This window comes from Mesoplodon densirostris (genome assembly GCF_025265405.1).
Source record: "Mesoplodon densirostris isolate mMesDen1 chromosome Y unlocalized genomic scaffold, mMesDen1 primary haplotype SUPER_Y_unloc_1, whole genome shotgun sequence".
In the NCBI taxonomy this organism is placed as follows: Eukaryota; Metazoa; Chordata; class Mammalia; order Artiodactyla; family Ziphiidae; genus Mesoplodon; species Mesoplodon densirostris.
This window is the reverse complement of record NW_026778236.1, coordinates 509,042-653,220: the sequence shown is the minus strand read 5'-3', so window position 1 is coordinate 653,220 and position 144,179 is coordinate 509,042. Positions and strand designations below refer to the sequence as shown.

The following is a 144,179-nucleotide window of genomic DNA, read 5'->3' as shown; positions in this document are numbered from 1 at the left end:
ACGCATAGGAACAGATAGAAGAATGGTGCTTGCCACGTGCTGGGTAGAGTCAAGAGGATAAAATGGGAAGTTGCTGTTTGGAGAATACACAGTTTCAGTCAAGCAAAATGAAAAAGTTCTAGAGATCTGCTGTACGACAGTGTGTACAGGGTTAACAATAATGAACTATACATTGAAAATTTGTTAAGAGGATACATTACGTGTTATTTTTTACCACAATACAATCGAATAAATTCTCCTTTTATATTATCTATTACAGTTGTCAACTGAAAAAACTTCACAATGTGAGAACTGTGAGTTAAGTTTGTTGGGGGCAAAATGAGGACTATAACCTGGGATGCAGAATCTCAGAAATCTCTGAGAAACAACTCTGGGGAGGTATGTGCGGAGACTGCATATTGGTGATTTTGGTGAAGTGAGGTATGTGCAACCAAGCACACATATCAGTGGAAGATTGCTGCTAGTCACAAGGAGCAGATGTCCCTGTTAATAATTTTAGTGCTTTTCTGGACATGAGGAGATGTAAGATCTGGCCTTATAAAGTCTTCTTCTGAAAACATCTAAGTATCTGAGAACCTGCTCTCCTAGTTTTTTCCCAGAGCACAGAGAGCCTCATTCGTGATCTCCAACCTGAACTCCTTTCAGGGGTGTTGAAGGTCAGAGACTGCAGTGGACAGTGATCTAATCCTTGTAGAAATAGATGGTCAATGATGACTTTTTGTCCACACATTTTACATTAAATATGTTATTTTGGGGGACTTCCCTGGCGGTCTAGTGGTAAAGAATCTGCCTTCCAATGCAGGGGACGTGAGTTCTATCCCTGGTCAGGGAACTAAGATCCCATAGGCCTCGGGGCAACTAAACCCGCATGCCGCAAACTACAGAGTCTCTGCGCTCTGGAGCCCACACACCACAACTAGAGAGGGAAAACCCACAGGCCACAACTAAAGAGAAGGCCACATGCCTCAACGAACATGCTGCATGCTGTATTTACGACCTGATGCAGCCAAAAATAAAGATAAATAAATCAAGTAAAAATTAAAAATAAATAGATAGTTACACTTTTTTTTCTCATTTTACAGATGATGAAACTATGACAGAGAGAAGTTGTGTCTTGCTCAAGCTCAAATAACTGGTGGTGGAACTGGACGTATTTGAACCTCTTATGTGTTGCATTAACAGCAGTGACTCTGAAGTCAAATAGCACTGACAGTTACTCATGTGTGTGACCTTGGGCAAATGCTTAATCTCATGGTGACTCTTTGTAAAATGAATGTTTTCTCCATCCTAGGAAATAAAATATTATGTCTGTTTTCTAAAATTAAATGAATCAAGATGCTCAAAACATTAGCTGACACTTAGTATTAAAGGCATTATTTTCATTGGTCCTCTATAGCACAATAAGATATTGTAAGGTTTCTAAATGTGAAAAGATTTAGTACATAATAGGGACCTCATCAATAAAAATTGTAGTTGAGTGGTCTGAATGTACAGAATGCTTACTCACTTATTCGATCATTCTGCAACTATGTATTGAGGGACTTTTGAATGCTCACAGTTCAGGGGCATAGGGATACAGTAATGTGGAAATCGGACAAAGCACTTGATGTCAGACCTCAACTGTTAAAGGAAGTAATATTTGAGCTGAAACCTTGAATGAGAAAAAGATGCCAGCCACAACTAAATTTGAGGAGAAGGCTTTCTGGGAAGAAGGAACAACAACCTTGGCTTCTCTCTTACATAGATGCCTCTCTGTTTCTCTCCCTGCCTTCTCTGTCTCAATTACATTCATTATGTGAGTCTAGAGAACCCCCTCTACCTCATTTCCCCCCAGATCTGAGTGGTCTCTAACTCAGAGTATATTATATTTCCACCCCCCTTTTCTCTGTTCTGTTTCTCTCAATTCAATATTAATTGAGTAGCTCTATGTACAAGACCTAGTGAACAAGAAATACATATTCCTTGGAACAGACATATGACCCCCTGCCCAAATCACTGAGCTCATACTGCTCCAGTGGGGCACTGACAAACTTCCAACTGTCAGAGTCTTCATCTCTGCCACAAGACTCCTCTCACACCATGGGAGGACTAAGTCTGGGTTTTAGTCCCACCCTGTTCATATCTAGCTCCTGGGTGTTAAGATCCCCTCTGTACCCACTCTCACTTCAGACCAGCATTGGATGTTGGTGGCCCACCCACCTGTTAGGCTAGAAGTGGCAGGAATTAACACCCCTGAAAGCAACCCTCAATCAATGACTAATGAGAGCTGATGGATAAAAATTCCTGGCCCCTGGTCCTCAGATGAGACAATTCAAGGTGTGTGCTTCCCACAGGCCCCAGAGCTCCCCAGTGGGGTTACAATCCATTTGCCCACTGATTTAAATGAACTGATAACATTCAAAGGCTGTCTGTTCTTTGTCTCACTTCCTCACTGTCCTACTGCTGCTTCCTAGAATTAGTTCCTAAATAAACAACTCAGTTTGTATTTTTGTCTCAAGTTCTGCTTCTGGGGACCCAAAGTAAGATAGTGACTACCCTCAAGTAGTTTACACGTGGTGGGTAACACCTAGGGTAAGAAAGCATATACACCAACAAATGAGTTAAGCTCTGCTATTTCACATTTTGTAGTGTATATATGTTGATGCTACTCCCACTTTGCCCCAGCTTGCCCATCCCCATGTCCTCAAGTCCTTTCTCTACATCTGTGTCTTTATTCCTCTCCTGCCACTAGGTTCATCAGTACCCTTTTTTTTTGATTCCATATATATACATTAGCATATGGTATTTGTTTTTCTCCTTCTGACTTAGTTCACTCTGTATGACAGATTCTAGGTCCATCCACCTCACCAAAAATAACTCAGTTTTGTTTCTTTTTATGGCTGAGTAATATTCCATTGTATATATGTGCCACATCTTCTTTATCCATTCATCTGTTGATGGACATTTAGGTTGGTTCCATGTCCTGGCTATTGTAAATAGAGCTGCAATGAACACCGTGGTTATTCTTTTTTGTACATTGTTATTAACTCACTGTCTCAGTAGGGGAACAAGAACCCATATATTCCTACCCTACCAGCTTGCTGATGTCACCATTCAGCACATAATATTGAGAGAAGATTATTTCATTAAATCGCTTACTATGCCTATTTTAGAACCAAAAATTTAATTAGATAATATCCAGGAAATAACTAAATGATCAGGAAATATCATTCAGAGGTACAGATTAGAAAACAATCTGCATACTAGAAATAGAATAGTTACTTCATACTTGGATCATAGTTATACCCCTTAAAATAAAATGGAAATAAATACTTCATAAAATAGTTATAACTAAAACAAAACAATAAAATATGTGAAAAGAGTGAATTTAATAAAATTAAAATATTAAATAAAGTTTTAGAGTTCAAGGCTAATAACTGCTATGAAAATGTTTTAAGAGTAAGAGATTGGTTAGCATGTATGTGTCTACTGTATCATTGGCTTAATCTGGAGTGGTGGGAGGAACGCTGTTAAACAACCTTACTTCTTTCCTTTCTAGAAAGCTACCTTTAGGAAAATGCAACTAAATTTGAGAAAAATATCAATAAAATAATATTTAAAGCAACTCCAACTTTATCTGAACACTACTGTAATAGATAAAGTATCTCAAATAAATTGAGCTTAAGTTATAAGTTTTATTGATATTGACTAATTTTGTAAGTAACTAAAAATAGTAGCAAATAAACTAAATGTATTTGCTTACCAGGTATACTGACAGTTATCTGGTACAGTAGATCAATATTTTTTTTCATGTTGATTTTGAATACAAACAAGATTTGGTAAATAAGGAAAAACACAACAGATATTTTTACCCTATTTTTCTCTGTTCATAGATGCTAATGCAACAGACAACAGTATTATACATTTCACTGGCACATTCTCCTTCAGAATGTAGAATTTCAAAAGTTCTTATAACAAGAATAATCATTGAGATAATTAGATTCTAGTTCAGTAGGTAGCAGTTATCTAGGAAACCTAGTGTTACAATTTTGTATAAAAAGGTATATAAAAAGTGTAAATTTTTAGACTTTAAGGTATCTATTTTGTGTAAGCTTCAATCAAATAAAGTGTGCTGTAGCTATCATATGTGATTATATAGTTTAATAAGGACATGAAAGTTCAATTTTATAAAACAGTGACTCTGGCTATTTATTTTCATTTTAAAAAATTACTGAATAACTGTCATCATAAGAAATTTACAAGCTAAAATATTAAAAAATTTTAACAAATATCTGGTATTTTCAGTCTACCTACAAATTAGTTTATAAAATGGATATTACATGTGGTACAAATATATGGTGAATTTTCACAAAAATATAGACTGAAAATGATAATTGCAAGGATAAATTTGAGATAGTTTTTCTTTTGTCTAAATCTCACAGAATTGACTATTGAAGCAAATATAATAGCAATGTATTATTTACACATAACATAGAAAAAGTAAAATGCATGACAATAGTACAAAGACTGAGGGGAAAACTAAATATACAATTTAAAATTTTTTATATAGTGTATGAAAAGATATAATATCTCCTGGAGGGATATTGTGATAAGTTAAAGATATATACTGCAAACCTCAAAGCAAGAGCTAGCATAATTAAACACAGAGTTACAGCTAATAAAAAAGCAAAAGAGAATAAATGGAATAAAACATACTAGCTTCATTTTAAAAGAAGAGAGATCATGAGAAAAATGGGAAAAATAACAAAAGGAGAAAACAGAAAATTACATGAATGAGCACACTAACTGTAAATGGTCTAAATGCCCTAATAAAAAGGCAGGGTTTGCTGGATTGGATTTTTTCTTAAATATTCAAAATATATATTGCCTTCAAGAAGCATACAATACATATAAAAACATGGATAATTAGTAAATATTAAGTAAAAGAAACAGGGGTTAATAATAAAGGTATAGAAGGCAAGGCATGTCCTCCTAGTCCTAGTCATTAAAGAGCTGGGTGGTTATATTAATATCAAAGTAGATTTCAGAGCAAAAAAAACTGAGAATAAAGGATGTCAATTACTACTAAAAGAGATCAACCAATGCTCCCAAATCAACTCTGGTAAGAAGTGCAATCTTCTGGATTAGATGGCTTCATCACATCTTTGGGTTACTTAACCTCATGAAGCTATGGTCTCCACACTCATAAAATTACTATGATATGAGAACCTACCTGAAAAAACCTGAGAAAATGGTGTAAATAAACAATACACCAATGGCATGTAGAAGTTTTTGGCACATAGTGACATCACCATTACCATCATCACCATCTAGTCATCTCTTTGTCAAACAGAATGAATGGGACTGACTGATTAATAGTATCTGGCAGTGGAATGATGGAGAAGGAATTGCCTTAACTGACACTGGGTATCTCATCGGTGAAGCTTGAAAGAATGTTCTTGGAAGAAGCATGTGGGGAGAAAAATAAAAAATAGGTGTGAACATCTTAGTTTTGAGATGTCTGCTGACAAAGAAAAGACAGAAATGTGAACCTTGTTCCTTTAAAATTTAATGATTGATGTTTGCATTACAGCAGAGTTATAAACTTTTACTCTGAAACATTTAGAAAATACAGATTGCAAAAAGAAGGAAGCTAAACATTGCCTAGTACCCTCCATCGATAAAAACAATAGTAATAAGAGGTCTCTCAACAATTTATAAAAATAAACAGGGTTTTCAAATAGTAAATGAAAGAAAGTTCTTTTTCTAAAATATAAAATTTCCAACTAATAGATGAGTATCAGAATTAACATATTAGCTTTTAGCAATTTTGATGAGATATAGGTCCAGAGCAGGATCATCAAAGTCTGCTAAAACTAGTGGGTGAGAAATTCTGAGGAGAAATAATAATTGTGAGCAACAATATTTGCCTCTTGGACTGATTATATAGATATGCCCAGATAAACAAAAGGATGGAGATAACTGCTTGCTAGCCAGCCTGATCTACAAGAAATACAAATGGAATGTATCTTTGCAATCAATAGATCAGAAAGATAACATCTGAACTAATCAATTATACTATCACAAAAGAGAGAAAATAATGTATTTTTTAAAGGGATGAGACTGAAAGTACACTGTAGCTACAAGTAGAGAAGAGAGAAGACAAATGAAACATCCACATCTACCTACAAAGTAGTATAAATATGGAAACATGGTAGTCATTTGCAGATGATGTAATTACTCACCCAAAGATATCATAAAAACTTTCTTTCCAAATAATGCAAGCTAAGGAAGCAAAAGAAGAATCTTACTTAAAATAACTTTTTAAAATGTCTATTAAATAACTAGTGACTAAGTGAATAAGAAAAACAGAAAAGGAAAAATAAACAGTATGGGAAGAGAGGAAGAGAGAAGAGAACAGAGAATAGTGGGTGGAGAGAGGGAGATATAGACACTATTAAAGTAGATGAAGAGCACAATGTAAGCCACAAGTAAATCATTATACAGAAGTCTTTCTAAGCTTCAGAGAAGAGAGAAATCAGTATGATGAGAAATGAAGAGACTTCCCTGGTGGCGCAGTGGTTAAGAATCTCCTGCCAATGCAGGGGACCTGGGTTTGAGCCCTGGTCCAGGAAGATCCCACATGCCATGGAGCAACTAAACCCATGTGCCATAACTACTGAGCCTCTGTGCCACAACTACTGAAGCTCATGTGCCTAGAGCCCATGCTCCGCAATAAGAGAAGCCAGCTCAATGAGAAGCCCACACACCACAATGAAGAGTAGTTCGTCACAACTAGGAAAAAAAAAAAAAAAAAAAGCCCGTGTGCAGCAACGAAGACCTAACGCAGCCTTAAATAAATAAATAAATAAATAATTTTATGAAAAAGAAGAAATGAAACACTTTCTCTCCCCAGCCATCCATAAATCAAAGTAATGTTAATGTAGATTATACCTTTCTGTCTACTCCAGCCATTCCACTATCCTCAGAACACATAAGTTAACCCCTAAAGTTTATTTTTGGAAAACATCTACATACGGAAGACCCTTGGAGGTTAGAGGTGGGTTATCAGTAGTCGAAAATTTACGGTGGAATACTAAAGAGAAATCGAGTCAGAGAGCAATAGACTTCAGATGTACATAGCAATAGTACTTGTTTACTCTTGATATAGCCCATGCCTTAGTACCTTTGAATCATTTAGAATATGGTTCATTTGCTGCTTTGATTGAGACTTAACTTGATGATTAACTCTGAAATTGGTAATAAATTAACACTTCACCTTTCTCCAACTCCACTGCTCAGCAGCCTTCTTACTTCTCTTGAAATCAGAATTGAGGTCTCAAGCTTCCAAAAAGCAATTCCTTAAGTCACCAGATTTATGCCAGACTCAACTACTGTAAAATATCTGGGTTTAGGCAGATAGAGAATGGGAGAGGTAGAAGTAGCTGACTCAAGAAAAGGTGTGGCTCTTGCAAGTTTACAGGAAAACAACCTTTGCTGCTCCATGTTTTTGGAACATGGTAAATGTGATTTTACTCTCAACCGGAAACTTCCTAGAACTTTTACTGAAATGAGGGGCTTTACTTATCTCCCTTAAGCACCACCATTCTGGTCTCCTATTTTCAGCTTGCTAACTTACCATCTCCCCTGTGGTTTCCCCTTCCCATCCACATTCTGTCTGAAGGCTAAAATTTACACATATTGGAGAAATATGATTAAAAACAACATCTCCATCCAATCTAGAAAACCTTCTCATAAAGAGAGAAGGGAAAGAAAACAGTTTTATTATGGAATGAGTACTTGACTAGACGGAATGTGATATGCATCACATGCTATCTGCTAGAGATTGCAAAGACAGGAAGAAATTTTACTCTTTATATAGTTAAGTAGATACAACATAGTACAGTCATGTTTTCAAGAAAAAACTGTTCATTTTCTCCTATCATTATGATGCAAGGTAAAGTTTGTAATTTGGAGCCAGGAGACAACTGAATTAGGCCATCTTCCCCTGAAGTCTGTAAAGCCTTCTCTCCTACATGATCCACCCATTTTAGCTCCCCAAAATTCTCAGCCACAATTTTGATGAGACATTTTTACATTTAAAGTAATTTCTGCTTTCTGTTCCTCCCATTAACTCCCTGTTTTCTGTACATGTACATGCCATTGTTTGCAGCCCTAAGTAATCACTAGTCCCCCACAAAAGCTGTGTGTGGAAAATTAAGAAAAGGGCCTGAAAAATTAAGGAAATTCCCTGAAAATTGAAAAAAAAATCTTTACAATTCTGCAAAAAATTTTTGAATGAAGTAACTGTCAAAATTCATGAACCTGTATCTCATGGGAGTATCTGTTTTATCTTCACAAAATGTTTAATGATGTGAAATTTTATTACTTACTGTAAAAACACAAATTTATGAATTAAAAACCATATTACACAAAGACATGCTCTTAATAATGGCACTCTTTCTAGGTTTGAAAAACTGCCCCTTAAAACATAATAAATATAAAAGTCATTACTAACTTTTTGTGCACATATTAAACACTTACCAAAGCCAGAGAAGTCAAATAGTCACAATATTATTATAATAATTCTTTCAGCCATGAACAAAGAGAAATTCTTACTGATAATGTAGTGTTGTTATTTTTCAAACAAAGAAGAAACTTTTTATTTAATACTAAGATTGTTTCACAGAAATCCTGTTTAATAATGATACCCCTATGTTGTCGGACAAAAGATTATTCCACATAATCTTTTAATAAAAATCCTTTGGCTCTTGCAGCAAAAGTAATTTTCCTTTTAGACACATATATAAATTTACTTTACTTATAACACTGTCTTTTTACTTGTTATCTCCCACTGTTTAGGATCTACTTAATGGTACACCTACTACTTTCTCTTAAAATCTTATACTTCATAAGTACTTATCAGACATTTACAGACATGCTAAATATAATCATGTTTATTACACTAATATGAAAATGTTTTGAATATTGTTTAATGCATAGACTACTTATATAGAATATACAGATAAATAACTTTATATTGTGAAATCAGTGACAACAGATCCAAACCAACTTTAAAAACTGAATTAAAAAACACAATATAAAAATAACCATTTTAAAGTATACAATTCAGTGACACATAGTATCTTCTGAATGTTGTGCAACCATCACCTCTGTAGTTCTCAAACATTTTCATCACCCTACAAAGAAAGCCCATACCCTTTAAATAGTACTCCCAATCACCCCTCTTCCAGGTCCTGGTAGTAATTAACCTGTTTTCTGTCTTCATGGCTATGCTTTTTTTGTATACAAGTTCTGTACAGATTTCAGTTCCAAACTGACAGAGCTATTTATCATTTGTTTTGCTTTACTCATTTTTTGCATTGTCCATTTACCAGGCCATATGCTATTGTAACCAAGCGGAACCTTATTATGGGGTCTTCCTGGAACAGACAATCCTCCCCCCACCCCTCAGTGTCCTCTGCCTGCCTCTTGTCTGTAGAAAACCTTCACCTCCTAGACCTTCCCAAAGTTCCAAAGAGCAAATTTAATGAGAGAAATGAGAAAAATATGAAAACAAAGGAAAACAGTGAAGCAAGACAGAAATAATTATAGCTTAGCCATTAAACAAAGTGAAGGACATTTAGTTCCTCCTCCAGGGCTATAGATAATATTCTGACCCATTACCTTTGAGCTGTTTTGCAGGTACTGAAACCTCCACAAGGTGGGAGAAGTTAACTTCATGCTGCCCACAAGCACGTAGACCACAGACCAGTTAGAACCAGAAGGTTGATTCTGCTGACTCCCAATTACCTCACCACCAGCCAATCAGAAGAACGTCCACGAGCTGATCACACACCATACATAGTAAAAGAAGCATAATTTAAAGGATTATCTCCAACCTAGCTGAAATAACCCTTATTGAGTATTCTTAAGTGCCTCATGCACAAAGAAACTAAAGGGAATTAACCCTTAAATTCATATTTCCCGGGCTTCCCTGGTGGCGCAGTGGTTGAGTCTGCCTGCCTACACAGGGGACACGGGTTTGTGCCCTGGTCTGGGAAGATCCCACATGCCGCGGAGCGGCTGGGCCCGTAAGCCATGGCCACTGAGCCTGTGCATCCGGAGACTGTGCTCCGCAACAGGAGAGGCCACAACAGTGAGAGGCCCGCGTACCTCCAAAAAAAAAAAAAAAAATCATATTTCCCACTTAAGAAGAGCCTTTGCATTGGACTGGTCAATAGAAAGGACTGCTGACTCCAAACAATATTCATACCATAAGAAGACAACAGCAATGGTAGGCAGCTGACCCAAGAAACTGGACCAGGCCTGTAAGACCCATCCTATGAATTCAATTGTACTGTACCAAATATTTGTCTCCCTATCAACTTTGAAAGTTATTGTTCTACTATAATTTTGTTGCCCTCAGTGTTTAAAATAGGAAAATAATTCTCTAATGGAGTTTTCACAGAGTATAACTGCTCATGATGTTTAACACTTCTTGCTTTAAATTTATTGCTGGAAGCACGGGTAAAATGCTTATGTGACAACTGGGTATGATTGATAAAACATATACCCTATAAAATGTTTCCCCATTAACATACTTCTGAACATGTTTGTGATATCTGATTACTTTTCCTCCATTGTGGATAACTAGGCCAATATGAAGGAGGCCTAGCACCAAGGAACATGATCTGGACCTGGGACAAGTAGCTGAAACAACCCAGCATCGACAGACAGATATTTTGATCATCAATGCTTTGTACTGAAAGATTTGCAATCAAAAGGGAGAAATGATGGAGGAAATGTTCACATATTGAGAAAATGTGACCCTGGCTTATACATGATTTAATATGAAATTTAAGCTAACTGAAATATCCTGTTTGTGGCCTATAAAACATGCATTGTGCATTGGCTTTAGCCATTAATGAAAGATACACTTAAAAATCAGAATGGAGCAAATGTCGTTCAAGCCTCCAAAATAGAGCTTGGTGGCCATTGTTGATGTGAGTTCAGACATGTTCCTATACTACTGAGAACTTAAGTTTTCTAAACTTTATCAAATGTAAGGACAATACCAGCCTTTCTCAAAACAGTATCTGTTAGCAGCTGCAAGCTGCAACCTTCTGGTCTCAAGGTCTCTTCATAACTGTGAAACCCATCTCCTACTTTAGAAATGGTATTGGTAAATGAGCCAGTTCCAAATAGAGACTCCCAGCCATAGGCACTAGATTATTCAGCCAGAATACTATTAGCTAATAAAATTGCTTTAAATTACATTTTGGCAAAAAATGAAAAGAGAGAGAAAGTACGGTCGCCAATAGCTCCTATTATGTATAATACCCCTGGAAAAATGAAAAACCCAAATATAGAATAATTTAAAAGCTTATTTGGTTACTGAATATATTTAAAGAGGAAACACTCCAAAACTTATTTTCTCTGGTTGCATCTAAAATTAGAGGACTCTTTTTGATCATTATCCTCATTGTAATATGTTGGCTAATTTTCAAATGTTTGTCCAAGTGCTATAACAAAACAATCAAAGAGAGAAGTAATGTTTTCATACTACAAAATATTGATGCTAAATTTGAAACTCAAGAGTATTTCCAGCTCTGTGTCCATTCCCAAATTAGGCAGGTCTATGTCCCATTTCATTAAGCAGTAGCCAAAGTGGTTGTTGCCCCAAACAGTTGGGGAAAAGTGAAACAGAAATGGAAACTAAAACTGAGTTATTCTGCCATTTTTATAATTAACCTCTCTATCCAAAACTTTATTCCCTTTCTTGTTCTCTACCTGTCCTTCAAGACTGAGGAGTATCAAAAAAAAGGGGTGGGGGGTAATTGTAACTGAGCAGGATCCTATGGAGGCTTCCTGGAACAGACATTCCCCACAATGTCCTCTGCTTGCCCTTCTCTGTAGAAAAACTTTACCCTCCTAGACCTTCCCCAAGTTCCAAAGAGCAAATTTAATCAGAGAAGTCAGAATATGCAGAAAGAGAGGAAAACAGTGAAGCAAAACAGAAATAATAATAGTTTAGCCATTAAACAAAGTGAAGGACATTTAGTTCCTCCTCCAGGGCTATAGATCATATTCTGAGTCATGCCCTTTGAGCTATTTTGCAGATACTGAAACCCCCACCAGGTGGGAGAAGTTAACTTCATGCTGCCCACAAGCATGTAGACCGCAGACTGGTTGGAACCAGAAGGTTGATGACGCTGACTCATGATGACCTCACCACCAACCAATCAGAAGAATGTCTATGAGCTGATCATGCAACCCACAACTACCCCCCACCCCACCCCATCTTTAAAAACCTTTCCCTGAAAGCCTGCAGGGAGTTCAGGCCTTTTGAGCACTAGCTGCCTGGACTCATTGCTTGGCACCTGCAATAAAGGCTACACTTTCCTTCACCACAACCAGGTGTAAGTAGATTGGCTTTATTGCACACATTGAGCAGACCAAAGTGTGGCTTGGTAACACTACTGGTGTCAAGAGTATGTGTGTAGAAGGGAGAGAAATCACTTTTATTTCAGAAACGAAGTGGATTTATTTATGTGATGTGTTTGTTTATTTAAAAGATTTTTTAGGAATGAGGTTTTGCAGATGTCTTTTTAAGTTACTGTTTAAGTAAGCAGCCCATATTTTATTTTAACTGGATAAATTTCACAGAGAAGTAAACACTGGCTGAATGTTACACTTTAATTGCTAGGGGACCAGTCATCTTGTGGTGTCACAGCTACTCAGGTTGAGAACCACTGTGATGGTCTAGACAATTTATCTCTGTAGGTCTGCCAAAGCAGCATGTGAACCTGCAGGGTTGAAAAACAAGGTGAGAAAAGTAGCTGAAGAAAATTTTATTTGAGATGGCACATATTTCTTCTGAAATTCAAGATGTGTCTCCTAAAAAAGTACCAACTGGTTCAGAAACCTCCATTAGATCTCCATTGTGTGATCACACATTCACTGAGGATTCAGTCATGAGATCTATGACTGAAGAAAATGAATTTCAGGCTCTGTCTGAAGGATCCTTGATTAAAAGACCACATTACATGTTTTATGTCTCCAAACCAGAGGAAGATAATGATTTTCTTTCTCTGATCTTTCCCAGAAAACTTTGGATGTATAAGAGTTTTGTAACAAAGGGCAGGTAGTCAGAATGTCAAAAAATTACAGTTAATTAAAGAAAACCAGACATCTCAGCTGAATGAATTTAGCACTTTTCCACGTATGAGAAGATACAAGAGTCTGGGCTCTCTGAAAGCATTCCTTTGATGTGCACCTTAGCTATCTAGGGTCAGAATCATGTTCTTTCCCATCTTGAGTTCCCTCTGGGTTCACCTTCAGGGACAGCTGCAGTGGCTGATGGCTTGATGGTCACAAAATCCTTTGTTTACTGATCTGGCAGGCAGCACCCTTACTTCACAGTGGCTCTTCTCTCTATGCCCCCAGGAAAACAGACTGTACTTAGAGACCATTCTTAATCCTGATCACAATACCACCATGGGCTTCTACCTCAACAAGACCTAAAGTGGTCCTGCTAGCAGTCTGCATGTATAAAGTTTGGCTTGCGAACTTCTTTAGTTTTGCTAAATAAACTAGAGCACCCATCACCCTTTGAACTGCTGTACATCCTCTGACCTGAAAGTCCATTCTCGTACACCAAACACAATGAGAATGAAAGGGACAGCACATTCTACAGAGAACGAGTACACAGGGACTCATCAGTTAAAATATCCTCCAGCTTTCAATTTCTGGTTATGGTGGGCAAGTTTTTTTTGGATCAACCTTGCTGCTTTTGAAAACAACTATAAGCCATGTATGAAAATATTTCTAATGAGGGAGGTCCCTGGTGGTCTAGTGCTTAGGAACCGACAGTTTCACATTTTCTGGGCCTATAGCCCCAGGTTCAGTCCCTGGTGGAGGAACTAAGATCCCACCAAATGGTGTGGCCAAAAAGAAAAAAAAAATTACTTACAAATCCTCCTAAAAGGACCTAAGGGGTGAGAAGACAGAAAGGAAGTTCCAGACTCAAAACCAGGAGCAAAAAGAACTCAGAGCAAGGTAATTAATTTTTCATTCTTTCATAAAGACTATCAGCTTTCTTTTTGATGACCTCCTAAAAAAAACAGGAATAGAAATCAAAGCCCAAAGTCTCAGGGTAAAGTTCAGTCTAATAGGAGACCCTGCTCACAATTAGCTAGGCCCCAAAGGCCCATAGCCTCACAAACAGCTGAGCTGGAAACAATCCCATCTTCCTAAGAACTTAAAAACAAATGAATTTCACACTGCCTGGTCAGCACAAGGAATCTCAAGCCTCGATCAAGTGGATCTCAGGCTGACAGACACCCCAGAGACTAGAGAGATCAAAATGCACATTATCTAAGAAGGAAGCCATTGTCCTAGGCCTCTTAATATTCTTACTAATTATATTTTGCATACACTGTCCAGCACAGATGGAACTAAGACAGCATGATAAAGAACCAGCACCCACAGAAGTCAGGCTCAAACAGACTTCAGAATTTAGAACTGCTCTGAAAGTATCTACAAGAATAAAAGACAATCTTGGCAAAGAGACCAAGCAGATTTTAAAAACAATCAAGAACTTTTAGGAATGAAAAATGCAGTAACTGAAATTAAAAACCAAATAGAATAGGTTTAAAGAATGTATTTACATTCAGTTGAAGAACAAATTAGAAAAATGGTGGGTGATGAGAAAAAGTTGCTCTAAACTCACCATGGAAAGACAAAAAGGTGAAAAACAGAAGTATGGATGAACCTGACTAATGTGAAAAGACCTAACACAGGTTAAATCCAAGTCCCAGAAAAGAGAGGAGAGAGGAAGGAAAACCTAATTTTCCGGAACATGGCCAGAAACCATTCAAGCTCCAAGAAGTTAAAGAGGAGAGGGGTGTGGTATTCTCAACACCTATTTTCCCAGAATAGGATAAAAAATTTTAAACTTTGGTGGTTTCAGTATGAACGCTATAATTTCTACAGTTACCTTTAAAATAGCAGTATCAGAAATGGCTAACATTTAAAATCATTGAGGAAACATAAATTAAATGTTGGAACATTACAAAATAATCAATGAAGGAAAGCTATGAAAGGGAAAGGGGGTGGGGGAAATAGCTGTACACAGAAGAGGCTGGACAAGCAGAAAGCACCATAAAAAGTGATATATATATATATGTATGCATACATATAAATATATATCTCAAACCTTAAATGGGCCACACAAAAAGCCAGCATCAAAAAATAAAATACAGGTCAGGTTTATCAGGTTTACCTATGATCTGCAGATATCAAACATCTGGAAAGAAACTAATATGCTGCATGAATACTAAACAAAACGATGCTAGAAGAGGTAAACTACCAGGGAGATACTGTGTTTTTAACTTGTGTGTTCTAACGAGCTTAAACTAGATACTGCAAAAACTGAGAAATATAAAAGGACATATACAGAATATCACATCCAACATTCCTGGACACTATATTTTTTTTTTTTTTTTTTTTTTTTTGCAGTACATGGCCCTCTCACTGCTGTGGCCTCTCCCATTGCGGGGCACAGGCTCCGGACACACAGGCCCAGCGGCCATGGCCCACAGCCCCAGCCGCTCTGCGGCATGTGGGATCTTCCTGGACCAGGGCACGAACCCATGTCCCCTGCATCGGCAGGCAGACTCCCAACCACTGCGCCACCAGGGAAGCCCCAAGGACACTATATTTAATTAAGCACCAAGACTGTCTCCACCATGCCAACCTTCTAATGGGTAAAGCATGAGTTTTGAACTTGTTTCTACTATCATGAAATAAATTAATGGAAATACAGTTGGATGAAAGAATGGCAGATCAGGATCAAGAACCCACTTCCTTAGATGAAACCTATTTTAAAATTTAAAATTTTATTTATTATTAAAATTAAATAAATTTAATTTATTAAATTAATAATAAATTTAATTGGATTTTTGTTGCTGCACACAGGCTTTCTCTAGTTGTGGCGAGTGGGGGCTACTCTTCATTGTGGTGTGCGGGCTTCTCATTGCAGTGGCTTCTCTTGTTGCGGAGCATGGGCTCTAGGCCCGCAGGCTTCAGTAGTTGTAGCACAGCAGCTCAGTAGTTATGACACATGGGCCCTAGAGCACACAGGCTTCAGTAATTGTAGCACATGTGCTTAGTTACTCCAGGGCATGTGGCATCTTCCCAGCCCAGGGATCGAACCCGTGTCCCCTGCATTGGCAGACAGATCCTTAACCACTATGATGTCAGGGAAGTCCTGAAACTTATTTTTTTTATTAGTTTCTGCTTTATAACAAAGTGAATCATTCATACATATACATCTGTTCCCACATCCCTTCCCTCATGCATCTCCCTCCCTCCCACCCTCCCCATCCCACCCCTTCAGGCGGTCACAGAGCACAGAGCTTATCTCCCTGTGCTCTGCGGCTGCTTCCCACTATCTATCTACCTTACGTTTGGTAGTGTATATATGTCCATGCCTCTCTTTCCCTTTGTCACAGCTTACCCTTCCCCCTCCCCATATCCTCAAGTCCATTCTCAAGTAGGTCTGTGTCTTTATTCCTGTTTTACCCCTAAGTTCTTAATGACATTTTTTAAAATTCCATATATATGTGTTAGCATACAGTATTTGTCTTTCTCTTTCTGACTTACTTCACTCTGTATGACAGACTCTAGGTCCATCCACCTCATTACAAATAGCTCAGTTTCGTTTCTTTTAATGGCTGAGTAATATTCCATTGTATATATGTGCCACATCTTCTTTATCCATTCATCCGATGTTGGACCCTTAGGTTGTTTCCATCTCTGGGCTATTGTGAATAGAGCTGCAATGAACATTTTGGTACATGTCTCTTTTTGAATTATGGTTTTCTCAGGGTATATGCCTAGTAGTGGGATTGCTGGGTCCTATGGTAGTTCTATTTGTAGTTTTTTAAGGAACCTCCATACTGTTCTCCATAGTGGCTGTACCAATTCACATTCCCACCAGCAGTGAAAGAGTGTTCCCTTTTCTCCACACCCTCTCCAGCATTTATTGTTTCTAAATTTCTTGATAATGGCCATTCTGACTGGTGTGAGATGATATCTCATTGTAGTTTTGATTTGCATTTCTCTAATGATTAATGATGTTGAGCATTCTTTCATGTGTTTGTTGGCAGTCTGTATATCTTCTTTGGAGAAATGCCCATTTAAATCTTCTGCCCATTTTTGGATTGGGTTGTTTGGTTTTTTTGCTATTGAGCTGCATGAGCTGTTTATAAATTTTGGAGATTAATCCTTTGGCAGTTGCTTCATTTGCAAATATTTTCTCCCATTCTGAGGGTTGTCTTTGGGTCTTGTTTATGGTTTCTTTTGCTGTGCAAAAGATGTGAAGTTTCATTAGGTCCAATTTGTTTATCTTTGTTTTTATTTCCACTTATCTAGGAGGTGGGTCCAAAAGAATCTTGCTGTGATTCATGTAATAGAGTGTTCTGCCTACGTTTTCCTCTAAGAGTTTGATAGTTTCTGGCCTTACATTTAGGTCTTTAATCCATTTTGAACTTATTTTTGTGTACGGTGTTAGGGAGTGACCTAATCTCATACTTTTACATGTCCTCGTCCAGTTTTCCCAGCACCACTTATTGAAGAGGCTGTCCTTTCTCCACTGTACATTCCTGCCTCCTTTATCCAAGATAAGTTGACCATATGTGCGTGGGTTTATCTCTGGGCTTTCTATCCTGTTCCATTGATCTATCTTTCTGTTTTTATACCAGTACTACACTGTCTTGATTACTGTAGCTTTGTAGTATAGTCCGAAGTCAGGGGGCCTGATTCCTCCAGCTCTGTGTTTCGTTCTCAAGATTGCTTTGACTATTCGGGGTCTTTTGTTTTTCCAAACAAAGTTTGAAATTTTTTGCTCTAGTTCTGTGAAAAATGCCAGTGGTAGTTTCATAGGGATTGCATTGAATCTGTAGATTGCTTTGGGTAATAGAGTCATTTTCACAATATTGATTCTTCCAATCCAGGAGCATGGTGTATATCTCCATCTATTTGTATCATCTTTAATTTCTTTCATCAGTGTCTTATAATTTTCTGCATACAGGTCTTTTTTCTCCTTAGGTAGGTTTATTCCTAGATATTTTATTCTTTTTGTTGTAAAGGTAAATGGGAGTGTTTTATTGATTTCATTTTCAGATTTTTCATCATTAGTGTACAGGAATGCCAGAGATTTCTGTGCATTAATTTTGTATCCTGATACTTTACCAAATTCATTCATTAGCTCTAGAAGTTTTCTGGTAGCATCTTTGGGATTCTCTATGTATAGTATCATGTCATCTGCAAACAGTGACAGCTTCACTTCTTCTTTTCCAATTGGGATTCCTTTTATTTCCTTTTCTTCTCTGATTGCTGTGGCTAAAACTTCCAAAACTATGTTGAATAAGAGTGGTGAGAGTGGGCAACCTTGTCTTGTTCCTGATCTTAGTGGAAATGGTTTCAGTTTTTCACCATTGAGGACTATGTTGGCTGTGGGTTTGTCATATATGGCCTTTATTATGTGGAGGAAAGTTCCCTCTATGCCTACTTTCTACAGGATTTTTATCATAAATGGGTGTTGAATTTTGTTGAAAACTTTCTCTGCGTCTATTGAGATGATCATATGGTTTTTCTCCTTCAATTTGTTAATATGGTGTATCACATGGATTGATTTGCGTATATTGAAGAATCCTTGCATTCCTGGAATAAACCCCACTTGATCATGGTGTATGATCCTTTTAATGTGCTGTTGGATTCTGTTTGCTAGTATTTTGTTGAGGAGTTTTGCATCTATGTTCATCAGTGATCTTGGCCTGTAGTTTTCTTTCTTTGTGACATCCTTGCCTGGTTTTGGTATCAAGGTGATGGTGGCCTCGTAGAATGAGTTTGGGAGTGTTCCTTCCTCTGATATTGTTTGGAAGAGTTTGAGAAGGATGGGTGTTAGCTCTTCTCTAAATGTTGGATAGAATTCGCCTGTGAAGCCATCTGGTCCTGGGCTTTTGTTTGATGGAAGATTTTTAATCACAGTTTCAATTTCAGTGCTTGTGATTGGTCTATTCATATTTTCTATTTCTTCCTGAGTCAGTCTTGGCAGGTTGTGCATTTCTAAGAATTTGTCCATTTCTTCCAGGTTGTCCATTTTATTGGCATAGAGTTGCCTGTAGTAATCTCTCATGATCTTTTGTATTTCTGCAGTGTCAGTTGTTACTTCTCCTTTTTCATTTCTAATTCTATTGATTTGAGTCTTCTCCCTTCTTTTCTTGATGAGTCTGGCTAATGGTTTGTCAATTTTGTTTATCTTCTCAAAGAACCAGCTTTTAGTTTGGTTGACCTTTGCTATCGTTTCCTTCATTTCTTTTTCATTTATTTCTGATCTGATCTTTATGATTTCTTTCCTTCTGCTAGCTTTGGGGGTTTCTTGTTCTTCTTTCTCTAATTGCTTTAGGTGCAGGGTCAGGTTGTTTGCTCGAGATATTTCCTGTTTCTTAAGGTGGGATTGTATTGCTATAAACTTCCCCCTTAGAACTGCTTTTGCTGCATCCCATAGGTTTTGGGTCGTCGTGTCTCCATTGTCATTTGTTTCTAGGTATTTTTTAATTTCCTCTTTCATATCTTCAGTGATCACTTCGTTATTGAGTAGTGTATTGTTTAGCCTCCATGTGTTTGTATTTTTTACAGATCTTTTCCTGTAATTGATGTCTAGTCTCATAGCATTGTGGTTGGAAAAGATACTTGATACAATTTCAATTTTCTTAAATTTACCAAGGCTTGATTTGTGATCCAAGATATGATCTATTCTGGAGAATGTTCCATGAGCACTTGAGAAAAATGTGTATTCTGTTGTTTTTGGATGGAATGTCCTATAAATATCAATTAAGTCCATTTTGTTTAATGTATCATTTAAAGCTTGTGTTTCCTTATGTATTTTCATTTTGGATGATCTGTCCATTGTTGAAAGTGGAGTGTTAAAGTCCCCTACTATGATTGTGTTACTGTCCACTTCCCCTTTTATGGCTGTTAGTATTTGCCTTATGTATTGAGGTGCTCCTATGTTGGGTGCATCAATATTTACAATTGTTATATCTTCCTCTTGGATCGATCCCTTGATCATTATGTAGTGTCCTTCTCTGTCTCTTCTAATAGTCTTTATTTTAAAGTCTATTTTGTCTGATATAAGAATTGCTACTCCAGCTTTCTTTTGGTTTCCATTTGCATGGAATATCTTTTTCCATCCCCTTACTTTCAATCTGTATGTGTCTCTAGGTCTGAAGTGGGTCTCTTGTAGACAGCATATATATGGGTCTTGTTTTTGTATCCATTCAGCCACTCTGTGTCTTTTGGTGGGAGCATTTAGTCCATTTACATTTAAGGTAATTATTGATATGTATGTTCCTATTCCCATTTCCTTAATTGTTTGGGGTTCGTTATTGTAGGTATTTTCCTTCTGTTGTGTTTCTTGCCTAGAGAAGTTCCTTTAGCATTCGTTGTAAAGCTGGTTTGGTGGTGCTGAACTCTCTCAGCTTTTGCTTGTCTGTAAACGTTTTAATTTCTCCATCAAATCTAAATGAGATCCTTGCTGGGTAGAGTAATCTTGGTTCCAGGTTTTTCTCCTTCATCACTTTAAGTATGTCCTGCCACTCCCTTCTGGCTTGTAGAGTTTCTGCTGAGAGGTCAGCTGTTAACCTGATGGGGATTCCCTTGTGTGTTATTTGTTTTTTGTCCCTTGCTGCTTTTAATATGTTTTCTTTGTGTTTAATTTTTGACAGTTTGATTAATATGTGTCTTGGCATATTTCTCCTTGGATTTATTCTGTATGGGACTCTCTGTGCCTCCTGGACTTGATTAACTATTTCCTTTCCCATATTAGGGAAGTTTTCAACTATAATCTCTTCAAATATTTTCTCAGTCCCTTTCTTTTTCTCTTCTTCTTCTGGAACCCCTATAATTCGAATGTTGGTGCGTTTAATGTTGTCCCAGAGGTCTCTGAGACTGTCCTCTGTTCTTTTCATTCTTTTTTCTTCATTTTGCTCTGTAGCAGTTATTTCCACTATTTTATCTTCCATGTCACTTATCCGATCTTCTGCCTCAGTTATTCTGCTATTGATCCCATCTAGAGTATTTTTCATTTCATTTATTGTGTTTTTAATCAATTCATCTTTAGTTCTTCTAGGTCCTTGTTAACTGTTTCTTGCATTTTGTCTATTCTATTTCCAAGATTTTGGATCTTGGAAATAGAATCTTCTATCATCTTTGCTATCATTATTCTGAATTCTTTTTCAGGTAGACTGCCTATTACCTCTTCATTTATTAGGTCTGGTAGGTTTTTATCTTGCTCCTTCACCTGCTGTGTGTTTTTCTGTCTTCTCATTTTGCTTATCTTACTGTGTTTGGGGTCTCCTTTTTGCGGGGTACAGGTTCGTAGTTCCCGTTGTTTTTGGTGTCTGTCCCCAGTGGCTAAGGTTGGTTCAGTGGGTTGTGTAGGCTTCCTGGTGGAGGGACTAGTGCCTGTGTTCTGGTGGATGAAGCTGGATCTTTTCTTTCTTGTGGGTAGGTCCACGTCTGGTGGTCTGTTTTGGGGTGTCTGTGGACTTTTTATGATTTTAGGCAGCCTCTCTGCTAATGGGTGGCATTGTGTTCCTGTCTTGCTAGTTGTTTGGCATAGGGTGACCAGCACTGTAGCTTGCTGGTCGTTGAGTGAAGCTGGGTGCTGGTGTTGAGATGGAGATCTCTGGGAGATTTTTGCCACTTGATATTATGTGGAGCTGGGAGGTCTCTTGTGGACCTGTGTCCTGAAGTTGGCTCTTCCACTTCAGAGGCACAGCACTGACTCCTGGCTGCAGCACCAAGAGCCTTTCATCTACCCAGCTCAGAATAAAAGGGAGAAAACGTAGAAAGAAAGAATTAGTAGAAGAAAGAAAGAGAGAGAGAAAGAAAGGAAGAAGGAAAGGAAGGAAGGAAGGAAGAAAGAAAGGAGGGAGGGAGGGAGCAAGGATGGAAAGAAAGAAAGAAAGAAAGGAGGGAGGCAGGGAGGAAGGAAAGAAAAAAATGAGTGAAAGGAGGAAGGGAGGGAGGAAGGAAGGAAAGAAAGAAGGACAGAAAGAAAGAAAGAAAGACAGGAGGGAGGGACGGAGGGAGGGAAAAAAAAGAGTGAAAGGAAGAAGGGAGGGAGGGAGGAACAAAGAAAAAGAAAGAGTGAAAGGAAGAAGGGAGGGAGGGAGGGAGGAAGGAAAGAAAGAGAGAAAGAAGGAAAGGAGGGGCGGAGAGAGGGAGGAAGGGAAGGTAGGAAAAAAATAAAGAGCAGGTAAAGTAAAATAGAATAAAGTATAAAATATAGTAGTGTTATTAAAATTAAAATGTAATTATTGGGAAAAAAACGGACAGATAGAACCCTGGGACATATGGTGGAAGCAAAGCTATACAGAGAAAATGTCACACAGAAGCATACACATACACATTCACAAAAAGAGAGCAGGGGGAAAAATCGAAAATCTTGCTCTCAAAGTCCACCTCCTCGATTTGGGATAATTAGTTGTAAAAAGAGGAAAAGGTGAAAAAGTCTTAAATCTTGTCCTCAAAGTCCACCTCCTCAATTTGGGATGATTTGCTGTCCATTCATGCACTCCACAGACACAGGGCACATCAAGTAGACCGTGGAGCTTTAATCCGCTGCCTCCGAGGCTGCACAGAGAGATTTCCCTGTCTCTTCTCTGCTCTCACAGCTCCAGGGTCTCAGCCTTGGACCTGGCCCCGCCTCTGCACGTAGGTCGCCGGAGGGCGTCCGTTCTTCGCTCAGACAGGACGGGTTTAAAGGAGCCGCTGATTCGGAGGCTCTGGCTCACTCAGGCCAGAGTGAGGGGCACGCAGTGCGGGGCGGGCCTGCGGTGGCAGAGGCCGGCGTGGCGTTGCACCAGCCCGAGGTGCTCCGTGCGCTTTCCCAGGGACACCGTCCCTCGGTCCCGGGACCCCAGCAGTGGTGGGCTGCACAGGCTCCCCGGAAGGCGGGGTGGACAGTGACCTACGCTCGCACACAGGCCCCGCGGCGGCGGCAGCAGCAGCCTCAGCGTCCCACGCCCGTCTCTGGGGTCCGCTCCTTTAGCCGCAGCTCGCGCCCGTCTCTGGAGCTTCTTAAAGCAGTGTTCTTAATGCCCTCTCCTCACGCACCAGGAAACAAAAGGGAAGAAAAAGTCTCTTGCCTCTTCGGCAGCTCCAGACCCTTTCCCCGGACTCCCTCCGGGCTAGCCGTGGTGCACTAACCCCCTTCAAGCTGTCTCCCTGCTGCCAGCCCCAGTCCTCTCCCTGTGCTCCGACTGAAACCCAATTTCCGAGCCTCAGCTCCCAGCCCCGCCCACCCCAGTGGCCGAGCAGACAAGCCTCTCGGGCTGGTGTGTGCCTGTGCGCACCGAACCTCTGTGCCGGAATCTCTCCGCTTTGCCCTCCACACCCCTTTTGCTGTGCTCTCCTCCGCTACTCCGTAGCTTCCCCCCTCCACCACCTGCAGTCTCCGCCCGTGAAGGGGCTTCTAGTGTGTGGAAACCTTTCCTCCTTCACGGCTCCCTCCCACTGGTGCAGGTCCCGTCCCTATCCTTTTGTCTCTGTTTATTCTTTTCTCTTTTGCCCTACCCAGGTATGTGGGGGAGTTTCTTGCCTTTTGCGGGGTCTGAGGTCTTCTGTCAGCGTTCAGTAGGTGTTCTGTAGGAGTTGTTCCATGTGTAGATGAATTTCTGATGTATCTGTGGGGAGGAAGGTGATCTCCGCGTCTTACTCTTCTGCCATCTTCCTCCGCTCCCCTATCCTTCTAGATTTTTGCCTGACATCCCCCATACATCTTGATGATCTTGGTCTTTTGGCCCATCTTTCTCTTCAAGGTGAAAATGTACTGGGCCAGCACCGTCCCCGCCACGGCGGCGCACACGCTGGCACTCACTACTGCGCCCACCCTCGCCACTGAGGATCAGTCCATGGACGGGACCTCCTGTGCCTCCTGAAACTTTTTTGATTATACTTTTCCAGACTGTTTTCTTCACTTCTGATCCAATCAAATTGGTCTTACATATTCAAAGGATGTGGATGAACGGGAAAACAAAAAGAGGAACGCAACCTCATACTGCAAACAGAAGTAAACAAACCTACCCAACAAACAAATCTACCCAACACTGTTAACCAAGCATAGAGAAAATGGTGAGTAGTAAAGAGACATCTAGTCTTTGCCTTCCTCATCCCCAAGAGGTGACCTCTTAGCTCTTAGAACCCAGCCTGATAACAGTGTTTCTGTTTACCTGGGGGCTTCCGGCTACACTTGACTGTCTAACAATGTGATATATGGTAGGGACTTGGAGCCACTGGGTATTAGCTCTACCACTCAAGGGACTAGAGGCTAGGATCAGCCACAGGGGTGGTCAGCCACATGGCTGACTCCCAATAAAAACTCTGGACATTAAGGCTTGGGTGGGTCTGTCTGGTTGACCATACTTCATGTCCGTTGTCACACATCACAGCCAGGAATACTTAGCAATATCCATGACTTCACTGGGAGAAGACAATTGGAGGGTTTGTGTGTGTAGCTTTCCTAGGCCCTGCCCTACTGCACCTCTTCCCTTGGCTGACTTTAATCGGTATCCTTTCCCTATGATAAATTGTAACCGTGAGTGTAACAGCCTTCAGTGGGTATTGCAAGTTGTTCTAAAGTGTTATTAAATCCGGGTGTGGTTTGGGGACCCCACCCACCCACAAACTTGCAAGTGGTATCAGATATCAGGGTGTGGTATTAAGGATGACAATCTAACACTGCCACTGCTAGTAATCTACCAATACCACGTTAGTAATACCAGGAATATAATTCCTGGGTCAAAAAGAACTACAAAAACACCTTTGTCTCCACTCAGTGGATTTCTTGTCCCTAGGAATACTGGCTTTGCAATTTTGATGTTATTTTATGTGTATTGTTTATAAAACTAAGTAACTTAATTAATACCAGGAGTTTCATCATAAGAGAAAGAGATACAGATATATGTAAAACAAAGTTAAGTTGGGGGGAAAATCTGTAAAGTTAAATTTTAATTGGAAATTTAATTTAATAAATAACATTTACTTTAATTGGAAATAGGAAATACAATTCAACTTCAAAAATTATTTTCAAAGATTTGCAAAAGTTGAGAAAATAGTAGTAATGAGTCCCCATGTATGCACCCTCAGCTTGATAAAGCTGGTATCTTGCCAGTCCCTAAATCAATCAGTACTGTGTCGTTCACCTTGATGAGACAACCTGGGTATTGAATGGTACAAGCATATGAGTTACCAAGTGCAGGATTCCCTTTGTACCCACAGTTAACTTCCTCACTTCGCGTACTATCTCACACAGCAAAGAAAACCAATATAAAAGGTAAAAGCAAAGTCAACTGAAACAATCACCTAATTATTATCCTATCTGCATGATCAGACCCCCCAGATGGCTGTCCGCTTGCTCTCTGTACATCCCCTGCTGGACCAGTGCCTGCTTCACCTACACCTTACTCACATGATTGACTTTCTCCTACTTACCTGCCCCTGCCCCAGCTAGTGATTGTTGTAGCTTTAGATCAGAACACCTTTACCAGGATAGCTTAACAAAGGGGCAGTGAGGGGTGTGCCCCTCTACTAGTTTCCCTGGTAACTAATGAGCCAACCTGGTGTCAATTACACCTATAACTGGTAACCTTCCCCCCTACCCCAGGAGTCCTGCCTGCTGTGAGCTGCACATGCTGGGGTGTTGCTCCAGGATTTTGCTTAGATGTGTAAGCACCCCCACTCCACCCCCAGCCATTAAACCACTGATGTCTATGTTGCTGACCCCAGGCTCTTTCTTTGGTCTTAAATCTGGGCAAGTGCAGGGTTTGCAGGCCTAGGGCTTGCAGGCCTCTGGCCTGCAGCCCAACAGTGAGACAAAGGAAATCTCACGGGGATGAAAGATTCAGGATATATAAAAATTTAAAAATAATAAAATAAGATAAAATAAAGTAAGGTCAATAGAACACTATGAAATTTTGATTTAAAATAAGAAATATGAATTTTGATTTCATCCAAGGTTCTTCCTAACACAGAAATCAGTGAAAAGGTGAAATCAATGTCTTTTTTTTATTCCTAACAAGCTTCTTTCAACCATGAGTTTATTTTAATGAGGAGACTTTTGGAAAACCCTAGATTACTATAGGATGGGAGCTGAAATATTTACAGACAAAATGATATTTTGTGTGGGATTTCCTTCAAAATATGAGAAGTGAATGAAAGTGTAAAAGAAACAAATTTGCCCATGACTGATCCATGCTGAAATTTGGTCAGAGGACCATAGGGATTTATTTTACTATTTTTATATATTTATAGTTCTCCAAAACTTAAAAGGAATTTTAAAACATATTTCCACTCTGTTTTAAGAACTCTAATTTTAAAAAATACTTTCAAACAATACAAATCAGAGGAAATGGTGACATAAGCAAAGAGAGGAATATTGATTATTACTTATTCCCACAATGGAAGAATAATTATTTAAGCAGTTTTCAACCAAAGTTTGACAATTCAGTGATCATAGGAAGAAAAAATTCTTTTACTTGTAGTTCTATTTTAAAAGAAGCTTAGTGGCGGCATTTTAACAGTTTCTTGAAAAGGGGTATCAGCATTTGCAATCTACCTCTGACTACCCCGAGCAGGACTGCCAATAAAATAGGGCAGTTTTCTTAATGACAAATGAAACATGTAAACATATTATGTCATACAGTTTCTGATGCTCCCATGATGTCAGGAATTAATTCTAGGGCCTACAATAGTGCCAGGTAAGTAGCAGGTGTTCAGTAAATATGTTTTATTAATAAAGTAATAAATACATGAAAAAACATACGAATGACTGAGTTCTAAATTTTAATTGAGGAAGATATAGTATTTTATATCACTTCATCATGGGGACACAACACTTAAGGATAAACAAAGATAAACATAAAGCAACAGGACTTAAGTTTTCGTTCATGTGGGATATGCTCTTGACAGTCTTAATTGATCAGAAGTTGCAAAATCAAGCCCACCATCTGCTCCACCAGAGCCTCTAACACAGACCATTTGTCCTTTCCAGCATGAACAATGAACACTCAAAAAGGGGTCCTCCACAGGCAGCACAGAACTTTTCTTCATTTGTCTTGATTTTACGTCCTTACTATGATCTTATAAAAGCAATCACATGCAGGGCAGAGCATGGAGAAGTAAAACAGAGAAGTGGCAAATGTAAGGGGCCAGTGCACTGCCATAGAAGCTGCATTTGGCTAAGATGGGATTTAAAACAACAAAAACCCCCCAGCTCTCTAGCAGGGAAACACTTCCAAATGGAAATCTGCTTGAGCTGGGGGTAGAGGGTGGAGAGGGGTATGTTAAGCAGTGTTATTCAAAAGCACTTGTTTGGGGCATTTCTATGCTGGCACAGCTGCTAAAAAGCAGCACAGAGAAAATGCATTCTGCAAGTCTCCCCACATGAATGGAGACTGTACCTCAGACATAAATAACTTGCCATTTGCATGCTCTAGAGTCCAGTGGTAAACAGTTGTTTGATTTTAAAGTTTCAAATAGCTCAGGGAAGTTAGAGAGGGCCTAACTGTCCTCACTTGCTTATCCATGCTGTCTGCTTGGCTGCTAATTCTAATAAGGAATGTTTTGTGAGTCTCTACTTCCACTGACAGTATATACACTAAGAAATTGATGAGGGAAAAAAAACAAAAGAAAGAAAGATTAGAAGCACAAACGCATAGCAACAGATGACAACTGTGAATAGCATGAAGTTTTCAGTCTTAGTACTACTTACAAACTCTATTGTCCATATTATGTGGAGTGTCAATGAAAGGCTTTCACAAAATAATTTTTAACTCAATTTAAAAGAAAGGCAGGTTATACTAGGGAAGAGGCTTCAGACTAATGAGGAGACCATGATTAACAGATATTTTCAACGGAAAAGAGGGAGAAGGAAGCCACAGGAAGAGTTGTATTTTCTTTCTTTCACATTTTGATTGATCTTGTTTACTCATCCAAAGCTTCATGAAGAAGACTGCATTTTAAATATAATAAGTATATATTAGGCAAAATATTTATATCACTTGGAAATTCAAAAGAATAGTTGTATCCTTTTATTGAATAAACATATTTTTCCTCATGAGCTAGTTCTACGACTTCTTAAGAAATGTTGGGAAGACTCCAGTATGGGGTGGGGGCCTTCTGATCGAAAGCACATGCTCTCCTGTGAGTGACTCGCCAGGTAGTTGTAGTTCCCACGGAAGCTGGCTTCCTCAAGAAAGCGCCTTCAAAGGTTATCGCGTCCACGTCGTGACTGCTCTATCCATCAGCGGATCCAGTGACTCAGTGAAAACGCACCTTCCTTCTTCTCTTTTCACTTTCCTGCAGTGCAGAGCAGCAGAGCAGAAGCTCCACCACCGCCTTCCTTGTCGGTCAGGATCAGACGGGGCGGACTGGAAAGGCAGGCGGGGCTGCTGAGGCCGGGTGAGGGTGGGCTGTGTGGCTGCCGGGTGCTCCGTGACCAGCCTCAGACCCGGGGTGGGCACGGAAAGGTGCACGGAAACCAGGGGCTATGGGTGCCCAGCCCGTGCGGGAGACCGAGCTCCACAACACGCACCCCACACTGACTTAGGACTGAGCCCCTAAGGTGGCATCTTAACAGAACATAAAGGGTGCGAAAGTGTACAATATACGTGATAAATGCACACAGGAGAAATGGGACGCGTGACGAGTTCAGCACATAGTGTTTGCATTTCCGATGTCAGACACAAAACCGGCCCCAAAGATCCATTCTACCACATGGCAAATACTGAAGAACTAAATTTCAGTCTTAAAATATACCTTAAAGTCAGTATTTTCCTTCAAGGAGGAAGAAAAGAACTATAAATAAATGACAATAGAGTGAATTTGCCTGAGTTTCTGTCTTCCACCCTTCAAGTCAAAGAAAACCACATGGAAACTGTCGAATCTTAACACAATAGCTATTCTTTTATAAAATAACCTGCTTGAGATGTTAATTTAACAACAAGGAAAAGCCAAGCCCTGTTCCTGTCACTATCAAAAAATACTTATTTATAGATTTTGAAAACAAAATGTGTATATTAATAACTTTGCACAAATATTTGAAAGACAATTTTAGCTAGACAACTTTAGAACTTCGTGGAAATAAAATAGGCAGATAAATACTTCATCAAACATCATCAGTCGGCAGCGGAGGTATGTTGGTCCTTGGTCTCTTGAAAATTGTTACCTTCTCCCTGGGTGGGCATGGAAAAAATTATGTTAGAAGGTGATATGCAGACACTGAAAGCTGGCAGGTAGCTCTCATATCAGTGATGGCTTTCCTTGTTCACAGAACAATCAGAATTTGAATTCCCATATGTTTGTACACAAATTTTCAAAATTTTAATAGAAGTTATGATACTCCTAGGAGGGCAGGGATTTATCTCCAGTGGCTGGAAGAGTGCCTGCTACATAGTAAGGGTTAATTGTTCTATCAACAAATGAATGCATTTTTAAAATATATCAATATATGAATTCTAAATCCAAACTGAAGGAAGTGGTTATAATATCTTGTGTTATTTTATGATAAGGTCATAAAAGTTACAGGTATAGAAAAAAACAAAGCTAAACGGCAGGCACAAAGTAGTATGGATAGAACTGTGTTAACTGCGGCTGTATAAAAGAACAAAACCATACAGAACTAATTTATGTCATTAGAATTCAACACAGTGTTTAAGGAAATTTGCAGGGTAATCTGGAAAAGCTGATGTTTTGATTTCTGTAATGTTCAGTTTATGAGAGTTCACTAAACTATATTCATAGAAAAGAACATTTTCCTATATATAGAGTATGCTTCAATCTAAATTTTAAAAAGCAAAGATAAACATACTGTACATATGTAAATTGCTGTTATTTATGATCATAAACATAAAAGATGTTACAAGCGCCAGTAAGTGAATTATGTTTATTAGATGAAATTAGTCATGAAAAAAATAACAGGTTAGGTAGTAACATGTAGTATTTTAATTCTTAATAAGCTGAATGCAAAATTAAACAAAAATGATCATAATTGGCCTTAATTAAAGCTACACAGAAAATAAATCAGGAGAAAAATCGCACAATGCTAACAGCAGTGGGGATTCCAGCTTTGTTCTCGACTTCCTTGTGGGTCTTTCTCAATACTTACTTTACTCTTTAGAATGACAAAGGTATGACAGTAAAAAGCAAGCTGGAGAGTGAGGCCTGGGCTTCTCCCCACCTGAACGCCTGCACCTGGATGGGCTCTTTGAGGTTCTGCCTGCGCAGCTGGCACACCCCTTTGGAGGCCTTCTTCAGCATCTTCTCAGCTGCCTGTTCTTGATGGAAGTCAGGTTTGGTCTGTCTCCTCTGGAACAGCAATGCAGGGTGAACCAGACAGGTTTGCTTCCAGTTTTTTGGGTTTTTTTTTACATCTTTATTGGAGTATATTTGCTTTACAATGGTGTGTTAGGTTTTTTTTTTATGTTGAATTTTTTTATTTTGCTGAAATGTACAAACAGAATATAACAGTCCACATTCTATGCTTTCTAAACATTTAACCACTGATGATTTCCGTAAGATGCTGTTGTTCTTCACAGTTCAGATGTTTGATCTTCTGTGAAAGCCCAACATGCCTTCCTTTCTACCCACCAGATTAGTCTTTTTCAGAAGTCTTGCCGTATGTTTTCTTTGTTTGCCTCTCCATGTTGCTACTTCATTTGAAAGAGTTCATTTTCTAATTGTACAATAGTCCTTTCAATCTCATAATTCTTACTGACCAGGGATACCCAAGTTGACTCCATTTCTCTTAATTTAGATCCAGCTGTGAGTTGCATGTTCTTTCGCTGCTTTCAAGTTTAAGTCCTGAATATGTTTCCTTAACTTCTGGAGCTCTTTCTGTGCATGTTCAATCATATGAACTAGATTTTCATTATACACTTTCCAGACATTGCATCCATGCTGTGACATTAGTTCCAGATTCTCAATTCGAACGACTTGATGCTCTAACTGGGCCATAGAGTTGTTTACGCATTCTTGCCACGCAGCAATGTCATTTTTCTGACCCGAGGAAGGGGCTGGAAGTTCATATCGTTTCATACTGAGCAATTCAATTGGTTGTCGAGCAGCCAATCTTTCAAATTCATTTCTCATTATGTCGGTTTCAAAAGTGGAATAATCCGGGGCTGTCAGGTAGCTCAGGTAGTTCTTGGTAGGTCGGTATCTGCGTGTTTCCTCCTCCACCAATGCCGCAGCCGCTTCCCGCACACCAGGCGCTTCATAACCTTGGTCAAAATACGGCAGCGCATCCACCACCACCTCTCCGGCCACCAAACCCGTACTGCCATTCTTAGGTTCGCTGGAGTTTTCCGAGTCTGCGCGGGCTCAGGTTCACTTGGTGTGTTAGTTTCTGCTTTAGAACAAAGTGAATCAGTTATACATATACATATGTTCCCATATCCCTTCCCTCTTGTGTCTCCCTCCCTCCCACCCTCCCTATCCCACCCATCCAGGTGGTCACAAAGCACTGAGCTGATCTCCCTGTGCCATGCGGCTGCTTCCCACTAGCTATCTATTTTACATTTGGTAGTGTATATATGTCCATGCCACTCTCTTTGTCACAGCTTACCCTTCCCCCTCCCCATATCCTCAAGTCCATTCTCTAGTTCATTCCCATCTTATCCCTAGGTTCTTCATGACACATATGTTAGCATACGAGAATTGCTTTTCTCTTTCTGACTTACTTCACTGTATGACAGACTCTAGGTCCATCCACCTCACTACAAATAACTCAATTTCGTTTCTTTTTATGGCTGAGTAATATTCCATTGTATATATGTGCCACATCTTCTTTATCCATTCATCCGATGATGGACACTTAGGTTGTTCCTATCTCCTGGTTACTGTAAATAGAGCTGCAATGAACATTCTGGTACATGACTGTTTTTGAATTATGGTTTTCTCAGGGTATATGACCAGTAGTGGGATTGCTGGGTCATATGGTAGTTCTATTTGTACTGAAGAGCGATAGAAGCCCCTGCCAGATCCGGGCACCAGGAGGTGAGAAAGGCTCGCCCGCCTGCCCCCTCCCCCCGTTGGCGGGCCGGGGCCTCACCTGCCTCTCGGCCTCCCGCAGCAGGCTCCGGAAGCGCTCATTGCGCAGCAGCCAGGCCAGGGGCTCGGCGTGGCCGCGGAGCTGGGCGTCCTCCAGGCGCTGGCGCAGCTCGCGCAGGGCGCACAGCTCCTCGTTCAGCTGCCGCTGCCACGTCCGCGTCGCCTGCAGGTCCAGGAACGTGCGCGCCGCCAGCGCCGCCAGGGAGGACCTGCAGGGCTGCGAGACCGCGGCCGTGAGCGCGCCCACCCCGCCCGCGCCCTGCCTGCAGCTTCTTCCCCGAGTGACCGACCCCACTGGAGGGAGACACCCTCAGCGTGGCCCGACGCCAACACAACACGGATGTGGGCGACACGGGTTCAAACCTCCACTCCGGTAACGAGCCAGTGACAGCAAACTGTCCGCTGTAATGACGACCTAGGCTTTGGCTAAGCGCAGAGAAACAGACCCTCTCACACGGGGCAGGAGGGCATCATCTTTCCCAAGTGCTACTTGACAATATAAGCAAGAGCCACAAAATGTTGTGTTTTCTTTGGGTCTGAAATTTCATTTGACTTGCATCTGAAAGGCACAGCAAAAGGTTTATGACAGAAAAAATACTAAATACCTAACAAGAGAAAAGTGATCAAATACATTATAAGGCCAGCAGAACACGCAGCTATTGTAAAAACATGAAAAATATACCGACACGGCAAAACCTTAATGACCTACTGCGTAACGGGAAAAAAGCACGTTATAAACCACGTTGAGGGCTTTCTGGTTAAACACACGCAAGCTGTCAAAAACGTTCCTCCCCAGGGAATTCTCTGGTAGTCCAAAGGTTAGGACTCCCCGCTTCCAATGCTGGGGTGCAAGTTCAATCCCTGGTCTGAGAACTACGACTGCAAGCCGCACAGCGAGGCCAAAACACAACAACAACAAAAAACATTCCTCCCCATATAAGCCTGAAGTAAGCAAGTCTCCTGTTTTCAAGAAAGTTCTAAGACGAGAATAGAATTTTGTACACGGAGCTGAGAGCAGTACTTCCCACCCCATGGCAAACAACGCTGGAGAAGGCAGTTAGTGCAACAAAATCACAAATCCACGAGCCTATCAGCGTTGTTGGGGGGACTGAATAACTGTATGCGTCTTACACACGCCTAACACTATTTTGCACATATACTGAAGTTAAATGCAAATGTAAGTGACTTAATAAACACAAACTCACTTAAAAGCTCTGCTGAATTCATGGTAGAGCTCACTGGTTCCCAACCAGGGGTGACTTGGGCCCTCAGGGGACATTTTTGGTTGTCACAACTGGGGGAGGGGGTGACACTGGCAACTAGTGGGTCAAGGCCAGGGATGTAGCACAACGGCCCACAGTGCACAGGACGGCCTCCAACAAAGACAGACCTAGGCCAAAATGCCAACAGCATGGCTGCTGAGAAATACTTTTGTTGCTGAGTTATGTATTTTCTTATCATTCTCAGTCAGCGGCTACTCTAAATACAACCACCACAAGGAGATCTGGCAATTTCTTTTTCTTTCAAAGAATTCTTGCCCAGCAAAGTCAGGGAACCACTACCTTACAAATTAAAAGTAGCAAAACTGTGTAAACTGGCGTGATGTGGAGAAAAAACTCAGTGTATATAAAGGAAAACTGTAGAACAGTCCTATGTAGGAGAATGCGCCACATTGAAAGACTCAAATTTTCTAAACTGTATATACTCCCTTGTCAAAAAAGAAAGAAGAATCTCTTATACAGAATGGCTGTTTATTATATTTTAAAATGTAAAGATCATGTATTATCTTAGATTATGACATTATCTTAGGAAATTAACAAATATTGGTAACATATTGACATTATATACACTTTTAAAAATTATATCTAAGTAAACAAGGAAATAAACATATTACCTTTCAATTAATCTTACCTAAAATATTACCTCTTCAGGTTTGTAGAAGTAACTCCCAGGGTATGTAGGGATGGCATATTAGTCTACGTGGCACATACCTGCTTATAGCGAAGGGTTCGTCTTTCCAAAGTGTTTCAGACAAAGGGAGACTTCCGGGACAGCGTTGAACTGTCGCTGTCACTACGATAAAGCTACACCAAAAAGACTGAGGTTCAGAAACACTTCCTCAAGAATTCAACATTCATTCTCTGTGTACTCTGAACTGGATTATTTTGTTTCTCGTGCAAGTACTCAAACAGATATGCCGCTTAAAGCTTTTACCAAGACTTTGGGTTTCGCTTACAAGAAAACCCTACAAAAGAGTTTCAGGCCAAACAAAGACAAACCAAATAAGCAGACCAACCCCCAGCCCCACCCCTCCTTCAGGTCCATCAACCGAACCAGCTGAGGTTTTCCAGGCTAATCGAGCAACACAATTTCAGTCCTGTCAATGCCAACTGCCTCTTGATATGGTGTGACGATCATGAAAACCCGCACTCACCTCAGCGCTTTTTACTTTTTATCAATCATTCTCATTTGCTGTGTTTCTAGCTTTCGCAAGAGCTTGGAAGAGTGGCGTTCCAGATAAGAGCCTCATTCCTGGCAGGAGGACAAGCGCACACCACTAACACCCACCCTGCCCATCAAGGGAAAAGGCCTGTCTTTAAAAAGAAAAATAAATAATGCCGACTTCATGGGAGCCAAGACATTACGTATTTCATTTGGTGGCAGGTTTTCATTTCAGGATCAACGTATATCTGTGTGAAAGCAAAGTCTTGGCCTTCACGGCCTTACTTGCCATAACAATGAACCCCAGATATCAGGGAATGTCACAGCACTGCACTTACGTGCCTCCCAGTCATCACAAACATATATAAAAACAGAGGCCTCTAGACGCATCGCCGGTCAGTGTGTGCCTTTGTGCAGGGCGCAAAGCACAGGGCAGGGGCTGGAGGCCTGTCTCTGGGGAGGTGAAGGGCTTCCTCCTTCACCACCCCATCCTCCTCAGCAAGCAGGCTGGAGGCTGCTCCGCAGGGGTTCGGCAGGAGTCTAGGATAAGGAAGGACGGCCCTCGATCAGGCACTCCAGCCGCATGATGAAGCATCAGGCCCCGCAGAGCTGCAGCCTGATGGGGCAGGAGTGCCCCGCCTGACCCTGGGCTGCCCGGGGCAGCACGACCGGGACACCTCACTGCGCGGGGAGAGGAGCTGAAGGCCTCACAAACGTGGCCACCCGGGGCCCAGCCCCTGTTGCTCCCTCCTGTGAGTAAAGGATTCCCTCCCCAAGGAAGGTGGGCTCCCTGTTCAGCTCCTGGGCAGTGACCTGTAAGTCCCTAGAACGTTCTAAGTGTCTCTGTTTACCTGGGAACCTTGGCCCGGCCACACAGTCTCTGCTGACAATGTGAGGGGGGCCACCAGCTTGACCCTGGAGGGGCTCAGATGAAGGTCGGCCACGCCAGCCACCAGCTGTGCCCCGTGACAACCCCCACAAAAGCCCTGGGCACCAAGCCTCGGGTGAGCGTCCCTGGTCGGCTGTGCCCCGGGCACGCTACCACTGCGCCGAGAGGTGAGAGCTGCCGCACAACTCCGCTGCGGGAGAAGGGCTGGAAGCTCCGCCCGGTCTCTCCGGAGCGCTGCCCGATGCCTCTTCCCCCTGCGCGTCGGCCTGCACCCCTTCCCTGCGGCGCACCATCACCGTGGATACGACGGTTTTTCTGAGTTCCGTGAGTCCTAGCCAGTTTCTGAGCCTGAGGGTGGGCCTGGCGACCCCTCAGTATCTCCCACGTGGGCCTGACGGTCTGCCTCTCTCATATGATCAAACTCTGGCTCCGCCCTAATGCAGCGGCTCCACGGTAGCCCCTTCAAGGGAAGATGCTTTCCCCAACGAGCCCCGTCAGAGGAGCGGGAGGGTCGAAGCTCTCCTCGAGCCAAATGGCGCCCCAGTGTGCTGCGCCGTGAGCACTAATCCTCAACAGCGCCTCGTCTCTGCTAGTCCGTGCTGTTACTGTCACACGGCCACGGCCGGCCGACCTCCAACCTGCTGTCCTGTCTCCACGGACCACAGCAGGTGGGGTCTCCCCCTCCACTTGTCTCAGAGTTCTCAACCCTGCGTGCAGGTGAGGGTCAGCCGGGAGCTCCAACCCTCTGCTGCCCAGCCCCGCCCGCGACCGATGAAGAATCCTTCCAGGTAGGTGGCAAAGGACTCCCGACCTACGCTGCAAACGTACTGGCTTCGTGCTCCGGGCGAGAAAGTCTGGGAACGGACAATGGTGCTGCTCCGCGTGAAGGGCGAGCCGCGGGCCCTGCGGCCGGGCCCTTCCTTCGGCAGACTCGCCACCTCTTCTGGGAAGAGATCTTCTGTGTTGGTTTCCTTATCAACCTAGATAGTAATTTATGGTTTACCACGACTCTTTCTAGAACACAAGCATTAAATTAGTGTAGTCACCAAACCACCTTGCCATTTCCACTGGAGGTCTAACTGGCATTTCACATTTAATGAGTCTAAACGTGAATTTCTGTACTCTACCAAAAGTTTTTCATCTGTTCATGCAAAAAAATCTCAGTGTCATCCTGGACTCCTGTCTTTCTCTCACACTCCATTATCTAGACCAAGAGAAACTGCGTTGGCTCAATTTTCAGAATTACAAGTATTTTGCACACGCATGAACCTAGAGCATATTAGGCTTAGTGAAATAAGTCACACAGAGAAAGACAAATGCTGTACGAATTCACTTATATGTGGAATCTAAAAAAACAAAATAACTGAACAAACATAACAAAACAAGCAGCAGAGTCATAAGTCCAGAGAACAAACAGGGGATTGTCAGAGGGGAGACAGGTGATGGGAGGGAAGAAATAGGTGAGGGAGATTAAGAGGTACAAACTTACAATCACAAAACAAATGAATCATAGGTATGCATATACAGGGTGGGGAACAGAGCCAATACCTGTGCACTGTCTTTGTGTCGTGACAGATGTTAACTCGACTTACTGTGGAGATCATTCTGACATGTATAGAAGTATGTTGTATAACAGGAACTAACAAAGTGTTGTAGGTCAGTTATATTTCAAAAACCAACAAGCTCACTGAAAACAGACAGGATCTGTGGTTACCAGAGGTAGGGACTGGGGGAGGCGGAATTCAATGAAGGCAGTCAAAAGGTACAAACTTCCAGTTACAAGATAAACAACTACTAAGCATGTTTGTACAGCATGATAAATATAATGAACACTGCTGTATGTTATATATGAAAGTTGTCAAGAGGGTAACTTCTAAGAGTTCTCATTACAGAAAAAAATTTTTTTCTACTTCTGTAATTTTGTATCTATGTGAGATGATGGATGGTCACTAAACTTACTCTGGTATCATTCTAACATGTATATGTAAGTCCAACCATTATGATATATACTTTAAACCTACACCGTGTTTATGTCAATTATATCTCAATAAAATGAAGAGAGAAAAAATTAGGCGTTTTTTGACCCCTTGTCACCAACCCTTCATCCAAGTCACCATAATCTCCTACTCAGCACGTTAGTGCTATACACTTCTCATTGCCCTGCCTGATTCCATGCCTACCCTTCTCTTGAATCTATTTCTAGTGCAATAATGGAGATCCCAGTAAAACTGAAATACAATCACGTCACCCCTGGGCTCAAAACTACTCCTCAATTTCCCACCCCTTTCAGAAAAAAACAAGAGTCCTGAGTGGACCCTACATAATTTGGCCCCTTCACTAACTCTGCTCTCAGCTGTGACAACTGCTTCTGCTCATCACCCCAGACCATGCTCCTTGCTATTCTCTCACCATATTAGGCCTTCCTCCTCAGTGCCTCAGTGCCTCAGTGCCTCATGCTCTTCCCCAGCTCCTGCTCTTCCTTCCTTAAGGTCTCTACTCAAAATTCACCTTCTCAGAGATGCCTTAAAATGACCACCATTCCTAAAAATCTACACCCTTATGATATTATTTGTTCGTTAGCCTCTCTGTTAAAATGCTTTCTTAAACAGGGTGATTTTGCGAAAATGGTGAACTAGGAAGCTCTAAGTCCTTGTTTCTTCATGGAAACATCAAAAAACACTCAACTATACCTCAAAACAAAACAAAACAATACACTGCTGAAATAGACTGACAGGAGCTCTGCAAACAATCGCAGTCTTTAGTAAGCAAATGAATGAAGAAAAATGATAAAATATTCAAAATGAAAAAATATTCAGGTGGTAGGAAATTTTACAGCATTTGTTTTTACTAGCCCTTGACCATGGTCTTTTAGCTTAGAGGAGACAGCAGCCTAGTTCCCAATTCCCTCCCTTAAACTAGAAAAAGTAGGGTAGACCTTACTTGTAACATTTTAACATGTTAGGGAGCTAAAGGTTTGGACTAGTTTTGCCTCACTTGAATCTCAGGTGCAGGAGAAGCAGCATGGCCCATCTTAGTCATAGAAAAGGAGCAGAAGCAGCAGGCGGTACTCCTGAAAGCTGCTGCTGGACTGACCTACTGGTATAAACATACAATAGACCACAAAAAGCCCTAGAATAAGCTGGGTACACACAATCTGGGAAATTGAACATTCAAAAATTGAGCTATTTTTATAGGGGAATTGAGAAAGCAGAAAGCAGGGTCAGTCAACACACGCTGAAGGAAAGACTCAACACACACTGAAGGAAAAAACTGGGGAGGTCATAAGCTTTCGCTTCAAGGTGATGTCGAGGCTCACAGTCTGCAAAATCTGGGAAAAGTGCACAATTTTCAACAACAACAAAAAAAAATCACAAGGCATAGAAAGAAACATGGAAAGATGGCCCATTCAAAGGAAGCAAATAAATCAACAGAAATCATCGCAAAGCAAGCACAGACAACAAATCTACAATGTCAAATAATTGTATTAGATATGTCCAAAGAGCAAAAGGAAAAAAAACATGGACAAAAAAATAAGGAAATCAGGAAACAATATAAGAATATAGTAATAATGATGATAATGAGTAAAAGATATAAATTACTTTTTAAAAAAGCAAAGCAGGAGGTGAAAAAATAAAATAAGTGAAGAAATTCACTGAAGAGGTAAAATGACATATTTAACTAGATGTAAAAACAAGAGGCAAACTGGAAGACAGGACAATTGAAAATAAGGAATCCAACAAACAAAGAAAAAAGATTGAAGGAAAGTGAACACAGCCCATAGGATCTATAGGACACTGTGTCAGTGGACCACTGTGGGATCCTTATAAGGAAAAAAGATAGAGTAGTAGAAAGATTTGTTTGAAGATATAGGAAGACTTTCCACATTTGACAAAATAGACATATAAATACAAAAAGTTTAACAACTACAAGTAGGATAAACTCAGGGTGACCCACAACAAGACACATTATTATCAAACTGAACAAAGATAATGATGTAGAACTGAAAGCAGCAAGAGAGAAATTCCTGGACACATTTAAGGAAACCACAGTAAGATGATAAGCAGAAGCGTGGAGGATACAGGCAATTAGAAAAGTTGTCTGAGGACGTTTCTTTCCTAGGACTGTGCTTGCTTTGATTCCTGTTACCAGTATATACAGCTGCCTTTAAATATCTTAATATAACTAAAGTCTCACCCTGGTTCTTTTCTGGACCATATTTTCTGTTATATTCATCTGCCTATAACCTCTTATTCCTGGCTGACAGCAGGACTGCAGACCCCCTGCAGCTCTAACATACTGTGGCACCAGCCCTGATATATGTGGCCTCAAAGCTGATATCCAAACTATACCATTAGTGATGTGAGTCTGGCAAGACAAGAACCAGCCCTTAGGGTAGTCCCCAGATAAGCCAGAACACTGTAAGCAGGTTCCACTCATTACCTTTGCCTGAGAGAAGAAACGAGAATTGGCATTTTCTTCCCAAACACGCTGTGCTACATTGGAAAGGGTCTGGGATAAAGGTGAGCAAAATGGCATGAAATTTCCTTCTGTTTTGAATGCAGCTTTTCTTGATTAGACATGTACTTGGTTCTTAACTCATTTCTAAAGTTCTTATAAACTACTTTGATCTGTATATTATATACTTGATGTTTCCATGGGGGAAGAGAGCCTAGAGTTTCCTCATCTGCCATCTTGCTGATTTCTCACTCTGAGGATTATTATCAGTGGCTCTGGTACATGACTGAAGTGAAGTTGGTAGCAATTCAAATTAGGTTGTTAAAACTTTAGGATCTTATATGTAATCCCCATGATAACCATACACACAAAAAAAACCTATTAGATATACATAAAGGGAAATGAGAAGGGGTACAAAACATGTCAAACAGCCAAAAAATCAACTAAATGTAAAAGAAAGAGGAAATGATGGGCAAAAATACCTGTAAGATACAGAGAAAACAAGTAACAAAACAGCAACAGAAAGCATCCTTGTAAGAAATTACTTTAAATGTAAAGAGACTAAACTCCCCAAAGACATGCACTGACAGAACGGATAACAAAAACCAACAACATATTGTTCAGGAGACCCATTTTTGATCTAAAGACACAGATAGCTTGAAAGTAAAAGAAAAAATATTCTGTGGAAATAGTAACCAGAAGAGAGAAGGGAGACTATACAAGCCAAAAACCATCACAAAATACAAAGATTGATATATATGTAAATTTAATATTGACATATTGATGCAAAGTCTATTGATAAAAATGTCAATTCCTCAGAAAAATTTAACAATTATAAATACATTTGAACCAAACATAAGAGCTCTATAATATGTGAAGTAAACATTGATATGAGGTTTGCTATGGATTTTCAATACATGGACTTTAATATGTTGAGGGATTTTATTTCTACTTAAGTACTTGAGTGTTTTGGCCATGATGGTGGTCAAATCATTTTTTCTTCATGTGTTACTTTGCCACAGCTGCACTTAAAAAGTACCACAGTGTCTGCTGTTACATTTTTGGGTAGATTGCCTATTTCCTCTTCATTTATTTGGTCTTGTAGGTTCTTACCCTGTTCCTTCATCTGTGACATATTTTTTTGCCATTTTTTTTTTTTTTTAATGAGTGGGATTGTGTTCCTGTCTTACTGGTTGTTTGGCCTGAGGCTTCCAACACTGGAGTTTGTAGGCTATTGGGTAGAGCTGTCTTGGTGCTGAGATGAGGAACTCCATGAGGCCTCACTCTGATGAATATTCCCTGGGGTCTGAGGTTCTCTGTTGGCGGGAATGTAAATTGATACAACCACTATGGAGAACAATATGTAAGTTCCTTAAAAAACTAAAAATAGAACAACATACGACCCAACAATCCCACTACTGGGCATATACTGTGAGAAAACCGTAATTCAAAAAGAGTCATGTACCACAATGTTCACTGCAGCTCTGTTTACAATAGCCAGGACACGGAAACCACCTAAGTGTCCATTGACAGATGAAAGGATAAAGACAGGTATGGCACATATATACAGTGGAATATTACTCAGCCATAAAAAGAAATGAAACTGAGTTACTTGTAGTGAGGTGGATGGACCTAGAGTCTGTCATACAAAGTAAAGTAAGTCAGAAAGAGGAAAACAAATACTGTATGCTAACACATATATATGGAATCTAAAAAAAAAAAAAAAGCCTCTGAAGAACCTAGGGGCAGGACAGGAATAAAGACACAGACGTAGAGAATGGACTTGAGGACACGGGGAGGGGGAAGGGTAAGCTGGGACGAAGTGAGAGAATGGCATGGACATATATACACTACCAAACGTAAAATAGATAGCTAGTGTGAAGCAGCCACATAGCACAGGGAGATCAGCTCGGTGCTTTGTGACCACCTGGGGGGGGATAGGGAGGGTGGGAGGGAGACGCAAGAGGGAGGAGATGTGGGGACATATGTATATGTAGAGCTGATTCACTTTGTTATACAGCAGAAGCTAACACAACAATGTAAAGCAATTATACTCCAATAAAGATCTATTTAAAAAATACCACAGACTAGGGAGATTAAACAACAGAAAAGTATTTTTTCACAGTTATGGAAGCTCAAGTCCTAGGTCAGGAGGGTTGTTAGCAGGGTTGATTTCTATTTTATTTAGGTCTGGTTTAATCATTATTTCCTTCCTTCTGCTAGTTCTCATTTATTTGCTCCTCTTTTCTAGTTTTTTAAGTTGTAAGGTTTTGGTTTGTTGATTTGAGATATTTCTTCCTTTTTAAGGTAAGAGCTTATAGCCATTAATTTCTCTCTTAGTACATAGGAGGAAAACTTGCCACAACGTGGCAATGATGTTCTAGATATGACACCAAAAGCACAGGCCACAGAAGTAAAAAGGGAACAATCAACAGACCTCAAAGACAGCCCACTGAATGGGAGAAAGTATACCCAAACCAGGTATCCAGTAAAGAATTAATATCCAAAGTATCTGAAGAACTCCTACAAGTCAAAAACAAACAAATCTGATTTTAAAACTGGCAAAGAACTTAAAGAAGATATACAAATAGCCATTAAGCTACATGAAAATATGATCACACTATGAATCCACAATGAATACTACTTTACATCCATTAGGATAATTATTGTGAAAGAAACAGAAAACAACAAGTTTTGGCAAAGACTGGGAGAAAATGGAACTTCAAGTGCACTGCTCACAGGAATGCAAAATTGTGCAGCTACTGTAGAAGAAAATATGATGGATTCTTTAAAAATTTACTGTTGAATTACCATATGATGAACCATTTCTATCTCTACGTATATACCCAAAATAAATGAAAGCAGGGACTGAAACAGGTATTTGTATAACAATTTTCTAGCAACATTATTCATGATAGCCAAAAGATGGATGCAACTCAAGTGTATATCGACAGATGAATGTATAAACAAAATGTGCTACATATGTACAGAGGAATATTGTTCAGCCTTAAAAAGAAAGGAAATTCTGATGCTACCAACATGGATGAACGCTGAAGACATATGCTAAGTGAAATAATTCAGACACAAAAGGATAAATATTGTATGACTGCATTTATATGAGGTAGCCAAACTAGGCAATCTCATAGAAACGGAAAGTACAACAGTGTTTACTAAGACCTGGTTTGGGAAGAACTGGGAGTTACTATTCAATGGGTACAGAGTTTCAGTTTGAGATGATGGAAAAGTTCTGGAAAGGTAATGGCAATGATTGTACAACATTATGAACGCACTTATTTAATGCCACTAAATTATACACCTGAAAGGGTTAAATAGGTAAATTTTATGTTATATATTTGCCACCATAAAAAACTTAATAAAGCTTTAAAAGCTCAAAAGAATCCGTATTATACTTTACTGATTTTTTTGGTCTATTGCATGCATGCTCTTGAAAGCAGGGCTGTTTCTTTCCTGTGCTGTTGCATGTGCAATCAGTGGTACATAACAGGTGTTCAATAAATACTTGAGGAAAGAATAAATATGGAGAGTAGGTACTGGTATCTATAAAAATTAAAGAAATCTATATATTGTCCCTGCTATCAATAAATGTATGATCCATTGAGCAGATCAGTTACACACATTAAATACCTAAAGAATTCCAAAGAAACATAAAAACAATATGCAACAGTGTAGTATTGACTGTGATATGTAAATACTCATGGAATTCAGGATGAATTACTATGGGAAAATCATCATGAAGAAAATCTGAGTAATGTGTGACATAAAAGGAAAAAGAATGCAGTCTGAAATGGCATACAGTGGGCACAAAGCAAATGTATAAATTCAGGAGAAAAGTTTAAAGTGGCACCAAAAAGACTAGGGGGTTAGGGGAAGCCATAAAAAGGCTATTAGATCTATTTAGCTAATAGCAGGTCTGAAAGTTAGGATAAAGTACCTAGGTTTGCACTGATGAGTCAGAAAAAAGATACAGCATCCTAAGCAAAGTGATGACCTAAGGAAAAGATGTTTAAGGGAATCAATCTGAGGCTGAAATGAAAAATAAACTAATGTGGGTGGAAAATAAAGGCAACTTATGCATAATGATCCGTTAAAGATATACTGAAGCCTATGGATCCTCTCCCCAAGAAAAAAATACATATACTTTGGCATATGATTATCAGGTTGAGGACCTCAGACCGAGGCTAAAGAATTGGCTGTGAACACAAAATGGCATGATTAAATCTTGGAGTTTACAATAAAGTAATGTAAAAAAACCCTTAAAATCAGACACTTTTACTAAGGATCCATTCACATAAATCAAATAGGACTAAAACTGACCGATATTTTGATTTTTAGATCTATAAACTGTTTTCTCTCTAGGGACATGGTATCCTAGGACTGCTTCAGGATTTTTAGCAAAGACTAAATTCACAACTTCATGTTTTCTTTTAAAACCATAAAACTAGCATCAAAATAAATGACAGTGTTGGATTATGATACAAAGGAGAGGAAAACAAAGCTGTGATTCCAAACTTGTAACAAAAAATTTACTTTTAAAAATTAAGGGGGATGATCTCCCCCCAAGACACTTATTAACTACAAGGGAAAACTATTAATTTTATTGTGGAGAAACGTTGACAGACATCATTTTAACAACATGAATAAAGCTGACTTCTTTAGCAGTATAGCAAATTCACAACATGTGTCTCCTGATAGTATACATATAACTCAATGCCACTTCTAGATATTTCTGCCAAAAACACAAACCTGAATCTAATGAGGAAGAATCAGACAAAGCCACATGGAGGGACATCCTACAAAATAATGGGCCTGAATTTGGCAAACATGTTAAGGTCATAAAAGACAAAAATGCTCCAGAATAATGAGGATAAAGGGACTTGAGAGATAAAAGCAAAGCATAAACCTTTACTGGAACCTTGATAAACATTTTTTTCTTTTTCTTTAAACCATATTTGTGTTTCAATTGGTTAAATTTAAATATATCTATAGATTTGATAATAGTACTAATTAGTTAATTTTCTGGTTTTGATTACTCATATGGTAATGAGGCAGAATCATTGTTTTTAGGAAACTACACTGAAGAATTTTACTAGAAAAGGGTATGATATCTATAATGTATTCTCAAACAAATCAGAAAAGAAATTATATCATGTTAAGTAAATGGAACACTTGATTGTTAACTGGATCCCAAATAAACAACAAAAGAAACAAATCAAAATGCAACTAAATAATAAACAAAGAGGACTTCAAAGGAAATACCTAACTCTTCAAAAATACTTATGAAGCTGTGGACTAAGGATGCCACCTGCCATATCAGTGAACAACAGCCATCAGCCACTACAGCTGCCCCCAATGCTCAGCCCTGAGAGAGAGCTCAAGATAAAAACAGGAAGCCCACCATCAAGCCCTCAGCCACTACAGCCGCCCCCAGTGGTGCACCCAGAGGGGACTCAGGATGGGAAAGAACATGATTCTGACCCTAGATAGCTAAGGTGCACATCAAAGGAATGCTTTCAGCGAGCCCAGACTCTTGTATCTTCCCATATGTAGAAAAGTGCTAAATTCATTCACTTGAGATGTCCGGTTTTCTATAATTAACTTGCAGGAGTGGTGGAGGCAAGTCCTTGTACTGTGCAACCATCCCTATACAGAAACCCACTCATTTCAATGAAAGCTTGCTCTGCTGGGAACACGAATAAGTTCTGAGCATTGTGGTGGTTTTACACTACCAGAGGGAAAACCCAAGACACGTAAAAGGAGCTAAAACGACTTTCGGGCAAAATCCCGGAGGATTTAGACTCACAAGCAGCACACTGGCCCACCCCACAATTTCACTAGAAAATTTTATCCCCAATAAATTCAACTTTAAAATGGGAAACAGACACCCTCAAACAGAGAAACATGGAGTGTCAGAAAGCCAGCCTCCACACTAACACCCTAGCCAGATTCATGTACAATATGTTTGGAGCTCACACTTACAAGGACCAACAGAATTAGGGAAATTACACTAAAAGATCTCAACCTTAAATGGCCAAATTGGGTCTGTTTTGACATTTGAAAACTGGGGGGGGGGGTGCATATGCAGGTAGAAAAAGATCAAACAGAAATGGAATGCTTGTTTCAATTGCTATTTAGAAGCTTCTAAAAGGGGAAATGATAAAGTAACTTCTTCGCAAAAAATCAACAAAAGGTTGCTCAAAATGATACTAGAATTTTTAAAAGCCACTAGCGTTGACCTTGTCTCTCACTCTGTTCCTTCTTTATATCCTCCTTTATCCGAACTGCCTAACCCAGACGCGCGCTCTCTCTCTTCCACCAGCCCATTCTCCTGCTGCTTCCCCTTCCCCAGGAAAGGAAGACATAAGATCAGAAGTATTCATAGCTCCCTTGAAGGAGAAACCTATTACAGGAAGAGGTGAACTGTACTCTGCGCTTACGTACACATCCTGGACCCGAGCAGAACTTAGTTTTAGCTAAGGACTTTCTCGAATCTAGTCAAGATCCATTGGGATTTGCTAAGGAATTTGAGCTAATCGTCCAAACCTATGAGCCCACGTTTTCAGATTTATATCAATTAATACAGCTATTAGTTTCTAAAAGTCAAACAAAGGAATAAGTAGAGAAAGCAGGATGGAGAGACCCCTTAACAAATTTTGATTTATACAGCCCACAGGCTCAAGGTGAATGCAAGGAGTTAGCTCATAAATTACTCAGAATTATCACAGAGCTTTTTCCAAAAACTGCTGACTGGTCAAAGATTCAGCAATGTAAACAAACACGAGATGAATCAATCCTGGATTACTATGAGAGGTTCAAGGAAACTTTTAAACAATATTCCAGCATGACACCTGAATCATTCTTTAACCACCAAGATGATTCTTTGCTTAACTCCATCTTTTTAGAAGGTCTGGATGAGGAATCGGCTACTCTAAACGACATGATTTAGGCATGTTAATCATTTAGACATGATTTGTCTGTATCACATACAAATGCCCTTGTCATGTTGGCTGACCAACTTTTCAAAAGTATTAAAAAGAAAAAGGTGCCTCTATAAAAATTATGAACATTCAGTTGCAACAATTAAATAATCAATGTCAGTCTGAAGTTAACCCAACCCTATTCAATCTGCGACTGGTAAATTCTGAAATTTGCTTTTACTGAAAACAACCGGGTCATTACTGGGGAAACTGCAAGAAAAGAAAAGAGGCTGAGTAATATTCCATTGTATATATGTGCCACATCTTCTACAATGGAATATTACTCAGCCATAAAAAGAAACGAAACTGAGCTATTTGTAATGAGGTGGATAGACCTAGAGTCTGTCATACAGAGTGAAGTAAGTCAGAAAGAGAAAGACAAATACCGTATGCTAACACATATATATGGAATATAAGAAAAAAAAATGTCATGAAGAACCTAGGGGTAAAACGGGAATAAAGACACAGACCTACTTGAGAATGGACTTGAGGATATGGGGAGGGGGAAGGGTAAGCTGTGACAAAGCGAAAGAGAGGCATGGACATATATACACTACCAAACGTAGGCTAGATAGACAGTGGGAAGCAGCCGCAGAGCACAGGGAGATCAGCTCGGTGCTTTGTGACTGCCTGGAGGGGAGGGATAGGGAGGGTGGGAGGGAGGGAGATGCATGAGGGAGGGGATGTGGGAACAGATGTATATGTATGACTGATTCACTTTGTTATAAAGCAGAAACTAATAAAAAAAAAAAAAAGAAAAGAAAAGAGGGACCTAGAAGGGAAACCAGATATAGACTGTAATTTCAAGTTAAACAAGAGGAAGCCTGATCTGAGGGAACATGGGGAGTCTTTCCCCTTCTCCTCTCGAACACCCTGGAAGAAATAGAAATTATTATATGAGGAGAAAATAATTAAAGCAGTAATAGATACAGGGGCTACCTTTTACATTTTGAATCCTATCAAAATTAAAGGCTCTCTCTCTCTAATACCTCGGTACAGATGGTAGGCGTTTCTAATGCAAATATTAAGACCCTTAAATCATTACCTTTAGAAATATAATTAGGAGAACTTAAACGAAGGCACTCCTTTTTCCTAGTAGAAAATACCCCTATGCACCTGATAGGTATAGATTTATTAGAAACTTATGATGCTCATATTTCTTTTACTGTTAAGGGAGAAATGGTTTTAGCCCTAAAAGATTGCTCAGATTTCTTCATCATATAAAGTTTGTGACTGAGAGTGATGCTGAACAAGAAAAACTGCCAGGCTTAGTACCTGAAGAATTGGGGTCACTTGATCCTATTGACATAGGGAAAATACATTCTGCAGCAGCCATTAAAATTACCACAGACCAAAATAAACCCCTGTCCAATATTAGTCAATACCTATCAAGGCGGGAAGCCACAGAAGAAACAGAACCTTTGATATCAGCTTGATTAAGAAAGGACTTATTGTGCCTTACACTAGTCGTTGTGACACTCCCATTCTGCCAGTTAAAAATCTAATGGCAAGAGTTGGAGTTTTGTACAAGATCTGAGATCTATCAGTGCTACTATCTTCCTTGCTATTCTGCAGTGCCAAATACCCATACCTTACTGTCCTATATCCCTAAAAGAGTGACTTCTTTACTGTGAAAGATTTCTGCAGTGCATTCTTTAGTATCCCTGTACATCCTGACGCCCAGTATCTTTTTGCCTTTGCTTGGAATGAACTATAATATACATGGACTATGATGCCACAGGGCTACACTGAAAGCCCCACTTACTTTCCCCAGATATTAAAAGTGTACTTACAGGGAAGACCTTCAAGACGGCGGAGGAGTAAGACGCGGAGATCATCTTCCTCCCCAGAGATACATCAAAAATACATCTATCTGTGGAATAGCTCCTACAGAACACCTACTGAACGCTGGCAGAAGACCTCAGACTTCCCAAACGGCAAGAAACACCCCACATACCTGGGTAGGGAAAAAGAAAAAAGAAAAAACAGAGACAAAAGGATAGGGGTGGGACCTGAACCTTGGTGAGGGAGCTGTGAAGGAGGAAAATATTCCATCCACACCCTAGGAAACCCCTTCACTGGCGGAGATGGGGTGGGCAGTGGGGTGAAGCTTCGGAGCCATGAAGGAGAGTGCAGTAATAGGGGTGCAGAGGGCAAAGCAGAGAGATTCCCGCACAGAGGATCGGTGCCGAGCAGCACTCACCAGCCCGAGAGGCTTGTCTGCTCACCCACGGGGGCCAGTGAGGGCTGGGAGCTGAGGCTCTGGCTTCAGAGGGCAGGTCCCAGGGAGAGGGCAGGGGTTGGCTGCGTGAACACAGCCTGCAGGGGGCTAGTGTGCCACAGCTAGCCGGGAGGGAGTCTGGGAAAAAGTCTGGACCTGCATTAAGAGGCAAGTGACCATTGTTTTGGGGTGTGCGAGGAGAGGGGATTCAGAGCACCGGCTAAACGAGCTCCAGAGACGGGCACGAGGCTCGGCTAATAGCGCAGACCCCAGGGACGGGCATGAGACGCTAAGGCTGCTGCGGCCGCCACCAAGAAGCCTGTGTACGAGCACAGGTCACTATCCTCCGGGAGCCTGTGCAGCCCGCCACTGGCAGGGTCCCGTGATCCAGGGACAACTTCCCCGGGAGAATGCATGGCGCGCCTCAGGCTGCTGCAACGTCACGCCGGCCTCTGCCGCCGCAGGCTCGCCCCGCATCCGTACCCCTCCCTCCCCGCACTGGCCTGAGGGAGCCAGAGCCCCCGAATCAGCTACTCCTTTAACCCCGTCCTGTCTGAGCGAAGAACAGACGCCAGAGGGCGACTACGTGCAGATGCAGGGCCAAAGCCGAACCCCAGGAGCTGTGCAAACAAAGAAGAGAAAGGGAAATCTCTCCCCGCAGCCTCAGGAGCAGAGGATTAAATCTCCAGTCAACTTGATGTACCTGCATCTGTGGAATAACTGAATAGGCAATGAATCATCCCAAATTGAGGCGGTGGACTTGGAGAGCAACTGTAGACTTGGGGTGTGCTTTCTGCACCTAATTTCTTTCTGGTTTTATGTTTATCTTAGTTTAGTACTTAGAGTTTATTATAATTGGTAGATTTATTTATTTGGTTGCTCTCTTCCTTTTTTTATATATAGATATATATTTTTTCCTTTTTCTCTTTTTGTGAGTGTGTACGTGTATGCTTCTTGGTGTGATTTTCTCTGTATAGCTTTACTTTTATCATTTGTCCTAGGGTTCTGTCTGTCTTTTAGTATCGGTTTTAGCACTTGCTATCATTGGTGGATGTGTTTTTTTGGTTTGGTTATGCTTTTCTTTCTTTCTTTTTTTTTAATTTATTTTTTTTTTGCGGTATGCGGGCCTCTCACTGTTGTGGCCTCCCCCGTTGCGGAGCACAGGCTCCGGACGCGCAGGCTCCGGACGCACAGGCTCCGCGGCCATGGCTCACGGGCCCAGCCGCTCCGCGGCATATGGGATCCTCCCAGACCGGGGCACGAACCCGTATCCCCTGCATCGGCAGGCGGACTCTCAACCACTTGCGCCACCAGGGAGGCCCTTCTTTCTTTCTTTTTTGATTTTTCTCTTTTTAATTACTTTATAATTTTTTCAATTTTTAATATTTTTTTAATTTTAATAACTTTCCCTCCCTCCCTCCCTCCCTCTCTGTCTCTCTCTCTCTCTCTCTTTTCTTTCTTTCTTTTTTTTCTCCTGAGCTGTGTGGCTGACAGGGCCTTGGTGCTCTGGCCGCGTGTAAGGCCTGTGCCTCTGAGGTGGGAGAGCTGAGTTTAGTACACTGGTCCACCAGAGACCTCCCGGCTCCATGTAATATCAAACGGTGAAAGCTCTCCCAGAGATCTCCATCTCAATGCTAAGACCCAGCTCCACTCAGTGGCCAACAAGCTACAGTGCTGGACACCCCATGCCAAACAACTAGCAAGACAGGAACACAACCCCACCCATTAGCAGAGAGGCTGCCTACAATCATACTAAGTTCACACACAACCCAAAACACACCAGCAGACGTGGACCTGCCCACCAGAAAGACAAGATCCAGCCTCATCCACCAGAACACAGGTACCAGTCCCCTACACCAGGAAGCCTACACAGCCCACTGAACCAACCGTACCCAGTGTGGGCAGATACGAAAAACAACAGCAACTATGAACCTGCAGCCTGAGAAAAGGAGACCCCAAACACAGTGAGTTAAGCAAAATGAGAAGACAGAGAAACACACAGCAGATGAAGGAGCAAAGTAAAAAACCCACCAGACCGAACAAATGAAAAGGAAAGAGGCAGTCTACCTGAGTAAGAATTCAGAGATGGACTTAATTGATATTTATAGGACATTCCATCCAAAAACAACAGAATACACTTTCTTCTCTAGTGCTCATGGAACATTCTCCTGGATAGATCATATCTTGGGTCACAAATCAAGCCTTGGTAAATTTAAGAAAACTGAAATCATATTAAGAATATTTTCTGACCACAATGCTAGGAGACTAGATATCAATTAGAGGAAAAAAATATGTAGAAAATAGAAACACATGGAGGCTAAACAATACACTACTTAATAGACAGAGATCACTGAAGAAATCAAAGAGGAAGTTAAAAATACCTAGAAACAAATAACAATGAAAACACGACGATCCAAAACCTATGGGATGCAGCAAAAGCAGTTCTAAGAGGGAAGTTTATAACAATTCAATCCTACGTCAAGAAATAAGAAACACCCCAAATAAACAACCTAAGCTTACACCAAAAGCAATTAGAGAGAGAAGAACAAAAAAACGCCAAAGTTAGCAGGAGGGAGGAAATCATAAAGATCAGATCAGAAATAAATGAAAAAGAAATGAATGAGAAACAATAGCAAAGATTAAAAAAACTAAAAGCTGGTTCTTTGAGAAGATACACAAAATTGATAAACCATTAGCCAGACTCATCAAGAATAAAAGACAGAAGACTCCAATCAATAGAATTAGAAATGACAAAAGGAGAAGTAACAACTGACACTGCAGAAATTCAAAGGATCATGAGAAATCACTATAAGCAACTATATGCCAATAAAATGGACAAACAGGAAGAAACGGACAAATTCTTAGAAAAGCACAACCTTCTGAGACTGAACCAGGAAGAAACAGAAAATATAAACAGACCACTCACAAGCACTGAAATTGAAAGTGTGATTAAAAATCTTCCAACAAACAAAAGCACAGAACAGATGGCTTCAGGTGGCTTCACAGGACCAGATGGCTTAACAGGCGAATTCTACCATTTAGAGAAGAACTAACACCTATCCTTCTCAAACTCTTCCAAAATACAGCAGAGGGACAAACACTCCCAAACTCATTCTACCAGGCAACCATCATCCTGATACCAAAACCAGACAAAGATGTCACAAAGAAAGAAAACTACAGGCCAATATCACTGATGAACATATGAAAAAATCCTCCACAAAATACTAGCAAAGATCATCCAACAGCGCATTAAAGGGAGCATACACCATGATCAACTGGGGTTTATCCCAACATATGCAAATCAATCAATGTGATAAGCCATATTAACAAATTGAAGGAGAAAAGCCATATGATCATCTCAACAGATACAGAAAAAGCTTTTCACAAAATTCAACACCAATTTATGATAAAAACACTCCAGAAGTAGGCATAGAGGAACTTACCTCACCATAATAAAGACCATATATGACAAACCCACAGCCAACATCATTCTCAATGGTGAAAAAATGAAACCATTTCCTGTAAGATCAGGAACAAGACAAGGTTGTCCACTCTCACGATTATTATATATATACTTTGGAAGTTTTAGCCACAGCAATCAGAGAAGAAAAATAAATAAATGGAATCCAAATAGGAAAAGAAGACATTAAGCTGTCACTCTTTGCAGATGACATGATACTATACATAGAGAATCCTACAGATGTTACAAGAAAACTACTGGAGCTAATCAGTGCATATGGTAAAGTAGTACAATACACAATTAATGCACAGAAATCTCTTGCAGTCTTATACACTAATGATGCAAAATCTAAAACAGAATTTAAGGAAACACTCCCATGTACCACTGCAACAGAAAGAATAAAATACCTTGGAATAAACCTACCTAAGGAGATGAAAGACGTGTATGCAGAAAACTGTAAGACACTGATGAAAGAAATTAAAGATGATACAAACAGATGGAGAGATATACCATGTTCTTGGATTGGAAGAACCAACACTGCGAAAATGACTCTACTACCTAAAGCAAGCCACAGATTCAATGCAATCCCTGTCAAACTACCAAGGGCATTTTTCACAGAACAAGCATAAAGAATTGCACAGTTTGTATGGAACAACCAAAGATACCGAATAGCCAAAGCAATCTTGAGAAAGAAAAACTGAGCTGGAGGAATCATCAGGCTCCCTGACTTCAGACTATACTACAAAGCTACAGTAATCAAGACAGTATGGTTCTGGCACAAAAACACAAAAACAGATCAATGGAACAAGATAGCCCAAAGATAAACCCCACGCACACATGGTCACCTTATTTTTGTTAAAAGAGGCAAGAATATACAATGGAGAAAAGACAGCCTCTTCACTAAGTGGTGTTGGGAAAACTGGACAGCTACATGTAAAAGAATGAAATTAGAACACTCCCTAACACCATACACAAAAATAAACTCAAAATGGATTAAAGACCTAAATGTAAGACCAGACACTGACAAACTCTTAGAGGAAAACATAGGCAGAACTCTCTATAACATAAATCACAGCAAGATACTTTTTGACCCACCTCCTAGAGAAATGGAAATAAAAACAACAACAAACAAATGGGACCTAATGAAACTTAAAAGCTTTTGCACAGCAAAGGAAACCATAAACAAGACCAAAAGACAACCCTCAGAATGGGAGAAAATATTTGCAAATGAAGCAACTGACAAATGATTAATCTCCAAAATTTACAAGCAGCTCCATATCAAAAAAACAAACAGCCCAATCCAAAAAATGGGTAGAAGACCTAAACAGACATTTCTCCAAAGAAGATATATGGATTGCCAACAAACACATGAAAGGATGCTCAATGTCACTAGTCATTAGAGAAATGCAAATGAAAACTACAATGAGGTATCACCTCACACTGGTCAGAATGGCCATCATCAAAAAGTCTACAAACAATAAATGCTGGAGAGGGTGTGGAGAAAAGGGAACTCTCTTGCACTGTTGGTGGGAATGTAAATTGATACACCCAATATGGAGAACAGTATGGAGATTCGTTAAAAAACTAAAAATAGAACTAGCATACAACCCAGCCATCCCACTACTGGGCATATACCCTGAGAAAACCATAATTCAAAAAGAGTCATGTACCATAATGTTCACTGCAGCTCTATTTACAATAGCCAGGACATGGAAGCAACCTAAGTGTCCATCGACAGATGAATGTATAAAGATGCGGCACATATATACAATGGAATATTACTCAGCCATAAAAATATACGAAACTTGAGTTATTTGTAGTGAGGTGGGTGAACCTAGAATCTGTCATGCAGAGTGAAGTAAGTCAGAAAGAGAAAAACAAATACCATATGCTAGCATATATATATGGAATTAAAAAAAACTGGTTCTGAAGAATCTAGGGGCAGGACAGGAATAAAGATGCAGATGTAGAGAATGGACTTGAGGACACAGGGAGGGCGAAGGGTAAGCTGGGACGAAGTGAGAGAGTGATATGGACATACATACACTACCAAATGTAAAACAGATAGCTATGGGAAGCAGTCGCATAGCACAGGGAGATCAGCTCAGTGCTCTGTGTCTACCTAGAGGGGTGGGATAGGGAGGGTGGGAGGGAGACGTAAGAGGGAGGAGATATGGGGATATATGTATATGTACAGCTGACTCACTTTGTTATACAGCAGAAACTAACACACCAATGTAAAGCAATTATACTCCAAAAAAGATGTTAAAAAAATAATAATTTTTTTAAAAAGTGGACTTAACCTGATCCAGCTTTTCCTCATAAGTCAATTTTCATACAATATGTGGATTATTTGCTGTTGTGTTCAAACCCTTGATAGATAATCAGCAAGACACCCTGTACTTCTTTCAGAACTTAGCCTCAAAGGGACATAAAGCACCCAAAGAGTAATTACAATTTTGTGAGGCTAATGTAAAATACTTAGGATGTTTGGTATCTAAAGAAGGGGTTTCAATTGCTCTAGAAGCAATTTGGCTTTCTCTGCTCCTAAAACAAGAAGGCAAGTAAGGGGACTTCTAGGCCTTGCAGGCTACCAACGGAGCTGGATTCCAAATTTTTCTTTAGTGTCTCGACCATAAATAATCTGCCTACACAATACGAACCTGAACCTCTTGGTTGGGGAACAGACCATTGCGAAGCCTTTAGTTTCTCTAAAGGGCTTCCTGGCAAAGGCCCCAGCCTTGGGGCATCCAGATTATGATTTTCCCTTTTTTCTCTTTGTGCATAAAAACAAGGGTGACACACTAGGAATATTAACTCAACTGTAAGGCAGTCACTAATGACCAATAGGATATTACTGCCAGCAGCTAGATCCAGTAGCTAAGGGCCTTCCCCTTGCCTCCGAGCTGTCACAGCAATAGCTGTTGTTTGTCAGACAACATAGGAGACAGTCATGAGTCACCCTCTCACCGTCTTTGTTCCCCACTCCATGAAAACTCTACTAAACTCTCTTCACACACAACCTTATTCAGCGAGCCATTTAACTTGAGATTGTAATCATGAGACTGTATTCCTCTCACCAAACATAATTCTCCACAGGTGTAATGAACTTAGTCCAGTGACCTTGCTCCCAGAAGAATCAAAGAGCAATAATGAAAAGTATGATTGCATTGTTTTAACTTGCAGTATTTTATCTTAAGTATCAAATGGCAATAATGAAAAGTATGATTGCATTGTTTTAACTGACAGCTTTTTATCTTCTAGGATTGACCGTCAAGAAAGCCCAATGGATAATCCTGACTTTATACTATGCACTCATGGTTCATATTTAAGAGGACCTCATGGAATGTACCAGGCTAGTAACGCTGTCATTTCTCCACTGTGTATCCTTGAAAATGGGCCCTTTCTAATGTCTTTTCTGCCCAACAGGCTGAACTAACAGCACGAACAAGAGCCTGTCTGTCATTTGGCAAAAGGAAAATCTGCTAACATTTACACAGACAGCCACTATACTTTTGGGGTGGCACATGATTTTGGTATGCTTTTGGAAAAAAAGAGGTGGGATTTTTAACATCCTCAGGACAGCCTACCAAAACTGGGAAACAAGTAGCAGAATTACTAGATGCATTTCTGTTGCCATGTGCACTTGCTGTTACTAAGGCATGGGGCCATTCAAAGGCTGACACTGCAGAAGCAAAAGGAAGCTCTCTAGTCGATCATGCTCCCAAGATAGCAGCTCTGAAAAACGACAACAACCAACCAACCACTGTCTTTCCCTTTCAGCCACCCAGTAACCTTACTGATATACTGCTGAAGTTTCAGGGAATGGTGTTTTCTGAAAATGGTTAAAGCTTTCAGAAAAAGGAAAAAGACACCTAAACACAGAATGGTGGAAGAGTCAACTAACAAAGAGCTGTGGACAGGTCCAAAGGGAAAGCCTATCTTTCTGTTTGGAGCTCAATATCCTATTTCACAATATATTTATGAGTTAACTCACTGGAACCCAGATAAGGTGGTATTACGAGGTAAATAATATTTTCGAAGCCTATTTTACAATAGCCCAGAAGGTTTACTCAAGATGTGCAACTGTCCAAAATATAACCCAGGGAAGCATTTACACAGTTCTCAAAGAAATTTCCCATTACCTGCAGGTCTTTTTGAAATTTGGTATGTTGATTTTATACAAATGTCTCGCTCAGAAGGTTATCAATACATTCTTGTTATAATTTGAATGTTTTCACATTGGGTTAAGGCATTCCCGTGCAGAAAGGCCACAGTGCAGTAAGTAGAGAAATCAATTTTAGAAAGGGTGATACCTCTTTGGACAATCCCCTCAGAAATACATAGTGATAAAGGAACTCATTTTAGTGGACAAATTATTAAGAAAATTTGCAAGATTTTTCCAACTACGCAGCACTTAATTGTGTTTATAATCCCTAGTCTTCTGGTTAGTAGAAAGAACAAATGGAACAATTAAAAAACAACTGGCTAAAATTATGGATGCTTATTCCTCACCTGGCCTAAGGCCCTTCCATTGGTTCTCAACCTCATATCCACCCCTCTTGGCAAACATCACTTCTCTCTCTTTGAGATGATCACAGGGAGAACAATGAGATTGAATGATGGACTATATTAACTTATATTATTAAAAGGAGACATATTACATCATGGCATAGGTTTAACTGCATTTTTCAAAGGATATTCTAAGCTTGTTTCTGAAGCATATCATAGTAATCTATCCTCAAGCGAAGATCAGATGCCCCATGACTTACAACCAGGAGATTACGTACATTGGAAAAGGCAGTATTTAAAAGACTACCTCCACCCTAGATGCAAGGTCCCTTATCAGGTGCTTTTAACTAACTTATGTGCAGCAAAACTGAAGGGAACTGACTCTAGGATTCATGTTTCCCACCTAAAAAGGGCTCCTGCACCAGACTGGTCTATAGACAGGGCTGATGACCTCAAACTCACCTTAAAGTGATGCTCCAATAGGAAAGAAACACCAACACCAGGATGAGAAGGTGACATCAGAAATAGACAGCTATCCCAACAGGCTGGACCTGACCCATACAGTTATTTACAACATTTTCTTCTTGGTTTCTTGGCCTTCTGCACACAAACCAAATGTTTTCCTATAATGGGCACAATTCTGTGCAAATTTGAGAAATCACTCCAAATGTTGGGACTATGGTCAATCACCTGCATCCGGTACTTCTGGGTTATCTTGCTGGGTTTCTCCACTCCAAGGGTCTAATTGGATGGCCCTCAGGAAATTTATTTTAGAAGAAAGAAATTATAGTTCTGTCAGGCCACTCCTGATATTACTAGATGGGACCCCCTCACTTGGCCCATCAAGCATACTTATTCTGACACTAGCCATAAATATGAGTTTTCCATTGAGGTCAGTCAAGCTCAGTCAGAACAATGAACTGAATTTCAATCAAAAGGTGTAACTTTTTAATTATTAGGAGGGACCCTCCCTCAGCTACGGGATGGATTTTTACGGCTGAAAATGGTCATCAAATACGCTATGGTCATCTAAGTTTAAAGACTTCCTTACGTTGGGAACAGTTCAATCACACTAAAAATCATCAGCCTGACGACACTAGTACATTATGAAAAATGGCAATATATCATTTCCCTTAAAGATAGTGATAGGTATGGAACAGACTGGGTCAGGCGACGAGAATACAGTGGATCGCACGTTGATGGAACTCAATGGCTTTGTGGGTCCAATATACGGCCCTGGCTTCCACCAGGATGGCTAGGAAGGTGTACTTTAGGATTCCCTTGGGCTCAAGGCCACTTACATAAAAATTTAGACATAAGTCCAGCAAATTTGCCATCAGTATGAGCCCAATGGGCCAAGAGATCTGTATCTCACGGGTATGATTACTTAGCAGCTATTTTTGTGCCTTCAGTAGGTCTGGAAGATATAGTTTCCCACATCGAAGGCTTAACAGAATTCAGTCAAAAGGCCTTAAATGATAGCAACCATGCTATTAGCCTACTGAATTCTGAAGTCTCTATGATGAGAAAAGTGGTGTTATAAATTCATTAACTTGAGGTGCCTAGTTTCCTTCGATTAACTATAATCTTTCAATGTTCCAACTACATGGTTTTTGTTGCAAAACCCCTATATATCCTGGCTCCTCCCTTACCTCTTTGGAGCAGTCTCTCAGAGGTACCTGAGAGGGTGTCTCCCAGGCTATAGTCCTCAGAAAGTCTGCCAAATAAAACAGAATTCTCAGCTTTTAGAGTGTGCTTTTTTTTTTTTTTTTTTTTTTGCAGTCAACAAAGCACAGCGGAACAATGGAGGAATTTTGTACGTGGACTTTATACTCGATGTCATTGTTATATTTTCTGAGTATAACTCTACTGTTAAGTAAGAAAATGTGCTTGTTCTTAGATTTCTACTGAATTGTTTAGGAGGAATGTGTCATGATCTTGGATTAGTTTTCAAATGATTCAGAAGGAAAAAGAAGCTGGGTGCACATCCCACATGTATACACACAAAGAATGGAAATGTGAAGTATTAACAAAAGTGATTAGGGCATAATTTAAACGTTGGGGGAGGGGGAAATACCAAAACTGTATCCCATGGCTGCTTACTCTGATTTGGGTCAATGACTGTAAATAAAAATGTTATAAAGTAGAACAATCACAATTATTGGCAGCCTAATCCAAAATAATTATTCCTGATGTAATGCACTTTAATCCACTTTAGAAAATGCCAAGGGAGGGACTGCATGTCCGCATTTGTTATGTGCTAAATAGTTTCGGAACAAAGATCTCCTCACTAGAGATACGGTAATGGGCACAACTAGGGTCTGGTGAACAGAAGGGCCAAATGGATGCTTCACTGCTCTTAATGTCAGAAACGGAGAAAACTGACAAGCGTCCAAACGTTAGGGACCACAAAATACCCTGAGCCACACGCGGCCCTGAAGATGGCACACGAAGGAGTAAAAATCCACCCCGTTTAGTTGTCCACTTAATGGGTGAACTGTATGGTAGGGAGATTATATCCCAATAAAGCAGTTAATAAAGAAAAAAACAAAACTTAAAGGGCCCTATTGTATTCAATCTGGGCTGAGGGAGTCCCTCAACAGTCCCCCCCTTTAAGAGAAATTCGGGGAACAGAAGGAAAGGTGAAAAGCCTACGCGTAGAGCTGGGGTCAGTGTACTGCCCTCGTGCAGACTGGCATACGATCCCCCGTGAGGATCCCGACTTCTGGGCAAAGGTACCAAAGAGCCGCCGCACACATTCCACGCAGCGTGGCGTCTGACCAACACCCCGGCGGCCTCTCGCCCGAGGGGCTGCTGGCCGCGCTCACCTCTTGGACACAGCCTCGGCCTGCTCCGCCCTGCGCTCCATCTCCACGACCTCCTCCTCCGTGTACTCCAGCTTCACCCGCTCCTCAGCCAGCTCTCTCTCCACCGCCTGCAGCTGGGCCATGGTTCTCGCCAACAGCACCGTCACCGCGTCCTACAGGACCAAAGAGACGCTGCTAAGAAGCGGAAAGCGGGCGCCTGCACGGCCCGTGGGGAGCATCCCTGCTGCCGGGCTGGTGGCCATCCCCGGCTGCTCTCCAGCGGGAAGCAGCTCACCCCCCGGGCTGGCAGCAAGACAGTAACTTGGCCTTTCCATGTGGCTCTGAGGACTCAAATTTTAAGCAACCAACGCATCACTCATCATCATGAACAAGTTGCATTAAAGAATATTACCATGAATGGCCACATACATCACTACAGTCCGTTTTTATTACTTCCCTTGAAACCCTGTTTCTTCGTCGCCACTGTGTTCTATTTAAGACTAAGTCTACACGCGTTTCTTAGAAACAATGTCCCCAGGAAAAGCCCCTCTTAAAGCCAGGCCACCTACTGACTTCCGAGAGGTGGCGGGCACAGGGTCCCGGGAGTCGTTGTGTCCCAGCCACTCGTCGTCCCGCCGGTGGGGCTCGGGGCCGGTGAACACCTGCACCGAGTACCAGCGCAGCTGCATCTCGCTCGAACCATCGTAATCTGCCAAGTTAATCTGACCAATGCCCTGTGCAGTGTTTAAAAAAAAAAAAAAAAAGGCGTAACAGGCCCTGAATGACTGCACCTTAACAACCAATGGGCATCAAGGTTACCCTTTAATCTTAAGCAGAAAGAACGGAAAGTATTTCATTCTTACTAACAGGACTAAGGTAAAATGAAAGTAGTGTTAAAGTGGTGTTGGAGGATCCTAGGGAGGATGGCTCTCATGTTGCTTATTCAGCTCTAATAGAAACTGCTAGGAAGGGAAGAAGGACAGAGAACAAAAGGTAACTCACAGTGAAGGAAATGGACACTTCAGGATTGGATCTCACCCAGACTCTGGCCTATATGTTTCCTCTCTTGATGATTTTAATCTGTATGTTACTCTGAAACAAACTGTAACCAAACAGAAAAACAGACAGAAACTGAGGAAGAGAGACAGGAAGAAAAGCAGGATTGAGGGAGAAGACAGGACAGAAAGACTGATGTCAGAGACTGACAAAAAGAGAGGGGGAGAGAGGGGTAGAAGGTAGGAAGGAGAGGGTGAGGAGGGTACCATACCAACAGTTCTCCCTGCAACTGAGGATTCACTGAGCACATGTATAACTGAAGGGACTTCAACATCACCATGTTTGAATGCACAGGGATTCTGAAAACTTCATTAAACGCCAAGGGGGCTTTCAATTCCAGAGCCTTAGAGCAGAACGTGTTTGGTGTGTCGGGGTCAAGCAGAGGCAAACAGATGCAGACGTGTCTGGAATCAAGACAGGGAGAAAAAAGCATGGACCACATACACGAACACCCCTGTATGTTACCCTTTGGATGTGAATAGGTAAAACTGCAAAGTCCTTTGGAAAAAGTCCTTTTCTCAACCAAAAGAAAGTCCAAAGAACAGACCTACCTTTGGAGAGAAAAAAAAAAAAAAAAAAAAAAAAAAAGGAAAGGAAAAGAAAAGAAAAAATTAGCAAAAAGAAAACATAAAAATCAGCAATTATAACTTCAGGGGGAGTCAAACAGACTTTCTGCTTTCACCATCTTTGTGGCAAAACATCTGCACTGATCTCTGCACAGCCCCTTGGCTCCCTCTCCAAGCTCTGCCCGCCTTGCCTCTCAGAGCACTTGCCCACCCAGGCACCCGCCGTGCTGGGCTCCCGGCCCTATCCACCCCCAGCGTGGAAGCCAGCACCCAGGAGAAGCTCCAGCATCGGTGGAGTGAAGTACAGCATCAGGGCGAACCCTCAGCCGCTGAAAACCAGGCTGCTACCAAGGCCTTCGGGAGACCAGTTTACAAAGACGACTCACAGAAAGGGAGGGCACCGTCGGGCCTGAACACCCATCACAGGTGGGTTCACCCGCCAGGGTGAGTGGGACCTCACATCCCCATCGGGCACCCATCTCCCCACTGGGGACAATACAGATTTCCTTCTCCCTGCTCGGACAAAGATGCCTGAGCCCAGCCTGAGGCCTCTTCAGGCAACTCATCAGATCGCAAGAGCTGAGTGTGGCTGTGTCGCCACCAGCCTTGTGACCAGGATGGACGTTTTCAGCCCCAACGCTGCCGATGCTGGGCACCCGGCACTTTGTGAGCATGGCCACGGCACATAACCAGCCTGGCTCCAGTAACTCCACCTGCCTCAAATAATAAACCAGCCTCTTCTTAAAACTTACAATCCTTTAGATTTCAGACAGACATTCCCTGGCGTTTTATTCTAAATTCAGGTTCCACGACAGTCTTTTCCCTCCCCAAACTGCCACGTGCAGCAGGTCGGCCAGTGGTGCCGTGTGGAGGAGGGCCCGGGGGGAGGACACGGCCCCCACCGGCACGGGACCTTACATTTTGCAGTCTTCCTTCACCACCAGCCCGGCAAAGTTCTTCAGTTGGAGCACGTTCACGAGGAGACACTCGCTGGCACTGTCGTGCCTAGAAAAGAAAATGCACGTTCACAGACTGCAAACGCCCCACAGTGCAGAAATCCTGCTTGAACTACTGCAGCGGTCCTCACCCCACCCCAGGGGACCTGTGCAAAGTCTAGAGGCTTTCCTTACTGTCACACTGAGTGGAGGGGGGCTACTGCATGTAGTGGGTGGAGGCCAAGGCTGCTGCTCAACACCCCATGGGGCTCAGGACAGCCCCCAAACCAGAATGACCCAGCCCGAATGTCACGAGTGCCGAGAAACGCTAGGATGACAAGAGTGAGCAAAAGAAAGCTGCTGGGATATGAACATCCTGCCTTGTTCGTCTGAACACTGCTGGTTACTGCCTTTCTAGACACTGTAGCTAGAAACCAAAATGCTTAGTGTTGCACAGCACCTGGCTACCCCAGCTCCGGCGGGAACTTTCCTGAGGGCCTGACTGTGCCCACGGGGTGAGTGTCCCCGGCCGTGACTTGGTGTTGGAGGACGGCAGTGGAGCCGCTCTTGCCCATCTCTCCTTCCCGCCACCGCTGTCCCTTCACCTGAGACCGCCGAGATGGGCCCGGGGGTACCCAGGCCAGGGAGCAGCACCCAGATCACGCGGGTCCCTCCATCCCTCCTGGCCTGTGTGTGGAGGCGTGAGTCACCGGGCGGGCCCCAATCTACCCATCGTCTTTATGACCAACAGGGAAGGAGTCTTCTGTACTCACAAAAATCCAACATGGATCTGGGGGCCCTCGTTACCAGAAGCGTCTCCACGCGCAGGGTCGTCAGCATCCTCACTCCTGAACACAGTCGGAAAGGCACCGTGTTACTCCGAGGGGGCCTGGTTACCTTGGGCTCGGCAGAAGCTCTTTCACACTAGGGGTGCTTCTTACTGAGAAGGGCTTTATTAAGTTGCGACATAAATAAATGCTTTAAGTGACTGACAGGGCACAGCAGGTCCCCAGGATCCATGACGTCACCTCCCAGGGTACCTGCTGACAAAGTGGCCTTTTTGAGAAAATACCTCTCAAAACCACATGATATTCACGATAAAGTTCAAAAACATACACTCTTAAAAGCTTTGCAGGGGGGACTTCCCTGGCGGTCCAGTGGTTAAGACTCCGCGCTTCCACTGCAGAGGGCGCGGGTGCGATCCCCGGTCAGGGAACTAAGATCCCGCAAGCTGAGCGGCACAGCCAAAAAAAAAAAAAAAAGTTGGCAATAAGTGAAACATATACAGATATCTGAGCTGAAAAAATGACATTAAAGGTCTCAAACAAAATAAAGCCCACAAGGGGTTTTGTCCTTGCAAAGTGATTCCTCCAGCTAAGGAAAGGGGACGGGGGGAACATCCATTTCTAGTGAACGTCCTTTCTAGAAAAGCAGGTCTCCCTCGCACACTGGTTCTCCTTTTCCGGCTCTACTGGGCTCACGCCTTCCAACCCCCGGGGCCGGAGAGAAGGCAGTCATCCTAGGTGCCCGAAGCCAGGCCAGTCCCCAGACGCCACCTGGGACCAGAGGGGGTCCGTGGGGATGCTCAGGGCCCCTCCCACATGGAGAGAAGCCAGAAGAGCTGCACCCCAGAGACACACAGGGTGTCAAGCCAGACAGGTCTCAGCAGGGGTGCCTTCTGGGAAGTCAGCCCAGGGAGGCCAGAAGGTCAGCTTCTAACCTTTTGGTGGGAGGTTCAAACACGCCGCTGTCGCTGGCCAGCGAGTAATCGGACAGGCAGGTGGACACGCAGCGCGCTCTCCGCTCCAGCCTCTGGGCGCTGTCTTCTCGGGGGGTCGCTGCTGCAGACGAGAGACACGGCCGGGCTCAGGAGGCGACAGCGCGGGAGCCCAGGGCAGAGCAGAGACAAAGGCACGAAGTGGCAGAGACAGGCCAGCACGTGTGCAGATGTGTGTTTACATGCACTCTGCTCGAGTCTTTTCTTATATTGGAAAATGGAAGAAACAGGCTTCTGGCTACTTCTTTAAAAGCTCTTTAAATGATCATCAATCTCCCTTCACCTCCTTAATGAGTGCACAGGTCAGAAGGTGGCGGGAAGGCCCTTGGCGTGGCCCTTTGAGAGAGTGTCACACGGGAAGACCTGGAGAGAGATTTCGCCGGCACGCGGATGGCAGCGCGCTCTCCGAGAAGTGGAAGGGGGTTGTTTCCTCCTTGACGCTGCTTGGTATTCTCCACACTTTATACAAGGAACACAGGCTACACTGCTTTATAATCAGAAAACAGAGTTTTTAAAAATCATCAAATAACCTCCAACAAAATGGAGGGACTTTCAAGTCAGAGGACACAGATGCACCCAGACTCGGCCTTTGCCAACGTCTCCGTGACCCCTCTGCCGCTCTAACCCCAGCGTCCTCCTCAGCAGCCCTGGGGCCAGACTGGCTTCCAGAACTGTCTCCTGGGATTAGAAAGGACCTTCACTGGGCAGCTAATTTTTGTCTCGTATCTGTTTTAACCAAGAGCCAAAGACAACCACTGACACTTTCCCTTTTACCATTTCATCAACTCTTTCTATTCCTTCCCTCACAGCAACAAGTTTCTTTTAACAAAAGCAACAGAAACAGGCATGCCGTCTCCCGCTGCAAAATGTGGTGACGGACACAGGAACCTCAACGCTTCTGAGAGAGGCACACACAGTCAGAACACAGGCTTAAGCCGTAAAGCCCCAAAGTGAGCCTCACTCCAGCATCATGATGCCTCTTGTTAATAATGCAGGTCCCTCTTGTCTCTCTCTGTTCTCTGGCCATCTAAGCTCTAGAAACTAAAAATCTAGACATCTGTGCACCCCTGACACCAATAACCATCTCTTTTCTTTTTTTTTTTTTTCTTTTGCCTGCGTTGGGTCTTCGTTGCTGCACTGGGCCTTCTCTAGTTGTGGCGAGTGGGGGCTACTCTTCATTCCAGTGCACGGGCTTCTCAGGGCGGTGGCTTCTCTTGTTGCGGAGCATGGGCTCTAGGCATGCAGGCTTCAACAGTTACAGCACATGGGCTCAGTAGTTGTGGCACACAGGCCCTAGAGCGTGCAGGCTTCACTAGTTGCAGCTCTGGGCTCAGTAGTTGTGGCTCGCGGGCTCTAGAGTGCAGGCTCAGTAGTTGTGGCACACGGGCTTAGTTGCTCCGTGGCACGTGGCATCTTCCTGGACCAGGATTCGAACCCGTGTCCCCTGCATTGGAAGGCGGATTCTTAACCACTGCGCCACCAGGGAAGTCCCCAACCATCTCTCTTTTCAGCCAAATTATTATTCACAGCAACAATTAAACCTAGATATATTCATCGGGGTACAAAACAGACAGGGCGGGCTTCCCTGGTGGCGCAGTGGTTGAGAGTCCGCCTGCCGATGCAGGGGACACGAGTTCGTGCCCTGGTCCGGGAAGATCCCACATGCCGCGGAGCGGCTGGGCCCGTGAGCCATGGCCGCTGAGCCTGTGCGTCCGGAGCCTGTGCTCCGCAAGGGGAGAGGCCACAACAGTGAGAGGCCCGCGTAACAACAACAACAACAACAAAAAGAGATAGGGCTGTGGCCTTTGGTCTCACAATGTTAACTGCAGACAAAAGCCGACCTTTCAAAGGTCTGCAGCGCCCAGCGTGGGGGCCACTGGCTCCGGCTCAGTCAGCGGCAGAAGCTGGCTTCTTCCTAGGGTGGCCGGAGGCACCGACTCTCAGATCGTAGATGACGACTCCCAAGTCCAGCTCTGCTCGTCACCCCGGCCCCACGGAAGGACCCAGAGCCTCCAGCTCTAAACTGCAGATAGAACCGCTCAGTTTGCTGCATGGAACGCCAGCAAACACATCGGCTCACTACTTCCATTCCCAGCCCTGACACTCGGCCTTACATGCCTTTAAGGAAGTAACACTGCACAATGATCCAGTTAACTTCCAGGCAACCCAATGGTGTAACTGACACAATTTCTCTCTCATTGCAGTGAAAGTGGATGAAGAGAGAAAGGAAATGGGGGAATCAATCCTCAGTGATCCTGGGCTTAGCACATTCACGGAGCAACTGGATGCAGGAGTTGACAGAAGGAGGTACGTTCAGCGTTTGCCCTGGGTGAGGAAGAAAGCACACGGCACACCCCACAGTACACACCGCAACCGTCTGCACTTGGGCTTCTAGTCAACGAGACGGAAAGTGGGGAGCAACGCCAGTGAGTTAAGGAATAAACAAGCTTCCACACATTCATGTTATAAATCTCTGATCTTTCCATCATGAAACACAGACAAACAGACACTGAGACCTAAGGACAGCAACGCTGCCTGACAAAAGGGAGGAAAGTATAAGGAAAATCACATCGTGGGCAAAGCTGCCAGCTGGCCTATTAAAATAATGAAAGCGCTAAAGTCTGGGGAAAAAACACAAGAAGGAAAAAATACGTCAAGCTCTTAGAAAAGTTCTTACACAACTTTCAGAGCCAGGATGAATACCATTCAAACGACAACAATAATAAGAGCAACTGTTGAGCTAAAGCACAGCCATGAGCTATGCCCTTCCTGACCACACCCCGACCATCCTAAATACATTGATTCACTGCACAAGCATGTGGCACAGCCTGACCAGCAAGGCGAAGTGGAAGTCCAAGGTCACTTACAGTGAACGTTTCTGTCGAGCCACATGAGAAAAGAGATTTAAAAAAAAAAAAAAAAAAAGCACAAAGTGAAAAAACTGTAGAATTTAAGCCAACAATGTTAAACAGGGTATGAATGTAATAAAAACATCAATAAACAGATGAACAAAGTCAAAATATTTATGGACTTATATTAGCAAACACCAGTGCGAAATGAAAACAGAAACAGATTTCAGAATCGTGCCACATTTGACTTTTAAAGTGTGGGGACGATAAAACTGTAGTAAACATGTAAAAACGGTTAAAGATGACAGTTTATTTCCCCACTCCCCTGCCCCACCTCTGTCCCCTCAGACTGATTTAAAACACAATGGGCAACTCTGAATTTTATGTTACTAAAATTTTTCTCACTAAAGCTTGCTTGAGTCAAACTTAGACTGTACTGTTCTTAGACTGGAGAGTGGAGGGAACTACATGACCTCGGGCGTCATAAATGAGGGGTGGGGTTATTGTAATGAGTACTGCGATCCTTGCCAATTTTATGAAGCTGCGATGACTCTAGGCTCAGGCATTCCCACAAGCATCAAGGGAGGCAAGGAGTCACCCTGCGTCCATGCCTGAAGCTGCTCACCCAGCCCTGCGCAAGCACCTATCAGGACCCATTCACTGAGTCAAGTACCTCTAGTTTGTAAGGGCCCAATTCTACTCATATGTGAATGCACCACCAGGTGGCAGTATCTGACCGTACCGATAGCAAAGACCTCCCAGTCTAAGAAGCTTGAAGCGCTATTAACATCCACCACCAAGTGGTGGATGAAAAATAAAGAAATTAAGTCAGCTCTTCTCCTTCCCACCCAGTCTCTCCCGTGGACCGAAAGGGGTCCTTAAATCTTTTGCTGACTTTGTGTATAACTGGACTGATACTTCTATATTTCGGACTGTTTGCATAGGGAAAAGAAAAGTTTGCACAGGGAAAAGAAGAGTAAAGGCTAGACAATAAGTGAAAATGGAAACGTTTTAAGGAACGTTTGCAAAGGGAAAAGGAAAGAGTAAAGTTAGACAATAAGTGAAGATGAACAAGAGAATATGTGTATAAAAAAGAACAAAGTAAATACAGCTTACATATGCATATGAACTATGGAAATAATTTATATTGGGATGTTGAAATAATGTATGAGCAGCATTTGCAAACAAAAAAGATAGGAAAACAATGGAGGTGCCAATTAGCCAAGGGACTGATTCAGAACATAGCTGGTCAATAGATATGTAAATGCTGAGAGAAACTAGGACTGTGTCTATAACCCATGGGTAACAAAATGGTGTATTTGTTGAAGAGCAATGAAGCCGAGAGTCAACCAGGTCTAAGGGTGTGCCCAAGGATATGCAGTTAGAGTTGAGTAGGCAAGGATTTGAAGAGCACCAGAGAAAGTAATTTGGTAGAAATGACTAATGCTTACTGCGACAACTTCTGAAATCATCCAAAATACTGTCATTTCCTGTTTGACAGAATTAAGTCTTTGAAAATTCCAGGAACAAAGGATGAAGAGATGAAGTCACAGGGCCAACGTTAGTAGAGATTTCTGCCGGGCCACAGCCAGACAGCAGTGCCAGTGCTGGTCTGAGGCGGGAACACACAGAACGTTGCATGTGGGCACACGCCCTGGAGAGTTCGTTAAGGCCCGAGTACTTCTTTAGCAGCCTCCGAATGCGGAGGAACTGTCTCATTTTCGACAATTAAGTATATTCTGAAAACAAGCCAAATGGCTGGGAAAGACTACTTTCCATGACATTTCAAGGACCCAGGGCAAAAGCACGCGGAACGAGCAAGGGAGCGGGCGGGCGAGCGTGCGTGCGTGCGGGCGGGCCTCCTCTTGCCCTGGAGGGTCCTAAGCTGAGGGCTCACTAGGCCACAGCAGAGCCAGCTGAACTCGAGACCTTTCCTCCCCGGCCCCGGGGCACCCACCGGACCCATCAGTACGTACTTGCAGCCATGGGAGCGGCAGCGGCTTGGGGTCCTCGCTCGCGAGGTCCTTCCCCGTCCTTGGGGCACCCGTGCGGCGGCAGGGACGCCGCGCCCGGCGGGTCCTCGTCCCCGACGGCGGAGGCCTGAGCACGCAGCCTGTACAGGGGGGGCCCAGGCCCGCCACCTCGAAGGCGTCCCCGAGCTGGGCCAGGGGCGAGTCTCGCGAGGCCGGGAGGAAGGGCGTGTCCAAGGGCGAGCTGGGTGGGTACAGCGAGGACAGCGAGGAGCGCGAGGACAGGGACGCCAGGGACTGTGGCGTGTCCAGGGAGCGCCTCTGTTTGTGGAGGTCTGCGGGGCCCGGGGCGTCCGCCAAGGGGACGTCCCGGCCCAGGGAGTCGAAGGGGACGAGGTCGAAGCGCAGGAGCGGGCCGCCCTCGGCGTCGGGCTTCTCGCGTACTGCGGGAGGCCGTAGATGTCGGTGAAGCTGACGGAGCTCGGGGAGCCCCGGCTCGAGGCCAGGGAGCCGCGGCTGCTCCCCGAGGAGACGGTCAGGGTGCTGGCGGACAGGCTGAAACGACAAGAGCAGCCTGGAGCCCGCCCGTCCCCACCGCGAGCCGAGCTCCACGAGGAGCAAACCTCTGCCTCGGGCCCGTTCACCCCGGCGCCTCTTCAACACCTCTGAGCGTTTTAAGACACCCACCCCCACCCCCGCCCCCGCCCCCGCCCCTTCGTAAATATTTCCTTTGTTTCTTTGAATGTCAGTCGAGAGCAGTAGTTAACGTCAAGGGCTCTTGCTCGAGCTCAAGTTCCAGCTCACACTCAAGACTAGCTGTATGCAGCTGATTTGGTCAAGGGCTTTGCCCTTTCCGAGCCTCCCACCTTCTCACCCGGCGCTGGGATGAGAGCGGTTCCTGCCTCAAGGCGCTGTGGGGGGGAGAACTGAGAAAATAATACACAGAAAGCCCTTAACACTACACTTCACGATACGGTAAGTGCTTGAGAACTGGAGCTCTTACTGAGCATCCAACTCGGATTTTAAAGACATTCATGCCTAATTAAAATGAGTATCTTAAAGAGAAATAATTAAAAGTGTACGTGTGCATCTATGTAGATGGACATATACACTCCTGATGCTGTGAGTTACAAAATCCTTCGATAAATCTGACTTAAGATTCATTATTCTGAAGTCACACTTGGTTCTCCTCATATTCCTTGGGTCACATATAAGCAGCTCAGCTTAAAAATATCCTGTCTTCACTTTCCTGTCCTGTACTTACAACCACTGCAGGTTCTAAGTTCTGGGAGAGAAAGCCAGGCTAAATGAATCGTGAAGTTCACGGCCACTATGTTATAACATGATAATCATGTTACCTACCTTTGTAACTCGGACTGGAGATAGGACATTAGGCAGGTGGCTTCTTCCAGCTGCATCAGGAGACAGTTTCTTTTTTCCTGAAGTAGAATCCTGTAGGTACAAAAACAGTCCACTGGTGGATTTCAAAGATGCCAAGTATATTTTCCTAACAAGAAATTCAACTATATATTCCGCCAAAACAGATCAATGACTATCAGTTCTAAAAGCACACCTATGTCACAAGTTCCAAGGTAACTGTTTTTGTTTTATTTCACACTGTACCTCTAGAATCCTGAACAGTGCGAGTGATCCACACTAGAAGTTGCATGTGTGATGGAACAAATGTGTGGATAAAGAGATAAGATGGACGGATGGGAGGATGAGTGGGTGGACAGGCAGGTAAATAGACAGGTGGATGGGAATCCCACAGATGGGTTCAAAGGCAGAGCTCATAGAAATCTACTGGATTTCCTTGGAATAAATCTGATTCCCTCATCCTAGGCCCTCTTCCAGGCAAAAAATAAATGCAATTCTAGTATCTAGAGAATAAAAGATCAAAATCAAATAAAACAAAATATCAACTGTCATGGGTTGATATGGGTTGGAAGTATATATTTCTTCTTCCTTCTGCCTTCTTCTACTTCATAATTTTCTAGAATATTTTTCTCCTACTGTAGTAAGCCTACTGCCGAGAGTAGAGCCCTGCACATATAATAAATAATTGTTGAACAGTGGGGACTGATTAATCTTGCCTTTATAACAAAAGACCCATTTACAAATCAAAATGATTGTATATATATATATATATCAGGCAAAATAGAGTTTATGAACAAAGACTGTACTAAGAGACAAAGAGGGGGATTACATAATGATAAAGGGGTCAATCCAATAAGAGGATATAACATATGTAAACATTTATGCACCCAGCACAGAACCATCTAAATATATAAGCAAATATTAACAGTCCAAATGGGAGAAATAGACATTAATACAATAATAGTAGCAGATTCTAATACTCCACTTACATCAACCATACAGATCATCCAGACAGAAAATCAGTAAGAAAACTTTGGCCTTAAAGAACATGTGAGATCACATAGATTTATCAGATATATACAGAATATTCCATCAAACAAAAAATCAGCAGAATCATACATTTTTCTGAAGAGCACATGGAACCTTATGGAGAAGAAATTACTTTTTAGGCTACAAAACAAGACTTAATGAGTAAAGGAAGATTCAAGTGTATTCGGCAACACGTGTAAAAGTAAAGATCAATTATGAAACAAAACTGGAAAGTTCACAGATGTGTGAGATCAATCAACATGTAGTGAACTGTCCATGGGTCAATGAAGAAATCAAAAGAAATTTAAAGAAAAACAACCTCAAGAAAATGAGAATACAAGGTAACAGATTTATGGAATGCAGCAAAAGCAGTTGTGAAAGGTAGGTTCTTGGTGATAAAATGCCTAACTCAAGAAACAAACTAACTTCACACACGAAGAAAATAGAAAAAGAAGAACAAATGAAGCCCAAAGGTACTATTAGGAAAGAAATAACAAAGATCGGGATGGAAATAAATGTAACAAAGACTCAAGAGGCAATAGAAAAGATGAATGAAATTAAGAGGCTTTTTTTTTCTTTTAAAAGATAGACAAACTGGGGCCTCCCTGGTGGCGCAGTGGTTGAGAGTCCGCCTCCCGATGCAGGGGATACGGGTTCGTGCCCTGGTCTGGGAGGATCCCATATGCCGCAGAGCGGCTGGGCCCGTGAGCCATGGCTGCTGGGCCTGCGCATCCGGAGCCTGTGCTCCGCAACGGGAGAGGCCACAACAGTGAGAGGCCCGCATACCGCAAAATAAATAAATAAATAAATAAATAAAAGATAGACAAACTGATGAAAGTTTAGCTAACGTCAAGAAAAGGGCAGGGCTTAAACACATAAAATCAGAAATAAAAGAGGAGACGTTACAACTGACACCATGGGAATACAAAGGATTATAAGAGGCTGCTATAAACAATTGTATGCCAGCAAACTGAACAACACAAAAGAAATGGATGCACCCTAGAAACATTCAAGGCAGGACTGAATTATGAAGAAAGAGAAAACTGAACATACCAAAAACTAGTAAGGACGTTGAATCAGTAATCCAGCACTTCCCACCAAACAAAAGTTCAGGACCAGCAGGCTTCCCTGGTCAATTTTACCAAACAGTCAAAGAAGATTTAATAACTGTCTTTCTCAAACTTTCTGAAAAAGTTGAAGATGAGGGATGCTTCCTAACTAATGATGCTAGCATTACCCTGTTACCAAAACCTGACAAGGACACCACAAGAAAAAGAAAATTACACTCCTATATCTGTACACACCAAATACACACATCAAACTTCTGGAATGCTACACAGCAGTTCTAAGAGCAATGTTTTTAGTGATACCTACTACAAGACATAAGAAAATCTTCAAATATACAGCCTAACTTTGAACCTCAAGGAATTAGAAAAAGAAGAACAAATGAAGCCTAAAGTTAGCCCAAGGAAGAAAATAATAAAAATGAGAGCAGAAATAAATGAAATAGAGGCTAAAAAGACAGTAGAAATTATCAATGAAACCGAGAGCAGGTTCTTTGAAAAGATAAACAAAATTGAAAAAGCTTTAGCCAGGCTCACCAAGAAAAAAAGACAATTAAAATCAGAAATATCACAAATAATTAAACTAAGAAATGAATAAGGAGACATAACTAATACCACAGAAGTACAAACAATCATAAGAGACTACTATGAACAATTATATACCAACAAATTGGACAACCTATGAGAAATAAATTTCTAGAAACATATAACCTTCCAAGACCGAACCATGAAGAAACAAAATTTGAAGAGACAGTTTACTAGCAACAGGACTGAATCCATAATTTAAAACCTCCCCCAAAAGCCCAAGGAGCACATGATTTCACTAGTGAATTCTACCAAACATTCGAAGAAGACTTAATAACAACTTTTCCCCAACTCTACCAAAAAATAGAAGATGAAGGAACAAATTCAAACTCATTTTATGATGCCAGCATTACCCTGTTAACAAAACCTGACACGGACACCACAAGAAAAGAAAGTTACAGGCCAATATCCCTGATGAACATAGATGAAAAAATCACCAGCAAAATATTAGCAAAGTGAATTCAACAATAAATTAAAAGAGTCATACACTATAATCAAGTGGGAATTAGTCCAGAGATGCAATAATGTTTCAGTATTTGCAAATCAATTGTATACCACATTAACAAGATGAGGGACAAAAATGATATGATTATCTCAATAGATACAAAAAAAAAGCATTTGACAAAATTCAAACCATTTTTGACAAAAACTCTAAAAAAAAAAGTGGGTATACAGGGAGCATACCTGAACATAATAAAGGTCATTATGACAAACCCACAGCAAACATCATACTCAAACATGAAAAACTAAAAGCTTTTCCTCTAAGACCAAGAAAAAGCAAGGATGCCCACTCTCGCCACTTTTATGCAACATAGTATTGAAAGTCCTAGGCACAGCAATCTGACTAGGAAAAGAAATAAAAGAAATCCAAAATGGAAAGGAATAAGTACACCTATAACTATCTGCAGATGACATGATATGACATATAGGGAACACTAAAGACTCCACCAAAAAGTTGTTAGAACTAATAAATGAAGTTGCAGTAAATTTGCAGGATACAAAACCAATATAGAGAAATATTTTACATTTCTAAACACTAATAGTGATCTGTCAGAAAGACAAATGATGAAAGACAATCCCATTTACAATTGTATCAAAAAGAATAAAATACCAGGAATAAATTGAACGAAGGAGGTGAAAAACCATTACAATGATGAGAGAAACTGAAGAAAAAAACAAATAAATAGAAAGATATTCTGTGCTTGTGGATTGGCAGAATTAACACTGTTAAAATGTCAATAATACACAAAGCAATCTACAAAGTCAATACAATCCCTATCAAAATACCAATGGCATTTCCCACAGAAGGAATAAACAATCCTAAAATTGGCATCCACAAATGACCCAAATAGTCAAAGCAATCTTGAGAAAGAACTAACCTGGAAGAATCACACTTCCTGATTTCAAACTAAATGACAAAGCTATAGTCAAATCAGTATGATATCTGTATAAAAAGACACATAGAACAATGGAGCAGAACAGACAGCCTAGAAGTAAACCTACTCATATATGGTCAGTTAATCTACAACAAAAGAGCCAAGAATATAAAATGGGGAAACAACATTCTCTTCAATAAACAGTGATAAGAAAACTGGACAGCCACACACAAAAGAATGAAACAGGACCACTAGTTTACACCATATAAAAAATTAACCAAAATGGATTAAAGACTTGGCTATAAGATGTGAAACTACAAAACTCCAAGAGGAAGACATAGGTGGTATATCAAGACCCTGACACTGGTTTTGGTAACAATATTTTGGATTTCACATCAAAAGCACAGGAAACAAAAGCAAAAATAAGCAAATGTACTATATCAAACTAAAAACCTTCTGCACAGCAAAGGAAACCATTAACCAAATAAAAAGGCAACCTAATGAATGGGAAAAGATATCTGCAAATCGTATATCTCATAAGGGGTTAATATCCAAAATATATAAAAAATTCACACAACTCAGTTGAAAAAAACAATCAATTACAAAAATAGCAAAAGAATCAGAAATAGACATTTATCTAAAGAAGACATACAGATGACCAACACATGTAAAGGCACATGTAAAGATGCTCAACATCTCTAATTATTAGAGAAATGCAAATCAAAACCACAGTGAGATACCACCTCACACTTGTCAGAATGGCTATTATCAAAAAGAACAGAAATAACAAGAGTTAGTGAGGATGTGGAGAAAGCGGAACCCTCCTATACTGCTGGTGGGAATGTAAATTGGTGCAGCCACCATGAACAATAATATGGAGGTTCCTTAAAAATCAAAAATAGAGTTACCATATGATCAAGCAACACCATTTCTGGATATTTATCCAAAAAGAAAAAAGTGAAAACATTAATTTGAAAAGATACATGTATCCCAATATTCATAGCAGCATTAGTTACGACAGCCAAGATATGCAAGCAACGTAAGTGCCATTGTCAGGTGAATGAATAAAGAAGATGTGGTAAATACACACACGTGTTGGAATATTACTCAGCCAGAAAAGAAGAAAATATTGTCATCTGTGACAACATGGAGGAATCTTGAGAGGACTGTGCTAAAGTGAGATGTCAAAGACATAAAGTATGGTCTCACTTATATGTGGAATCTAAAACAAACAAATAAACTAACAAGGTCATAGATACAGAGAGCAGATTGGTGGTGGCCAGACGTGAAGGGCAGAGTGAAATGAGTAAAGGTGGTCAAAAACTTCCAGTTATCAAGTTAATTAAATCATGGGGAAGTAATGTACAGCAGTATAACTAGACTTAATCATTCTGTATTGTGTATTTGAAAGTTGCCATGAAAGTAAATCTTATAAGTTCTCATGACAAGAAAAAAAAATGTTGTAACCATGGGTGGTGATGAATGTAAATGTAAATTCCCTATAAAACAGAGGTGGAAACATTTATACAAGCCAGTCTATCAGTTATTGAGAGATGTAAAAACTATCTGGGATGTAAGCGGCCATATTTCTATTCTATTTTTCTATAAAAATAGTTATCTTAAATACATGCCAACCTTCTGTACACCTTTTTTCAACTAGGAAGGACAAGACATACAGGAAACTTGCCAGGGTTCAACCCTAGAAGTAGAGTCTCATGTCTGCACATTAAAGAATTCTAAGAACATTAAGAACTCCTTCTACAAAGACGAGTATTTTAAAAGATAACAGACTTTAAAATGTAGTGTCTAATTTACTATCTTTAAGTCATTTACTTTAAATAGCACTTTACTTTTTAAATGTTTATTTTTTATTAATTTCTACTGAAGTATAGTTGCTTTATAATGTTGTGTTAGTTTCAGGTGTACAGTAAAGTGATTCAGTTATACATATACATATATAAACAGATATTCCCCTTTCATACTCTCTTCCATTATAGGTTATTACAAGATATTGAGTATAGTTCCCAGTGCTACACTGTAGGTCCTTGATGGTTATCTATTTTATATATACTAGTATGTATATTTTAATCCCAAACTCCTAATTTATCCATCCTCCCTTTCCCCTTTACCATTTCTGACCCAGGACCAATATATTTCATACTCAGAAGACAAGTTCACCTCTCCTTCTTTTTTTTTTTTTTTTTTTTTTTTTTTTGCTGTACGCGGGCCTCTCACTGCTGTGGCCTCCCCCGTTGCGGAGCACAGGCTCCGGACACACAGGCTCCGCGGCCATGGCTCGCGGGCCCAGCCGCTCCGCGGCACGTGGGATCCTCCGGGATCGGGGCACGAACCCGTGTCCCCTGCATCGGCAGGCGGACTCTCAACCACTGCGCCACCAGGGAAGCCCCACCTCTCCTTCTTCACCCCATGGTTTCAGATCCCAAGACTCAGCTCCTGCACTGGTCCCAAAATAGACCGCATAAGCTGGACAAGTTTGGGGGACCCAGGTCTTGAATCCAAGCATAATGGTAACACCTGCTCTGGGGGTTCCCTGGATTTGTGCCCTGGCATCTCCACATGGCACGGGCAGAATCAGTCACTGGCGTGTGGGTGTCAGGTCCTAAGAAGCAAGTAGTATTCACAGGACTGAATCCATCCCATTAACAGAGAACCAAATGGAACTGCCAGGGCCTCCCACCCAGAACGTACACAAGAGAATACCATGGGAAAAATGGAAAGTGATATTAAGCTGAAACAATACAGAAGCACAAGAGCACAGATGAAACTTCCATTTCATAGTCCCTTTGCAGAGTCAGAAGCAATAAACTCTGGGTTTATTTTGAGAGAGGTGAGAGGGCACTCTACCACTCCAGGCAAATTAGCATGCACTCTGCCCATTCCTATGCACTGGACTCTCCAAACCACACCGCTTCCCTCCAGCGTTGACATTGGCCCCTAAGGACAGGACACAGACCTATCAATTAATGACGAATAACCAAGTAGAGATAACCCCTAGCAAATACAGAGGACAATCTTAACATTCGATGAAACAGTCGTTATGAGGGCATCTGTACTGACCAAATAATTCAGGTGACTATTAAACTCTACCTAGAGAATGCTCACAGAGATACAGCTTATGATCCTGGTAACACAGTGAATTTTAAGGAGCCAGTATGTTATCAAATGGGCGGTGGGCTCTCCAAAGCTCAGCAAATATCCCCAAACTTCTGACAGCTGTGCTACGTGGAAAGCAGACGGAGCCTTCCACACAATCCGTGATCACCAGCAATCTGTGATCACACACAGCAAACGCAAACCAGGAGACAGAGCACACAACGAAAGGCCGAGCAACACAGGACAAAGGACTCTGTGCTGGCTTCATGTGTCCCACGCTGGGAAAGAGCCCCAAGACCAGGTGAAGAGACGCACGTTCAGAAACAGACACGCGAGACAGCGGAGACTTCCTGCTGCCAAATGTGCAGGCTTTGCTGGCGAGAAGTCAAAGTCGGAGATAAAAGTAAGAGGTAGACTGCGGAAACGGAGATGCTGCTGATGTCAGGAACGGGGTTCCCCCCGTGGTCACGGAGCCGACCCCCACCGGGCTGGAGACCCGACACCTGTCCTGGGCGCTGTCCTGAAAACATAGGGGGCGGGGGCACCCGGCACCTGCAGCGGGAGTGGGCGGGGTCTAAGTCGTGGGTTCTCCGGTCTTCCCTACTCCATCCGATTCTCGACCACCTCCCACTTGTAATAGGGACCGGGAGCCTCCGAGCCCTGGGCACCCCCTGCGGACGGCAGGCAACGGCTCCCTCCACCTTCCGCCAGGCCATAGCTGCCTGAGTAATAAGGCTTCGGCTTTGCCAGTTGCTCCTCCGCTGGAAGCCGGCCCCGCCTGCCCAGCCAGCCCACCTTTCCGTGGCACCCTGCACGGATGTGGCCTGGGAGCGCTGGATCTCCTCCTCTAGGCGCCGCCGCTCCTCCTCCAGCCGGGCCACGTCTTCCGCCGGCCTCGTCTGCTGGACGATGAGCTGCAGCTCCTGAAGCAGGGCCTCCTTCTCTTTGATGAGCTGCAGCCGGTCCCTGTCGGCCTCGGCCATGCCCAGCCAGGACTCGCTCTCAAACTGGGAGGGCTGCCTCTGGATATTTGTGACTCTGCGAGACAGGGACACAGAAAAATCCATGAACTTCACTTTTAAAATTCTCTTCACAATACAGACGCTATAATCCTCAACTAAGTATTAGCAAATTGAATCCAACATAACACAAAAAGAATTACACCACAACCGTCAAGTGGGATTTATCCTAGGTGTGCTGGTTCAACATTCAAAAATCAATTAATATAATCCATCACAGCAACAGATTTTAAAAGATCATGTGACCATATCAAGAGATGCAGAACAAGCATCTGAAAAAATCTAGCATTCATTTAGTATATATAAAAAACAAAACAAAAAAACCCCACTAAAATAGAAATAGAAACTTCCTCAATTTGATAAAGAACATCTACAAAAAAAAATACAACTAATACCATTCTTAATGGTATGAAGCTAAAGCTTTCTCACTGAGATCAAGTTCAGAACAATGGTGTACTCCATCACCAATCCTTTTCAATGTCGTATGAAAGTCCTAACTAACGGAATAAAATAAAAGGAATACACTGTGCACAGATTGGAAAGAAAGACATAAAACAGTCCTTGTTCACAGTTCACATAATCGTCTATGAGGAAACCCCAAAGAAACTGATAACAAAAAAAATTTCCCCTGGAACTCTTAAGCAATTAGTGCAAGATTGCAGGATACAAGCTTATACAAAAATCAACTGCTTTCCTATATACCATCAATAAACAAGTGGATCTGAAATTTAAAACACAGTACCATTCACATGGCACCTCCAAAAATGAAATAGTTATAAGTCTAACCAAACTTGTACAAGATCTATACAAAGGAAATTACAAAACTATGATGAACTGATACAAAGAAGAACTAAATAAATGAAGAGACATTCCATGTTCATGGATAGGAAAGATTTGACACTGTCAAGATGTCACTTCTTCTCAGCTTGCTCTATAGATTCAAAACAATCCCAATCAAAATTCCAGCAACTTATATTAGTGGACATAAACAAATTGATTCTAAAGGGGCAACAGGTCCAGAACAGGCAACACAATACTGAAGAAAGAGAACAAAGCTGGAGAACTGACACTATGAGACGTCAAGACTTAATATAAAGCAGTACAGTAATCAAGATAGTGTGGTACTGGCAAAAGAACAGGATAGTAAAGACAGTCTTTTCCTCAAATGGTGCTGGAACAACTGGACATCTACATGCAAAAAAAAAAAAAAGCATCTAGACACAGACTTCACACCCTTCACAAAATTTAACTCAAGACCTAAATATAAAAGGCAAAACTGTAAAACTCTTAGAAGATTACATAGGAGAAAACTAAGACCTTGGTTTGGAAATGTCATTTTAGATACAATACCAAAGGCATGATCCATGAAAGAAATAATGGGTAAGTTCAACTTCATTAAAATTAAAACTTCTGCTCAGTGAAAGCCAATGTCAACACATGTGAGACAACAAATCACAGACTGGGAAGAAACATTTGCAAAAGACACATCTGATCAGAACTGTTATCCAAAATGTAGAAAGAATACTTAAAACTAAACAGTGAGAGAACAAACAATTCAACTAAATGGGCCAGACACCTTAACGGACACCTCACTGAAGAAGATAAACAGACAGCAAAGCATATGAAAAAAAAGATGCTCTAAATCATACGTCACCAGGGAAATGAAAATTAAAACAACAGTGACATTCTACTACACAGCTATTAGAATGGCCAAAATGAGGACACTGACAACATCAAATGCTGGTGAGGATGTGGAGCAACAGGCACTCCCATTCACTGCTGGAAGGAATGCAAAATGCTACAGCCACTTTGACAGTTTCTCATAAAACTAAACATACTCTTACCATGTGATCCAGCAGTCACACTCCTTGGTGTTTACCCAAAAGAGCTGAAATTTTATGTCCATACAAATCTGCACATGGATGTTTATAGCAGCTTTGTTTATAATACACAAACCTTGGAAGCAATTTGTTTCCATCTCATTTCTTATTAATTTTGTCCTGCATTTATTTATATCACCTATGTATCAAGAAACACTTCCCTTTATGTCTTTACATTTTATCAATGGAAATATATGTTTATTCCATCAATAAAATTGTGCATAGGATAAAAAAATAAACTTGGAAGCAACCAAGATGTCTTACTTTAGTAGACGAACAGAGAAATAAACTATGGTACATTTAAACAATGGGATATTATTCAGCACTAAAAAGGAATGAGCCATCAAGACATGAAATACAGGAAGGAAACTTACACAGTATTATAAGTGAAGGAAGTCAATCTGAAAAGGCTACATACTGCATAATTATATGTATATGACTTTCTGGAAAACTATGGAGTTAGTAAAATCTCAGTGGTTTTCATAGGTTAGTGCTGAGGAAGGAATGAGTAGGCAGAGCACTATGGATTTTTAGGGAAGTGAAAACACTGTACTGAATACCATAATATTGGATACATGTCATTATACATTTGTCCAAATGCACAGAATGTACAATACCATGAACAAACCCTAATGAATCACTTTAGGTGATTATGATGTGACAATGTACGTTCATGAAGTGTAACAAATGTACCTACCCTCTGGTACATCTCTGGAGATGTTTATAGTGAGGGAGGTTATATGTGTAGATAGGTAAGAAGTACATGGGAACTCTATATTGTCCACTGAGTTTTGCTGTAAACCTGAAAATGCTCTAAAAAATAAAATATATGTAAAATATAAATATAAAATATATGTAAGAAGGTAAAATGCCATGTTCTTTCATGAATAATCTACCTAAATACTTACCTAAACATTTTAAACGTTATTCACTGTAACCTTAAAGGTTACATCTCTAGAAAATAAGAAATTGCTCACTGTGTTTGGTAAATGCTACAGCAAAACATGTAACAATTACTTGCTAAGCATAGCAATGACCTATTTTCTGAGTTTAGTACAGCCTGGCAAATTCCAGCCTACACTGTGCATTTTCAGAACAAACATGCAAAATGCCCAGAGGAATATTCACAAGAGGCGACATTCCTTCAAAAAATATGAGCAAGCTAAAGAGAAGAAGTATATGATTAATAATGTGACCACTGTAGATAATCAATATGGATAATGAATTTTGAAATATTACATGTGGAAATTTTAAAGTCCAACACTACTACATCATAATAAGCAAGAAAAAAATTCAATATAAAACCACTTAGCAAACCGAAGACCTATGTCAGTTAATGCTTGTCCTTAGCAGAGAGTCATGTGATCTGCTTTTGTTGATATTTTTACATTTTCTAAGAAGCCAAGAAAAGTGAAAGTCCAGACATACATAAATTATACACATAGATGAGAGCCAATTATTTAGCCAGAAAGTATCCTCCTTACACTAGCTGGTATCCTGCTGTTTTGTCTTCAAGATAGTATTTCATTTTTAATGAAAGAAATTTATTTTTGATATGCTTTATAGCTTTAAGAAGGACATATTTTAAACAACTGTGTTTTAAGATGTTACCAAAGGATGAAAAGAGGTAAAGTCTCTAAGCAGGTGAGAGTAATGCTAAAGTAGTGGGACAATATTGAAAACAAGGGGCCCTAAGCATTTGAGGAGAAATATGATGTATTGATTGTCTCAGATTTGCCCATGTTCTAAAATTAAGACTAGGAAAGATAAACAAACAGGCAAAAACTATAGTCAAATATTGAATTTCAGAAGCCAGACTATTTATTATTATTTAGGTCAATATAAATAATTGCATTTAAATTCTTTCAAACAAAATGAAATGGAATATCTACTGCTATTACCTGTTACTCTAGTTCTTAAAATGTCTTTGAAAATAATTATGTGTGGCTTTTTCCATTAATGGCTCAACATTAACCTATTGAGCCAAAAAAATAAATGGAAAAAAAATAGTTTAACTTAGCTTGGTCTGAGGGACTGATACTCAGTCTAAGAGGGAGGAAAAAGGGAGTTCTCAACTAGCAGGAAGGTTTTAAAAAGCTGGAAAATCTCCATTCTTACTGAATCAGATCTTTACAAGTGTTAGCAATATTTTGAATTTGACATTTTAAATGCACTTGACAGTTTGTTACATGTATTCGGAAGCTAAACGAAAAATGAGAATCCATTATTTTGTATTACATTAGACACTGCATTTTGGTAAAATTTTAGGTAGACACATACTGAACTGTGTTCTATTTCTCTCCAGGGAAAAAGAAGTAAGCAGAAGGTAAGATTTTTAAAATGAGTTTCTTACCTCTTTCTGTCCTCCTCACATTGCCGATTAAGTCTGACTTGGTCTACAAGGTTTGCTTTATCATCAAAGGCAAACTTTGGGGAATAAAAGAAAAACAATAAAAATTCATATTAAAACATTTTCAAAATTGTAAATTCATTTAAATTTCAGCAACAGTTAAAAATACTCTTTTAATTCTTCTTTAAATTTCAATTTTTCAAAGCACTGGAAGGAAATGTACCAAATAAAATTCTGTTGCAACCTCTGACCAGAGGGGTTTGGGAATCTGGGTTTAATACTATCCAAACAGTTGAACTCTTTTTTCCTCAGTGGAAATATATTCATTTGTTATTATATCAAACAAAATTGAAGTTTTTTAAAGAAAGAAATAATTTATTAAGGGTTGATACAAAGGTTTAAAATGTTATCCCATTTTGTACACTGTTCTCAAATATCCAGTTTCTCAATGAATATGGAATGATCATGTCCTAGTAAGAAACAATAAAATCTGAAGAAGACAGACTAGTATGTGTTTGGGGTATAGGATAACTCTCTCCAATATGGTATGGTATATAAAAGAACAAAATGTTAAAAGAAGGAAATCAAAGAATAAAAATGACTGGGATTGGGCAATATTACTTTAAGAGCTAGAATATAAAATGTGGTGTTCTGGATCCAATCAGTAGCTGTATTTAAATATTTTTCCTACCAATTACACTGAAGTGATCAACATGCTAGACAAAACAAAAAGACTTATACGAAACACAATTGTGGCTTATTTTTTTTCATTCCTGGAAATGTCATAAAAATGTATTTTCAATAAATCCTTCAGGGGCTTCCCTGGTGGCACACGGGTTAAGAACCCTCCTGCCAATGCAGGGGACACGGGTTCAATTCCTGGTCCAGGAAGATCCTACATGCCATGGAGCAACTAAGCCTGTGTGCCGCAACTAAGGAGCCTGCGCTCTAGAGCCTATGAGCCACAACTACTGAGCCCGTATGCTGCAACTAATGAAGCCCGCTCACCTAGAGCCTGTGCTCTGCAACAAGAGAAGCCACCGCCTTGAGAAGCCCACTCACCACAACGAAGAGTAGCCCCCGCTCGCTGCAACTAGAGAAAGCCTGCACACAGCAACAAAGACCCAACGCAGCCAACGATAAATAAAATAAATTTTAAAAAATCCTTCAAGGTGTAGACTTGAATTTACTAGATCGTATATAATGACCACTAAGTCTTTTTCCTTTTAATAACTTCATGTCAACAAATATTTAAGAACATTCTACTTGAATGATTAGTAATTAATTTGTTGATACACATTTTAATAAATTTCTATTGTGAATTTCTCTACACGTATACTGCCTTGGAAATATACTGAATGACAAGATGAAGAAGTGGCTTATGGTGCACTGAAATTCTCCAATGAAATGAGTCACAATCATATATTTAAACAGTTCTATCAGCTCCCCCTTTCCACAAACTCTGTTCAGTATACATATTTAGATATGAAGTTTGACATCTTTAGAAACTTTCCAGAGTGGAAATGCTCTACTTGTCTTTTCATCACCCTCTTTATCACTGAGCTGATTCTTCAGTGAGATTAATACGCCTCACTCCTTAAATCTCTTCTAAAAGTAATTTACAAACTTGTGGGCTTCACTCTTCTTTGAGACAAATAAAAATGTTTTAGTCAAAAACAAGGCAATCTACAATTTAAAAATACCAAAATGGTTCCTGTCTCAGTTCTATATAGTCCTATATCATGTACCGCAAATTCCAAATTCCAATGTTATGCTGATATTGCTTATAAGTCTCTGGTTACAAATCCCTAGTCTTGAAAAACATGTCATATACCTAACACCTGCCCTCAAAAATGACTCATAATATTAACTAAAATAGACACACTTCTAAGTTGGCCCGCAACAATCTTTACCTTCTGTTATTCAGCCCATGTGTAATCACCTCTACTAGAAAGTAGGTTGGACCAGTGACTTGATTCCATCCAAAAGAATAGAGCAAAGGTAAAGAAAAGTCATTTCTGTGATTAGGTTACAATGGATTGTTACTCCCATGATGTTAGGTGACTTTCTCCATTGCCTTCTCAGGTTGCACATTTGTGTGAAACAAACTGTCATGCTGAAGAGTATAGTTGATTTACAATGTTGTGTTAGTTTCAGGTGTACAGCAAAGTGAATCAGTTTTACATATACATGTATCCACGCTTTTTAAAATTCTTTTCCCATGTAGGTCATTACAGACTGTTGAGTAGAGTTCCCTGTGCTACAGAGTAGGTCCTTATTAGTTATCAACTTTATACATCATAGTGTCTATATGTCAATCTCAATCTCCCAGTTTATCCCTCCTCCCCTTTCCCCCTGTCTAACCACAGTTTGTTTTCTACATCTGTGACTCTATCTCTGTTTTGTATATAGGTTCATTTGTATTTTTTTTTGATTCCACATATAAGCAATATCATATGATATTTGTCTTTCTCTGTCCAACTTACTTCACTTAGTATGATAATCTCTAGTTCCATCCATATTGCTGCAAATGGCATTATTTCATTATTTTTATGGCTGAGTAGTATTCCATTGTATATATGTACCACACCTTTATCCATTCCATGGTCAATGGACACTTAGCTTGCTTCCATGTCCTGGTTATTGTAAATAGTGCTGCAGTGAACACTGGGGTGCATGTATCTTTTCGAATCATGGTTTTCTCCGGATATATGCCCAGGAGTGGGATAGCAGGATCATATGTAGCTCTATTTTTAGCTTTTTAAGAAAGCTTCATACTGTTCTCCATAGTGGCTGCACCAATTTACATTTCCACCAACAGTGGAATTTATTGCTTGTGGACTTTTTGATAATGGCCATTCTGACTGCTGTGGGGTGATACCACATTGTAACTTTGATTTGTATTTCTCCGATAATTAGTGACGTTGAGCATCTTTTCATGTGACTTTTGTCCATGAGTATGTCTTATTTGGAGAAATGTCTACTTAGATCTTCCACCCATTTTTTTGATTGCCTTGTTTGTTTGTTTTTTGATATTCAGCTGCATGAGCTGTTTGTATATTTTGGAGATTTATCCGTGGTTGGTCGCTTTGCAAATATTTTTTCTCATCTATCTTTCCCTAGTCTTTTCATTTTGTTTATGGTTTCCTTTGCTGGGCAGAAGCATTTCAGTTTAATGAGGTCCCATTTGTTTATTTTTGTTTTTATTTTCATTACTCTAGGAGGTAGGTCAAAAAAAGATCTTGCTGTGATTTATGTCAAAGACTGTTCTTCCAATGTTTTCCTCTAAGAGTTTTATAGTGTCTGGTCTTACTAATCCATTTTGAGCTTATTTTTGTGTATGATGTTAGAGAATGTTCTAATTTCATTCTTCTACATGTAGCTGTCCAGTTTTCCTAGCACCCCTTATTAAAGAGACTGTCTTTTCTCCCTTGTATATTCTTGCTTGTTTGGTCACCTAATCTGAGGCTTTCTAATTGACCTGACATCTTGACTGCAGTTTTAAAACCCTACATAGCAAGAGCTAACTTAGATATCATATGTACTTATGATATTGGGCATAGCTTTTTGATATTTTTCTCTATAGTAACATCATGCATTAGGCAGTGCCGGAGTCTAATAATCAGAGATGTAATTTTGAACCCAGACTTGCCTCTCTCAGATTTAAGACCTTAGGTAACCTGGCACTGTAGTCTCCTCATTATACTACATAACAGAGATGGGGAAAACTGGTTAAAATGAGGTCAGACATGGGAAGCTGCATGCCCCCGTACAGTTCAGAGTCTCATCAATAAGAATAATTTACTGCTATTGTTATTATAACTCTGTAACAAGCTTCACACCAATAGGTTTAGGACATTCTACATAAATCATTACAAAAGCCTTTGATCTTACCCGTTTCTCCTCATGCTAGTTAGAAATACCTACATTCTAATTCTAACTTTATGACAAGAAGCAATGACTAATTAAAGAAACTGAGTGAGTCAGACATTTTTCCTTCTCTCAGTCACTCCAAAATCTTTAGAAAAAAATATTATTTTTTGAGTTAACAGATTCTTCCCTGTGTGTTACAGGGAGTTATCATATTCCTTAAGCCACATAATACATGTGGTTGAAAATGTACAAGTGTACTATTAAGAACAATGAAGGGAAAACTGAAAATAGGCTGCTCCACAAAATTCAAGAAATAGTCATTATTTCCTATATTCCAAAAGAGGAAATGTTTGCTGAGTTTTAAAATAGTAGCTAATTATTTTTTTCTCATTTTGGACATTTAATGAGTGGTACTGTTAAGAACACAAGCTTTATAATCAAACAATTGTAAGCTGTGTGACCTTGGGCAAGTCACCTCAACTCCCTGAACCTCAAATTCCTAACCTGCAATGTAACAAATTTTTAACATCTTTATTGCAGTATAATAGCTTTACAATGGTGTGTTAGTTTCTGCTTTATAACAAAGTGAATCAGTTCTACATATACATATGTTCCTATATATTCTCCCTCTTGCGTCTCCCTCCCTCCCACCCTCCCTATCCCATCCCTCGAGGTGGTCACAAAGCACCGAGCTGATCTCCCTGTGCTATGCAGCTGCTTCCCACTAGCTATCTATTTTATTTTTGGTAGTGTACATATGTCCATGACACTCTCTCACTTTGTCACAACTTACTCTTCACCCTCCCCATATCCTCAAATCCATTCTCTAGTAGGTCTGTGTCTTTATTCCCACCTTACCCTTAAGTTCTTTTTTTAAAATCTTTTTTGTTTTTAATCTTTATTGGAGGATAATTGCTTTACATTGGTGTGCTAGTCTCTGCCCCACAACAAAGCAAATCAGTTATACATATACATATGTTCCCATAGCTCCTCCCTCCTACGTCTCCCTCCCTCCCACCCTCCCCATCCCACCCCTCCAGGCGGTCACAAAGCACCGAGCTGATCTCCCTGTGCTATGCAGCTGCTTCCCACTAGCTATCTATTTTACGTTTGGTAGTGTATATATGTCCATGACTCTCTCTCGCTTTGTCACAGCTTACCCTTCCTCCTCCCCATATCCACAAGTCCATTCTCTAGTAGGTCTGTACCTTTATTCCTGTCTTACCCCTAGGTTCTTCATGACATTTTCTTTCTTATTCCACATATATGTGTTACCACACAGTATTTGTCTTTCTCTTTCTGACTTACTTCACTCTGTATGACAGACTCTAGGTCTATCAACCTCAATACAAATAGCTCGTTTGTTTCTTTTTATGGCTGAGTAGTATTCCATTGTATGTAGGTGCCACATCTTCTTTATCCATTCATCCGATGATGGACACTTAGGTTGTTTCCATCTCCAGGCTATTGTAAATAGAGCTACAATGAACATTTTGGTACATGACAATTTTTGAATTATGGTTTTCTCAGGGTATATGCCCAGTAATGGGATTGCTGGCTCATATGGTAGTTCTATTTGTAGTTTTTTAAGGAACCCCCATACTGTTCTCCATAGTGGCTGTACCAATTCACATTCCCACCAGCAGTGCAAGAGTGTTCCCTTTTCTCCACACCCTCTCCAGCATTTACTGTTTCTAGATTTTTTGATGATGGCCATTCTGACTGCTGTGGATATCTCATTGTAGTTTTGATTTTCATTTCTCTAATGATTAATGATGTGGAGCATTCTTCCATGTGTTTGTTGGCAATCTGTATATCTTCTTTCCAGAAATGTCTATTTAGGTCTTCTGCCGACCTTTGGATTGGGTTGTGTCTTTTTTGTTGTTATTGAGCTGCCTGAGCTGCTTATAAAGTTTGGAGATTAATCCTTTCTCAGTTGTTTCATTTGCAAATATTTTCTCCCATTCTGATTGTTGTCTTTTCATCTTGTTTATGGTTTCCTTTGCTGTGCAAAAGCTTTGAAGTTTCATTAGGTCTCATTTGTTTTTGTTTTTATTTCCTTTTTTCTAGGAGGTGGGTCAAAAACGATCTTGCTGTGACTTATGTCATAGAGTGTTCTGCCTATGTTTTCCTCTAAGGATTTGATAGTTTATGGCCTTACATTTAGATCTTTAATCAATGTTAGGCTTATTTTTATGTATGGTGTTAGGGAGTAATCTAATCTCATACTTTTACATGTACCTGTACAGTTTTCCCAGAACCACTTATTAAAGAGTCTGTCCTTTATCCACTGTACATTCCTACCTCTTTTATCAAAGATAAGGTGACCTTATGTGTGTGGGTTTATCTCTGGGCTTTCTATCCTGTTCTTTTGATATATTTTTCTGTTTCTGTGCCAGTATCATACTGCCTTCATTATTGTAGCTTTGTAGTATAGTCTGAAGTCCAGGAGCCTGATTCCTCCAGCTCCGTTTTCCATTCTCAAGATTGATTTGGCTATTCGGAGTCTTTTGTGTTTCCATAGAAATTGTGAAATTTTTGTTCTAGTTCTGTGAAAAATGCCAGTGGTAGTTTGATAGGGCTTGCATTGAATCTGTAGATTGCTTTGGGTAGTAGAGTCATTTTCACAGTGTTGATTCTTCCAATCCAAGAACATGGTATATCTCTCCATCTATTTGTATCATCTTGAATTTCCTTCATCAGTGTCTTATAATTTTCTGCATACAGATCTTTTGTCTCCTTAGGTAGGTTTATTCCTAGATATTTTATTCTTTCTGTTGCAGTGGTAAATGGGAGTGTTTTCTTAATTTCACTTTCAGATTTTTCATCATTAGTGTATAGGAATGCCAGAGATTTCTGTGCATTAATTTTGTATCCTGCAACTTTACCAAATTCATTGATTAGCTCTAGTAGTTTTCTGGTAGCATCTTTAGGATTCTCTATGTATAGTATCATGTTGTCTGCAAACACTGACAGCATTACTTCTTCTTTTCCTTTTGGATTCTTTTTATTTCCTTTTCTTCTCTGATTGCTGTGGCTAAAACTTCCAAAACTATGTTGAATAATAGTGGTGACAGTGGGCAACCTTGTCTTGTTCCTGATCTTACTGGAAATGGTTTCAGTTTTTCACCATTGAGCACGACGTTTGCTGTGGGTTTGTCATATACGGCCTTTATTATGTGGAGAAAAAGTTCCCTCTATGCCTACTTTCTGCAGGGTTTTTATCATAAATGCATGCTGAATTTTGTCAAAAGGTTTCTCTGCATCTATTGAGATGATCATATGATTTTTCTCCTTCAATTTGTTAATATGGTGTATCACATTGTTTCATTTTCATATATTGAAGAACCCTTGCATTCCTGGAATAAACCTCACTTGATCATGGTGTATGATCCTTTTAATGTGCTGTTCCATTCTGTTTGCTAGTATTTTGTTGAGGATTTTTGCATCTATGTTAATCAGTGGTATTGGACTGCAGTTTCCTTTCTTTGTGACATCCTCATCTGGTTTTGGTATCAAGGTGATGGTGGCCTCATAGAATGAGTTTGGGAGTGTTCCTCCCTCTGCTATATTTTGGAAGAGTTTGAGAAGGATAGGTGTTAGCTCTTCTCTAAATGTTTGATAGAATTTGCCTGTGAAGCCATCTGGTCCTCGGCTTTTGTTTGTTGGAAGATTTTTAATCATCGTTTCAATTTCAGTGCTTTTGATTGGTCTGTTCATATTTTCTATTTCTTCCTTATTCAGTCTTGGCAGGATGTGCAATTTCTAATAATCTGTCCATTTGGCCAGGCTGTCCATTTTATTGGCATAGAGTTGTTTGTAGTAATCTCTCATGATCTTTTGTATTTCTGCAGTGTCAGTTGTTACTTCTCCATTTCTAATTCTATTGGTTTGAGTCCTCTCCCTTTTTTTCTTGATGAGTCTGGCTAATGCCTTATCAATATTGTTTATCTTCTCAAAGAACCAGCTTTTACTTTTATTGATCGCTGCTATTGTTTCCTTCATTTCTTTTTCATTTATTTCCAATTTTTATAATTTCTTTCCTTCTGCTAACTTTGGGGTTGTTTTTTTTCTCCTTTATCTAATTGCTTTACATGCAAGGTTGTGTTGTTTATTCCAGTTGTTTCCTGTTTCTTAAGGTAGGATTGTATTGCTATAAACTTCCCTCTTAGAACTGCTTTTTCTGCATCCCATAGATTTTGGTTCATCGTGTCTCCATTGTCATTTGTTTCTAGGTATTTTTTTATTTCCTCTTTGATTGTTTCAGTGATCACTTCGTTATTAAGTAGTGTATTGTTTCACCTCCATGTGTTGGTATTTTTTACAGATCTTTTCTGGTAATTGCTACCTAGTCTCATAAAGTTGTGGTCAGAAAAGATAGTTGATACGATTTCAATTTTCTTAAATTTACCAAGGCTTGATTTGTGACCCAAGATATGATCTATCCTGGAGAATGTTCCATAAGCACTTGAGAAAAGTGTGTATCCTGTTGTTCTTGGATGGAATGTCCTATAAATATTAAGTCAATCTTGTTTAATGTACCATTTAAAGCTTGTGTTTCCTTATTTATTTTCATTTTGGATGATCTGTCCACTGGTGAAAGTGGGGTGTTAAAGTCCCCTACTATGAATGTGTTACTGTCGATTTCTCCTTTTATGGCTGTTAGTATTTGCCTTATGTATTGAGGTATTCCTATGTTGGGTGCATAAATATTTACAATTGTTATATCTTCTTCTTGGATCGATCCCTTGATTATTATATAGTGTCCTTCTTTGTCTCTTCTAATAGTCTTTATTTTAAGGTCTATTCTTTTCTGATATGAGAATTGTTACTCCAGCTTTCTTTTGGTTTCCATTTGCATGGAATATCTTTTTCCATCCCCTTACTTTCAATCTGTATGTGTCTCTAGGTCTGAAGTGGGTCTCTTGTAGAGAGCATATATATGGGTATTGTTTTTGTATCCATTCAGCCAATCTGTGTCTTTCAGTGGGAGCATTTAGTCCATTTACATTTAAGGTATTATCGATATGTATGTTCCTATTTCCATTTTCTTAATTGTTTTGGGTTCATTATTGTAGGTCTTTTCCTCCTCTTGTGTTTCTTGCCTAGAGAAGTTCCTTTAGCATTTGTTGTAAAGCAAATTTGGTGGTGCTGAACTCTCTCAGCTTTTGCTTGTCTGTAAAGGTTATAATTTCTCCATCAAATCTGAATGAGATCCTTGCTGGGTAGAGTAATCTTGGTTTTAGGTTTTTCTCCTTCATTACTTTAAATATGTCCTGCCAGTCCCTTCTGGCTTGCAGAGTTTCTGCTGAAAGATCTGCTGTTAACCTTTTGGGGATTCCCTTGTGTGTTATTTGTTTTTTTCCCCTTGCTGTTTTTAATATGTTTTCTTTGTATTTAATTTTTGACAGTTTGATTAATATGTGTCTTGGCATATTTCTCCTTGGATTTATCCTGTATGGGACTCTCTGTGCTTCCTGGACTTGATTAACTATTTTCTTTCCAATATTAGGGAAGTTTTCAACTATAATCGCTTAAGATATTTCCTCAGTCCCTTTCTTTTTCTCTTCTTTTTCTGGAACCACTATAATTCGAATGTTGGTGCATTTTCTTATGTCCCAGAGGTCTCTGAGACTGTCCCCAGTTCTTTTCATTCTTTTTTCTTTATTCTGCTCTGCAGTAGTTATTTCCACTATTTTATCTTCCAGGTCACTTATCCGTTCTTCTGCCTCAGTTTTTCTGCTATTGATTCCATCTAGAGTATTTTTAATTTCATTTATTGTGTTGTTCATCATTGCTTGTTTCATCTTTAGTTCTTCTAGGTCCTTGTTAAATGTTTCTTGCATTTTGTCTATTCTATTTCCAAGATTTTGGATCATCTTTACTATCATTATTCTGAATTCTTTTTCAGGTAGACTGCCTATTTCTGCTTCATTTGTTAGGTTTGGTGGGTTTTTATCTTGCTCCTTCATCTGCTATGTGTTTTTGTTTTCTCATATTGCTTATCTTACTGTGTTTGTGGTCTCCTTTTTGCAGGCTGCAGGTTCGTAGTTCCCATTGTTTTTGGTGTCTGTCCCCAGTGGCTAACCTTGGTTCATTGGGTTGTGTAGGCTTCCAGGTGGAGGGGACTAATGCCTGTGTTCTGGTGGATGAGGCTGGATCTTGTCTTTCTGGTGGGCAGGTCCACGCCTGGTGGTGTGTTTTGGGGGTGTCTGTGGACTTATTATGATTTTAGACAGCCTCTCTGCTAATGGGTGGGGTTGTGTTCCTGTCTTGCTAGTTGTTTGGCATAGGGTGCCCAGAAGTGTAGCTTGCTGGTCGTTGAGTGAAGCTAGGTGCTGGTGTTGAGATGGAGATCTCTGGGAGATTTTCGCCATTTGATATTATGTGGAGCTGGGAGGTCTCTCGTGGACCAGTGTCCTGAAGTTGGCTCTCCCACCTCAGAGGCACAGCACTGACTCCTGGCTGCAGCACCAAGAGCCTTTCATCCTCACAGCTCAGAAATAAAAGGGATAAAAAGTAGAAACAAAGGATTAGTAGAAGTAGAAAGAAAGGAAAAAGAAAGAAAAAAAGAGAGAGAAAGAGAAAGAAAGAAGGGAGGGAGGGAGGAAGGAAGGAGGGAAGGAAGGAAAAATGGAAGATAGAAAGAAGATAAAGTAAAATAAAATAAAGTTATTAAAATAAAAAATAATTAAGAAAAAAATTTTTTAAAAAGGATGGATAGAACCCTGGGTCAAATGGTGGAAGCAAAGCTATACAGACAAAATCTCACACAGAAGCATACACATACACACTCACAAAAGGAGGAAAATGGGAAAAATCATAAATCTTGGTCTCAAAGCCCACCTCCTCAATTTGGGATTATTCGTTGTCTAAAGGAAGGAGGGAGGGAGGGAGGGAGTCAGGGAGAGAGGGAAGGAAGGAAGGCAGGAAAGAAAGAAAAAGGAAGAAAAAGAAAGAAAAAAGAAAGAAAATAAAGTAAAATAAAATAAGATGAAATAAAATAAAGTTATTAAAATAAAAAATTATTATTAAGAAAAAAAAATTTTTTTAAAGAACGGATAGAACCCTGGGTCAAATGGTGGAAGCAAAGCTATACAGACAAAATCTCACACAGAAGCATACACATACACACTCACAAAAAGAGGAAAAGGGGGAAAAATCCTAAGTCTTGCTCTCAAAGTCCACCTCCTCAATTTGGGATGATTTTTTGTCGCTTCATGTATTCCACACATGCAGGGTACATCAAGTTGATGTGGAGCTTTAATCCACTGCTTCTGAGGCTGCCGGGAGAGATGTCCCTTTCTCTTCTTTGTTCGCACAGCTCCCCAGGCTCAGCTTTGGATTTGGCCCTGCCTCTGCGTGTAGGTCGCGAGAGGGCGTCTGTACTTTGCTCAGACAGGATGGGGTTAAAGGAGCAGCTGCTTCGGGGACTCTGGCTCACTCAGGCTTGGGGGAGGGAGGGGTACGGAGTGCAGGGCGAGCCTGCAGCGGCACAGGCCGGAGTGACGTTGCACCAGACTGAGGCACGCTGTGCGTTCTCCCGGAGAAGTTGTCTGGTGGTGTGTTTTGGGGTGTCTGTGGACTTTTTATGATTTTAGGCAGCCTCTCTGCTAATGGGTGGGGTTGTGTTCCTGTCTTGCTAGTTGCTTGGCATAGGGTGACCAGCACTGTAGCTTGCTGGTCGTTGACTGAAGCTGGGTGCTGGTGTTGAGATGGAGATCTCTGGGAGATTTTCGCTGCTTGATATATGTGGAGCTGGGAGGTCTCTTGTGGACCTGTGTCCTGAAGTTGGCTCTCCCACTTCAGAGGTACAGCACTGACTCCTGGCTGCAGCACCAAGAGCCTTTCATCCACACGGCTCAGAATTAAAGGGAGAAAAAGAAAAAGAAAGAAAGAAAAAGAGAGAGAGGGAGGGAGGGAGGGAGAGAGAGAGAGAAAGAAAGGAAGGAAAGAAGGTAGAAATAGGATAAAACAAAATAAAGATAAAATAAAATAGAATTATTAAAATAAAAAATAATTATTACCAAAAAAAATTTTAAAGTAAAACAAACAAAAGAAAACACAAAAAACGGATGGGCAGACCCCTAGGACAAATGGTGAAAGCAAAGCTATACAGACAAAATCTCAACCAGAAGCATACACATACACACCCACAAAAAGAGGAAAGGGGAAAAAATAATATATCTTGCTCTCGAAGTCTATCTCCTCAATTTGGGATCATTCAGGGGCTCTCGCTTACTCAGGCCGCGGGGAAGGAGGGTTATGGATGCGGGGCGAGCCTGCGGTGGCAGAGGCTGGTGTGACGTTGCAGCAGCCTGAGGTGCACCGTGTGTTCTCCCCAGGAACTTGTCCCTGTATCACGGGACCCAGGCAGTGGCGGGCTGCACAGGCTCCCGGGAGGGAAGGTGTGGAGAGTGCCCTGTGCTCGCACACGGGCTTCTTGGCGGCGGCAGCAGCAGCCTTAGCGTCTTAGCCAGTCCCTGGGGTCTGCGCTTTTAGACGTGTCTCGCGCCCGTCTCTGCAGCTCCTTTAAGCAGCGCTCTTAATCCCCTCTCCTCGCGCACCAGGAAACAAAGAGGGAAGAAAATGTCTCTAGCTTCTCAGGCAGATCCAGACCTTTTCCTGGACTCCCTCCCGGCTAGCCGTGGCGCACGAACCCCTTCAGGTTGTGTTCACGCCGCCAGTCCTCTCCCTGCGCTCCGACTGAAGCCCGAGCCTCAGCTCCCAGCCCCGCCCACCCTGGCGGGTGAGCAGACAAGCCTCTCGGGCTGGTGAGTGCCGGTCGGCACCGATCATCTGTAGCAATCTCTCTGCTTTGCCCTCCGCACGCCTGTTGCTGCATTGTCCCCCGCGGCTCCGAAGCTTTCCCCCTCCGCCACCCGCAGTCTCCGCCCGCAAACGGGCTCCTAGTGTGTGGAAACCGTTCCTCCTTCACGGCTCCCTCCCACTGGTGCAGGTCCCATCCCTATTCTTTTGTCTCTGTTTATTCTTTTCTCTTTTGCCCTACCCAGGTATGTGGGGAGTTTCTTGCCTTTTGGGAGGTGTGAGGTCTTCTGCCAGCGATCAGTGGGTGTCCTGTAGGAGTTGTGCCACGTGTAGATGTATTTCTGATGTATCTGTGGGGAGAAAGGTGATCTCCGCGTCTTACTCTTCCACCATCTTCCCCCTGCAGTAGCTAATTATTTTAAGACCTGACTTTTATGTCAATCTATTTTCTTTATTCTCTCTTCATCTTTTTCTGTCTTCACCTTTCCACTTACACATCTTTGTTTAATAAGTCCTAGGAAAAAGAAGCAGTCCAAGTGGCTTTCTATTTGGTAAAAAATTAACAGCAAATGTCACTCAATGACATTACAAAAGTACTGCTTTTAAATATTCACAGTCCAGTTTCAAATACTGATTCCCAACCCTCGCCTAACTCAAGGAATCACACATTATCAAAAGTGCATTTTGAAATTCTACCAAGTCTCAAACAAAATTAATTTTAATTCAGGTAAATTTCCTAAACTTCTTTTAGAACAATGACAAACAGTATCAAAGTAGAAGCCAAGAGTGTCTCAGCTACAAAGACTTTAGGAACCTAGTGTTGTAGAGTCAATCCTCAGGCAACCAGGGGAAAATTCCATTCTGCCACCTATTTTTATAAGTAAAGTTAGATAGGAACATAGCCACACCAATTTGTTCATCTAGAACCTATGGCTCCTTGTGTACTAGGTGGCAGAGCTGAATAGCTGACAGACACTGCATCCCTGAAAAGCCTAATACATTCACTGTCTTATCCTTTTACAGAAAAAGCTTGCCAATCTGTATATCAGAAAGTCACGTTTTGTTGAAAAAGTGTTTAAACTCAACACTGCAAAGGGTTGTTTTAAAAAATCCAAGTCACAAGGACAAAGGTAGCTAACAATTTAACTGCATCCCATACCACTGAACCTTCGCAAGAGGGAATCAAAAAATATGCTGTCTTTCAACCTAACTGCATAAAACATTAAATATTTCTGAAAATGGAAAATTAAACAAAACTGCTGATGGCAACACAAAAGAAGTCTTTCTCTCTTAGCACACTTGTTTCTTGTCCCTTAAGCAAGCATACCTCTCCAATGATATCTGTTTGAGAAACAGCATCACAGAACTGTTGAGGCAAATGAGAATCTACAAGTGAGCCCGAATTCTGAGAAAAATCCTGCAGAGACTCAGTAATAAAGGAGAAATTCTTGAAATCATTGGTAAGGTTCACCAGGCTCTGTAACAGAATAAGACAAACTATCTGAAGAGAGATGTAACGCTTCCCCTCTCTTTAAAGCAGTCATTTCACTCCAGTTATAGGTCTCCAACTCTCACTAGGCAGTTGGCCCACCCCACTCTCCATTCTCGTTAGATTTAAAAGAAAATTTTCTCACTACTTGCACCTTTAATAAAAATTTTTTGTAAATTTTTTGTAAACCAGTGATTGAGTGATTCTGATGGATTGTGACTAAAATGGCAAATAATTGTGGTACCATTTTAACTAGCTTTTAAAATCTTTGTTTCCTAAAGAAAAACAGTAATGTTAGTAAGAAAAAAATGCTAACATCCCCTTGAAATCTTCATAGATAAACCACAGAGAATTTAAAAACAATTCCCATACTGTGCTCATATATGTTTTAGAGAGCTCAAATTCACCTAAAACAATGCTTTCAAACTGAACCATTCTGTGGCATTCAATGCAATCACAATGTTGGACAACCACCACTTCTTATCTAGTTCCAAAACATTTCCACCGTCCCAAGAGGAAACTTGTAACTCTTTGAACAGGAGGTATCACTGTTTCCCTGTCCTTAAGCAAATGACAATCACTTTTTTTCCTCTAATGATTTACTTATTGTGAATATTTCATATAAAAGAAATCATACAAAATCATACTTGTGTCTGGCTCCTTTCATTTATAATAACATTTCTGAGATTCAAACACATAGCATGCCAACTACTTCATTCCTTTTATGTCTGAATAATATTCCATTCTATATATAATGGAATATATATGCATTCATCGGCTGACAGGCACAAGCTATTTCTTTTTTCTACTGAGAAGTAATGCTGCTATGAATATGTATGAACCCGTATTAATACCTGTTTTAAATTCTTTTACATATATATAAATTTGGCAGTGGAACTGCTGGATCATACAGTAAAAGTAAGTTGTACTTTTTGAAGTATTCTCAAACTGCTTTCCAGAATGGCTGCATGTTTTATAATCAACAGCAACACACATGAGGGTTCGATTTCTCCATATCCTCACCACTTGTTATTCACAGTTTTTAAATTATACCATCTTATTGTGTGGGAAATATTATTTCACTGTGGTTGCCTTTGCATTTCCTCAGTGATTAATGATGCTGAGCATTTTTCCATATGCTTACTAGCCATTTGTACATCTTCTTTCAAGAAATATCTATTTAGGTTTTACCCCCTTTCAATTGAATTGTTTGCCTTTCTTTTATTAATTTGAGTTTTTTTGTTCTTGTTGTGCACACTACTTAAAAAATATATGATTTGCAAATATTTTCTCTAATTTTATGGATACCTTTTAACTGCTGGCATCACTTAATGCGTAACACTTTATTTGAACTTCAAAGTTTCTATTTTTTTTTATTCTCTGTGCTCTCTTGTGTTATATCCAAGAAAAGACTACCAAATCCAAGGCTCTGAAGATTTTCCTCTGTGTTTTCCTCAAAGAGCTTTGTAATCTTAGCCCCTGCATTTACATCCTTCATCAATTCTGATTTAACCTTTTTATAGTGTAAGGTAAGGGTCCAGCTTCATTCCCCTGCATGTGAATATTCAGTTTTCCCAACACCATTTGTGGAACAGAGTGTCCTTTCCAGTAATGAATAACAGTCTTGACTCCCTTGTGGAAAATCAATTGACCATATATATGAGAGCTTATATATGGACTCTGTATTCTATTCCATTTGTCCATAGGTTTGTCCTTATGCCAGTTACACACAGTTTTAGTTATTGTGGCTTTGTGCTAAGTTTTGAAATCAGGAAGTATGAGTCCTTTCACCTTGGTATTTCTTTTTCAAAATGTTTTGGCTACTTAGGGGGTCCCTTGAAATTCCATATGAATTTGAGGACAGATATTCTATTTCTGAAAAAGAAAACACTATTGGAGCTTTGACAGTGATTGCACTAAAACTATTGATTACTATAGATAGTGTAATCCTTTGAATAATATTAAGTCTTCAAATCCATGAGCATGGGATAACCTTCTTTTATTTATGTTTTCTTTACTGATTGTTCATGATTAGCATACAGCATTTTTCTTTGTCAGTATTCTCATTTTGTTCACATTGTTTTCTAGACTTACTGCAGTATTTTGTCCACGTTTTATTATGCTTTTTGATGATATCTTACACGTGTGTTTTAAACTCTTTGTAGAGGGAGTTGAGAAAGATGGCGGAAGAGTAAGACGCGAACATCACCTTCCTCCCCACAGATACATCAGAAATTCATCTACACGTGGAACTGCTCCTATAGAACACCTACTGAACACTGGCAGAAGACCTCAGACCTCCCAAAAGGCAAGAAACTCCCCATGTACCTGGGTAGGGCAAAAGAAGAAACAGAGACAAAAGAATAGGGACGGGACCTGCACCAGTGGGAAGGAGCTGTGAAGGAGGAAAGGCTTCCACACACTAGGAAGCCCCTTCGTGGGCACAGACTGCGGGCGGCAGAGGGGGAAAGCTTCAGAGTAGCGGAGGAGAGCACAGCCACAGGGGTGTGGAGGGCAAAGCGGAGAGATTCCCGCACAGAGGACCGGTGCCGACCGGCACTCACCAGCCCGAGAGGCTTGTCTGCTCGGCCGCTGGGGCGGGCGGGGCTGGGAGCTGAGGCTCGGGCTTCAGTCGGAGCGCAGGGAGAGGACTGGGGCTGGCGGCATGAACACAGCCTGAAGGGGCTAATGCGCCACAGCTAGCCGGGAGGGAGTCCGGGAAAAACAGTGGACCTACCGAAGAGACAGAGATTTTTCTCCCCTCTTTGTTTCCTGGTGCGCGAGGAGAGCGTATTAAGAGCACCACTTAAAGGAGCTCCAGAGATGGGCGCGAGCCGCGGCTAAAAGCGCAGACCCCAGAGATGGGCATGAGATGCTAAGTCCGCTGCTGCTTCCACCAAGAAGCCTGTGTGCAAGCACAGGTCACTCTCCAAACCTCCCCTCCCAGAAACCTGTGCAGCCCGCCACTGCCAGGGTCCCATGAACCAGGAACAACTTCCCTGGGAGAATGCACGGCGCACCTCAGGCTGGTGCAACGTCACGCTGGCCTCTGCCGCCGCAGGCTCGCCTCGCGTCTCTACCCCTCCTTCCCCATAGGCAGAGTGAGCCACAGCACCCGAATCAGCTGCTCCTTTAACTCTGTACTGTCTGAGCAAAGAACAGATGCCCTCAGGCGACCTACATGCAGCAGAAGGTCCAAATCCAAAGCAGAACCCCCGGAGCTCTGCGAACAAAGAAGAGAAAGGGCAATCTCTCCCAGCAGCCTCAGGAGCAGCGGATTAAATCTCCACAATCAAGTTTATGTACCCTGCATCTGTGGAATACCTGAATAGACAATGAATCATCCCAAATTGATGAGGTGAACTTTGGAAGCAATATATATTATTTTTTCCCCTTTTTCTCTTTTTGTGAGTATGTACGTGTATGCTTCTGTTTGAGATTTTGTCTGTATACCTTTGCTTTCACCATTTGTCTTGAGTTCTATCCATCCATTTTTTGTTTGTTTGTTTATTTACTTTAAAAACAATTTTTTCTTAATAATTACTTTTTATTTTACTAACTTTATTTTATTTAATCCTACTTTATGTTATTCTATCCTGTTTCTTTCTTTCTATTTTTTCTCCCTTTTATTCTGAGCCATGTGGATGAAAGGCTCTTGGTGCTGCAGCCAAGAGTCAGTGCTGTGTCTCTGAGGTGGGAGAGCCAACTTCAGGACACAGGTCCACAAGTGACCTCCCAGCTCCCCATGGTATCAAACAGCGAAAATCTCCCAAAGATCTCCATCTCAACACCAAGACCCAGCTTCAGTCAATGACGAGCAAGATACAGTGCTGGACACCTTTTGCCAAACAACTAGCAAGACAGGAACACAAACCGACCCATTAGCAGAGAGGCTGCCTAAAATAATAATAAGGCCACAGAAACCCCAAAACACTCCACTAGGCGTGGAACTGCCCACCAGAAAGACAAGATCCAGCCACATCCACCAGAACCCAGGCACTAGTCCCCTCCACCAGGAAGCCTACACAACCCACTGAACTAACCTTAGGCACTGGGGACAGACACCAAAAACAACGGGAACTACGAAACTGCAGCCTGCAAAAAGGAGACCCCAAACACAGTAAGATAAGCAAAATGAGAAGACAGAAAAACACACAGCAGGAGAAGGAGCAAGATAAAAAACCTACCAGACCTAACAAATGAAGAGGTAATAGGCAGTCTACCTGAAAAATAATTCAGAATAATGATAGTGATGATGATCCAAAATCTTGGAAATAAAATAGACAAAATGCAAGAAACATTTAACAAGGACCTAGAAGAACTAAAGATGAAACAAGCAATGATGAACAACACAATAAATGGAATTAAACATACTCTAGATGGGATCAATACCAGAATAACTGAGGCAGAAGAACGGATACGTGACCTGGAAGATAAAATAATGGAAGTAACTACTGCAAAGCAGAATAAAGAAAAAAGAATGAAAAGAACTGAGGACAGTCTCAGAGACCTCTGGGAAAATATTAAAGGCACCAACGTTCGAATTATAGTGGTTCCAGAAGAAGAAGAGAAAAAGAAAGGGACTGAGAAAATATTTCGAGAAATTATAGTTGAAAACTTCCCTAATATTGGAAAGAAAATAGTTAATCAAGTCCAGGAAGCACAGAGAGTCCTATACTGGATAAATCCAAGGAGAAACATGCCAAGACACATACTAATCAAACTATCAAGAACTAAGTACAAAGAAAGCGTATTAAAAGCAGCAAGGGATAAACAACAAATAAGACACAAGGGAATCCCCATAACGTTAACAGCTGATCTTTCGGCAGAAACTCTGCAAGCCAGAAGGGACTGGCAGGACATATTTAAAGTAATGAAGGAGAAAAACCTAAAACCAAGATTACTCTACCCAGCAAGGATCTCATTCAGATTTGGTGCAGAAACTAAAACCTTTACAGACAAGCAAAAACTGACAGAGTTCAGCATCACCAAACCAGCTTTACAACAAATGCTAAAGGAACTTCTCTAGGCAAGAAACCCAAGAGAAAGAAAAGACCTACAATAACAAACCCAAAACAATTAAGAAAATGGGAATAGGAACATAGATATTGATAATTACCTTAAATGTAAACGTATTAAATACTCCCACCAAAAGACACAGACAGGGTGCCTCCCTGGTGGCGCAGTGGTTGAGAGTCCGCCTGCCGATGCAGGGGATACGGGTTCGTGCCCCGATCTGGGAGGATCCCATATGCCGCGGAGCGGCTGGGCCCGTGAGCCGTGGCCGCTGGGCCTGCACGTCCGGAGCCTGTGCTCCGCAACGGGAGAGGCCACAACAGTGAGAGGCCCGCATACCGCAAAAAGGAAAAAAAAAAAAAAAAAAAGACACAGACAGGCTGAATGGATACAAAAACAAGACCCATATATATGCTGTCTAGAAGAGACCCACTTCAAACCTAGGGACACATACACAGTGAAAGTGAGGTGATGGAAAAAGATATTCCATGCAAATGGAAATCAAAAGAAAGCTCGAGTAGCAATTCTCATATCAGACAAAATAGACTTTAAAATAAAGACTATTACAAGAAACAAAGAAATATACTATATAATGATCAAGGGATTGATCCAAGAAGAAGATATAACAATTGTAAATATTTATGCACCCAACATAGGAATACCTCAATACATAAGGCAAATACTAACAGCCATAAAAGGGGAAATCGACAGTAACACAATCATAGTAGGGGACTTTAACATCCCACTTTCACCAATGGACAGATCATCCACAATGATAATAAATACGGAAACACAAGCTTTAAATAATACACTAAGCAAGATGGACTTAATTGATATTTATAGGACATTCCATCCAAAAACAACAGAATACACTTTCTTCTCTAGTTCTTATGGAACATTCTCCAGGATAGATCATATCTTGGGTCACAAATTAAGCCTTGGTAAATTTAAGAAAATTGAAATCATATCAAGTATCTTTTCCGACCACAACGCTATGAGACTAGATATCAATTAAAGGAAAAGATCTGTAAAAAATACAAACACATGGAGGTGCAACAATACACTACTTAATAACCAAGTGATCACTGAAGAAATCAAAGCACAAGTCAAAAAAAAACCCTACAAACAAATGACAATGGAGCCACGATGACCCAAAACCTACGGCATGCAGCAAAAGCAGTTCTAAGAGGGAAGTTTATAGCAATACATCCTACCTTAAGAAACAGGAAACATCTCAAATAAACAACGTATCCTTGCACCTAAAGCAATTAGAGAAAGAAGAACAAAAAACTCCAAAAGTTAGCATGGAAAGAAATCATAAAGATCAGATCAGAAATAAATGAAAAAGAAATGAAGGAAATGATAGCAAAGATCAATAAAGATAAAAGCTGGTTCTTTGAGAAGAAAAACAAAATTTAAAAACCATTAGCCAGACTCATCAGGAAAAAAAGCGAGAAGACTCAAATCAATAGAAATAGAAATGAAAAAGGAGAAGTAACAAATGACACTGCAGAAATACAAAAGATCATGAGAGAGAACTACAAGCCAACTCTATGCCAATAAAATGGACAACCTGGAAGAAATGGACAAATTCTTAGAAATGCACAACCTGCCAAGACTGAATCAGGAAGAAATAGAAAATATGAATAGACCAATCACAAGCACTGAAATTGAAACTGTGATTTAAAATCTTCCAACAAACAAAACCCCAGGACCAGATGGCTTCACAGGAGAATTCTATCAAACATTTAGAGAAGAGCTAACACCTATCCTTCTCAAACTCGTCCAAAATTTAGCAGAGGGAGGAACACTCACAAACCCATTCTACAAGACCACCATCACCCTGATACCAAAACCAGACAAAGATGTCACAAAGAAAGAAAACTACACTCCAATATCACTGATGAACATAGATGCGAAAATCTTCAACAAAATATTAGCAAACAGAATCCAACAGCACATAAAAAGGACCATACCCGATGATCAAGTGGGGTTTATTCCAGGAATGCAAGGATTCTACAATATACACAAATCAATCAACCTGATACACCATATTAACAAGTTGAAGGAGAAAAACCATATGATCATCTCAATAGATGCAGAGAAAGCTTTCGACAAAATTCAACACCCATTTATGATAAAAATCCTGCAGAAAGTAGGCATAAAGGGAACTTTCCTCAACATAATACAGACCATATATGACAAACCCACAGCGAACATCATCCTCAATGGTGAAAAACTGAAACCAATTCCACTGAGATCAGGAACAAGACAAGGTTGGCCAGTCTCACCACTCTTATTCAACATAGTTTTGGAAGTTTTAGCCACAGCAATCAGAGAAGAAAAGGAAATAAAAGGAATCCAAATTGGAAAAGAAGAAGTAAACCTCTCACTGTTTGCAGATGACATGATATTCTGCATAGAGAATCCTAAAGATGCTACCAGAAATCTACTAAAGCTAGTCAATGAATCTGGTAAAGTAGCAGGATACAAAATTAATGCACAGAAATCTCTGGCATTCTTATACACTAATGATAAAAAATCTGAAAGTGAAATTAAGAAAACACTCCCATTTACCACTACAACAAAAAGAATAAAATATCTAGGAAGAAACCTACCTAAGGAGACAAAAGACCTGTATGTAGAAAATTATAAGACATTGATGAAAGAAATTAAAGACAATACAAATAGATGGAGAGATATACCATGTTCTTGGGTTGGAAGAATCAACATTCTGAAAATGACTCTACTACCCAAAGAAATCTACAGATTCAATGTAATCCCTGTCAAACTACCACTGGCATTTCTCACAGAACTAGAACAAAAGATTTCACAATTTGTGTGGAAACACAAAAGACCCCAAATAGCCAAAGCAATCTTGAGAACGAAAAACAGAGCTGGAGGAATCAGGCTCCCTGATTTCAGGCTAAACTACAAAGCTACAGTCATCAAGACAGTATGGTACTGGCACAAAACAGAAATAAAGATAAATGGAACAAGATAGAAAACCCAGAGATAAACCTATGCACATATGGTCACCTTATCTTTGATAAAGGAGCCAGGAATATACAGTGGAGAAAAGACAGCCTGTTCAATAAGGGGTGCTGGGAAAACTGGACAGGTACATGTAAAAGTATGAAATTAGAACACTCTCTAACACCACACACAAAAATAAACTCAAAATGGATTAAAGACCTAAATGTAAGGCCAGACACTATCAAACTATTAGAGGAAAACATAGGCAGAATACTCTAGGACATAAATCACAACAAGATCCTTTTTGACCCACCTCCTAGAGAAATGGAAATAAAAACAAAGATAAACAAATGGGACCTAATGAAACTTCAAAGCTTTTGCACAGCAAAGGAAACCATAAACTAGACCAAAAGACAGCCCTCAGAATGGGAGAAAGTATTTGCAAATGAAGCAACTGACAAAGGATTAATCTCCAAGATTTACAAGCAGCACATGCAGCTCAATAATAAAAAAACAAACAACCCAATCCAAAAATGGGCAGAAGACCTAAATAGACATTTCTCCAAAGAAGATATACAGATTGCCATCAAACACTTGAAAGAATGTTCAACATCATTAATCATTAGAGAAATGCAAATCAAAACTACAATGAGATATCATCTCACACCAGTCAGAATGGCCATCATCAAAAAATCTAGAAACAATAAATGCTGGAGAGGGTGTGGAGAAAAGGGAACACTCTTGCACTGTTGGTGGGAATGTAAATTGATACAGCCACTATGGAGAACAGTATGGAGGTTCCTTAAAAAACTACAAATAGAACTACCATATAACCCAGCAATCCCATTACTGGGCATATACCCTGAGAAAACCATAATTCAAAAAGAGGCATATACCAAAATGTTCATTGCAGCTCTATTTACAATAGAGGAGATACAAATAGGAGATGGAAGCAACCTAAGTGTCCATCATCGGATGAATGGATAAAGAAGATGTGCACATATATAAAATGGAATATTACTCACTCATAAAAAGAAACGAAATTGAGATGTTTGTAGTGAGGTGGATGGACCTAGAGTCTGTCATACAGAGTGAAGTAAGTCAGAAAGAGAATGACAAATACCGTATGCTAACATATATATATATAGAATCTAAGAAAAAAAAAAAGATCATGAAGAACCTAGGGGTAAGATGGGAATAAAGACACAGACCTACTAGAGAATGGACTTGAGGATATGGGGAGGGGGAAGGGTAAGCTGTGACAAAGGTTGAGAGTGGAATGGACATATATACACTACCAAATGTAAAATAGCTAGCTAGTGGGAAGCAGCCACATAGCACTGGGAGATCAGCTCAGTGCTTTGTGACCACCTAGAGGGGTGGGATAGGGCAGGTGGGAGGGAGGGAGACATAAGAGAGAAGAGATATGGGAACATATGTATACATATAATTGAATCACTTTGTTATAAAGCAGAAAATAACACACCATTGTAAAGCAATTATACTCCAATAAAGATGTTAAAATAAATAAATAAATAAAGTCTTTGGGGCTTCCCTGGTGGCGCACTGGTTGAGAGTCCGCCTGCCGATGCAGGGGACATGGGTTCATGCCCTGGTCCGGGAAGATTCCACATGCTGCGAAGCGGCTGGGCCCGTGAGCCATGGCCGCTGAGCCTGTGCCTCCAGAGCCTGTGCGCCGCAACGGGAGAGGCCACAACAGTGAGAGGCCCGTGTACCTCAAAAAAAATTGATTAATTAAAAAATAAGCCTTTGTAGAATATGTTTGATACCTGGGATTCTTACAGATAATTTCTGTCAATTAATTTCCTCACCAGAATGAACCAGTTTTTCCTGTTTTTTTGTATGCCATGTGATTTTCTGTTGAAAACTGAACATTTAACTTTTATAATGTGGTAATTCTAAAAATCCCTCTTCCCCATGGTACTTTTTTTTTGGAAAGTTACAATAGTCCTTTTTTTTTTTTTACAAACTATATTTGCAAAGACTATTCCTAACTATGTGTGATCACTGAAGTCTGGTTCCTTTATCTAATGTTTAGCTAATGTTTGATAGTGACTTCCTTGAATGCCAGGAGCTGCAAAAACAAAAGTAACCCACCTCTCTATCTTTGCAGACTGGCTACGTTCTCAGGCATTCCTCTACCACTTAGCTATACTTAGCTTATACTCTGAGCCTAAGAGAGCAGCACGAGCTCTAAAGGTCTTCTGAGGACTTTTCTGAATATGTGTTTTACCTCTGCGTACCCATAGCTTTCTAAATTCCTCCTCATATATAACTGCTTTAGATGTCCTAGTTTACCAGAGTCTCATCCCAACTTCTTCTCAGGGCCTTAAATAGTCTACTGTATGACTCCACTCATAAGCTCTCATACAAGGTAACTCCATGCTTACAGTCAGCCTTGTAACTTTTAGCGCAGTGACTGATGTTTTTCTCATGCAGGTTCCAAGTTATACAAAATGAACACCTCGCGTCAGATTTTAAGGTAACCCCAAAATAGGTTTGAACAAGTATACACATTAATTTCTACATAAGGTGTGCTGTGATTCCCTCCAGTTCAAGGCAGGGAGCTAGATCACCATTTCCTCAAGACCAAGATAGTGCTGCATTGGGAATGGAATGCGGCAAGGGCAAGGGATGGGGCATCAAGTAAAAATGCCATGAAATTTCACAGTGTTTTGAACATAGATTTTTCTTGATTGTAAATTTATGTGGTTCCTATAAGCCTCTGTCTGTTTTTCAGAATGCCCACAAAGTTGGATCAGTCCATTTTTCTTTTTTTTCTTTCTTTTTTTTTCTTTTTCCAAGGGCTTGGGACTTCTGAATCTTCCATGTCACCTCTATTATGCATTTCTACAACCTGATATTTTCCACCCTAATGTACAGGGTTAAAATTAATACACATGCTAGTTTGCCAAAAACCACAGAAATTTTGGCAAACAGAACCTCTTAGTGTAAAAATTAAACAGATTTCAAATTTTCTACACTGATTTTACATTTCTGAACATATTCCTCTTCCACAGTTCTTACTACAAACTCAAGAACCAGAATACCTGGGTGCAATATAACTTGTATCTGTGGTTGTAAACAAAAGTTTCTTAGAAAGCGTCATTTTTTAGTATAAGAAAGCTAAAATAACTTATTTGATTTTAAAATAACTTATTTGATTTTAGTGCAATATAACTTATATACGTGGTTGTAAACAACAGTTTCTTAGAAGGGGTCAGTTTTTAGTATAAGAAAGCTAAAATAACTTACTTGATTTTAGTGAAAGAGGGTGTTGCTCTTGTCTCTTCCTGGAGGTTCCCATAGATTGTGAGGCTATGGACATCTCAGAGAAAATTCTGAGGCCTGAAACTCCTTCCATAAACTCTCTATCCTTTCTCAAGCAAGGCAAGTTGATGATTTATCCACTGCTATGCACTGTAGTCTCAGAGGTGCCAGAGCAGGGAACCCAGCTTTGACCTGGGCCAAAGGTCAAAATTTGATATACACTATCAAATACCACTGCGTTCACTCTGTGGTTTTGGCTAGGATTAGATGGGTAATGCATGCAGAACATCTCATCCAGTTCTGCGCACACAGAAGGTTCACTAATGGTAGCTAGTCTTGTTACCACTGTTCACAACAAAATTAAGAACACATCATTTACCTACCATGACCTGGAAAGTCATTTACAAATACAGATTTGCGGGCCCCAACTACAGTCATTCTAATTCACTATAGAATAGGTTAGGGACCAACAATGTGCATTTTAACCACCATTTAGGAAACTCTACTTAATTCACTACAGCCTTGACTTTAGGAAGCACTGGTATACATTAAAGTTATATATGCACCTGTCTTATTTTGCCTCTATGTTTGATCTTTACTTTGTATATCCCTGTATGTCTTATACTGTGCAGAATCTATATAAATGTGTATAATGTAGTACATGCCCACTTAGCGGATTGAGTACATGAAGAAAAACTGAAAAGAAATTAAAACCTGTCACTAAAAAGAGACCATAGGGATCTCCCTGGTGGTCCAGTGGTTAAGACTCCACCCTTCCACTGCACGGTACACAGGTTCAATCCCTGGTCAAGGAACTAATATTCCACAAGCCACATGGTACAGCCAGAAAAAAAAGAAGTAAAAACTAGAGACCATAAAAGGAAAAACTGAATGCATTACAGCATCAAGCAAAAAGACCATCATATATCCACTTGCAAAAGCACATATTTTTCTAAAAATAACAGAAGCTACAGGAGTTAAGGGGCCAAAAAAGATAGTAATAACAATAAAGCAAAATATAACTAACAAGATCTCTGATATATAATTTTTCAACATCCACATTATGGAATACTGTGCAGCTATAACTGAAGAATAAAGAGCTATTTGTGTATATATTTGCAAAAGTACAGGATAGTATTATTACATGAGTAAGAAAGCAAGAACAAACTGTATGTACATAATTAGCTTTTGCATGAAGGCTATTTTTGTGTGTTTATCAACACTAGAATAATACACAAGAAACCATTAAAAGTTATGGGCTATGAAAGAACGTGGTGATTCCAAGACCTCTTACTGTATACCTTTTTAATTCTTTTGATTATTGAACAACATGAACATTCCCAATTTAAAAAAAAACTTTTAAACATATATAAATTATATATACATAACAAGTAATAAACCTATTAAAATGCATGTGTATATAGATACACAGACATATATAGATGGGAAAGGGAGGATACATATGTATGTATGTGAATATATACAGAGAGGAAAGAAAGACAGACAAGCAGACAGGCAGACAGAAGGACGGATGTGGGTTCTGAAGAGCACTGGGTCCTCTTACTTGCATCAGGTCCCGCCTTTCCTTCTCACCTGTACAAATGGTTTTTTGATGGTCCTGAGTTCGCTCCTTATAGCCTGTGCCTCATCCAGTTTGTAGCTGGTGTGAGCACTTGACATCTTTCAATCAATCCTGGTTCAAAAAGAAATTAAGAGTCATTCTATGCGAGATTATAACATTCCATTAAATAATAATAACAGTAACCCCAAACGTTACACACACACACACACACACAAAAAGACAGCAAGAAAAAAAAAACCCTTCTTTCTTTCTGGTACATAAAAATAAATAAACATAAGTGAGATCTGTGCGCAGGGAGAATATATGGGGTAAAGCTAAAAACAGTAAATTATCAGTAACAGTGCTTTGTGCAAAGTTGAAAAATTCTACATTTCTTCTACATATCTCTTTTATTTCATTCTGGTTCCAATTTGTTACTCTTTCCTAGCCATCTCCTCAATTCTTTCCTTCAATTCAAATACATATACAAGGAACTTTTTCTCCTCCTTCCTTTCTTTTATTTCTTCTTTCCTTATATCTACCCACCCACAAATCATAAACTAATATACTTCCTTCCTTATTTCCTTTCATTTCCTCTTGTTCCTTCCTCCTGCCCTCCCTCCCTTCCATCCATCTGTTCATACATCCTTCCAGCCAATCCCTGTGTGCAGCAAGGGTGGCAGAAGCAGAGCACTGAACAAGACAAGGCTTGGCTCCACCCTTTAAAGAGGACGCAGTTTTCTGTAGCCAGAGAGAGAACGAACTCCTTCTCTGGAAAGTCACCAGCTTGCATTTCAGGCTCCAGATCCACGATGACACAGATTCTAGCTCTAAACTGTTTCCCCCATGTTACCGAAAAATCCAGATGCTTAACAGCCAGTCCAAGCTCCCTTCTGTTCCACTCACAGAGCATCCTGGCATGCTGGTGAGTATAAGTGACACTCCAGCTCTACAGTGGGACCCTGGGCAAGACACTTCACCTCTTTAAACCTCAGTTTCCTCATGCCTCAAATGAGGACACTAAAAATGTCCCTCCCATTTAATGAGAAATGTAAGGAAAGGGCTTACTTGGCAGAGACCTGGCATATAATGTCTGAGCTGATTATTATTATCAGGATAATGCTCAGTCTACTTACTCATGAGAGAAAAAGTAAATAATTCACCAACTCCAGTACTTTATTATCATTAACAAATTCCTGGCCACAAATGTCACAACTCACAGCAAAACTCAGCACCAGAGCTGGTCTGAGCCGTCAGCACCACTGGAATGAGAGAACAAGCAGGAATTCATTCCCTCCCTTTGGAATAGGGCTTCAGGGCTCAACAGCACTGCTATGATTGCCATCCGCAGCAAACAAAATATTTATGAAAACTGGTCCCGAGTCCTCTTCCTTGGAAAGCGGATACAGATGCACTGGGGGACCCCACACATTGAATGGTGACACCCCTACATCCCAGCAAGGCCTGGCCTCATGGGCACTTCCATAATGGATCAGTTAGAGAGGTGTATGTTCCTCATATACACATTGCTTTGAATGTTCCTATAAAGCATAAAGTTTTATTTACACATTTTTAGAGAAAGGTACATATATTTTTTAACTACAGAGTGTTTCATGAAGAAAGTTAAAATAAGTGAACAAAAACTAAAACTTGGACTACAGGCAAAATTTCTTTCTTTTTTCTCTGCTCTCCTTTCATTAAACGCCTACTCCAGCTCTTTCATGCAACAGTTCATCCAAACCATTGAGGTGGTAAGCTTTAACACTATATCACCTTTGAGTCACTGTCAGATTCAGTGATAAAATATAAAAAGTTCCTCTTGGTGGCTATTAAAAACTGGGAGTCAAAAACGATGGCAGGAGTAGGCATATTAGCCCTTTATATATTCTTTTATATCATCCCTCAAAACTAGTCCCACCTTTACCATAATCACAGGCTTTCTCCCTCACTCCTAAGTGCCTTACCCAGACTTATAAGTCAAAAGTGATATGCATAAACAGTCCATCTCATACCTTCTTACCAGTATAAACTCACAAAATATCAGTGTAATTCACTACAATTTTACACAGGAGGCACTACGTGGTTGTACAATGTGATGACATCAGAAGTCAGGAGATGACTCTTGGTCCAAGATCTCATGCAAGTTAACTGTGTCATCTTGAGAAGTTTCTGAACTCCCGGAAGTCTTGGTGACTTCAGGAGGATGCCAAGTCTGCAATGGGCTTCCCAAACCCAGCTGATCATCAGAACTATCCAGATCCCTACTGAACTTCACTCGCTAGAGGTAGAAGTAGATTTGTTCATACATTAATCAGGTCCCAGAACAACCAACTTGGAGGAGTCTCTTCTTACAATGATTATTTTTAGCTGGTTGATGCTACTTATAATTAGACTGACCTCCATGCTCTCAGTACAGTTTTAAATATGCAGGGAATTGACACTAGAAAGAGAGAGCCATTATTCCAGGACTGAGCTACATCAGAAATACAGATGATGGGAGTCCAGTGGGTGCAGGGAAGCTGCTTGCACAGGGAAATCGGGATCACGCAAGCAGAATATTTTTGAGCTCCTGTCTCAGATTTGTGATCAGTAATTCTCAGAAGGAGAAACAAACAAACAAGCCAATATTCAGTAAATACACAGATACATCAGAAATTTATCTACACATGTAACAACTCCTACAGAACACCTACTGAACGCTGACAGAAGACCTCAGACCCCCCAAAGGCAAGAAACTCCCCACATACCTGGGTAGGGCAAAAGAAAAAACAATAAACAGAGACAAAAGGATAGGGACGGGACCTGCACCAGTGGGAGGGAGCCGTGAAGGCGGAAAGGTTTCCACACACTAGGAAGCCCCTTCGCGGGCGGAGACTGCGGGTGGCGGAGGGGGAAAGCTTCGGAGTAGCGGAGGAGAGCGGACCAACAGGGGTGCGGAGGGCAAAGCGGAGAGATTCCCGCACAGAGGATCGGTGCCCTCAGGCACACACCAGCCCGAGAGGCTTGTCTGCTCGGCTGCCAGGGCGGGCGGGGCTGGGAGCTGAGGCTCGGGTATCGGGTTTCAGTCGGAGCGCAGGGAGAGCACTGGGGCTGGTGGCGGGAAGAGAGCCTGAAGGGGTTAGTGCACCACCACTAGCCCGGAGGGAGTCCGGGAAAAAGTCTGGACCTGCCGAAGAGGCAAGAGACATTTTCTTCCCTCTTTGTTTCCTGGTGCGCGAGGAGAGGGGATTAAGAGCGCTGCTTATGATCTCTCAGCAGAAACTCTACAAGCCAGAAGGGAGTGGCGGGACATAATTAAAGTGATAAAGGAGAAAAACCTGCAACCAAGATTACTCTACCCAGCAAGGATATTATTCAGCTTTGATGGAGAAATTAAAACCTTTACAGAGAAGCAAAAGCTGAGAGACTTCAGCACCACCAAACCAGCTTTACAACAAATGCTAAAGGAACTTCTCTAGGCAAGAAACACAACAGAAGGAAAATACCTACAATAACGAACCCAAAACAATTAAGGAAATGGGAATAGGAACATACATATCAATAATTACCTTAAATGTAAATGGACTAAATGCTCCCACCAAAAGACACAGATTGGCTGAATGGATACAAAAACAAGACCCATATTTATTTATTTTATTTTTTATTTTATTTTATTTATTTATTTATTTATTTATTTTTTTTTGCGGTACGTGGGCCTCTCACTGCCGTGGCCTCTCCCGTTGCAGAGCACAGGCTCCGGACGCACAGGCTCAGCGGCCATGGCTCACTGGCCCAGCCACTCCGCGGCATGTGGGATCTTCCAAGACCGGGGCACGAACCCGTGTCCCCTGCATCGGCAGGCAGACTCTCAACCACTGCACCACCAGGGAAGCCCAGAAGACCCATATATATGCTGTCTAGAAGACACCCACTTCAGACCTAGAGACACATACAGATTGAAAGTAAGGGGATGGAAAAAGATATTCTATGCAAATGGAAATCAAAAGAAAGCTGGAGTAGCAATTCTCATATCAGACAAAATAGACTTTAAAATAAAGACTATTAGAAGAGACAAAGAAGGACACTAGATAATGATCAAGGGATCGATCCAAGAAGAAGATATAACAATTGTAAATATTTATGCACCCAACATAGGAGCACCTCAATACATAAGGCAAATACTAACAGCCATAAAAGGGGAAATCGACAGTAACACATTCATAGTAGGGGAATTTAACACCCCACTTTCACCAATGGACAGATCATCCAAAATGAAAATAAATAAGGAAACACAAGCTTTAAATGATACATTAAACAAGATGGACCTAACTGATATTTAGAGGACATTCCATCCAAAAACAACACAATACACATTTTTCTCAAGTGCTCATGGAACATTCTCCAGGATAGATCATATCTTGGGTCACAAATCAAGCCTTGGTAAATTTAAGAAAATAGAAATTGTATCAAGTATCTTTTCCGACCACAATGCTATGAGACTAGACATCAATTACAGAAAAAGATCTGTAAAAAATACAAACACATGGAGGCTAAACAATACACTACTTAATAATGAAGTGATCACTGAAGAAATCAAAGAAGAAATAAAAAAAATACCTAGAAACAAATGACAATGGAGACACGACGACCCAAAGCCTATGGGACGCAGCAAAAGCAGTTCTAAGGGGGAAGTTTATAGCAATACAATCCCACCTTAAGAAACAGGAAACAGGGCCTCCCTGGTGGCGCAGTGGTTAAGAGTCCGCCTGCCGATGCAGGGGATACGGGTTCGTGCCCCGGTCTGGGAGGATCCCATATGCCGCGGAGCGGCTGGGCCCGTGAGCCATGGCCGCTGGGCCTGCGCATCCGGAGCCTGTGCTCTGCAACGGGAGAGGCCACAACAGTGAGAGGCCCACATACTGCAAAAAGAGAAAAAAAAAAAAAAAAGAAACAGGAAACATCTCGAGTAAACAACCTGACCCTGCACCTAAAGCAATTAGAGAAAGAAGAACAAAAAACCCTCAAAGCTAGCAGAAGGAAAGAAATCATAAAGATCAGATCAGAAATAAATGAAAAAGAAATGAAGGAAATGATAGAAAAGATCAATAAAGCTAAAAGCTGGTTCTTTGAAAAGATAAACAAAATTGACAAACCATTAGCCAGACTCATAATGAAAAAAAGGGAGAAGACTCAAATCATAGAATTAGAAATGAAAAAGGAGAAGTAACGACTGTCACTGCAGAAATACAAAAGATCATGAGAGATTACTACAACCAACTCTATGCCAATAAAATGGACAACCTGGAAGAAATGGACAAATTCTTAGAAATGCACAACCTGCCAATACTGAAGCAGGAAGAAATAGAAAATATGAATAGACCAATCACAAGCACTGAAATTGAAACTGTGATTAAAAATCTTCCAACAAACAAAAGCCCAGGACCAGATGGCTTCACAGGCGAATTCTATCAAACATTTAGAGAAGAGCTAACACCTATCCTTCTCAAACTCTTACAAAATACAGCAGAGGGAGGAACACTCCAAAACTCATTCTATGAGGCCACCATCACCTTGATACCAAAACCAGACAAAGATGTCACAAAGAAAGAAAACTACAGGCCAATATCACTGATGAACATAGATGCAAAAATCCTCAACAAAATACTAGCAAACAGAATCCAACAGCACATTAAAAGGATCATACACTATGATCCAAGTGGGGTTTATTCCAGGAATGCAAGGATTCTTCAATATAGGCAAATCAATCAATGTGATACACCATATTAACAAATTGAAGGAGAGAAACCATATGATCATCTCAATAGATGCAGAGAAAGCTTTCGACAAAATTCAACACCCATTTATGATAAAAACTCTGCAGAAAGTAGGCACAGAAGGAACTTTCCTCAACATAATAAAGGCCATATATGACAAACCCACAACCAACATCGTCCTCAATGGTGAAAAACTGAAACCATTTCCAGTAAGATCAGGAACAAGACAAGGCTGCCCACTCTTACCACTCTTATTCAACTTAGTTTTGGAAGTTTTAGCCACAGCAATCAGAGAAGAAAAGGAAATAAAAGGAATCCAAATTGGAAAAGAAGAAGTAAAGCTGCCACTGTTTACAGATGACATGATACTATACATAGAGAATCCTAAAGATGCTACCAGAAAACTATTAGAGCTAATCAATGAATTCGGTAAAGCAGCAGGATACAAAATTAATGCACAGAAATCTCTGGCATTCCTGTACACTAATGATGAAAAATCTGAAAGTGAAATCAAGAAAACACTCCCATTTACCATTGCAACAAAAAGAATAAAATATCTAGGAATAAACCTACCTAAGGAGACAAAAGACCTGTATGCAGAAAATTATAAGACACTGATGAAAGAAATTCAAGATGATACAAATAGATGGAGAGATATACCATGCTCCTGGATTGGAAGAATCAAAATTGTGAAAATGACTCTACTACCCAAAGCAATCTACAGATTCAATGCAATCCCTATCAAACCACCACTGGCATTTTTCACAGAACTAGAACAAAAAATTTCAAAATTTGTTTGGAAAAACAGAAGACCACGAATAGCCAAAGCAATCTTGAGAACGAAAAACGGAGTGGGAGGAATCAGGCTGCCTGTCTTTGGACTCCACTACAAAGCTACAGTAATCAAAACAGTATGGTACTGGCACAAAAACAGAAATATAGATCAATGGTACAAGATAGAAAACGCAGATATAAACCCACCCACATACAGTCACCTAATTTACGACAAAGAAGGCAAGAACATACAATGGAGAAAAGACAGCCTTTTCAATAAATGGCCCTGGGAAACTGGACAGCTACATGTAAAAGAATGAAATTAGAACACTCCCTAACACCATACACAAAAATAAACTCAAAATGGATTAAAGACCTAAATGTAAGACTGGACACTATAAGACTCTTGGAGCAAAACACAGGCTGAACACACTCTGACATTAACTGCAGCAAAATCTCTTCTGATCCACCTCGTAATGAAAATAAAAACAAAAATAAACAAATGGGACCTCATTAAACTTAAAAGCTTCTGCACAGCAAAGGAAACCATAAACAAAAGACAACCCTCAGAATGGGAAAATATTTGCAAATGAAGACACCAACAAGGGATTAATCTCCAAAATATACAAACAGCTCATGCAGCTCAGTATCAAAAAAACAAACAAGCCAGTCAAAAAATGGGCAGAAGATCTAAATAGACATTTCTCTAAAGACATACAGATGGCCAAGATGCCCATGAAAGATTGTGAACATCACTAATTATCAGAAAAATGCAAATCAAAACGGCAATGAGGTATCACCTCACACCAGTCAGAAAATGAGAAAATCTACAAACAATAAATGCTGGAGAGGGTGTGGAGAAAAGGAAACTCTTTTGCACTATTGGTGGGAATGTAAATTGATATAGCCAATATGGAGAACAGTATGAAGTTTCCTTGAAAAACTAAAAATGTAACTACCATATGATCCAGAAATCCCAATCCTGGGCATATATCCAGAGAAAACCATAATTCAAAAAGATAGGGGGCCTCCCTGGTGGCGCAAGTGGTTGAGAGTCCGCCTGCCGATGCAGGGGATACGGGTTCGTGCCCCGGTCTGGGAGGATCCCATATGCCGCGGAGCGGCTGGGCCCGTGAGCCATGGCCGCTGAGCCTGCGCGTCCGGAGCCTGTGCTCCGCAACGGGGGAGGCCACAACAGTGAGAGGCCCGCATACCGCAAAAAAAAAAAAAAAAAAAAAAAAAAAGATATATGCACCCCATGCTCATTGCAGCACTATTTACAAGAGCTAGGACATGGAAGCAACCGAAATGTCCACCAACAGAGGAATGGGTAAAGAAGATGTGATACATATATGCAATGGAGTATTACTCAGCCATAAAAAGGAACAAAATAATGCCATTTGCAGCAATGTGGATGGACCTAGAGATTGTCCTACTGAGTGAAGTAAGTCAGACAGAGAAAGACAAATATCATATATCGCTTATATGTGGAATCTAAAAACATGGTACAAATGATGTTATTCACAGACAGAAAAAGAGTCACAGATGCAGAAAACAAACATATGGTTACCAGGGGGAAAGGGAGGAAGGATAAATTGGGAGATTGGGATTGACATACAGACACTACTATATATAAAATACATAACTAATAAGGGCCTAGTGTATAGCACAGGGAACTCTACTCAATACTCTGTAATTACCTATACAGGTAAATAATATATAAAAGAGTGGACATATGTATGTATAGCTGACTCACTTTGCTGTATACCTGAAACTAATAGAACACTGTAAATCAACTATATTCCAATAAAAATTATTTTTTAAAAATTTTTAAAAAAATCAGTGGACTCTGAGTAAAACATATTAGTCTGCATAACATGGGTGGGCTTTATCCAATCAGATGTATGTTCTTGGGCATCACCCATTTGGGAAACTCATTCTGAGTCCTCCCCCCATGTCTCTGGATGCTAGTAATGAGTTACATGAAGATAATCTTTCAGAACAAGCTTCAGAAACTTTAGGGCAGCAGAGTCTGCTAGTCCTTTCACTGGAAAAGGATAGCCCAATTTATCTGGAGACTTTAATTACTTGTTGTAGGAGTTTTCAATATTTGTTTGCACCAAGTATTTCACACATTTTATAGATGTTCTGAAGTGTTTTACAAAAGGCCTCAAAAGAAATGTGAAAGAATACTACAATGAGAAATTTCTCCTATAAGACTGACAAAAACACTAAGGTTTGACAACACGTGCTGTTAGTAAAGTTCTGGAAAACAGAATCACTTGTGTCAGTGATGGAAATCCAAAATGGTGCAATATCTAACTATACAGCAAACTCATTTGCCATTTGGTCCAGAAATTCCCCTTTCAGGAAATCATCCTGAAAAGATATATGTGTAAAACCTTAAATAAAAAGCTGACAGGAAGGCTTCCCTGGTGGTGCAGTGGTTGAGAGTCTGCCTGCCAATGCACGGGACGCGGGTTTGTGCCTCAGTCCGGGAGGATCCCACATGCCGCAGAGCGGCTGGGCCCATGAGCCATGGCCGCTGAGCCTGCGCGTAAAGCCTGTGCTCCACAACGGGAGAGGCCACAGCAGTGAGAGGCCCACGTACCGCAAAAAAAAAAAAAAAAAAAAAAAAAAAGCTGATGGGAAATGTTATAAATGCATGCATCAGATTGACAATACGAAACCCCAATGAGTAGCTTCACACCAAGAAAAGAGACAACCAGCCCTTTAGCAGAAGTGACCCAGGAGGACACAGCCACAGCACATACAGAAGCACCCTAGCAGGCATCTGAGCATCTGGAGGTGGGCAGGGTTGTACAGGGTAAAATTACAGAACGGGTACTGGTGCACCAGGAAGCATCACAAAGATGCACAAATGAGTAACAAAACCAGTAGCTGATGTTGAAAATGAAGCTTGATTTGCTTAAGAGACAAAAAATTTTACATGCTGTGCTAACTAACTATAGCTAATTAAAGGAACTCCTTTTGTAGGTCCAAATCAGAAGAGAATGAACACATTGCTGGATAATGGTCAGGGAAGCAAAAAGAAGACAATTAGTTTAAAAGACTTCAGATCAAGATGACATAGAAGACACAATCCTCCATCCCCCAACAGAGATCAACAATGAGTTATCTAGGAACAAAACAGCTCTGGGAGAGCTCTGGGTTCCATTGAGACACTTCAGCAACACAGTGGAACAAAAACCCTGAGAATAACTGCACAAAAAGGGAATGAAGAACAGCCTCATTTTATCTGATTGTCCCCTTCCCCAGGCAACACTACTCAGCATCAGGTGAGAACCACTCAGTTATAAAGAGTTCCCCTTGCCAGTAAAGGGACAGTGGCGTAAGCAACCACCTTCCCTGCTTACTAGGGCATGAGAGCAAGGACTCACTTTGGCTCACCCCACTGAGACATTGACAGACTGAGATGTAGAGAGATGGCTAAGAAGAAAGAAGAGCAGAGGTTTCCAACAGCAGGAGAAGCAACTGTGGTTCCCAGTAATCTGGCCTGCAGTGGACTTTACCACTGAAGAAACATATAGCTTGCTTAATTGCCACAACTACCCTGCAGATTTCATCAGCCCCTTGCCATTGGTGTTATTGTCTGTTGATGCCAACCTTACCCTCCCTCCAGAGCCCAGGATCTGCACTCGTAGCCAGCCCAGGCCTCTGCAGCTGCACGCATTACCAAACCATGCTTATTGCTGAGGCCCACCAGCATGCACATGCTTAGGGCTGGCTTCTCCTGCTATTCATCTGAATTCTATCTGCCTGAACCCTCATCATTGGCCTCAACAAACAGCAGTACACACACCTGGGCAGAGTCTGTGCAGCCACAGGAGAGCACACCAACAACTAATACACCGCAGCAGCTTGCGGGTCCAGATTCTGCCTTCTCTCCAGTCACTGGCCTGCAACACTGTGTACACCTGCAACTAGCTCCTCCCGCTGTGAACTTGCAAAATCCCAGTCCACCCCCTGCCACTGTCTCCACTGCCATGTACTTGTGTCAAGAACAAGTAGACACAGTAGTGTACATCAACAACCAGGGTCTTTGCAGCTGCCAGTGAGCCCACACTTGGCCCCAGCCCTTACCCTGGCCCCCACCAATACATGTGTCTGGAAACAGCCACTGCTACTATATAGGCACCTGGGGCTGGCCCCACAGCCAAGTATATGCAAAACCACTGGTTCTAGCCACCACTGCTCTTTTCCCTTTTCTCTAGCCACTGTACCCAGAGTAACTGCTGAAGACCTCAACAGCCACTGAAGCCACTACAGGACACCTGCAGTTGTCAATGTGGTGGACCTGAAAGCTTACGCTAATGAGTCACCAAACCCTCCACATGTCTAGTCCAGGTATATGCCATGACAACTGGTGCCCCATACCACTAAACTAGGGGTCAGAGCATTTTCTAACATGCTGTAAAGCATAAGGACATCCACTATGTTAAGGTCTTTCCAACTGAAGACACAGTCATAAATTGAACTTGAAACCATCAAGTCTGGAATAGGTGATGGCTTCTTCAGATGCACAGACACCTGCACAAGGCACAGGGATCATGAAGAGTCATAACATTATCTAAGGAAAACAGTAAAGTAATAGAGAACACAGTAAGAATATAATAATTAACCCAAAGAAATAGAGATTCAGGAATTATCAGAGAAATAATTCAAAATAATCATTCTAAAGATGATCACAGAGCTGCAAGAGAACATAGAAAAATAATAATGCTTTCAGGAAAACAACACAAGCACAAAATAAGTTCAACAAGCAGATAGAAAGCATTAAAAAGAAACAAAGAATGAACTGAAGAATTCAATAGAGAGCTTCAATATCAGACTTGACAAGCAAGACAAGCAGAAGAATCAGGGACCTCCAAGACAGATCATTTGAAATTATCCATCCTGAGGAGCAAAAGGAAGGACGAATGAAAAGGAATTAATAAAGCCTACAGGACCAATGGGATGACAATAAGAGAAACAATTTACACATCACTGGAGTCCCAGAAGGAGAAGAGCAGGAGAAAGGATTGTGGAAAGATATTTGAAGGAATAATGGCTGAGAAGTTCCCAAACCTTGGGACAGATTTGGACATCAAACTTCATAAAGCAATTAGGTCACTCCAAAATTCCAATCCAACGTTTTTTTCTCCAAGACTCATTATAATAAAACCCTCTAAAACATCAAAGACAATGTTAAGCCATCAAGAGAAAAATCATTCTCTCATACAAAGGAACTCATATAAGGCTATGAGAGGATTTCTCAACAAAAGCCTTACAGACCAGGAGAGAACAGAATGATATATTCAAAGGGCTGAAACAAAAAACACTGTCAACAAAGAATGCTTTATCCAGCAAAGTTGTCCTTCAGAATTAAAGACAAAATAAAGCCATTCCCTATAAACAAAAGCTAAGGGAATTTATAACCACTAGACCTATCTCACAAGAAATCCTGGAAGGAGTTCTTCAAGCTAACACAGAAAGACACTAATTGGTAACAGGAAAATATATAAGATACAGGTAAAGCCATGTCTATGTATTCAGTTTCAGAATATTCTAACACTTTAACATGGAGGCATGTTGACCACTTAATTCTAGTATATTGGTTGAAGGACAAAAGAACTGAATACAGCTGGAGTAACAATAACTTGTTAATGAATATAAAATTTAAAAACAAGTAAAGTGTGATATTAAAAATATCAAATGGGTACGGCAGGTATAAAGGGTTGTTTTTGTATACAATCAAAATTAAGTTGTTATCAGCTTAAAAAAGATTGTCATATCTTTAAAATATTTCAAATAAGCCTCTCACAAAACAAAAATCTGTAACAGATACAAGCAAGGTAAGAAGAAGAAAATCAGAGTACCAACTACAAAAATCATTAATTCACAAAGGAAGACAGCAAGAGAAAAAAGGAACAAAGAAACTCATAAAACAGTCAGTAAAGAATGAACACATCATTATGGCATGTGGGATCTTTGGTAACAGCATGTGGAATCTTTAGCTGCAGCCTGCATGATGGAACTAAAAAACAAAAAAAGATCCCACATGCCACAATGAAGATCTTACATGTGGCAAGGAAGATCCCGAGTGCCACAACTACGACCCGGCACAGACAAATAAATAAATATTTTTTTTAAAAAAGAAGAATTAACATATCAGCAGTAACTCCTTACATATCAATAAGTCCTTTAAATGTAAATGGCCTAAATGTGCCAATCAAAAGACAGGGAGTGGCTAGATGGATAAACAAACCCACTTATATGCTGCCTGCAAGGGACTCACTTCTGATTCAGGGACACATATAGGCTCAAAGTGAGGGGATGTAAAGATACTCAGTGCAAGTAGAAAGCAAAATACTTACAACAGACAATATGGACTTTAAGCCAAAAACAGGAAGAAGAATCAAAGAAGGTCAAATAAATGTAAGGTTTATAATTACTTTATAATAATGTAATTATAAAGCGTCAATTCGTCAAGAAGATACAACAATCTTAAATATATATGAATCCAACATTAGAGCTAAATATATTAAGCAAATACTAACAAATCTGAAAGGAGTAATAAACAATGATCCAACAATAGTATGAGATTTTAATACCCTGCTTTCAACAATGGATAGGGTTTCCCTGGTGGTGCACTGGTTAAGAATCTGCCTGGCAATGCAGGGAACATGGGTTCGAGCCCTGGTCAGGGAAGATCTCACATGCAATGGAGCAACTGTGTCCCTGCACTACAACTACTGAGCCTGTGCTCTAGAGCCCAGTAGCCACAACTACTTAGTCCGCATGCCACAACTACTGAAGCTCGCACGCCTAGAGCCCATGCTCCACAACAAGAGAAGCCACCTCAATGAGAAGCCCGCACACCACAATGAACAGTAGGTCCTGCTCGTTGCAACTAGAAAAAGACCACGCACAGCAATGAAGATCCAACGCAGCCAAAAATAAATAAATAAAATAAATAAAATTTTTTTTAAATCACCAATAAAGCATTAAAAAAAGGGATAGATCATCCAGACAGAAAATCAAGTTGAACTATACTTTAGACAAAATGGACTTAACAGGACATTCCATCCAACAGCAACAGAATACCCTTCTCCTCAAGAACACATGGAATATTCTCCATGACAGATCATGTGTTAGGTCACAAAACTATCTTTAAGAAATCTTAAAATCTTATCCTTAATCTTAAAAGACTGACATTATACTAAGTATGTTCTCTGATCACAAATATAAAACTAGATATCAATGACAGGAGAGAAACTGGAAAATTCACAAATATGTGGAAATTAAATAATACACACCTGAAAACCAATGTCTCAAAGATGAAATCAGAAAGGAAAGTTTAAAATATCTTGAAACAAATGTAAATGTAAACACAACATACTAAAACCTATGGGATGCTGCAAAAGCAGTTGTAAGAGGGAAGTTTAAAGGCAATAAACACCAGATATTTCGAGGGGAGAAAAAGGTCTCAAAAAAACAATGTACTTTTACACCTCAGGGGAAGAGAAAAACAAACTAAGCCCAAACCTAGCAGAAAGAAGGAAATAACAAAGATCAGAGAAGAAATAAATGAAGTACAAATCAGAGAAAATTTTAAAAATCAACAAAACTGAGTTGCTTTTTAAAAGAGTAACAAAATTTTAGCTAGACTTACCAAGAAAAAAAAAAGAGAGAGAAGACTCAAAAAAATTTTGAATGAAAAGGAAGACACAGATACAAAGGCTTATAAAAAGCTACTAACAGTTATATGTCAACAACTGAACAACCTACAAGAAATGGAAAAATTCCTAGAAACATAAAACCTAACAAGAGTGAATCCTGAAGAAATAGAAAATGTAAAGAAACCAATAACAATAAGGAGACTGAATCAAAATCTCTCAATAAAGAATAGTCCAGGTCCAGAAGACTTCATGGTTAAACTCCATCAAACATTTGAAGAAGAATTAATATCTATCCTTCTCAAACTCTTCCCAAAAATTAAAGAGGAGGGAACACTCCAAAAATCATTTTACGAAGTCAGCATTACCCTGGCATTACCAAAGCTAGCTAGATAAGGTTACTACAAGAAAACAGCAGACCAATATCCCTGATAAATATAAATGCAAACATTCTCAACAAAATACTAGCAAACAGAATTCACCAATACTTTAAAAGGGTCATACACCTTGATCAAGTGGTATTAGTTCCTGGGATGTTGGCATGTTTCAACATACACAAATCGAAATAAAACAAAAATAGGGCTTCCCTGGTGGTGCAGTGGTTGAGAGTCCGCCTGCCGATGCAGGGGACACAGGTTCGTGCCCCGGTCTGGGAAGATCCCACATGCCGCAGAGCGGCTAGGCCCGTGAGCCATGGCCACTGAGCCTGCGCGTCCGGAGCCTGTGCTCTGCAACGGGAGAGGCCACAACAATGAGAGGCCCGCGTACCGCAAAAAAATAAATAAATAAAAAATAAACAAATGAGACCTAATGAAACTTAAAAGCTTTTGCACAGCAAAGGAAACCATAAACAAGACCAAAAGACAACCCTCAGAATGGGAGAAAATATTTGCAATTGAAGCAACTGACAAAGGATTAATCTCCAAAATTTATAAACAGCTCATGCAGCTCAATAGCAAAAAAACAACCCAATCCAAAAATAGGCAGAAGACTTAAATAGATATTTCTTCAAAGAAGATATACAGACTGCCAACAAACACATGAAAGAATGCTCAACATCATTAATCATTAGAGAAATGCAAATCAAAACTACAATGAAATATCATCTCACACCAGTCAGAATGGCCATCATCAAAAAATCTAGAAACAATAAATGCTGGAGAGGGTGTGGAGAAAAGGGAACACTCTTGCACTGTTGGTGGGAATGTAAATTGATACAGCCACTATGGAGAACAGTATGGAGGTTCCTTAAAAAACTACAAATAGAACTACCATATGACCCAGCAATCCCACTATTGGGCATATACCCTGAGAAAACCATAATTCAAAAATAGTCATGTACCAAAATGTTCATTGCAGCTCTATTTACAATAGCCCGGAGATGGAAACAACCTAAGTGTCCATCATCGGATGAATGGATAAAGAAGATGTGGCACATATATACAATGGAATATTACTCAGCCATAAAAAGAAATGAAATTGAGCTGTTTGTAATGAGGTGGATAGACCTAGAGTCTGTCATACAGAGTGAAGTAAGTCAGAAAGAGAAAGACAAATACCGTATGCTAACACATATATATATGGAATTTAAGAAAAAAAATGTCATGAAGAACGTAGAGGTAAAACAGGAATAAAAACACAGACCTACTTGAGAATGGACTTGAGGATATGGGGAGGGGCAAGGGTAAGCTGTGACAAAGCGAGAGAGAGGCATGGACATATATACACTACCAAACATAAGGTAGATAGCTAGTGGGAAGCAGCCGCATAGCACAGGGAGATCAGCTCTGTGCTTTGTGACCACCTACAGGGGTGGGATAGGGAGTGTGGGAGGGAGGGAGACGCAAGAGGGAAGGGATATGGGAACAGATGTATATGTATAATTGATTCACTTTGTTATAAAGCAGAAAGTAATACACCATTGTAAAGCAATTATATTCACTCAAAGTGTATACTCAAATATACAACTACTACAGAAAACAGAATGGAGGTTCTTAAAAAAATTAAAAATAAAGCTAACATATGATCCAGCAATTCTACTTCTTGGTATATATTACAAGGAAATGAAAGCTCCATCAAATAATATGCACTCCCATAGTCACTGCAGCATTATTCACAATAACCAAGTCACAGAAAGAACCTAATAATCCACTGACAGGTGACTGGATAAAGATATACATACACACAGTGCAATATTATTCAGCCACTAAAAAGAATGGTATCTTACCATCTGTGATAACCTAAAGAGAGCTGGAGGCTTTATGCTAAGTGAAATAAGTCAGACAGAAAAAACAAATACTGTATTATTTCACTTATATGTGGAATCTAAAAAAAACTGAATTCACAGAAACAGAGAATGGAGTAGTGGTTACCAGGGACTAAAGGGTGGGGGAAATGTGGCGATGCTGGTCAAAGGGTACGGACTTCCAATTATAAGATGAATAAATTCCAGAGCTGTAATATCCACAAAAAAATGAAACAACAACAACAACCCCTCCCCCCAAAAAAAAGACAAATGACTCATAAACCCAACCAATCTAGATAATTAAGAAAATTAATTTCAACGAAGTATTAAAGAACAGGACTTGACCTATGTTAATTACCTTTATGTGACACTGAAATAATATATTTGTTGAACAGTGACATTCATCTTGTACCTTATAAAGAGCAATACCGCAGTCACATGACACAGGATTTTTGAATCTGCATATTGGATGCAAACAGTGGAATGCTGCTACCTTTACCAATAATAGTAACCATATGGATTCCTACCATAAACTGAAATTTGACTATGTATTAGATGCTGCTGCTGTTATCAGAATGATTACCATTCACAAATCAATGTGAAAGGTAGGCACAGAAAATGTGAAGCTTGTGCCCAAGTTCAGGAAATGAAGGTAGGATACAAATCAAGAATAATTTCATCCAAAAAGTAAACCAATAATGTTATGATTGGTAAAATAACACTTGTTCATTAACTTAATATAGCTCACAAATTATAAGAAATTCATCCCCAAACTCTTAATAGGAATATAGTTCTAATTGTAAAGATGACCACAGGAGGAAGACCTATAAACTATATTGTCAAATAGAACATTCTGTAATGATGGAAATGTTCTATTATTTGAGTTGTCCAATACAGTCGTCATTAGCCTGGTGGTTCTCAACTGAGGGGCAATGTGTCCACCTAGGAGATATCTACCAGTACTGGAGAACATTTTTGGTTGTCACAATCAAGAGGTGCCACTGGTATCCAGTAGGGAGAACCCAGGGATGCCGCCAAATATCATACAATGTACAGGACATCCTCCATAAAATATCAGAGGACAAATGAAAATGTCAATTGCATTGAGGTATAGAAAAGCTGAACTAACCACGTACGGCTAGTAAGCACTTGAGTATGGCTAATGAGAAAGGAGAACTTAATTTTTAAATTAATGTACTTCTAATTAAGAAAATTTAATTTAGTAATGATTATACAACTTTATTTACATATATCAAGTATGTAGCTAGAGATAATGAGCATAATATAAAAATAAGGATCTTGTTTCTCAAGTATTTTAAAAACTGAGTATCTTCAAAGAACAGATTCTGTGATTAACATATACACACTAGTAAATATAAAATTGATAACCAGCAAAGACCTACTGCATAGCACAGGGAACTATACTCAGTATTTTGTAATAACCTATAATGGAAAAGAATATATATGTGTATTTATATACATAACAGAATCGCTTTGCTGTATACCTGAAACTAACACAACACTGTAAATCAACTATACTTCAATACAATTTTTTTTAATTTAGGGAAATAATGAGCATAAATAAAAGCATAAAAATGAACACCCGTGAAGCTTTAGGACACATGTCCTGGCACCAAACAGGTCAGGGCAACAGGAAATCGCAGGGAAACTCTCCCTCTGTCACTGCAGGCCACTCACTCTTGCAGGGTTTCCAACCCCTTTTCTTTGTACAGCAGTTCTTGCTTCATCTGGGTCAGCTCTCGTTTTAATCTGGAAAGCTAAAGACAAATTACATTTTTTTTCCACAAAAAGAAGCTGTGAAAAATGATTTCTACAGTTGTTAGCATTATCATCTAAGTTTCTGACTACCTTGCAATTCACGGGGTCACCCAGTCTCTCCATGACCTCCCATCCCTGGCATATCAAACAGTGCTGGCATATCAAACAGCCCTGGCAGAAGGGCTGGCTCGCTTAGACACAAAAGGCCCGGGTCACGAACAGCTTTCTACCACGTGGAGCCCTGGAACCGGCAACGATTTTCTTTTTCAAGGTATTGATTTACACATTGCAATGAGCAAACTTTGTCATACATTTTTCATCCTCTCTTCTGCTTACTACCCACAGATCCCACCTAGGAAACCCTGTTGCTCAAAGCATGGCTTCCCACTACCTGGAAGTCAGTCGCCTGCAGTGCTTAATTAAACAGGTGCTAGGACCCACTCCAGGCGAGCAGGGGACACTTAATTGCAGGCGTTTGTTGGCAGGGAGCCCTGTCTCTTCCAGGGGCAGCCAGCATGGTAATGAGCCAGTTTCTATGGAAATGGGGATGGGGCTCACACTTTGAACTGACGCCCCAGGTGTTTTTTGTTGGGGCACTAGGATGTGAGAACCACAGCACTAAAAGAGACACTCTGGTTTAGGCACTGAGACACTAGGATGGGAGGCTTGGTCTCTAAGATGTCTCCTGTCCCCCCTCCCAGACACAAAAGACAAGAGGATGAAGAGATGGAACATGGTGGCACACAAAGAACCTGGCACCACTGGCAAGGAGCACTGGCACCTTCTGGTCAAATACCATCGCAGGCAAGATTTCTCTGGGAATACAGAGACCAGGGAAGAACAGCAGATGTTAAAGCTGCCAAGGGACAGAGCTGGCATCCCACTAATACAGGGAAGCAGCCCTGTGAGCTCGGGCCCTGACATCGCCAAATCTTTCCAAACGTTGGGTGAATCTAGCCCTATGAAATACACAGAGGGATACAAGCAATTTTTCATTAGATGGGCTGAGGCTTTAAAATGAATCTTTTCTCTTCCTATCAAAGGAATTAAGTAAATCATAATAAGTGATGTTATCAGTATATAAAAAATACGCATGCTGCTTCTAGTGTAAAAACACTCATTTTTACTCACCCTATCCCGATGACTTGCTATTTCTGCCTTTATTTGGAGTGGGTTGTACTTAGTATTTGTTGAATATCCAGAAAAGGCTAAATAGAAAGAAAATATTTTATTTTACAATAGATCCATTAAAATAAATAAATGCATACAGACAAGAACTTCATATTCACCTTATTAATTACCTCTTAGCATCACACATACAAATTAACATTAGCACTGACAACTAAAGAACAAACATTTCACAGCCTCAAATTTTTTTAATGGTTGATTTTTACTTAAGGATTTGTTTGCAGATGACATGACCCTTTATATGAAAAATCTGAAAGAAATGACCAAAAAAATAAAAAACTTCCAGTAACTAATAAATTATTATAGCAAGACTGAGGATATAAGGTTAACATATAAACGTCAACTGCTTTCCTAAATACCATCAATAAACAAGTGGATCTGAAATTTAAAACACAATACCATTCACATGGCACCCCCAAAAGTGAAATACTTAGTTATAAGTCTAAGCAAACTTGTACAAGAGCTATACAAAGAAAATCTCTGATGAACTGAAACAAAGAAGAACTAAATAAATGAAGAGATGTTCATGGATGGGAAAGATTCATTATGTCAAGATGTCACTTCTTTCCAGCATGCTTTATAGATTTAAAACAATCCCAAACAAAATTCTAGCAACTTATTTTGTGGACATCAACAAATTGATTCTAAAGGGGCAATAGGCCCAGGACAGCCAACACAATATTGAAGAAGAACAAAGCTGGAGAACTGACACTATCAGACCTCAAGACAATATAAAGCTAGAGTAATCAAGAAAGTATGGTAGTGGCAAAATAATACAATAGCAAAGACAGTCTTTTCAACAAATGATGTTGGAACAAGTGGACATCCACATGCAAAAAAAAAAAAAAATCATCTAGACAGACTTCACACCCTTTACAAAATTTAACTCAAGACCTAAATATAAAACGCAAAACTATAAAACACTTAGAAGATTACATAGGAGAAAACTAAGAGGACCTTGGTTTGGAAGTGTCATTTTACATACAATACCAAAGGCAGGATCCATGAAAGAATTAATGGGTAAGCTCAACTTCATTAAAATTAAAACTTCTGCTCAGTGAAAGACAATGTCAACACATGTGAGACAACAAATCACAGACTGGGAAGAAACATTTGCAAAAGACACATCTCACACAGAACTGTTTTCCAAAATATAGAAAGAATACTTAAAACTCAACAATGAGAGAACAAACAACTCAATTAAATGGGCCAGAGACCTTAACAGACACCTCACTGAAGATAACAGACAGCAAAGCATATAAAAAAAAGATGCTCTAAGTCATATGTCATCAGGGAAATAAAAATTAAAACAACAGTGAGATTCCACTACACACCTATTAGAATGGCCAAAATGAGGACACTGACAACATCAAATGCTGGTGAGGATGTGGAGCAACAGGAACTCCCATTCACTGCTGGAAGGAATGCAAAATGCTACAGCCACTTTGGCAGTTTCTCACAAAACTAAACATACTCTTACCATGTGATCCAGCACTCACACTCCTTGGTGTTTACCCAAAAGATCTGAAATTTTATATCTACATAAAAACCTGCACACTGCAGAAGGTTCATAACTCAAAACTGCCAAAACCCGGAAGCAACCTAGATGCCCTTCAACAGGTGAATGGTAAATAAACTTTATTTACATACAGTATTATACAGCACTAAAAAAGAGAAAAGAAAAAAAAAGTCAGGAAGCCATAAAAAGATATGAAGAAACCTAAAATATACATGTGAAAAAATATACAAGTGACAGGCCCCCGGAGGAAGATGGCGGAAGAGTAAGACGTGGAGATCACCTTCCTCCCCACAGATACATCAGAAATTCATCTACACGTGGAACAACTCCTACAGAACACCTACTGAACACTGACAGAAGACCTCAGACCCCCCAAAAGGCAAGAAACTCCCCACATACCTGGGTAGGGCAAAAGGAAAAAGAATAAACAGAGACAAAAGGATAGGGACGGGACCTGCACCAGTGGGAGGGAGCCGTGAAGGAGGAAAGGTTTCCACACACTAGAAGCCCCTTCGCGGGCGGAGACTGCAGGTGGCGGAGGGGGAAAGCTTCGGAGCCACGGAGGAGAGCACAGCAACAGGGGTGCAGAGGGCAAAGCGGAGAGATTCCGGCACAGAGGATCGGTGCCCTCAGGCACACACCAGCCCGAGAGGCTTGTCTGCTCGGCCGCCGGGGTGGGCGGGGCTGGGAGCTGAGGCTCGGGTATCGGCTTTCAGTCGGAGCGCAGGGAGAGGACTGGGGCTGGCGGCAGGGAGACAGCTTGAAGGGGTTAGTGCACCACGGCTAGCCCGGAGGGAGTCGAGAGAAAAAGTCTGGAGCTGCCGAAGAGGCAAAAGACTTTTTCTTCCCTTTTGTTTCCTGGTGCGCGAGGAGAGAGCATTAAGAGAGCTGCTTAAAGAAGCACCAGAGACGGGCGCGAGCCGCGGCTAAAGGCGCGGACCCCGGAGACGGGCGTGGGACGCTGGGGCTGCGGCTGCCGCCGCCACAAGGCCTGTGTGCGAACGCAGGTCACTGTCCACCCCGCCTTCCGGGGAGCCTGTGCACCCCGCCACTGCCGGGGTCCCGGGACCCGGGGACAGCTTTCCCGGGAAAGCGCACGGAGCGCCTCGGTCTGGTGCAACGTCATGCTGGCCTCTGCCGCCGCAGGCCCGCCCCACACTGCGCGCCCCTCCCTCCCCTCTGCCTGAGTGAGCCAGAGCCCCCGAATCAGCGGCTCCTTTAAACCCGTCCTGTCTGAGCGAAGAACGGATGCCCTCCGGCGACCTACGCGCAGAGGCGGGGCCAGGTCCAAGGCTGAGACCCGGGAGCTGTGAGAGCAGAGACAGGGAAATCTCTCTGTGCAGCCTCGGAGGCAGCGAATTAAAGCTCCATAGTCCACTTGATGTGCCCTGAGTCTGTGGAATGCATGAATGGACAGCGAATCATCCCAAATTGAGGAAGTGGACTTTGAGGACAAGATTTAAGACTTTCCCCCCTTTTTCCTCTTTTTACAACGAATTATCCCAAATTAAGGAGGTGGACTTAGAGAGCAAGATTTCAGACTTTTCTCCCTTTTCCTCTTTTTACAACGAATTATCCCAAATTGAGGAGGTGGACTTGGAGAGCAAGATTTTTGATTTTTCCCCCTGCTCTCTTTTTGTGAATGTGTACGTGTATGCTTCTGTGTGAGATTCTCTCTGTATAGGTTTGCTTCCACTATATGTCCCAGGGTTCTATCTGTCCGTTTTTTTTTCAATAATTACTTTTCAATTTTAATAACGCTACTATATTTCATACTTTATTCTATTTTACTTTACCTGCTCTTTCTTTTTTTCCTACCTTCCCTTCCTCCCTCCCTCCCTCCGCCCCTCCTTTCCTTCTTTCTCTTTCTTTCCTTCCTCCCTCCCTCCCTCCCTTCTTCCTTTCACTCTTTTTCTTTCCTTCCTCCCTCCCTCCCTCCCTCCTGTCTTTCTTTCCTTCCGCCCTCCCTCCCACCCTCCTTCCTTTCACTTTCTTTTTCTTTCCTTCCTCCCTCCCTCCCTCCTGTCTTTCTTTCCTTCCTCCCTCCCTCCCACCCTTCTTCCTTTCACTTTCTTTTTCTTTCCTCCCTCCCTCCTGTCTTTCTTTCTTTCCTTCCTCCCTCCCTCCTGTCTCTTTCTTTCTTTCTTTCTTTCCTTCCTCCCTCCCTCCTGTCTTTCTTTCCTTCCTCCCTCCCTCCCACCCTTCTTCCATTCACTCTTCCTTTTTCTTTCATTCCTCCCTCCCTCCCTCCTTTCTTTCTTTCTTTCCATCCTTCCTCCCTCCCTCCCTCCTTTCTTTTTCTTTCTTCCTTCCTTCCTTTCTTCTTTCCTTCCTTTCTTCGTTCCTTTCTTCGTTCCTTTCTTTCTTCCTTTCTTTCATCCTCCCTTTCTTCCTTCCTTGTTTCTTTCTTTCTTTCTTCTTCTACTAATTCTTTCTTTCTACATTTTCTCCCTTTTATTCTGAGCCGTGTGGATGAAAGGCTCTTGGTGCTGCAGCCAGGAGTCAGTGCTGTACCTCTGAAGTGGGAGAGCCAACTTCAGGACACAGGTCCACAAGAGACCTCCCAGCTCCACATATATCAAGCAGCGAAAATCTCCCAGAGATCTCCATCTCAACACCAGCACCCAGCTTCAGTCAATGACCAGCAAGCTACAGTGCTGGTCACCCTATGCCAAGCAACTAGCAAGACAGGAACACAACCCCACCCATTAGCAGAGAGGCTGCCTAAAAACATAATAAGGCCACAGGCACCCCAAAACACACCACCAGACGTGGACCTGTCCACCAGAAAGACAAGATCAAGCCTCAACCACCAGAACACAGGCACTAGCCACCCCCACCAGGAAACCTACACAACCTACAGAAACAAGCTTAGCCACTGGGGACAGATACCAAAAACAACGGGAACTACGAACCTGCAGCCTGCAAAAAGGAGACCCCAAACACAGTAAGATAAGCAAAATGAGAAGACAGAAAAACACACAGCAGGTGAAGGAGCAAGATAAAAACCACCAGACCTAACAAATGAAGAGGTAATAGGCAGTTTACCTGAAAAAGAATTCAGAATAATGATAGTAGATGATCCAAGATTCTATTTCCATGATCCAAAATCTTGAAAATAGAATAGGCAAAATGCAAGAAACAGTTAACAAGGACCTAGAAGAACTAAAAATGAATCAAGCATCAATTAAAAACACAATAAATGAAATGAAAAATACTCTAGATGGGATCAATAGCAGAATAACTGAGGCAGAAGAACAGATAAGTGAGGTGGAAGATAAAATAGTGGAAATAACTGATGCAGAGCAAAATAAAGAAAAGAGAATGAAAAGAACAGAGGACAGTCTCAGAGACCTCTGGGACAACATTAAACGCACCAACATTTGAATTATAGGGGTTCCAGAAGAAGAAGAGAAAAAGAAAGGGACTGAGAAAATATTTGAAGAGATTATAGTTGAAAACTTCCCTAATATGGGAAAGGAAATAGTTAATCAAGTCCAGGAGGCACAGAGAGTCCCATACAAGTGACAAAAGCCCATCTGAAAAGTCTGCATGTTATATGATTCCAAGTATATGACAATCTGGAAAAGGCAAAAACTGTATTCTAGAGCAAAAGAATCAGTCATTGCCAGAGGTTATAAGGGGGAGGGGGGGAATTAATAGGTAGAAACCAGAAGATTTTTAGAGAAGTAAAAATACTCTAAAATATACTATAATGATACGTACATGCCAGTATACATAGGTCCAAACTCACATTCTGTGCGTTTGGACCTATGTCCAAACCAAGAGGGAACAGAATGTGAGTTTGGACCTATGTCCCACCAAGAGGGAACCTAATATAAATGATGAACGCTGGGTAATGATGATATGTCAATATATGTTCATCAGTTGTAACAAATGTGCCCTCTGGTAAGTAAGTGATGGGGGAGCTTGTGTATGTGTAGGAGCAGTGGGATATGGGAACTTTCTGTACTTTCTGCTGAATTTGGCTGTAAATGTAAAACTGTAAAAAATAAAGTTTTTTAAAGGTAGCTTTATAGTAATCTGTCAGTATATAGCAGGCCTGAGAAAATGCAGTTCCTCCAAGGTTTTTTCCCCACACAAACTGAAGAGCCACACTTTTATCCTGAGTTGGATTTCACAGATATGTAATAGCAAAATACAATACATGGCTTACTGCTTTCTTAAACAGTGCAGTGCACGTGATTTAAAGTCCTTTTACAGGTACAGCATCATTACAAAGAATAACCCATATCTAGGGGTGAATAAGACACACAGAACTTTTACACAGTCAGCCACTTTCTGGCAGCAGAGAGTGCTGCAAGCCTTTTCCAGTGTCTCAACACCTAGACCACTTTACTGGCTGTTTCTAATTTCTATCACCCCATCCACCTCTCTGCATCCCTTTTTCTTAATGCTTCTGACTCTTTTCTCTTAGGCCTTGAAGCTACAGTGACTTGGTTCCTGTCCCTTTGTGAGTTGTGGAGACTGCTCTTTCTTCATCTGAGAGTCACCCCACACTGGTGTATTCTGCATCCAGGTCATTTTCATTAGTTTCTCCTGCTTATAAGACCCATCTGCAGGGCCAGCATCCATTCTTTTATTCCTTTGATCTGGGTACTGAAGGCTATCATTCAGGTAACTTAGGTGGCCACACCTAGAAACTAGTTCAAAATCATTTCCTGACCTCATATTGGAGGGTGTGGCTTGTAGAGGAAGAATGTCATCTGCCATATCAGTAAGCAAAGCAGGCACCTCCAATGGTACACCCTGAGGAAACACAGGATACTGGCTAGAGATAGCTGAAGATCACATCAAATTAATGATTTCACTGAGCCCAGACTCTTGTATCTTCCCATACATGGGAAAACACTAAATTCCTTAATGTGACATATCTGCTTTCTTTTATAAACAGTAATCTTTTACCTGTTTTTCTGTTGTAAAACTCTTTTATATGCTGGTCCCTCCCTTACCTCTTTGGATCAGTCCCTCAGAGCTATCTGAGACACTGCCTCATAGGCTTGAGTCTTCAGTAAGAGCACCCAACTTTTAGGCTGTGTATCCTTCAGTCAGCAGCTACAGGCCATGAAGTGGCTTAAACACCAAGATTGTTTAATAGCTCCACATACAACCAAATCCAAATAATTTGAACAGGTCAGAACCCCCTATTTAAAAAACAAACAAACACAAAAAAACTTTTCTCTGTAAAACTTATTTAATTCACTATCAGTCAGAATTCCAAACAACTGAATCCACTGGAAATAATTTCTGTAACAGCTAATATGTTTGCCAAAATAACCTCAAATTTTCATTTACTAAGAATCATAGTTACACAAACACAATGGATTAAGTATTTAAAGAATATAAATCTTCCTTAGGTCAAGTCCTATTCCTTTTGTTTTGCCTCTTTCTTGCCATTTATTAAGATCACAAACAAAATGAATACCTCAAACAATGCCACTGAAAGAAATCATTCATACAAAATCTCCACATTAAAGTCCTGGGATTCAAACACAGTAAGTTAAGCAAAACAAGAAGACAGAGAAACACACAGCAGATGAAGAGGCAAAGTAAAAACCCACCAGAACAAACAAATGTATAGGAAATAGGCAGTCTACCTAAAAAAGAATTCAGAGTAATGACAGTACACATGACCCAAAATCTTGGAAATAGAATGGAGAAAACACAAGAAACATTTAACAAGGACCTAGAAAAACTAAAGAGCAAACAAACAATGATGAACAACACAATAAATGAAATTTAAAATTCTCTAGAAGGCATCAATAGCACAATAACAGAGGCAGAAGAATGGAAAAGTGACCTGGAAGATAAAGTAGTGGAAATAACTATTTCTAGTGGAATAGAATAGTAGTAGAATAACTATTATTCTGCAGCGCAGAATAAAGAAAAAAAATGAAAAAAATTGAGAACAGTCTCAGAGATCTCTGGGACAATATTAAACACACCAACATTCGAATTATAGGGAAACCAGAGAAGAAGAGAAAAACAAAGGGACTGAGAAAATATCTGAAGAGATTATAGTTGAAAACTTTCCTAATGTGGGAAAGGAAGTACTTAATCAAGTCCAGGATGTGCAGAGAGTCCCATACAGGACAAATCCAAGGAGAAACACACCAAGACAAATACTAATCAAACTATCAAAAATAAAATACAAAGAAAAAATATTAAAAGCAACAAAGGAAAAACAACAAATAATATACAAGGGAATCCTCATAAGATTAACAGACGATCTTTCAGCAGAAACTCTGCAAGCCAGAAGGGAGTGGCAGGAAATATTTAAAGTGATGAAAGGGAAAAACCTACAACCAAGATTACTCTACCTAGCAAGGATCCCATTCAGCTATGACAGAGAAATTAAAACTTTCACAGAGAAGCGAAAGCTAAGCAAATTCAAAACAACCAAACCAGCTTTACAACAAATGCTAAAGGAAATTCTCTAGGCAGGAAACACAAGAGAAGGAAAAGACCTACAATAACAAACCGAAAACAATTAAGAAAATGGTAAGAGGAGCATACATAATCTTAAATGTAAATAGATTAAATGCTCCAACGAAGAGACAAACACTCACTGAATGGATACAAAAACAAGACCCATATATATGTTGTCTAAAAGAGACTTAGGGACACATACAGACTGAAACTGAGGGGATGGAAAATGATATTCCATGCAAATGGAAATCAAAAGGAAGCTAGAGTAGGAATACTCCTATCAGATAAAATAGACTTTAAAATAAAGACTATTACAAGAGACAAAGAAGGACACTATGTAATGATCAAGGGATCGATCCAAGAAGAAGATATAACAATTGTAAATATTTATTCACTCAACACAGGAGAACCTCAATACATAAGGCAAAAGCTAACAGCCATGAAAGGGGAAATCAACAGTAACACAATCATACTAGGGGACTTTAACACCCCACTTTCACCAATGGAGAAATCAACCAAAATGAAAATAAATAAAGAAACACAAGCTTTAAATGATACATTAAACAAGATGGACTTAATTGACATTTATAGGATATTCCATACAAAAACAACAGAATACACTTTCTTCTCAAGTGCTCATGGAACATTCTCCAGGATAGATCATATCTTGAGTCACAAATCAACCACAGTGCTATGAGAGTAGATATCAATTAGAGTAAAAACTCTGTAAAAAAAATACAAACACATGGAAGCTAAACAATACACTACTTAATAAACAAGAGATCACTGAAGAAATCAAAGAGGAAATCAAAAAATACCTAGAAACAAATGACAATGAAAACACAACGACCCAAAACCTACACGATAAAGCAAGAGCAGATCTAAGATGGAAGTTTTTAGCAATACAATAGTACCTCAGAAAACAAGAAACATCTCAAATAAACAACCTAATCTTACACCTAAAGCAATCAGAGAAAGAACAACAGCAACAAAAAAACAAAGTTAGCAGAAGGAAAGAAATAATAAAGATCAGATGAGAAATAGATGAAAAAGAAATGAAGGAAATGATAGAAAAGATCAATAAAATTAAAAGACGGTTCTTTGAGGACATAAACAAAATTGAAAAACCATTAGTCAGACTCATCAAGAAAAAAAGAGAGAAGACTCAAATCAACACAATTTGAAATGAAAAAGAAGTAGCAACTGACACTGTAGACATACAAAGGGTAATGAGAGACTACTAGAAACAACTACACGTCAATAAAATGGACAACCTGGAAGAAATGGACAAATTCTTAGAAAACCACATCCTTCTGAGACTGAACCAGGAAGAAACAGAAAATACAAACAGAACCATCAAAAGCACTGAAATTGAGACTGTGATTAAAAATCTTCCAACAAACAAAAGCCCAAGACCAGATGGCTTCACAGGCTAATTCTACCAAACATTTAAAGAAGAGCTAACACCTATCCTTCTCAAACTCTTCCAAAATATAGCAGAGTGAGGAACACTCCCAGACTCATTCTACGAGGCCACCATCCCCCTGATACCAAAACCACACAAAGATGTCACAAAGGAAGAAAACTACAGGCCAATTTCACTGATGAACATAGATGCGAAAATCCTCAACAAAATACTAGCAAACAGAATCCAACAGCACATTAAAAGTATCATACAACATGATCAAGTGGGGTTTATTCCAGGAATGCAAGGATTCTTCAATATAGGCAAATCAATCAGTGTGATACACCATATTAACAAACTGAAGGAGAAAAATCATATGATCATCTCAATAGATGCAGAAAAAGTTTTCGTCAAAATTCCATACCCATTTAAGATAAAAAGCCTCCAGAAAGTAGGCACAGAGGGAACTTACTTTAACATAATAAAGGCTGTATATGACAAACCCACATCCAACATCGTTCTCAATGGTGAAAAATTGAAACCGTTTGCTCTAAGATCAGGAACAAGACAAGGTTGTCCACTCTCACAGCTATTATTCAACATAGTTTTGGAAGTTTTAGCCACAGCCATCAGAGAAGAAAAAGAAATAAAAGGAATCCAAATCAGAAAAGAAGAAGTAGGGCTTCCCTGGTGGCGCAGTGGTTGGGGGTCCGCCTGCCGATGCAGGGGACACGGGTTCGTGCCCCGGTCCGGGAGGGTCCCACATGCCGCGGAGCGGCTGGGCCCGCGGGCCGTGGCTGCTGGGCCTGTGCGTCCGGAGCCTGTGCTCCGCGATGGGAGAGGCCACAGCAGTGAGAGGCCCGTGTACCGCAAAAAAAAAAAAAAGAAAGAAAAGAAGAAGTAAATGTGTCACTGTTTGCAGATAACATGATACTATACATAGATAATGCTAAAGATGTTTGCAGAAAACTACTAGAGCTAATCAATGAATTTGGTAAAGTAGCAGGGTGCAAAATTAATGCACAGAACTCACTTGCATTCCTATAAACTAATGATGAAAAATCTGAAACAGAAATTAAAGAAACACTCCCATTTACCAATGCAACAAAAAGAATAAAATACCTACGAATAAACCTACCTAAGGAGATAAAATACCTGTATGAAGAGAACTGTAAGACACTGATGAAAGAAATTAAAGATGATACAGATGGAGAGATATACCATGGTCTTGGATTGGAAAAATCAACATTGTGAAAATGACTATACTACCCAAAGCAATCTACAGATTCAATGCAATCCCTAGAAAACCAACAATGACATTTTTCACAGAACTAGTACAAAAAATGGCACAATTTGTATGGCAACATAGAAAAGCCAAATAGCCAAAGCAATCTTGAGAAAGAAAAATGGAACTGGAGGAATCAGGCTCCCTGACTTCAGACTATACTACAAAGCTACAGTAAGCAAGACAGTATGGTACTGGCACAAAAACAGAAATAAAGATAAATGGAACAAGATAGAAAGCTCAGAGATAAACCCACGCACCTATGGTCACGTTATTTTTGATAAAGGAGGCAAGAATATACAATGGAGAAAAGACAGCCTCTTCAATAAATGGTGCTAGGAAAACTGGACAGCTACAAGTAAAAGAACAAAATTAGAACACTCCCTAACACCACACTCAAATATCAACTCAAAATGGATTAAAGACCTAAATGTAAGGCCAGAAACTATCAAACTCTTAAAGGAAAACATCGGCAGAACACTCTGTGACATAAATCACAGCAAGATCCTTTTTGACCCACCTCCTAAAGAAATGGAAATAAAAACAAAAATAAACAAATGGAACCTAATGAAACTTAAAAGCTTTTGCACAGCAAAGGAAAACATAAACAAGACCCAAAGACAACCCTCAGAATGGGAGAAAGTATTTGCAGTTGAAGCAACTGACAAAGGATTAATCTCCAAAATTTACAAGCAGCTCGTGCAGCTCAATAACAACAACAACAAAAAAAAAAACCCAATCCAAAAATGGGCGGAAGACCTAAATAGACATTTCTCCAGAGAAGATATACAGATTGCCAACAAACACTTGAAAGAATGCTCAACATCATTAATCATTAGAGAAACACAAATCAAAACTAAAATGAGATATCATCTCACACCAGTCAGAATGGCCATCATCAAAATATCTAGAAACAATAAATGCTGGAGAGGGTGTGGAGAAAAGGGAACAGTCTTGCACTGCTGGTGGGAATGTGAATTGTACAGCCACTATGGAGAACAGCATGGAGGTTCCTTTAAAAACTACAAATAGAACTACCATATGACCCAGTAATCCCACTACTGGGCATATACCCTGAGAAAACCATAATTCAAAAACAGTCATGTACCAGAATGTTCATTGCAGCTCTATTTACAGTAACCAGGAGATAGGAACAACCTAAGTGTCCATCATCGGATGAATGGATAAAGAAGATGTGGCACATATATACAATGGAATATTACTCAGCCATAAAAAGAAACGAAATTGAGTTATTTGTAGTGAGGTGGATGGACCTAGAGTCTTTCATACAGAGTGAAATAAGTCAGAAAGAGAAAGACAAATACCATATGCTAACACATATATTTGGAATCCAGGAGAAAAAAATGTCATGAAGAACCTAGGGGTAAGACAGGAATAAAGACACAGACCTACTAGAGAATGGACTTGAGGATATGGGGAGGGGGAAGGGTAAGCTGTGACAAACTGAGAGAGTGGCATGGACATATATACACTCCCAAATGTAAAACAGATATCTAGTAGGAAGCAGCCGCATAGCACAGGGAGATCAGCTCGGTGCTTTGTGACCACCTAGAGGGGTGGGATAGAGGGTGGGAGGGAGGCAGACACAAGAGGGAAGAGATATGGGGATATATGTATATGTATAGCTGATTCATTTGTTATAAAGCAGAAACTAACACACCATTGTAAAGAAATTATACTCCAGTAAAGATGTTAAAAAAAAAAAAGCTGTCTTCAAAAGCTCTATGATATCATTTTGTTTGCCTCTCCTGTCCCTGCCCCATCTTAACAGTTCCCCAAACCATCCTTCCAAACACATAAACATTTTAAATAATTTCTTAGGTTTGTGACTGATCTTTATACGTCTACAAGAAAGTCGGAATACTGATACTTATTCCCACACAGATGGTTATATTTGAGCTCATAAGACAGTAACCGTTAACATTTTACACTTGTTCATTACTTGGACAACCAGACCAGTAGGCTTTCTCATCTCTCTCCTCTTGACAAGCAGCTTTCCAATTAGAGTCCTGTGCAATGTTTGTGTTCTGTATGCAACTAGCAACAGCTGCCATTTTTGTAGTCCTGCACACTGCCTAACTTAGTTCATTTAAAAATCGCCACAACCTCTTGCTGTCCCCAGTTTATATGTAAGAAAATTGAAGCTCAAAGTGGTTACAAAACTTGCCCAAGAATGCACTGCTGTATGAGAACCTGGATTCTAGCCGAAGCCTGTACAACTGGTTCACAGGACTGAAAATAAAAGACTGTCCTTGTCCCACTTACAGAGATAAAGACATAAATGCATACAATCTCTCCATTTTAAGATTTTCACACTAGGTTTACCAAACAGTGGAGCCTCCTAAATTACTTTTCTGCTAATCCTAGCACAAAATGGTTGTCACTCTGGCTATATACTGGAATATGCAGGGGAATTTAAAACACAGGAATACCTGGATCCTAGTCCCAAAGAACCTGATATAATCAATATGATGACTTCTAATGTGTAACAGATGGGGAAGTACACTCCTTGTTACAAGAGAAAATCTGAAAAACAATAGCAAATGAACAAGAAGGAAAAATAGCTAAACAGTTACTTCAATATCTCTGTACCGTATAGTATGTGAGTTCATGGTTATAATTTGACACTAAAAAACATATTAAGGATCATTATTCTGCTTGCAAAATAGTACTCAGCTAATACATATCATAATAGCATAGCTATTTCCTAAGTTCTATCAAGGTTGGAGAAAGCCCCAGATATAATCAGGTCCAAGAAAAGTATTTCCATCAAAAGGGAGCTAGTAAAGAATAGAGAAGATAATGCTACTTCAAATGCAAAAACAGCAACACAAAACTCAAAGGATATGAAGAATCACTGAAACATGATTTCAGCAATGACAACAATAATCCTCCAGTAACCAAATGCAAACAACATTGAAATCTGCAATCTACTTATGAAGGAATTCAAAATAGATGTTTTGTGAAAACTAAAAGAGCTACAACAAACACAGAAAGAAACTATGAAAAAAACATGAAAGGGCTTCCCTGGTGGCGCAGTGGTTGAGAGTCTGCCTGCTAATGCAGGGGACACGGGTTCGAGCCTTGGTCTGGGAAGATCCCACATGCCACGGAGCAGCTGGGCCCGTGAGCCACAACTACTGAGCCTGCGCGTCTGGAGCCTGTGCTCTGCAACAAGAGGCCGCCATAGTGAGAGGCCTGCGCACCGCGATGAAGAGTGGCCCCCGCTTGCCACAACTAGAGAAAGCCCTCGCACAGAAACGAAGATGCAACACAGCAAAAATAAATAAATTAAATTAATAAACTCCTAGCCCCAACATCCAAAAAAAAAAAAAAAAATGAAGAAAATGGGAAACTTAACAAAGACAAATCATAAAAAAGAGTCACAGCTCTACTCTGGAGTTGAAGAATTCAGTGAATGAAATGAAGAATGCAATAGAGAGCATCAACACAGGAACAGATGAAGGAAAGAAAAAGAATCAGTAAGTTAAAGGAAAGAAATATGAAATAGTCAATCAGGAGCAATAACAGAATCAGTAGAGTTCCAAAAGAGAGGAAAAAGAGGAACAGAAAGTTTATTTAAAGATATAATAACTGAGGACTTTCCAAACCTGGGGAAGCCTTGAACATCCAAATTCATGCTGATAATAGACTACTGCATATTTCAATTCAAAATGATCTTTCCCATGATTCACTATAATGAAACTGTCAAAAATCAAAGATAAATAACTGTAAAAGCAGCCAAGGGAAAAAAATGACTGTAATTTACAAAGGAAGCCCTAATTAGGGTGTGAGCAGATTCCTAAGCAGAAAACTTACAGGCCAGGAACACACAGTAAGATAATATTCCAACCAAGGATACTCTACCCAGCAAAATTATCATTCAGATATGAAGCATAAACAATGACTTGCCCAGAAAAACAAACCTGAGGGATCATCACCCGTAGGCCTACAATACAAGAAATGCTGAAAGTAGTTCTTCAAATTGAAATGAAAAAGACAACAATCATTAATATGAAAAGGTATGAAAATATATAATGCTCTGACAAAGGTAATTATATAGCCAGATTCAGATAATCCTCATGCTCTAATATGAGTATGTGTTAACCATTTAACTATAACATGTTAACAAATACACAACATAAATAAAGTTAATTGTGACACTAAAAATATGAAAGACAGGAGAAAAAGAATAGAGTTGTTGAATGTGACTGAAAT

The 144,179-nt window shown here is 40.5% G+C and overlaps 1 protein-coding gene and 1 pseudogene across 1 annotated transcript; both read right to left on the bottom strand.

The window, feature by feature from the left end:
- Positions 1 to 29,200: 29,200 nt before the first annotated feature.
- LOC132482957 (protein WWC3-like) lies at positions 29,201 to 135,534 on the bottom strand. The gene is given in 25 exon segments (XM_060088234.1): positions 29,201 to 29,285; positions 30,290 to 30,417; positions 32,162 to 32,377; positions 34,152 to 34,244; positions 36,307 to 36,471; positions 39,932 to 40,000; positions 47,931 to 48,057; positions 59,963 to 60,114; positions 60,511 to 60,675; positions 61,209 to 61,401; positions 62,482 to 62,568; positions 63,272 to 63,346; positions 64,219 to 64,339; positions 69,101 to 69,248; positions 69,251 to 69,532; positions 69,535 to 69,649; positions 70,457 to 70,546; positions 78,435 to 78,677; positions 82,892 to 82,965; positions 96,858 to 97,007; positions 109,867 to 109,907; positions 109,910 to 109,995; positions 128,013 to 128,092; positions 129,225 to 129,301; positions 135,252 to 135,534. Coding segments are annotated over 25 exon segments (3,327 nt in total). The 3' UTR covers positions 29,201 to 29,218.
- LOC132482946 (pre-mRNA-splicing factor SPF27-like) lies at positions 30,475 to 31,425 on the bottom strand (annotated as a pseudogene).
- Positions 135,535 to 144,179: the final 8,645 nt, after the last annotated feature.